We start from the raw sequence: 103,596 nt of genomic DNA, 5'->3' as shown, positions 1-103,596 counted from the left end.
CTCTCTCTCTCTCTCTCACTGTGATCTCACTATAGGCCAGTTTTGTTTTGTTTTTTTTATTTTTTATTTTATTTTTTTTTTAAGATTTATTTATTGTATATGAGTACACTCTAGCTGTCTTCAGACACACAGAAGAGGGCGTCGGATTCCTTTACAGATGGTTGTGAGCCACCATGTGGTTGCTGGGAATTGAACTCAGGACCTCAGGAAGAGCAGTCGGTGCTCTTAACTGCTGAGCCATCTCTCCAGCCCCTGTTTTTTTTTTTTTTAAAGATTTATCTATTTATTATATATAAGTGCACTGTAACTGTCTTCAGACACACCAGAAGAGGGCATCAGAACTCATTACAGATGGTTGTGAGCCACCATGTGATTGCTGGGATTTGAACTCAGGACCTCTGGAAGAGCAGTCAGTGCTCTTAACCACTGAGCCATCTCTCCAGCCCCTATCATGACCTTCATATATATGACCTTAGTGATGGTTTGAATATGCTTGGCCCAGAGTGATACTCTTAGGAGATGTGGCCTGCACTGAGAAAGTCTGTCACTGGTCGGGGGAGGGGCATTGAGGTCCTATGCTCAAGCTCAGCCCATTGTGGAAGAGACCCTCCTCCTGGCTGTCTGCAGAAAAGAGTCGCCTCTTGGCTGCCTTCTAATCAAGATGTAGAACTCTCAGCTCCTCCTCCAGCACCTGCCTGCCTGCTGCCATGCTTCCTGCCATGATGATAATGGACTGAACCTCTGAAACTGTAACCCAGCCCCAATTAAATGTTTGTCTTCATAAGAGTGGTCTTGGGAGCTGGAGAGATGGCTCAGTGGTTAAGAGCACTGACTGCTCTTCCAGAGGTCCTGAGTTCAATTCCCAGCAACCATGTGATGGCTCACAACCATCTGTAATGGGATCTGATGCCCTCTGGTGTGATTTAAACAAAATTTTCCTGTTTAGTTACTTGCTTTAGGCTTAGCCTTGAAAACACATACAAGAGATTAAATAAAGCCTTTCAGTGTACACGAATTATGTTTGTATTAGCTTGATTATGATCGTAGTTCATTAAAGAATTTGACCATTTATTAGGTGACTGAATGTTAACTTGCACATGTCAATTATTTTTAATAGTTTATAACAAGTTAGTAGCTTTTATAGCATTAGGATTTTACTGTTCATCTCTGTTAAATCTGTCTTAAAATTTTGAAATCAAATATTTACTTAAAGACCCTTTACTCATATAAATAAAATAAATAAATTAATCTTAAAAGGGGTGGGGCTGGGGCTGGGGATTTAGCTCAGTGGTACAGCGCTTGCCTAGCAAGCGCAAGGCCCTGGGTTCGGTCCCCAGCTCTAAAAAAAAGAAAAAAAATGGGGTGGGACTGGAGAGATGGCTCAGCGGTTAAGAGCATTGACTGCTCTTCCAGGGGTCCTGAGTTCAATTCCCAGCAAACACATGGTGGCTCACGACCATCTGTAATGAGATCTAATGCCCTCTTCTGGTGTGTCTGAAGACAGCTACAGTGTACTCATATACATAAAATAAATAAATTAATCTTTAAAAAATCCTTTAGCGTCAAAATAAAACTTTAAGCCATAAAGGCAGTCCATCGAGAGACTGGGAGCCATCCTCTCTTGACCCTTTTCTAGTGCAGGATTGCAGAACATCACAGTTTCTTGTACGGCTCAGTTTATCCAAATATCTAAAGTTTATTAAAGTTAGGAGAGACAGAGAGACCAGACATCTGTTGGGTGAAATATTAAAAAACAATCCACGCTGGGGTTGGGGATTTGGCTCAGTGGTAGAGCGCTTGCCTAGCGAGCGCAAGGCCCTGGGTTCGGTCCCCAGCTCCGAAAAAAAGAAACAAACAAACAAACAAACAATCCGCGCTATCCCTGGCTAGGCATCGGCCAGCAGTCTGGGTCTGTTCCCAGCCTGGCACACAGCCCGCGACCACATATTTCCAAAAGTGCCAAAGCCTGTCCCACCAAAGCTGGCTCTACCTCTCCAGAGTTCCAAAATGACTCTTTCCTCTCTGTGGTTGGCCGCTGTCAAACCCGCTCAGCACTCCCGAATTTCCACAGCTACTTGGGGGCGCACTCTCGCCAACCCAACGCCCTGCTGTGGTTACCTTCTCCCCCCCCCCTCCCCGGAGCTCAGTTGAGTTGCCACGAAATGGAAAACCCAGACAATCTTAGTTTAGAATCGACAGATAACACAATCGCTGGGCGCGGAATCTAGCATCCTAAATTCACCAACTATTCTGTTAGAAATCTTCCGGTGGCTGATCCTTGTGGATTCCATCACCCGAACTAACAGCCCCAGCCAACATCGTGGTTGCCTTGCTCTCACAGTCCAAAAAGAAGTCCCCTCCTCCTGCCTTTCCTCTTCCTCTCTCCCAGAGGAAGGTCCCACCAGAAGGTCCACCTCCTTCTTGTCGTCTTTATTATTTAATCAATTAGGGGAAAATTCCGCTACAGTTACTGTTAACCCAAGTAGACCTTAGGACTCATAAATATTATTTATCACAAATATGTTGTTCTTTATTTAAGTTTTCTAGAAGCCTGGTGTTAAACAGTTAGCAAAGACATAAAGTAGTTAGAGGTAAATCTCTAAGTCAGTTTGTGTCAATTTGAGTAGACCTTTATAGCCTTAGGGATTTGTCATACAAAAATCCACACTAATACAAAATATTTTGGAGGCCTGCCATTGTCACCTTAGTCTAAAAATGAAATACAATCAGAGGGCTCAGGAGGATGAAAGAGTTTTATGGTTGTTGCATTTTGGTTTATAGCACATGGTCATTTTAATCAAGATGGTGCTTAAGTCACATTGCATGTACTCTTTTAATGTTAATAAAGATGCAGGTTGTTCTTGAGGGACTTGGGGCCCCAGAGAGTAGGATGGTCTGGTGGATTGGAGTGGGAGGGGAGCATCCTCTTGGAGATGGGTGTGTGTGCGGGGGATGTGGAACAGTTGGAGGGTGGGCTGGGAGGGATTTAAAGTCTAGTCTGTGAAAAAAGATTAAAGAATAAAAAAAAGGGGGGGGGCCTGCAGAGATGGTTTAGTGGTTAAGAGCACTGACTGCTCTTCCAGAGATCCTGAGTTCAATTCCCAGCAACCACATGGTGGCTCAAAACCGTCTGTAATGGGATCTGATGTCCTCTTCTGATGTGTCTGAAGACAGTGACGGTGTATCTGCATACATGAAATAAGCAAATAAATCCTTTAAAAAACCCATACTTAATAATAATGATGATAATGATGATGGTGATGATGATGATGATGATAATAATAATAATAATATAATAAAAAGAGCACTGACTGCTCTTCCAGAGGTCCTGAGTTCAATTCCCAGCAACCACATGGTGGCTTACAGCCCTCTGTAATGCAGTCTGACACCCTCTTCTGGTGTGTCTGAAGATAGCTATAGTGTACTCATATAAGTAAAATAAATAAATCTTTTTTTTAAAGATTTATTTATGTTTGTGAGTACACTGTAGCTGTCTTCAGACACACCAGAAGAGGGCATCAGATCCTGTTACAGATGGTTGTGAACCACCATGTGGTTGCTGGGAATTGAACTCAGGACCTCTGGAAGAGCAGCCGGTGCTCTTAACCCCTGAGTCATCCCTCCAGTCCCATAAATAAATCTTTTTAAAAAACTTTATAAAATATAAAAGTGGTCTTGGTCACGAAGAGTGTCTCTTCATAGCAATGAAACCCTAAGACAATCTTTATCATTAACAGGGCCTTGAGGGGAGGGGTGGAGAAGGAAGAGTAGAGGAGAAGAAGAGGAAGAGGAGGAGGAAGAGGAGGAAGAGGGGGAAGAGGAGGAGCAGGAGGAAGAGGAGGGGGAGGGGGAGGAAGGGGAGGAGGAAGAGGAGGCCAAAAGAGCCAAGAGTGAGTCACCCAGGAGCCAAGAGCAGAAGACAAAGAGGACACATGGCCAAGATGGCAGGTTTGTAATTGAGATCTGATGCCCTCTTCTGGTGTGTCTGAAGACAGCTACAGCATACTTATAGTAGATAAATTAATTAATAAACCTTTTTAAAAAAAGAAAAGAGAGTGATGCAAGTTGTTACCATATGAGAGAACACGGAAACTGAGTGTACCAATTTTTGGTCATTTATTGAGCCAAGCCATTTGCAGTGAGACCTTGAAGAGTTCAAGGAGGAAATCTAGTCTGAGTCTGAATAGAAAAAGAGAAGGGGTTGCAATAGAACTCTTGTCAGGGGAGCATTCCTATAAACTCCTAGAGAACAGGGTCACTGTGAGGGTCAGGAACTCCATCCCACGGATTCTCTTTATCTTCAAGGCTTGAGAGGGTATAGAGAAGGGACAGGGCAGGCAACTATGAGGGAGAGGTGTAGCATCTCTTATAAGCATCGCCTGTCAACAACAACAACAAAAGCTGATGGCCAATGAGCTGAGGCAGGAAATAGGAGGTGGGGCACTGGTGGGGGAAAGAGAGGATTCTGGGAAATAGTGAGAGAATAAGGAGATGCAGCAAGAGGAAGGGAGAGATTTGAGCAAGAGACAGAGAGGGATACTGAGGAGAGGTGAAGGAAGAAGGGGGCCAGGACTGGGGAGAGATAACTGACCAAGAGGTAGACAGAGAACATGGATGGATTAAATAAGTTATGAGCAAGTCAGGGAATGAGTTGAAGCTTGTGGCCAAGGCACTTACTAATAAATAATTAGTCTCGGAGATGTCATTCCAGAAGCAGAGACTGGGGAGGAAAAACTGACATTTATTTTTACAGAGAGGCGAGGAAAGGGTTGCAGCATAGACCCTGGAGGGTGGGCATAGAGAAGCTGAGGAATTAGCAGGCAGCTCCTAGGGGAGAGAGGAGGAGAACAGCCTTTGGAGGTATAGGCCCAGCAGGACATAAGAAGAGATAGAGCAGGAAGCTCCGAGGGGGAGAAGGCCAGGAAAGAGTCATCTAGGACTTCTGATTAAGGTAGGATTCTGATACTACAGGGGCTCAGTAGAGTATAGAGAAACCGTGGGACTCCAGCTCCTAAGGAGGTAAGGAGGCTCCAGGAAGGAGCTGAGAACAATGGAAGCAGAGGGGACTTGTGTCATGGTGACAAGGATCTCAATCTGGGGCATCTCCAAGTGGACCGAGAGAACTGTCAGAGAGAAATGTCTCCAATCATGAAGGACAGGTGTCCCTTGAACTCAGTGGGGCCAGAAGAGCTTCCTGGCACACCTAGGTTGCTTTTGTAGTAACAGTAGACAAAGCAGGCGGCTCTGGGGTGACATTTACCCAGTACAGGAGGAGAGGGTGGTTAGAGCAGGGTTAGAGAAAAACAACTGAAGAGGACCCTGACAGGCTTTTGGGAAAAGGGAGGATTTCAACAGAGGCAGAGGAGGCATAAGTGTCTTAGTAGAGACACGACCATGCGGTTAGGGACCCTGGAAGGTGTAGTCAGCTCCGGGATCCAGAGAAAGGACACTTACTGAGTAGGCAAGGAGAGATGGGTAGTTAGAGCAGGTAGAGGGAGAGAGAAAGCTGCTGGAGATTCAGACTCTAGAATTTGGAGTTGAATGTGCTGGGTGGCAGAGGCCAACAGAAACGAAGGATCCATGCATATCTTAGAAGAGTCAAACCAGCAGCTCGGATTCAATTAGGAGAGGCTCATATGGGCCTCTGGGGTTCTGAGTACCAGATGAATGGAAATGAGGGCCTGATCACTCCTATTGTATACACTCGAAAGGGAGGGTAGAGCCGGAGGCATCTGGAAGGGTCCAGGGAAAGAGTGAGGGAAAGAAAAGAGAGAGAGGGCAAGCATGGCCAAAATGCAGGTTTCTGTAGGAGAGACAGAGGAGGGAACAGAAGCCCAGCCCCTAGTCTGGAGAGGATTAAGGTAGGGAGTGTGTGTGTGTGTGTGTGTGTGTGTGTGTGTGTGTGTGTGTGTGTGCTAGGAGAAGCCACAGCTACTGAGTCGCTTTGTCTTCTTCAGGGCTTGACACACATTAGCTGACCCTCTAGCCATCTCCTAAATAATACCAGGCTCTTTAACTCATTGTACGTGTTTTTGGGGTTCAATGTTTGGCTTTCATTTTTTTTTCTTTTTTTTTCAGAACTTGGGACCGAACCCAGGGCCTTGCGGTTGCTAGGCAAGCGCTCTACCACTGAGCTAAATCCTCAACCCCTTGGCTTTCATTTTTAACACCCCTTTCTACACGCCCATGGTCTGTGTTCCAGGAAGGTGTTGAGGTAAGGACTCAGTTTGTCTGGGGGAATCTGTGGAAGATGGGCTGAATGGGTGGTTGCGACAGTTCTAGTAATTAGTGGGAACCCCCACAGTCACCTGTAGAGGGTCCCAGTGAGCGACTGACTGCATTTTGTTGGCCTGTAGCATGCCTGTGGAAGTCCTCTTTATTAACTGATGTGGGAGGACCCAGCACACTGTGAGTGGCGCCATCCAGTGGTTAGGGGGCCGAAAGTGTGTAAGAGTGGAGAAACTGAGTTAAGTGCAAAGGAGCAAGTGAGAATGTATATGTTTCTCCTTCTGCTCTTTTTTTTAAAATTCATTTTATTTATATGAGTACACTGTAACTGTTTTCAGACACGCCAAGAGGGCATCAGATCCCATTACAGATGGTTGTGAGCCACCATGTGGTTGCTGGGAATTGAACTCAGGACCTCTGGAAGAGCAGTCAGTGCTCTTAACCGCTGAGCCATCTCTCCAGCCCTCTCCTTCTGCTCTTGACTGCAGGTGTGATAATAACTATCTGGAGCTTGTGCTGCCAACTTCCCCACAGTGATAGACTGCAGCCTGGAACTCTGTGCTGAATAAACCTCTTTCTTAAACTGCTTTTTGTCAGGATCTTAACAACAGAAATGAAGCTAGGACACTACTGGGTCTCTGTCTTTGGAAGCCCAAGGGCCAGGGAGTACTTGGGTCTCCCAAACCTGACCCATATTGCTGTATTCAGAAAAACCACAATATGCTCTACACTAGAGAATGTCTCAAGGTTCCTGGAATACACTGTTCCTGTGCCTTCCTGGCTCTTGGGAGTTCGGTCTCTTCTCCTGTGTGACCTTCCGGATTAGAGAGACATTTTACACACACAGACACACAGACACACACACACACACACACACACATACACACACACACCCCTGTCTATGTTGGTAAGGAGAGTACACACACACACCTGCCTCTCTCGTACATAAATGTTTGGTAGGGACAGGGATCGAATTGAAAGAAGTGGGTCACATGATTCTGGAGGCTAGAGGGCCAGGGAAGATCTGATGTTGCATTCTTGGTCTTCATCTGCAGGCAGCTAGAATTGCACCCTGCCTACCCCGCTCAGGTCTTTTCTCTCTAGGCCTTCAGCTGAATCAACCAGGCTCCTCTATATGTTGTCTGTTACCTGCTTTTCTCAAATCCTACCCGTTCAAATGTTAATCTTATCTAAAAAGTACCTTTGTATGTTTCTTACAGAATCATTCACAAAAGCCAAGAGGTAGATACATTCTGAAGGTCTGCTGCTATATGAAGAACAAAATTCGGTCTCTGCATATAGTGGATGCTGTTAACCTATAGAAAGAAGTTCTGTTTTAGGGACAATGTGCCTCTCAAGGGCAGCAAGGTGGTCCAACGGGTAATTCTTACAACCTGAATTTGATCCCTGGAACCCACAGAGTAGAAGGAGAGAACTGGCCTCTGCAAGTTGTCTCTGCATGTGCACTGTGACATACATGTGAACACACACGTGTGCACACACACACATATATACACATACACACACATACACACTTATACACACACACTCACACACACACACACACACACACACACACGATAATTTTTTTCTTTAATTTTAAGTTCAGTGCTTGGGGGCTGGAGAGATGGCTCAGAGGTTAGGAGCACTGACTGCTCTTCCAGAGGTCCTGAGTTCAATTCCCAGCAACCACATAGTGGCTCACAGCCATCTGTAATGAGATCTGATGCCCTCTTCTGGTGTGTCTGAAGACAGCAACAGTGTACTCACATACATAAAATAAATAAATAAATATTTAAAAAAAAATTTAAGTTCAGGGCTGAGAGACAGCTCAGTGGATTAAGAGTGCCTAGGTTCTGCTGCAGGGAACCCCAGGGAAGGCACAAACCTTTAGCCTCTGCAGTTGGCCTGCTGTGAATAGGGAGTATTCTGCAACTCTGGGCATTCAGACAGGCAAGAGGGCTGGGCTATTGGAGGACACTGAGTGCCACACATGCTTAGAGTCATCAGACAGGCATGGGACAGGTGGGCCAAGGTCATGAGTAATCTTGGCAACCAGCCAGCTAGGGATGAGAGGAGCCTCTGGGGCACAGTGTCTGAGATCTGCAAGTGTGAGCCTCTGAGTGCTGCGCTGTCTCCCCACCAGGTCTTCTGCTTCTGCCTGGATGGGAGCAGGAAGGACCCCCAACTATGGTGTTGGGGGTCAGCACTACTGCCTGGTGGTTTGCTGCCCTCAGATAAGAGGGGCTGGTGCACATCTGAAAAAACACAAATGTGTAAGTGGGCACAGAGTATTTGAGTGTTTCTGTGATACCTTGCTACTTCCTAGGGAGTTGGCTTTGCTGTTATGAGTGGATGGGAGGTCAGGTTTCCCAAGAAACCCCAGAATAGCTTCCAACTGCCTGGAGGCAACCTGCCAGCCTCATGGTGCTGGCTTGCCCCAGGTCCACCTGCCTAGCTGCAGGCTGTGCCCATGTTTCTTCTCCAAGTTCAGTCCCATCTGTGCATGGTAGCCGGGATCCCTGAGGCACTTGCTCAGTCCTTTCACCTTTATAGAGTGTTTGCCATGTTTTGGCAGTGGGATTGGCACTGAGTCTATGAGGGTGTGGGTCCTGTCAGACTAAGGCAAATGGAAAACTAACCGGCTGGGCTGGGTCTTTTGGAAGAAGTTTCCCAAATAAGTGATCACAGCCTTTAATGAGGGTCCCTGCAGCAGAACTTAGGTGCTCTTAATCTACTGAGCGGTTTCCCTAGCCCTGAACTTAAAAAATTATCACATTTATATTTATTTATTATTTGTGTGTGCCTATCCTGAAATAGGGCTGGCAGGATTTTCTACCCCTGAAAGGATTTTGGAATCTGTATCCTGGAAACCTGAGGCAGTTGAACCTAGTAAAGACCTGGCAAACACCGTGGTCCAGCATGCTCTGCCCAAAGCAGCCTGGAGTCACTTCATTTTCTTTTTGGTCAGCTAAGGCACATGGTAAGACAGCTTCAGGATCCAAGGGAATCTTTGGTGGACTGGCTGGGTGGGTTGGAGAGGGAATGTGGGCAGGGCCTGCAGGCAGAGAATGCACCCAAGGTTTGAGGGCCTTTTGGGAGCCTAAGGAGGAGCTTTGAAAGCCTAGGGAAGACGACTTTCACCTACAACACTTCCCTCTTCCAGGTCAGGGGTAAAGCATTCCTTGCTGAAGGCTTTCATAGGGACCTGCTCCTGCAAAGGTGTGAAAAGATGGTTGAATGCTGAGCTGTCCCTTGGAATGCTCCTCCACAGGATGTCCTAAGACCTGCTGGCAGGGAAGCTTTTACCTAGGAATCTTTATCATGGCCTCGCTGGACATTGTGCTCCACTCCCACCCCTGCTAGTTTCCTGTGTCCTTCACCTGCTCTCATCTGGTGTCTACTTCTTTGTCCCTAGGGTTTGTTATGTAGATTTTATTTAGTCCCTGATGCTACTTCACAAGGCAGGCCTGTGCCCTGGCTCTTGTGTGCCTGCCTGACAGCCTTCATCTGGCCCTCACTGTGCCACCGCGTCCACTTGAGGTATTCTTGCTTCTGTCAGAATTATACTCTCCTTGAAGCTCGCCACACACCTGCTTGTTCTTAAACACCTTCTCTCCACTAGGCCCTTCTTTTTAACTGTATGCCCTGGAGGATAGCCAAGTAGATGATAGGTTACTTCCTACCCTTTCCTGGACAGGAGGGCAGTGGGGGGCTCCTGGAGACTGAATGCTTGGTAGCTGAGTAGATTAAGGGATACGGGGGTGTCTTTGAGATGTGGGAGGCAGCTAATGAGCCTGCTGGGCACTGACTCCACCAAGATCGGGCTGGCCTATGTGGGCAAGGATGTGGACAGAGACAGTAAGTCAGGGCTGGTGGGGTGTAGGTGCAGTCTTGGGCTGTGGTCACCTGTGCATAGAGTGGGGAGAGATGCAGCTGGAGGAGAAAGGGTGGGTGGACTTGGGAGCTAGCCCTAACTTGATTTCTGGACCAGTAAAACTCTTTGCAGACGAAGGGTTCTTTAAGTGCAATGGCTTCCTGGTGCCAGTGGGGTTGGTGGTGTCTGAGAAAATGGGGAGTTCATTAAAGTACCAGCAGATGGTGGCTGAGTGCGGAGCCTGGCGCTCGAGAATGTGTGTGAGACCCTCGGTCAAGGGGAGGCTGACCCAAGGGGACTGACAGGGATGGGGATCAAACCATTGACTATGAAGGTAAATGGTGAATGAGCCTTGGGAACAAAATTCTCTGGGCCAGGGAAGGCTGTTCGCCTGCCCTTCTACCTCCAGGATTTGTAGCCGGATGCTGGGAAAGTCCTTCAAATATGCCTAGTGGCAGAGCTGCTGTGGCTGTGGAAGGCCTGCCCAGGGAATCTGCTGTCCACTGACACCTTCCCTTCCCTGCCACCAGGTCTGTATCAAGTAAACAGACTCTGCTGTTTTTCACAGTCCCAACCTGGAGGGAAGAGGTGGGCCTGGAGAAGGGTGTGTGGGCACACTCTGAAATTGAGATCACTTTTTTCTGACCCCTGGCCCTTCCCACTGTCCAGATATGGGCTCTAAACACCAACAGGAAGAACAGGTGGACCCCCTCCTCCCACTAACCCTGTCTGTTTACACTGGGGTGGCTACCTAAGGCCTGCTGGACACCTGGGGGCAGGGGCAGGGGCAGGGGTGGGCACTAGAGTCTTTTCCACAAAGGGGGAGACCACGTTTACATAAACTTTATTTTCCCCTCAGAGGGCTGACAGGCCAGTGGGGCTTGAGTTCCCAAGATCCAGGCTCCTCCGTGGTGAGGGTCTGCTGGGCCCCGATGGGTGGGAGGGCAGGCTGGCTGGCCAGGCATTGCATAGCAATGAGGCCGAGAGTCTGCAGCAATGTGCTGGATGGCTGGCCTTCCCGGGGGAAGGATGACACGGGTGGGTTTCCTTGGTCTCGGGAATCCAGGATGGGGTTTAATGGCTCCAGGAGAAAGAACACCCACTCTTTGCAAACGGGTGTAGCTAGGGCCGCTAGGGAGTGGGGCCTGACTCCTGGGGCCCTCCAGTGGTCTCTAGCTCAGAGGCCTCTGGCAGAGGGTTGGTTCTCTCAGAGGGAGCTGCTGCCTCCTCCCTGGCTTTTATCATCTTCACAACTTCATCATAGGAGGGTGGCAGCTCTGTAGGGTATAGGCTGTAGGTGGGGGGTACCATGGAGTCAGGGTCTGGCTCACCAAAGTACAGGGGCAACCGCATGCCCAGTGGGTACTGCACGGAGCTGTAGGCTGCAGGAACAAGAGTGGGTTTATAAACATGGCTTGGCATTCACCCCACGGTGGGTGTCCTCTGCCCCTCCCTCCCATATCCCCACCCCCCGCCATGCTGACTAGTGGGTTCCAGACACTCACAGGTCACAGTGCTGTGTGCAGGGCTGTCGCTGTCCATAGGGATGACTGTCCCGTCACAGGGCTGCCATGCTGCTGGCGTGTGTGTCTGGGTGTGAGGCTGTTTCCTGAGGCAGCAGAGTCGTACACAACTGGCTGTGACCCCACACAGAAGCATCAGGAATATGGCAAGCAGGGTAAGCCTGACAAGGGAGAGCAAGGATCTACCACTGGACTGGCCTTCTGTCACTGGGCACCTGCACCCGGGGGGTCTGTCCTGCCTAACCACCCAAAACAGGATAACCGACAGGTGAAAACAAAGCAAGAGATGTCTTTCCGCGCCAAACACTTCCTCAGCTGACTTCAGGCCTGAGGAGCCGCCTGCGCTGGTCTCTTCCAGCTGGGGCCAGTCCTGGCTTGGCTCTCCAGTGCTGGCCAGGGGTGGCTTTGGGTTCACTCCCAGGACATGCTGTCCCCAGACAACTGCACGGTCCTTGTGCCTTCTGCAGAGGATGGTCGGGTCTGGTTTCCAAGGCTGCCTAGGGCTCAAGTGCTCTTCAGACTGTGTCGAGGGAGTTGGGAGCAGTAGATGGAGCGGTTGAGGCAGAAGGGGTTCTGGCAGTCCTAGCCTAGGTCTACCTTCAGAGGAACTGTCAGAACCTCAGAGGCTTAGCAGGTTGGTTTCCACTTACCCCACATGCCATAGGTTGCTCCAGCGGGCCTGGGGCGGGCACCTGCGGGGACAGTGGCACCTGGAGCGGGTCGGGTATCTGCTAGCTCACTCCACCGGCTCCAGCATGTCCCAGCACCGTCCAAGCTCGGCCTCTACCCGTAGCCCCCAGCTACTTACTGATCCGAGGGATCACAGTTGCCATCCGCGGTACCCAGCGTCACCTGTGGGGACAAGGGTGAGCCAGAGCAGGGCGGGACCGAACTGGGGGCCGCCCCACTTGCCATAGATTCTCAGCTAGTGAGGCCCAACCCACCTGAGACAGAGGTAGGAGAGGCAGCAGCAGCAGGATCCCCTGTGTGGCTGATGGCCCCGGGGCCATGTTCCGCAGACGGAGCGGAACTCAGTCCAACACCAGCTCAGCTCTGTGAGGCCCCGCCCCTGGGCCTTGTCAGCTGAAGGTCCAGGGTCACGCCCACCTTGGTTTGCTTCCCTCCTTGTTCCCTGCTTTCCGTGTTGTTGTTTTGTTTGTTGTTTTTTGTTTTAGTGTTTGTTTTTTCCCCCATAGAAGTGTGAGAGAGCGGGGCTGGAAGGATGGCTCAGCGGTTAAGAGCACTGATTTCTCTTCTTGAGTTCAAATCCCAGCAACCACATGGTGGCTTACCACCATCTGTAATGAGATCTGACGCCCTCTTCTGGTGTGCCTGAAGACAGTGACAGTGTACTTAAATATAATAAATAAATCTTTTTTTTTCCTTTTTTTTTTTTTTTCGGAGCTGGGGACCGAACCCAGGGCCTTGGCGCTTGCTAGGCAAGCGTTCTACCACTGAGCTAAATCCCCAACCCCATAATAAATAAATCTTAAAAAAAAAAGAGAGAGAGAGCATGAGCACACACACTTGCTCGAAGCACGCGCACACGCGCGCACACACACACACACACACACACACACACACACACGGCCCTCCCTCCATGTCATCTGATCTTTCAGTGAGAACCTCGAGGAGGGGATAGAGCAGTACTCCCTCTGCGCATGGGACATGGGTCTGTCTGTCTTGTACCCGACTTACACCTCACCCTAGCCACCCCCATACCCCCCACCCACCCAAACCAGGTCTCCTGACACTTGTAGTCTGGGCTGCACTGTGTTGTGGCCTCTCAGGATAAGTAGAATCCACCCTCACTCCTCATAATCGGCTAGGTAAAAAGGGGTGGGGATTTACACCGTCAATATGCTGGGCCTTCCAAACCACCACTCAAGGATATTTGCTATGGATCCTGTCACTCTGGGGTTTGGCCCATTTGGTCTGGAGCCAGCACATGGCTCTGGGCTCCTGAACCATTGCAAACAGACCACTTCCCAAAGATATTTGATTTTAAAGGTCGCATTCGTTGGGAACCACCACTCCTCCCTCAACCTGGAATGCCTGCTTTGCTGCTGCTACTACTGACGTGGCTGCTTCTTCCTGGAGGATCTTCTTCATCGGCTTCCTCCCTCCAGGCCAAGGCAGCTCCTCTGCCCTATGCTACTAGGGGACTACTAGTGATCAAATTGCAGGACATGGCCGGCACAGCCAGGCTGGTTGAGGGGGGATGGGAGGAGTATCCGCTCTCTCTGCTGCCTTCTCTGTGCACACACTTGCTCATGTCTCGGGTTTCTCCCTCAGTGGGTAGGCGTTCTACAGATGTCCTACGCAAGTTGGGACATGTGCCTTGCCTCTCAATAGCCCTTTCTACCAGGCCAATGAGCTTTGTTTCTAAGTTGCTTCTGTCCTTTGCTCCTCTGTCTTGGCTGTGCTTGGTACCCGTAGGGCCAGCACTAGAATAGGGAGAGTAGATGTCAAAAGTACAGTGTGGGGGTTGGGGATTTAGCTCAGTGGTAGAGCGCTTGCCTAGGAAGCGCAAGGCCCTTGGTTCGGTCCCCAGCTCCAGAAAAAAAAGAACCAAAAAAAAAAAAAAAAAAAAAAAAAAAAAGAGTAGAGTGTGAGGCTGGGACCAGAGCCTGAAAGTCTCTTGCAGAGGACCCGGGTCAGTATAACCAGGTCTGGGTTCAGAAGGAAGTGGCCTGCCTAGGGTAGTGCTTTCTCTAGAGCATGTGCTCGTGAAGCCCAGACTGGTCTATTGGTCCTGCCTTGTCCACCCATCTGGCCTGGAATCAAACCTTGAGGTCATAACTGGTCAGCTACTGTCAGAGAAGCCAAAGGCCTGGGCCTGCTACCTCCAAGGTCGCTGAGCAGGATTCCTGCAAAATGCTGTTTTTAAGATCAGTGCAGCTGGCTCAGTTAGGGGCCGTGTCAGGCTTGAAGGCATCAGGGGCACTAAGGGCTTTTGTGGGAACATCGTTCATCAGAGAGATGTCATTCTCCCCATCGCCCTGCCGGGCCTAGGAAGGCTGACAAGGCTCTCTTGGTAGCTTGTCCCCATTGGGTGGCAAAGTGGGCACGCTGCATGGGTAGGGGGCCAGGCTGGATGTGCTCCAAGGGGAAAGCTTTCGACAGGCCGTACTTCAGAGGGAAGAGCTGGTGCGGTGTTGGAGTGGGGGTGTCAAAAGCAGAATCCATCCTTTTCAGAGAGGTATGAGCTCAAGCTCAGAGGCTGGACCCCCGATTCACACCCGGCTGGCCCCTCCATCATCTGGGTTCCTGGGGCTTGGGAAGAGTTGAGAGGCTTAAGGGACCTTCTCTGCACTTTGGAACCTCTTGTCCCCCTCTTATCTTCCCTGTGCCTTTCCATATCTGAACCAGGCTCAACCCTGACTCCGCACCCCCGCCCCTGCAGCATCCTGCGCCGGCTGCTGTTACCCTCAGTGATATGGATCTGGTGGGGTGGAGGGGGTGTCCTCCACGTGTGGGGCAGGGTGAACTCCCTCTAGTTATCTGGCAAGATGCCACCCTCTGGGAGGTGCTTACTAGCCAGAACACTTTTATGGGTTGGGTTATGTGAGTGGGGGGGGGTATGGGTCAGATTTCCTTCAGGTTCTCCATCCACCTCACTCCATACTTAGGCTCCACACTGCAGACCCATGCGTTGGTTCTCAGAGTTTATTGAAAGGCCTATGTTGAGATCTCCTGGGATCTCTGAAGCCTGGGGAGGTGCTGGTGGGTTTGAGATCTGGGGGTTGGGATGTTGCATCTAAGAGCAGGCTGTGTGTGTGCGTGCGTGCGTGCATGCGTTGAGTTGGATGGATTAGTATTTCTTGGTGTATGTGGGGGGGGTGGTCTTAGATTGCTCACAGGGCAGAAGGAATTAGCTATGTCTGTAGGCTGGCTCTGACTATGTCTGTTAGCTCTGGCTCTGGGGCTGTTCACTTGAACCTGCCCAGCAGGTCCCAGGCCTAGGGGAATGGATTGGCTTGGCTCACAGCCTGGGAAGGGGTTCAAGAGTGGATAGCAGAGTCCAGGAGGCTCTGAGGTTTCCTGTGACCTCACTGCTCAGTGACCACGTGGGCTACGAAGATGACTTTGTAGGTTTCCTTTATGTCCCCCCGGAGCTGCAGCAGGCTTGACACGATGAGTGGGTGGTCTGGCTGGAAGAAGAAGAATCCTTAGTAGGCTTTCCAGACAAATCTGATCCTTCCCAATGTGTGCCTTCAGCTCACAGGTCTGTTATAGCTGCCCCTCCCTGCCCAGCTTGGGGTCCCAACACTTACATCAAAGTCAGCAGGTGGTACCCAGGAGATGTTGATAGTCTTAGTCTGGCCACGCTCCACAAAACCCCTGGAGGGTTCGATGGAGAAGCCCTTGTGCTGAAGCCATGATACACTGTCGAGGTTGAACTCCACAGTCTGTGAGGCATTAATACTACTGCAGGTTACAGGGTCAGGGACTCCCAGGAGGTAGGACTAGAAGGGTGAGGGGGCCCAGCTTTACCTACCCCTCAACTCTGACTGGGGGTGGGAGGAGTCAACACCCTACATCTGCTGCAAAAATCCTATGCAAGGCCAGTGAGGTACAAGGCCAGGAGAGGTCAGGAAGTCCCTGGCCAGGGAGGCTTCTGGGATTTAGCTCGAGCTAGGGTTGTGATCACCTTCCTCGGTGATGGCTGTGTGGTCCGGATACAGCCCACTTGCAGCTCTCGGGTGGCAGGCGGGGTTGTCGTGTCTGTGTCAAACTGGACATAGTTCAAGGTCACCAGGATGGGTTTTATCTCCTCAGCTTCTAGAGAGGGAGAAATCTAGCCGAATGGTGTCTAGAGGAAGGGTGTGGCCTGAGGGTGAGGGTGAGGGAGGGTAATTGTCCAGTGTGGCACAGTGGAGGTGAAGGGTGAACCTGGAGAGCTGGCACCCTCCAGAGCAAGCCTCCTGGCTCTGGGATCAATGGTCTGGAATTCTATCTGTCCTTCTCCACTGGGTCTCATTATGCCCACTAGCTGGCTTGGGGTAGCGGAGGGCCTTGTCATTGAGCCCTAAGGTAAGTACCCCTGCCTTCCCTTTCTCCGAGCCAGAAGTCACAGGGTGGGGGCTCACCTTCTTTATGCTCTGGGTCAAAGGCAGTGATTACTGCCAGGGACTCCACAGGCACATCCAGGGGGTCTGATCCCTCCACAAACATCATGTGCTCACGGGCAGCACCCTTTAGAAAGATCTGGTGGGAGACTTTCTGGGGACAAGAAGCAGAGCAGCCTGCCCTGAAGCTTGACAATTGAGAACTGAGGCTCATTCAGGGGTGGGGCCTGGAGAACCGGGGTTGCTGACCTCTCACTGACAGCCTCCAACATAAAGCACCAGATAATCAAAGCTGCCAAGGGGGCAGACAGGGGACCTGTACGGATCCCTCCCAGGATGGGTGGAATCTCTGGGGGCCCAGATATGAGTTCTACCTTTTCAAAGAGCACCACTTGGAGCAGGTCAGAGAAGTAGAGGCTCTCGTGGTCTGGACTGAAGGTTACGGTAAACTCTTGAGCTTTCCCAGGGAACATGAGGCCCTCAACTGGGGAGATACTGAATACGCTCTGGCCATTATAGTTCTGAGTGCCTGTGGGCAGGACAGGGGTTACGGTCAACACTGCCATCCTCCTCCACTGAGCTCAGACCCCTCTACCTCCCTTCTCGCCCAGCCTCTCCACGATCTGCCAGGCCCTACTGCACCCCAAACACCACCCTCTTTTCCCAGCACATATCTCATGGAGCTGTACCTCTGTGGCTCCTGGCAGTGCATTAGTTAGCTCACCAACTATTTCTGTCCTCTGCTCACGGGAGGTAAGGAACTTTGGCAGCTGCTGGTAGGTCTCAGCCTTCTTTTTGGAGAGGCTCTCCAGGCGCACCCAGAACTTAATGGGAAGCAAGGATTCATTCTGTAGCTGCAAGAGCAAGATGTCAGCTGACTAGCACACCCGTGCCTAGGTTACCTGATGCTGGATCACTGGTCAGGACCTAGGTGGCACTACACTCCAGTAGTCCTTTTTGGTGGCATTATGTGCCAACAGTAACTACAATAACAGTGTTTGCGACTTTTGCTATTTGGTCACTCCCTTCTCCCTGACCTTTTCTAAGGCTGGTTGGTAGCCTTCTTCCCTGCCCAGCTGTGTGGCCAGCTCTGTGCCTGTCAGCTGTTGTCCAGAGCTGCTCTTGGCTGAACCACATCCTCATGTAGTCTCCTCCCCTCCCTCGATCCCCTTTGGAAAGCACTGTGTCTTGTGCTCTGCTTCAGGACCCTACCAGAGCAGATGGGGAAGTAGGTTGCTTGACCCCAAGCCTAGGGTAGACACCAGGATGAGGCAGGCCCATGCACATGGGGAGATGAGGGAGCCCAGGTGATGGCATGGGTCTCCTTAGAGGTCTACCCACTGCGGGCCATCTGCACAGAGCTTCAGAGAAGTAGACTGGTAGCAAAGCAGAAGCTCCATGAAGGCCTGATGCAGAAGGACATGAAACATCCTGCAGGCCGGGGCTTTGGCTAAGGGTCAAGGGAGGGGTGCTCTCTGCTTCCCCGTAAGGGTGGGCTCTGGGGTCCCTGCTAGGAATGCATCAGAAATGACAGCCTCTTGGGAACAGAGCATTGGGGGGGGAGACTGTGCCTCCAGTGACTCCTCAACCAGCTGGGTGCCTCCAAGTGCAGAGTTCACTGCCTCCAAGAAATCCTTTCCCAGGAAGCTGGGCCAAGACAAAGGCTTAATTCACCTTAAAAGTTGTTGAGACAGATTCTCTGGCAAGCACATAGCCCATGTTGAGGGTGTTGCCTTCAATGGAGCATGTAATCATGGATGCCACACCGGTGCCCAAGAGGGTGAGGCTGAGAGTGCCTCTCTTGGTGATGATGTCCAGGGTTTCTTGAGCCTAAGGGGGTCATGTCCTTTAGCAAAGAGCAAATGTGGGAGTTTTTCCTCAAGAGCCGCTGGCTGATAGCATTGGGCTGCCACCGAGACAGCTTGGAGATCTTTGCCTCCACAGACTTGTTGGCAAGAGTTGGGGTCAGGAGGATAGGCTGTTCTCAGGCCGCAGTTGATCATTTGGCTCTGAGAGCATGGGGTATTTGTCCCGTCCCCCCGGCCTCCACCCCCTCAACACCCCTTCCCACCCACCTGGCCACACTATGGTCCTGAAGTGTGAGGATCCCAGGGCAGCAGCATTGCCTGGGGGCTGCACTCACCAGTATGCTCTCACGGGGTGAGAAGGACAGCACTAGGGTTTGTGTCTCACCAGAGCACAGCTTGCTGAAAGGGTTCAGCCGAACGAAAGGGCCGTTGGGGTTCAACACTGAGTACCCCAACTGAGCATTATCAAGGATGAAGGTAACCTTTTGCAGGCTCTGCCACACACCTCACCCCCATCTCCAGCTCTGGAAGCTGGCTCACTGGGTATGGATAAGGATACAGTAAGGTCCTCATTGCAAATGTTCTGGAGGGTGATCTTCTTTATGCTTCGATGCCCTGAAATGTGGCAAAGAGTCAGGTAACAGCTCCTAGGCCCCGAGGAGCACCTCTCTCAACAGCACGGTCAGGAAGCAGATGCTAGCTGGAGTAGCCCTGGCACCCAGGGTAGAAGCTGTGCTCTAGGGCGTGAGAGCTGTCAGTATACATCAGGACTCACCCACAGCAATATCGCCGAAGTTAAAGACAGTCTTGCCGTTGTGGGATGTCACCACAATAAATGGAGCCACTGCTGGACACCACAGCTCCAGATATAGAGTATTATGGGGGCTAGAACCGGGACAAGGACAAACGAGGGCATATTAGGGTGACCCAGTGAGTGCCCCTCGGGCCTCAGATCTGACCAGCAGTAGAGGAGGGGCAGTGGGTTTATGGCCAACCACACCCTAGCCTGTCTCAAGAACCCCACACCTGAAGCTCAGAGGTTCCGTTGTCTTCCTGTCTTTGATGTCACCACTGGCAACAACACAGGGGATCACAAACCTCTCAAACTTCCCCTGGAAGGCCTTGGACAGGGTGGCTTGTGCAGCTTGGAACTCAATGGAACTGGAAGGAAGCAACAGAACACATCCATGCACGTTCCTCTGGCCTCTCAGGCTCTGCCCCTGGGATACGGGCGGTATGGGACCAGGCCTTCCTCATCTGTAATGTGTATGGCTACTCTTTAGGGCTTGGGCTCAGGTGGACTCTCTGGGGAGAGCTTCTTCCCCACTGTGGATCCTGGTTACCCAGAGTGAGCAAATGGTCTTGTCACTACAGAGCCATATTCCTGGGTCCACAGGGACAATTTCTGGGCTGGCAAGGGGGCCCAACCTATCAGAGCTTGCCTGGGCTTATTCGTTTTCTGGGAAGGCTACAGTCAGACCATGGAGTAGTCTGTTCAGGGGGACACAAGGTCCACAGGGATAGCCAAAGAGCAGATGCTCAGCAAGGAGAGCCCTGTTTCCAGCTACTTCTGAAGCCGGTGAGTCCTGCAGACACACAGGCCAGTGATGCTCTGCTCCATGCAATGTGTGGGAAAACCTCTATTGAACAAGGTGAGTTTCGTCCGAGCAGGGGTGGGAGATGGTGGGTGGGATATAGATGGGGAAGACCCCTTCATCCTACCTGACATTGACCTCCGGCCTCTGCAGTTCTGTACTTTGGGTCGTGGAGGTCCGGGTCAGTCGCTCCCGGTTGTGGACCCGGACCATGGACAAGGATTGTTTCCACAGTTCTTTCTTTTGCCCTGTTTCCTTCTGGAAATGTAAGCAGGAGCAGATGCTGTAGGGTGGCCCCAGGGGCTTATCCCTGGGCACAGCAGGCTTAGTAATGTCTCCCCCACCACAGGCTCGTCTGAGGCCTGGCCTAACTGGCTTGGTCTGACCGCTTGCTGAGTGGCAGAGGCCACCAGTTCAAGTTTGGAGAAAATGGTGTCCTCAGACCAACAGGTACCCAAGGGAGTCTGACAACAGGTGCAACAGGGGATTAACACAGTAAGCAACGGGTTCAAGGAAGCATCTAGGGGAACCCGGGAAAGCCCAGCACAGAGACAAGTTCATGGGCTGAAATGTCTGAACTTAAGAGAGACCAAGCCACAGACAAGTCTACACAGCTAGGGTCCTAGGTGTCCTCCCGCCCATGACTCTCTTGTACCTCACTGCCTCAGCAGCGGTGGCAATGTCAGGGCTCTTTGCTTGTGTGTATACCATAAAGACATGAGGCCATGGTGTGGCCAAAGAGCAAGCCCACAGCTACTGGCTTTCCTAGGCTGGGTGCAGTGTGCAAAGCCAGTGCATAACACTGGGTGAGGCTTGCCCTCTGTTTCAGGGCTGCCTTTCGAGGGCGGTTTCCATGTTACCCTTGGTGAGAGGCTATGCTGTGCTTTTATCCCAGTTCTGCTTTGGTTAAAACCTCACCTGCCGCCTTAGGGCCAGCTTTGTCTCCCACTGCCTGGTGGTGCTTCCAGAAGAGGGAGAGGTCTTGCAAGACAACCTTTCACACCCTCTCTCCTCCCCTTGCCCTTCCTGGGGAACAGCTTAAAGCACAGTGCCAGGAAAGCCTGCCTTGTACTTCTGTCATATGGGCTAGCCTGGGATAGGTTGCAATCCCAAGTGCCACACGCATCTGCACCCCCTTCCCTCTTCTGGTCTGCCTTTCTTCTTTCCTCATGCCCTCCCCTCTGGCCACTATGCACCTCCTCTAAACTACTTCACGTACCGTCTTGGTCTCTGTTTCCTTGCCCAGGAGCTGAATGGCTTCCTCGAAGATTTTGTCCTGTGGCAGTACGGGCTGGAAGGCCACCTGGACCAGACACCTCTGCAAAGAGACACTCGGATTGCCAACTCTCCCCCTGAAGCCCAGAGGGCAGGGGTGACCCTGCTGGTACACCTCTCTCCTCCCATAGTGTGTTCTCTCTCTCCCTCTGTCTCTGTCACTTTCTCCCTCTCTCTGTCCTCTCTCTATCCTTCTCTCCATCTCTTTTTCCCAAGACATGAGTCTCTCTCTGTACTCTCGTGAAACTCTGTCCGTAGACCAGGTTACCCTCAGAGTCAGAGATCTGCCTGTTTCTGTCCCTCAGAAGGCATGTGCCACTGAGCCTGGCTGCATTTCTCTTAAGATCATTTGGTTTCGAGACTTTTAACGTTGTATGCCCTTCCAGGAAGGTTCTCCTTGATGACTGTGGACTGGAGCGGACTTTAGGCTCTGTATGTTGGGGTCTGTTAACCGCAGGTACTGAAAGCAGAGTCCAGAATGGACCAGAACCTCACCAGACAAGAGTAAGGATGAGACAGGGAACAGGGAGCCCTTCCCCATCTGCGGCAAGTCTCCATGGGACAGATCTCTGGAAAGATTCCACGTTGAATCCCATGTGGGTCATGTCTCCTTGATGCTCAGGACAGGGAGGGTGTAGGGGATAAAGTGATGGGTGAGAGGCAAAAGAGAAGACAGAGGAGGACAAGAGTGAAAGGGGGAGGGAGAGGAGGGAAAGGAAAACCATGTCTACTTTCCACTATTCCTATTTGGTCTCTGGATCATGTTTCTTAGCCCTGCTGTGGTTAAATACCCATAGTTAGGGTAGGCCAAGCCAACCCTGGGAGAAAGGCAGGGGAGCTTCACCTTCTGGCTTGTCACTGGGGCCCATACTCACCTTTCCAGGTAACACGGTCCCCACAGACGGGGAGATGGTGATGGGTGACTTAGGAGGCAGCAAGAACTCAAAGGATGTTGGTCCCACTGGGGAGGCTTCCTCTGAGCCGATCCGAGGCAAGGAGTGGATCAGCTTGTTCATGCTCACATGGGAGTTGATCACATACAGTGTGGACACAGAGGTGTCATACAGGGATGTGGCTGAGAACTTGATCTGGTAGTGGGACAGCTCCAGGGGTGGGTGGACACCTATGGCTTGGCAAGACAGCTTGAAGCACCTGAAAGCAACCAGTGCACGTGGTGTTCATCTGTGCCAGGGCATCTGCGGCCCCTCTGCAACCCTGGGTGAGGAGACACTTAGCTCCCCACATGCCAGCTGTGATGGGCAGGTCTGCTGTGCTGGTGACATCTCAGGCACCCAGGACTTACTCCTGCAATTAATTACCACAGTTATTTACTACCTGACTAGCCGATTTGGAAAAAAAAATGTGTTGGCTGATATATATATGGCTAAAAAAAGTGTAAGCAAAATTATATAAACAAAATAAAAAAATAAGTGGGTTCATGGATGGAGGGATGGCTAGACTGGTGGCTCTCAGCTTTCCCGAAGCTGTGACCCTGTAATACAGCTCTGCATGTTGTGGTGATCCCAGCTATAAAGCTATTTCATTGCTACTCTTTATAACTGTAATTTTGCTGCTGGTATGAATTGTAATGTGAACATCTGATGTCCAGGATATCTGATATGCAGCCTCCAAAGGGGTTGGAATCCACAGGCTGAGAAATGCTGGCTTATGAGTTAGGACCTGGGTTCAGTTCCCAGCACCTACACAGTGGCTCACAAGCACCTGTAACTCCAGTTCAAGGGGAGCAAAGTCCCCTTCTGACTTCTGAAGGCACCTGTGTGCACGTGCTGTGGTGCATATTCAGATAAGCAAGCAACCACGTACGTGTAAATAAAAAATAAATATTTGAAGAAAAAAAAAGTAACACAAAGGGTTGATTTCTGGCTTATGATATTAAATATTTATTGACAATTAAAAGTCCTCCTTTCTTTACCTCCAGAATGCTGGGATAACAGGAGTGTTTCACCATGTCTCTTCTGGGGGGCGATGGGCATGGAATTCAGCGTTTTGAGCGTGCCGGGCAAGCGTGCTGGGCAAGTGCTCTACCACCTGAGCTGCATCCCCAGCCCCGGAGGGTCGGCCACTTTAACCACTGGACAGTTTTACATCCTGTGTTTTCCCTGTGCTCTCCTCACCAACTTTTTGTTTTGATTTTGTTTTTCAAAAGAGGGTTTCTCTGTGTAGCTCTGGCTGTGCTGGAACTCACTCTGGAGACCAGGCTGGCCCGGAACTCAAGGATTTCTGCCTGCCTCTACCTCTGCCTCCTGAGTGCTGGGATTAAAAGCCTGTGCCACCATAGCCTAGCTCCTCATCAACTATCTTTTTTTTTTTTTTTAAAGCCTCCTGTGATTGGCACAGGCACATCTCTCTCTCTCTTTTTTTTTTGTTTATTTTATGTGAGTACACTGTCCCTCTCCTCAGACACACCAGAAGAGGCATTGAATCCCATTACAGATGGTTGTGAGCCACCATGTGGTTGCTGGGATTTGAACTCAGGACCCCTGGATGAGCAGCCAGTGCTCTTAACCGCTGAGCCATCTCTGCAGCTCATCAACTCCCATCTTAATTGCACTTGTTTTCTGTGCTGAGGATTGAACCCTAGTCCTTGTGCCAGCCTTAGACGGAGCTTGACTGTTCAGTTGCCCACAGCACTTGTTACTCGTTTGTTTTAAATTTATGTGAGTGGCCATTTTGCCACATGTCTGTGCACTACAAGCTTGCAGGGGTCAAAGAGGGCATAGGGTCCCCTGGGATTTGGGTTATAGACCATCGTGTGCCACTGTGTGGGTGGTGGAAATTGAGCCTTGGTCCCTCCCAAAAAAGTGACCAGGACTTTAAACTGCTGAGCCATCTCTCTAGTCCCATTACCTGTGTTTTTAATGCTTTAAACCAGGACATGGAATACCCAAGAAGCTCTCGAGTATAATCAAAGTGTGTCCGGGGCTGGGGAGATGACTCCGTTGGTAGATCACTTGTAGGGTAAGTAAACAGACCCTTAGAGCTCTTATCCCTTAGAACCCACATAACAATCTGAGCACAGCGGCACATACTTATAATCCCAGCAATGGTGAGATGGGAGGGAGAGTCACAGCTCTTTGGAAATGCGCTAGTTGGCTAGCCTGGCCTACTTTGTAAAGTTCCAGGCCAGGGAGAAACTTTGTCACAAAGAAATATTGAAAGGTGCCACACCCTAGGCTCTATACACGTACACATGAGTGTATATGATATATGTGTATGTATGTGTGTGTGCTTGCACATGCTATAGTGCCAAGGGCACAGAGATCAGAGGACAGCTTTGACAGTTGCTTCTTGCCTTTTGCCTTAGTTTGAGGTAGGGTCTCTTTTTGTTTACTGTTTGTTTGTTTGAGGCAGGGTTTCTCTGTGTAGTTCTGGCTGTCCTGGAATTCACTTTGTAGACCAGGCTGGCTTTGAACTCACACAGATCTGCCTTCCTCTGCCTCCCAAGTGCTGAGATTAATGGCATATGTTGCCATGCCTCTCCAGGGTCTGTCTGTCTGTCTGTATTTCATTTAAAAATTTTCTTTATATATACTTAGTGTATGTGTGTGTGTGTGTGTGTGTGTGTGTGTGTGTGTGTGTGTTACATCTGTCATGGCATATGTGTGGAGGCCAGTTCTCTCCTTCTACCAGATTGCCAGGCAAGTGCCTTCTCCCACTGACCCATATCACTAGCCCAAGGCTCCATCTTTTTGTTGAGGTTCACTGCTGTCTATGCCAGGCTAGCTGGTCCTTAGGTCTTACGAGGATTAACACCCTCACAGCCCTTAAGCCTTTTATGCTTTGTTTATTTTTTGTTTTTTTTTAAGATTTATTTATTTATTATATATAAGTACACTGTAGCTGTCTTCAGATACACCTGAAGAGGGCATCAGACCGCATTACAGATGGTTGTGAGCCACCATGCGGTTGCTGGGAATTGAACTCAGGACCTCTGGAAGAGCAGTCAGTGCTCTTTTTTTTTTTTTTTTTTCGGAGCTGGGGACCGAACCCAGGGCCTTGCGCTTCCTAGGTAAGCGCTCTACCACTGAGCTAAATCCCCAGCCCCGAGCAGTCAGTGCTCTTAACCACTGAGCCATCTCTCCAGCCCTTATGCTTTGTTTTTGAAACAGGATCTCACCATGTAGCCTTGGCTGGCCAGGAATTCACTATATAGACCAGGATGGTCTCCGATTCACAGAGATCTGCTTGCTGAGGGCTGGAATTAAAGGCGTGCTTCATTACACCTGGCTCAAATCTTTTTTTTTTTTTGGTTCTTTTTTTCGGAGCTGGGGACCGAACCCAGGGCCTTGCGCTTCCTAGGTAAGCGCTCTACCACTGAGCTAAATCCCCAGCCCCTCAAATCTTTAAATTAAAATTTAAAGTGTGGCAGGGCAGTGGTGGCACATGCCTTTAATCCCAGCAGAGGCAGGTGGATCTCCGAGTTCAAAGCCAGCCTGGTCTACAGAGCGAGTTCCTGGACAGCCCAGGGCTACACAGAGAAACCCTGCCTCAAAAACCAACCAACCAACCAACCAACCAACCAAACAAACAAACAAACATGTGTGTATGTGTGTGTACATGTTCAACTGTGTGAGTTTATGTGTGTCATGTGCGTACAGGAGTCTGATGAAGCCAGAGAAGGCATGATTTCCTAGAACTGGAGTTACAGATGATTGTGAGCCACCATATGGGTGCTGGGAACTGAACTGGGGTTCTCTCCAAAAGGCAGTGAGTGCTTTTAACTGCTGACCCATCTCTTTGACTCCTCTTAAATCGTAAAACAATTTTTTTGTTTGTTTTGAGACAGTTTTGTTTTGTTTTGTAACCCAAACTGGCCCCAATCACATTACATGGCCAAAGATGACCTTCACTTTTACTGTCCCGCCTCTGCCTCCCACGTGCTGGTATTATAGTCACTTATTAACAGAACGGCTTCATGTGGGCTTCAAGCATGTGAAGCGAAAACTCCACCAAGCTATGCCAAAGATACCAACTTACAAAGGCCAACATACTGACAGTGAATAATGGGCGAATACTTATACCAAGATACTTTTCAGAATGTACATGCGCACGTGCACACACACACACACACACACACACACACACACACACACACGCTCATGTTTACAACACTCAGGTTTAGCTTATCATCATTTCCTTATCTCCTCACATGCAAGGACAAAGCTGGTACAAAGTAAACGGTCATGGAAACCCAAAACCTATCTCTTCCTGGGTCCTGGGCTCCTATTTGCCACCAGAGCTGTCGATTCCGGCCCGAAGGTCAGCCTAGCAAAATCTGAGGAGAGGAGGGTCACATGCCCCCTCTTGTCTAGCAGGCTTACCGGTTTATCTCAGATTTGCAGATCAACTCAAATTTGTATTCCCTGGCCTTGATGGGCTGGAAGATCAAATCGAGTCGCAAAGTTTCCAGTGGCAAGATCGTCCCAAACCCATCATTGGGCTGGATGTCTATATACTGCAAAATGGGAATGCATTAGAACAAGAATGAAAGCCGTGCATGGTAGAGTAGCTGGTTGGAAACGATGTGCCCTGTGCAGGGGAAGGGAGATGTGAACATGCTAGTTTTGGAGCACACATGGAGGGTATGAGAGGTGTGTATGCGCGTGTGTATGCGTGAGTGCTCAGCCTAACTGAGTGTAAGGGCAAAGTGAGCTGAGTGTGTGGGAATGGGTAGAGGGACAGCCTAGCTCCTTAGGCTGATGGCAGCCAGGCCTGGGCATCCTTTTAGACTGTCCTGTGGGCCTTGGTCAGGTTAAGTCTTAGAAGGCAGGAAGGGAGAGAGAGAGAGGCTGCAGCTTTTTGGGTGTACCTTACAGACAAAGAATTCGAGGTCAGGGAGGGGCCTTTCCGTCCTGAACAAGCAGAGGGTCAGCTGGGAGGTATGGAGGACAGCAGGGTTTCGGATACCTGAGCCTGGAGAGCAGCTGTTACGTCTCACCCCTTATCGCCAGGGCTGACCAGAGCAGGTACCTTGGGAAGTCCAACGAACCCAAACTCCTGGGGCAGCAGGGAGAGGTTGCTGAGGCGGATCTCTGTCCGGATAGCCTCGTAGATGGTACAGTAGCCAAAGTTTATCTCTGAGGGGTTGATTTCCAAGTCTGAGGTGGTGACGATGGCCTGGACAGTGAACCTCACTGGTTTGATCTGAGGTTCAGAAGGCAAAGAACATTCCCAGCCACGGGAAGATTTATGCAAAAGCCCCCAGGTAATAAAGGCTGCCCAACGCCATACTATTTCTGGAACGGGACTTCCTCAAGCAGCCCACTCCCCAGTGTTATCTGGTGAATGAGCATCTGAGCCAGAGATCCATGACGGAGATTAAAGGAGGGGCTGGCAGCAGTGTAAAGGACCAGCTGTGGCAGTGCGTGCATGGGGCTATGTGTGCATGGATTGCCTGTAAGCACACGTATGTGGAGCCCTGGTGATAAGGGTAACATGTGTATCTCTCTCTCTCTCTCTCTCTCTCTCTCTCTCTCTCTCTCTCTCTCTCTCTGTGTGTGTGTGTGTGTGTGTGTGTGTGGTGCATTCATGTGTGTATCCATGTTCAATTATGCCGGCATGTTTTTTGTGTGTATATGTGAGCGAAGCATTTGAATCAGCTTGCTTGGACCAGAATAAGAGGGGCCCCTTGCTGGCCCACGCATGCCTCCTCTGTTTCATACTATGTAGGGATTGTGTGGATAGACGGCAAAGTTGCCTGCGAGGCCACTGGCCATCATCCGCTGGAAAATGAGAATGGGTTCTGAAGGTGGGGTTCTGTGTGCGTAGATATTGTCATTGAGGGTGTGGGGTTTCGCTGCCCTGGAGACAGTCCCAGAGAGTGTCCTGTACAGACCTGGTCAGCTACCCGAATTGTCATTGGAGCCTCCAGAACTCGACTGGCAGGATCGAAATACTTCCTTGCATCTTCTGGGAGGGATTGTCTGCAAGAGGTAGAACCCACTTGAATGTACTTTTCCTCTTTATACTTTCTACAATAAAAACTGTTCTAAAATCGAAGGGCAAGGGCGAATAAGAAAATGCACACACACACACCACACCCCCCCACACATCACACACACCACACACACACCACACCCCCCCACACCACACACACCACACCCCCCCACACACACCACACACACACACCACACACACCACACACACCAAACACACACATCACACACACACACACCACACACACACCACACACACATCACACACACACCTACACACACATCATCCACACACACCTACACACACATCACACACACATCACACACACACACACACACACACACACACACACCACACACATACACAATACATATGTATAATGACGGATGTGTGAATCAACATTAGGACACTCATTCCTTCATATACTAACTTTGAAAACGAAATGTCTTGCCCACCAAGTTGGCCAAGCAGGACTCTCATGGGCCAAGCAGAATGAAAGGGCAAGCACAAGGCCTGCAGGGGTCTGCATCAGGCCCTCTGTTGTGTTATGGCTTAGTTTGGTGCTCCTGTGGGACTCCTAACGGTGGAGTGGGTACATCTCTATCTCTGACTCCTTTGCCTCTTCTTGAGACTCCTTCCCTGCTGTTGGGTTGCCTCTTCCAGCCTGAATATGAGGGCCTTTTGCCTTGTCTTATTGTGTCTTGTGTTGGCCTGTTTGGCTGCCATCTTTTGGAGACTTATCTTTTCTGAAAGGAAATGGAGGGAGATCTGGGGGAGAGGGAGGTGGAGGGGATCTGGGAGGAATGGAGGGAGGGCAAACTGTGGTTGGGATATATTGTATGAGAGGAGAATCTATTTTCAATTAAAAAAATTAAAAAATAATTAGCTTGGCTTAGCCAGATGTAGTGGCACATGCCTTGATTCCGGCACTTTAGTGGAAGATGCAGGTTACTCTCTTTGTGTCTGAGACCAACCTGGTCTCCATAGTGAGATCCCGTCTCAGACAAGTACCAAAAAAGAGAAAGAGCTTAGTTTAATTATGCCATATTTCCCATTCCTCTCTATTCCCTGAGTGTATTAAGACATCATATTTTATCTCATAAATATGTACAGTTCTAATTCTACAATGAAATTAGAATTCTATGGTTTTATTTTGAGGGGGAACTTGTGTATCACTGTGTGTCAAGGTCAGGGGTTAACTGGCAAGAGTTTGATCTCTCCTCTATTGTGGATTCTGGTACGTGAACTCAGGTCACCAGGCAAGCCATCTCTTTAGTCCAAAATAAAAGTTTTAATGACAAAAATCGATAAACTGGTAGGGCATCTATTATTTGAAGGAATCCTAAAATTCCCTTTCAGAATTATTTAAGAGCAGGTTGCTCATGGGACTGGTATATGCCTCAGTGGGAGGTAGAGCACACGGCCCTGGGTTCGAACCCCAGTACGGAAACATGAAGTGTTTGGTTGTATACACCTGTAATAGGCCAGAAGACCATAATGTAAGCCAGGCAGCCTGAGGTACTCCGTTATGACTCTGTCTTGAAAAGTTTAATTTTTTGACTATAAAAAGAATTAGTGTCATTATAGAAATATAAAAAAAAAATACAGAGGAAAAAATGTCCCCTTTTACCATGATGGGCAGTCTGCAAGAATGTCCAAGAAGCAGCTCAGACTTTAAAAAGCTTCAGTTCCTCTTCAGTACCCTGTGAGTGCCGCCTGGCAGCAGATCGCCCTTGGTCGCCCAGCTCCACAGCCTGCTACACTTACTTCTCTGGTCCAAACTCTGTTGATAGCCTAGGATCTATATCTTAGTCCCGGGAAACAGGCTCAGTGGCAGGAACCAGGGGTCACTTAGGGCAACAGAGCAACCAATGTGAAAAACAGGACTCTGGGTTGCCAAAGCACCAGAAAAGTTGAAGTCCATCTGAGGAAAGGCAGAAGCCAAAGGAAAGGACATACCACATAGCAAAATGGCATGGACACCGGCTGTGCAGGTATCCCAAGGGTAAGAACCAAGAAGTGGGATGCAGGGAGAACCGGGAGACAGAAACGCCTTATGGAGAGTTGTGACAGAGGTAAGGAAACAAGCTTCAAGTGTTCGCTTCAGCTAGATGCAGGGCCTCATGGAGCCGCAGGAAGAGAGAAAGATCTCCAAAGAGCAGGGTGTATTCCAGCAGAAACCAGGGTAGGACCGTGCGTGGAGGGTCAGGGTATTCTTTTTTTTTTTTTTTTCAGTTACTACTGTACTTTATTGTGTTCAACCAAATCACCATGTTACAAAAATAGCAAGCTGCCATAGTAAAAAATAAGGCTCCTCTATCCAGCACCAGATAGCATCATTTTACTTTCAAGCCTAGAAATTGCACACTTGTATATAAACCAACCGAAGATGAGGATTGAGAGTTCATCTTGGTGGATTTTTCCTTTGATGAATATGAAGTGTCCTTCCTTATCTTTTTTGATGACTTTTAATTGAAAATTGATTTTATTTGATATTAGAATGGCTACTCCAGCTTGCTTCTTCTGACCATTTTCTTGGAAAGTTGTTTTCCAGCCTTTCACTCTGAGGTAGTGTCTGTCTTTGTCTCTGAGGTGTGTTTCCTGTAGGCAGCAGAATGCAGGGTCCTCATTGCGTATCCAGTTTGTTAATCTATGTCTTTTTATTGGGGAGTTGAGGCCATTGATGTTGAGAGATATTAAGGAATAGTGATTATTGCTTCCTGTTATATTCATATTTGGATGTGAGGTTATGTTTGTGTGCTTTTCTTCTCTTTGTTTCGTTGCCAAGATGATTAGTTTCTTGCTTCTTCTAGGGTATAGCTTGCCTCCTTATGTTGGGCTTTACCCTTTATTATCCTTTGTAGTGCTGGATTTGTAGAAAGATATTGTATAAATTTGGTTTTGTCATGGAATATCTTGGTTTCTCTATCTATGTTAATTGAGAGTTTTGCAGGATACAGTAACCTGGGCTGGCATTTGTGTTCTCTTAGGGTCTGTATGACATCTGTCCAGGATCTTCTGGCCTTCATAGTTTCTGGCGAAAAGTCTGGTGTGATTCTGATAGGTCTGCCTTTATATGTTACTTGACCTTTTTCCCTTACTGCTTTTAATATTCTTTCTTTATTTTGTGCGTTTGGTGTTTTGACTATTATGTGACGGGAGGTGTTTCTTTTCTGGTCCAATCTATTTGGAGTTCTGTAGGCTTCTTGTATGCCTATGGGTATCTCTTTTTTTAGGTTAGGGAAGTTTTCTTCTATGATTTTGTTGAAGATATTTACTGGTCCTTTGAGCTGGGAGTCTTCACTCTCTTCTATACCTATTATCCTTAGGTTTGGTCTTCTCATTGAGTCCTGGATTTCCTGTATGTTTTGGACCAGTAGCTTTTTCTGCTTTACATTATCTTTGACAGTTGAGTCAATGATTTCTATGGAATCTTCTGCTCCCGAGATTCTCTCTTCCATCTCTTATATTCTGTTGGTGAAGCTTGTATCTACAGCTCCTTGTCTTTTCTTTTGATTTTCTATGCCCAGGGTTGTTTCCATGTGTTCTTTCTTGATTGCTTCTATTTCCATTTTTAATTCCTTCAACTGTTTGATTGTGTTTTCCTGGAATTCTTTCAGGGATTTTTGTGTCTCCTCTCTATGGGTTTCTACTTGTTTATTTATGTTTTCCTGGAATTCTTTCAGGCATTTTTGCAATTCCTCTCTGTAGGCTTCTACTTGTTCTCTAAGGGAGTTCTCTACGTCTTTCTTGAAGTCCTCCAGCATCATGATCAAATACGATTTTGAAACTAGATCTTGCTTTTCTGGTGTGTTTGGATATTCCATGTTTATTTTGGTGGGAGAATTGGGCTCCGATGATGCCATGTAGTCTTGGTTTCTGTTGCTTGGGTTCCTGCGCTTGCCTCTCGCCATCAGATTATCTCTAGTGTTACTTTGTTCTGCTATTTCTGACCGTGGCTAGACTGTCCTATAAGCCTGTGTGTCAGGAGTGCTGTAGACCTGTTTTCCTGTTTTCTTTCAGCCAGTTATGGGGACAGAGTGTTCTGCTTTCGGGCGTGTAGTTTTTCCTCTCTACAGGTCTTCAGCTGTTCCTGTGGGCCTGTGTCTTGAGTTCACCAGGCAGGTTTCTTGCAGGGGAAAAGTTGGTCCTACCTGTGGTTCCAAGGCTCAAGTTTGCTCGTGGGGTACTGCCTAAGTCCTCTCCGCGGCGGCAGCAACCGGGAAGATCTACGCCGCTCTTTCCGGGAGCCTCCGTGCACCAGGGTTCCAGATGACGTTTGGTGTTTTCCTCTGGCGTCTGGATGTGCGCAGAGTGCAGTCTCTTCTGGTTTCCCAGGCGTGTCTGCCTCTCTGAAGGTTTAGCTCTCCCTCCCACGGGATTTGGGTGCAGAGAACTGTTTATCCGGTCTGTTTCCTTCAGGTTCCGGCGGTGTCTCAGGCACAGGGGTCCTGCCGCTCCTGGGCCCTCCCCTACGGGAACCCAGAGGCCTTATACAGTTGCCTCTTGGGCCAGGGATGTGGGCAGGGGTGGGCAGTGTTGGTGGTCTCCTCCGCTCTGCAGCCTCAGGAGTGCCCACCTGATCAGGCGGTGAGGTCTCTCTCCCATGGGGTTTGGGAGCAGAGACGGGTCAGGGTATTCTTATCTTGGCAGAGTCAGGTCCCGGGTGCCGTGACCAGCACAAAGCACCCACTGGCCCCGCCCCCTCCTCCCATCATGCTCTGGTCCTGCTCCCTCCCATCATGCTCCAGGGCTTTCCTAGTTCTCACCGAGGCAGGAACTTGAGCTGTACTGAGTAGGTGGACTGGGCCTGGATGTAGCCAGTTTCTGGCAATAGCTCTATGTGGCCTCTCAGCTCCTTACAGACTTCAAACTTCAGGCGCAGAGCTGCTTTTGATCTGCAAGAGGTCACGGGTGACTCTGTGTGTTTAATCCCTCGACTCATTAAGGTATTTGTAATGATAGAACCAGTGTGAGCATCTCAGAGGACAGAGGCCAAAGGGGGACTAGCCAGACTAAAGGTCAAGATGAGGTAGGACTGGTTCCTTGTGGAGATTGCAGGGGACCCCCCTAACCCTCTTTAGATTCTGGCATTCCATAGCTTGTGGTCCCTTCCTCTGTCTTCAGATCTGTTCCTCTACAATGACTGGACAACACTGGGATCTCCTGGAGAGTTAGGATTACTTTCTTTAAGGTTCACAGCCTAGTCAGCTGCCTAGTCCTCTGCCATCTGTGTTTAGCCAGCTCTAGGCACGGCACTCCTGGCCACCGTGGGGCTCACCTCGTGTGGACAGTGATGGAGTCCTGGTAGAGTCGGTCATACATGCAGATCTTCAGGTCCACTGTGGCCCTTGGCACCCAGACTGGCACATCTATGGCAGTTCCAGTGGCTCTGAAATATAACTGAGGTAGAACATATGTTTAAATTGCCGTGTAGGAGTCTGCAATGAGCGTTAACACCGTACTCAGCAAAAAGTTTCATGGCTTGAATTTTTGCAACTTACTGAATTACAAGCATGAGGTTGATAATTGAGCGTGGCGTGTGCTAAAGGGTTTTGTGATTTTTTTTCCATGTGATTATCCTTTTCTACGGGATCCAGAGAATTGCCGCATAATTTTTGCAGAGCCATTGTGTATGGCACGAATTCCAGAGTGATGGCTTCTTGGCTTTGAAGTAGCCTTCTGTAAATACTCAGTGTCTGTATCTGAGGTTTTATGGGGGTTCCTTTTGAAGGATCCACAGCTTCTCTGAATAACGTAGTCCCAGAGGAGATGTACTTGGCAGATCAGGAAGTCTCTCTTCTGTGGCTAAGAGTTTTTTAGGTAATGATTCCTTCAGACAACTCCTGGATCAGATAAGAGGATTTGGTGTGTGGAAATTGACTTGCTGGGAGCATCTTTGTGTACTGCAGTGGGGTTGGGGTTCGGTCCTGCAGAGGCTGATCCCCGGGCTGCTGAGGAGGCTGAATCATCCTGCGTTTCTTTCTTTGTTCAGTCATCCTAGTAACCCCAAATACTGACAGAAGATAATCTATAACAGTGAATGAGATCTGTTAAGTGTATAGCAAGCCAGATCGGTCCATAGTTAGATGGTGGTAAAACATCAAATTTGGTGCTCAAAATCTTCAGCGGATTTGGGGTGCGATGCTGCACATCTTTAATCCCTTACTTGGGAGGCAGAGGCAGGCAGATATTTGTAAATCTGAGGCCTTTGTGGTCTGAATTGTGAGTTCCAAGTCAGCCAAGACTACAGAGAGAAGCCCTGTCACCCCTACCACCATGACCACGAAAATCCATCAGAAATCAACTGGGGCACCGTGTTGAGGCAGAGAGTCTTGGAGAGAGAGCAGGGTGTCTCTCTGGATGAATCTTCCAAGCAAAAGAACAAATGACTGCACACGGAAACATCATGTCCAGGGAAGGCAGACTGGGAGCTGACGTCAATGATCCCACCACAGCTGAGCAGTCAGCCCCTTACTGATGGCATTTCAAACAGCTCCATGGTTCTTCATTAACTGCCCACTGCAGTCAGAAGCTTTTCTGACCGAGGTTGGGATCAGCACAGATGTATACATTATGTAAATATAGATACTTAGAAGATACTTAGACCACATGACCATGGCAGTGGGTAACTGCCAGATGAGGCATTCGCCTTTCTTTGATTCAGTGTTAGAAGAATTAATTATTAATGACTGTAAAAAGAGGACATACAGGAAATTTTGAAAGAGGCGAAAGAGGATCTTTAGGTAACGTGGAGGAGAGAACTGAGGCTGGGTGTGATAAAGACATGTTGTACACGTGTGTGAAAATGTCAAAGTACAACAGACCGGGAAGATAGCTCTGGATGCGGTTGGCCTCTGCTCACTTCAGATCCAGACAAGCTTATCTTACAGTATCCTCTAAGACCCCTTGTTCAGGGATGGGCTGCCCCTCACCCCTACCCTGCAAGAAGGAGAATGGTAGACAGGAGAAACAGTCCAATGTTGAAAATAGCATGTCCTTGACAACAAGAGAGTAAATCGTTTGAGTGTGGACAGCTGACAGATAAATAATTCCCATCAATCTTCCCACAGTGAAATGCTCAGCTATCCTGTGGTATAGAAATGTCTGTGGTGATGCTGGGCGGTGGTGGCGCACACCTTTTGATCCTAGCACTCGGGAGGCAGAGGCAGGTGGATCTCTGAGTTGGAGGCCAGCCTGGTCTCTAGGGCGAGTTTCCTGGACAGCCGGGGCTACACAGAGAAACCCTGACATCCAAAGCAAAAACAAAACAACAAGAATGTCCATGGCGGGACTAACTGAAAGTCTCACCCAGGAGGAGATGTCCTGTCTGGGACAGTCTTTGTTCACCAGTGACTCTAGTGTCTCCCTGTAAGTTTCTGCTTGACAGTAAGACTGATGTAATGCTTTCTGCTTCTGGTTGTTACTTCTGCCTGCCATGTCCCTAACAAACTCACTCACTCAAATCTGAAATTACAGCTACCTCCTATAGGACATTATCATCCTAAAATGTCTATTGTTTGCTTATTGTTTTTCAAGACGGGGTTTCTCTGTGTAGCTCTGGTTGTCCTGGAATTTACAGGGATCTACCTGCCTCTGCCACCTTCCTGAGTGCTTGGATTAAAGGCGTGTGCCACCAATGCCCATCTTAGAGTGTCTTCCGTTATCAGCAATTATAAACATAAAACATGTAACTCAATACTGAATGGCCACGGACTTCTCATCCAATTTAAAATCTAACAAGATTCTAAATGGCTTGAAACCTTGGGTTGGGGATGCAGCTTGCCTAGTTTGTTCAAAGCCGCCTGTTTGACCGCCAGCACTACAAACAAAACAACGCAAATCCTCGATTGGAAAATAACACACCATACAGAGAGGGGTGTGCGTTGTGTGTAAGACTGGCAGAGATAACACAGACTGCAAGCTACAAAATCCAGCCATCGTGCAGGGATCTGGGAAAGTAGTGGTGACTTTGCTGAGTTTTTGCCTGCTGGTTCTCCCCACTGGGGCTCACTGGGTCTGACTGGTTGAGTAAAGTGAGTGGGTGGTAGCCTGAAGGGATGGCAGAACTTGGAACTAAAGGGAGCTTGGCATCAGAGTGAAGTCCACTGGGTAGGTACTATTGTGTCCTGATACTATTTGGTTAATAGAGACCTCTGAAAATCTACATGACTAAAGGACTCAGCCTGGGATAGAGGACTGTGCCTTTTAGACCATCGATAGGGTAAGTTGGTGTGGGAGTTAGTGGGTAAGAGGTTTCCTTTTGCATAGGCTAAAGGGCTTGTGCCGTTTAAAATGTTCCAATTATCAAGTCTGAGGCCACGGGGTGGCCAAAAAAATGCTATCTATTTCTGGATCAGAGACAAAGTCAAAAAACATTCCAGGGACACGGTTCTGCAGGGGGGCAGGAGCCTGCACAGGCTGGCTGAGATGCTAAGGGGTCAGTGTAAGCCTATTACAGCAGAGACTAGGTCCTATGGGGCATGTGGGTAGCTTAGATCTGGAGGACAGACAAGAATGACAAAAAAGGAAGTTCTAGTAGTCTCAAAAAGCAAGGGAAGTCACAGTTCGTAGGTGGTCCAGCTAGGATGGATCCTTCTCTTGTCTTTGTCCTCCTCCGTCCTCATCCTCCTTGTGAGCTATCTAATTTATTTCTACTATTTTGATATTTTACATTTTTGGATCTTCAAGACAGTCTTTTTTATTGTTCTTAGTGGAATTGTTGAGGCACATCCAGTAAATACTGCATTTTTATTTGGAGCATCCAGAGTTCTCAGATAAGACTGTTACCTACTTTGTCACTGAGAGGGATTGGTCCTCAATCCCTGGGGGCAGGGAATACTGGAGTGGTTCAGGGTACAAACTTGGGACAGGGTGGGTAGGGTGTGAAGCTGGCAGTGTGGACTCTGTCAATGGAGAGTTAAAAGAATGAAGGAAGCCAGGGACAGGGGCTAATACCTGGGTCCTTTTCCCTTTATATGAGTTACCCACCCCCAAACAAACAAACAAAAAGCGAGAGAGAGAGAGAGAGAGAGAGAGAGAGAGAGAGAACGAACTAAAGAAAATGACCACAAAATGGAGTGACAAATGGTGTTTGTTTGGGGTGAAATCGTAACTCTAACTGAAGCGTGTACTCCCTCATGTCCCAACCAGTAAAGCTGTTCTATGATCTTGACAGCAAGACATGTAAAAACATAAACAGGAAGGAAGACAGATTCATGGGAGGGACAGGAGGGAAGTGACCCTGTTACTAAGTTTGTTTTCAGCTTCAAAGCAGACACACCTTTCTTGCAGCTACTCGTCATTTCTGGATAAGCCTTGCCTCTGCTAACAGAGAAAACTTTAAACACTTTTAATACTAAAAAAAAAGGCAGGTCACCGTTTTTGGGACCTGACACCCTGACAAAACTCATTCTTTTGGGCAGGAGACCCTGGCCAGCAGTAGAGGTCTCTCCCCACAGGAGAACATATGTAAACTATACATCAGACTGGTGGGATGATGGGCTTTGATACTGTTAGCATGTCTTCCTGGCTGGGGCAGGCTCACTAAGTCCAGCTAATGTGCAGGTGCCTTAGTCACCATTCCCCACCGCCTGCTGTGTACAGGTGAAAGGCAGGTGCAACTCAGAGGCGAGGCAGTAGGACCTGGTAGAGACTTTGCCTCTGCCTCTCTGTAGGCAACCATCTACACTCGGCAAGAGGGATTGTCCAAACCATTCTTTGAGTTGTCCTGTTGCTCCATTTCAGAGAATGGTTCGTCTGTTTCTTTTCTAAAATTTATTCTTCTCTCACATATCACTTCCTGACTGCAGTTTCCCCTCCCTCCTCTCCTCCCAGTCTCTCCCCAAGATCGACTCCTCTTTGGTTTCTCTTCAGAAACCAGCAGACCTCCCCAGGGATATCAACCAAACATGGCATAACAAGCTACAATAAGATGAGGCACACGTCCTCACATCAAGGCTGGACGAGGCAAGTCGGTGGGAAGAAAAGCAGGCAAAGGAGTCAGAGGCACATCTTTGTGGTGTCCTTGACCCTTCTGCCTGCTACAATTGCCCGTGTTCAGTTCTATTCTAGGTCTCTGGGCTAGCCAGCCTCTTGTTCCTGGCCCTCCAGGCAGTGCCAGGCGTGGGCTCCCTTTTGTGGTGTGAGTCTCAAGTTGGACAAGGCATTGTTGGCCACTCCCATGAATTTTACCCCAGCACATCTTGTAGGCGAGACAAATTGTAGGTTGAAGGTTTTGTGGCTGGGTCGGTGTCTCAATCCCTTTCCTGGAAGCCTTGTTTGGTTACAGGAGACAGGATTCAGGCTCTGTATCCCCCATCACCCTCATAGATTCCAAGAGTTTCCATTGCACTAGGTTAACTACCTGGGCTGAAATGTTCCCCAGCTCCGGTCATCCCTCTTCCTCCACCGCGTGACCTGATTCCTCCTGTTCCCATCCCCACCCATCCCTAGTCCACCCCTGGAATCCATTATTCTATTTTTCCCTTCCCAGGGAGATCTATGCATCTCTCCGAATGCTCTTTGTTACCTGTCCTCTCTAGGTCTGTGAATTGTATCATGATTATAGCATGATTATCCTTGATGGCTAATATCTACTTATGAGTGAATACTATGTTTGTCTTTTGTAGGGAGCAGTATTGGATTTGGGCCTGGCCGCTTTGTGACTGTATGGCCACAGTTAAGATGACTGCCATAAAGTCTTGAGATTGTTGGACAAAAGCCTCTCTTATGAATTTACGGCACAAGAAGATTACAATCAAGGAATGCTTTCAGCCCGAACAAGACCCTTCTGGGTCTCCAGCAGGGTTTGACCCCTGCTGAGCCCTGCTGATGCATGTGGAAGCCTTTTGTTCCTAACAAAGGAGCAGTCTGGCCTGGTACCACACACCTGAGTGGTGGTCAATTCTTTTCCTGCCTTTCGTCTTCTCGGTCTTTGTCTTTAAGATTTAGGCTGGTCTTCCTGGATATTTCCCTAGTTTATTCAGGTCACATAGTCGGTCTGGAGCCAGGGTTTCCCACTGTGCTTCCCAAATATTTTCTACCTGGTGTACTTGGGGTATATAGTTTGGTGAATAAAGTTACAGGAGGCCCTTCCTCTTCTGGCTTGACACGAATAACCTGTGTGTGTATGTTTCTATAATCCCACAGGCTTTCGCCTGATTCTCGTTACCCTGTCGGTGCAGACGCCGACAGTCTTTCTAGGTCTGGGTTACCTCACTCAGGATGATTTCTTTCTAGCTATAGCCATTTGCCTGCAAGTTTTGCCTGCAAATTTCATGACTTTTTTTTTAAACTCCATATGACATTATGCTCAAGGTCTGTAAAGAATTGTGTTGGGGTTTTGATGGGGATTGCATTGAATCTGTAGATTGCATTTTTACTACGTTAATCTTATAGATCCATGCGCATGGAGATCTTTCCACTTTTTGATATCATCTTCAATTTCTTTCTTCAAAGATTTGAGGGACTGGAGAGATGGCTCAAGCAGTTAAGAGCACTGACTGCTCTTCCTAGAGGTCCCGAGTTCAATTCCCAGTAACCACATGGTGGCTCACAACCATCAGTAATGGGATCCAGTGCTCTCTTCTGGTGTGACTGAAGACAGCTACAGTATACATTAAGTAAATAAATCTTAAAAAATTTGAACTTTTTGTCATACAGGTCCTTCATTTGTCTGGTTAGAGTCACCGTAAGATATTTTAGATTGTTCGTAGCTATTGTGAAGGGTGTTGTTTCCCTGATTTCTTTCTCAGCCCGTTTGTCATTTGTATATAACAGGGCTACTGATTTTTTTTTTTTGAGTTAATTGTGTATCCAGCCACTTTGTTGAAAGTGTTTATCAGCTGTAGGAGTTCTCTGGTAGAATTTTTGGGGTCAGACCATCTGTGAACTGTGATACTTTGACTACTTCCTATCCAATTTGTATCTCCTTGATCAACTTCAGTTATTTTTTTTTAAATTTGTTCATTCATGAATATGAGTATACTGTAGCTGTCTTCAGACACACTAGAAGAGGGCATCCAATCCCATTACAGATGGTTGCTGGGAATTGAACTCAGGACCTCTGGAAGAGCAGTCAGTGCTCTTAACCTCTGAGCCACCTCTCCAGCCCTAGTTATTTGTTTTTTTTTTTTGTTTGTTTGTTTTGTTTTTTTTTTATAGCTTTAGCAAGAACTTCAAGTGCCATATTGGATAGATTTGGAGAGGATGGACAGCCTCGTCTTCCTGGTTTTAGTGGAATTTTTGTTTTTCTTTGAGTTTCTCTCCATTTAATTTGATGTTGGCTATCAGCTTGCTTTATTGTGTCTAGGCATGTCCCCTGTGTCCCTCATCTCTCCAGGACTTTTATCATGTAGGGGTATTGGATATGTCAATGGCCTTTTCTGCATCCAGTAAGGTGATTGTGTGGTCTTTCTTTCGTTTGTTTGTTTATATGGTAGATTGTGTTCATACAATGTTGTATGTTGAACCATCTCTGAATCTCTGGGGTGAAGCCTACTCCATCATGGTGGATGATTATCTCGGTGTGCTGTTGGATTCGGTCTGTGAGCATTTTATTTTTACATCAATGTTTGTGAAGGAAATTGGTCTGTAATTCTCTTTCTTTGTTGTATCTCTGTGTGATTTGGGTATTAGGGTGACTGTGGCCTCATAAAATAAATTTGTCAATGTTTCTTCTGTTTCTACTTTGTGGAATAATTTGAGGAAAATTGGCATTAGCTCTTTGAAAGTCTAGCTCTGGGTTCTTTTTGAATGGGAGAGGTTTTTTTTTTTGGTTCTTTTTTTTCGGAGCTGGGGACCGAACCCAGGGCCTTGCGCTTCTTAGGTAAGCGCTTTACCACTGAGCTAAATTCCCAGCCCCTTGAATGGGAGAGTTTTAACGACCTTCCTTAGGGGTTTTAACTACTTCCTTAGGGGTTTTAACTACTTCCTTAGGGGCCATCCGTCTATTTAATTGTTTATCTGATTCAACGCTGGTAAATGGTATCTATTGAGAAAGTTATCCATTTCTTTTAGGTTTTCCAGTTTTGTGTAGCACAGGTTTTTGAAGTAAGACTGATGATTCTCTGGATTTCCTTGGTCTGTTGTTATGTATCCCTTTTCAGTTCTGGTTTTGTTAATTTGGATACTGTCCCTCTGTCTTTTGGATGGTTTGGGTAAGGGTTTGTCTATCTTGTGGATTTTCTCAAAGAACCAGCTCTACGTTTCATTGAATCTTTGTGTTGCTGTCTTTGAATTCAGCCCTCAGTGGGATTGTTTCCTGCGTCTACTCCTCCGGTGGTTCAGGTGCATGGTTAAGTTGCTGGTATGAGATCTCTCCAGGTTCATTATGAAGGCACTCAGTGCTGCGAACTTTCCACTTGGCGTCACTTTCATTGTGTCCCATGGGTTTGCACATGTTGTGCAGTCTTTAGTTTCTTTCTTACTGACTTGACCCAGAGGTCATTCGATGTAGAGTTGTTGAGTTTCCATGATTTTTTTTTCCTCCAGATAGGTTTCTCTGTGTAATCCTGGCTGTCCTGGACTCACTTTGTAGGTCAGGCTGGCCGCAAATTCACAGAGATCTGCGTCTGCTTCCCAAATGTGGGCCACCACTGTCTGGGTTAATTATCCATCTTTATTTAATGTGTATGGGTGTGTTTCCTTCATGTTTGTCGGTACACCAATGTGCATGCAGTGCCTATGGAGGCCAGAAGAGGGCGTCAGATACTCTGGAAGTGGAGTTACAGATGGTTGTGAACCACCATGTGGGGAGTTTGATTCCCAGCTGGGAATCAAACCTGGGTCTTCTACAAGAACAGTCAGTGCTTTTAGCCAGTGAGCCACCTCTCCAGCCCCTGGGATTTCTTCTTTACCTATCCTTAGGGTTTCCACATTAACCAAGTGATCATCTTCTCTTATTATAATTTAGTAAATCTATAAGATTGTAAATTAAGAAACACATTTCTAATTATTAAGTGCAGGGGGTTAGGGGAGCTGGACAAACAGCTCAGCAGGTGAAGGCACTGGCTGTGTAAGCATCAGGCCAGAGTTTGGGTTCCTAGCACTCACAGAAAAGCCCAGTGGGCACAGTGGACTCTCCAATAATCCCAGGATGCAGAAGGTAAGAAATCTCATGAGTAAGCTTACTGTCGAGGCTAACTGCATCAGTGTGCTCTGGTGTAAGTGAGAGACCTCGCCTCAGAATGTAAAGTAGATAGTAATCAAGAAAGAGGCCCAATATCAACCTCTGGCCTCTGTAAACAAACATGCATCACATTTGTACACACATGTGTGACCATATGTATGAACACTCATTCACAGGCGTGTACACCAAATACATGGAAAACTTGCAAACAAGAGTACGGACTAGAGCCTGAGGTGAGGCTCATTGGCAGAGCGCTTGCTCAAGGTTCTGAGTTTTATCTCCAGTGATATAAATATTTTAAAAAGAGAGGTGGAAGGAAGGAGAGAAAGGAGAAAAAAGCAAAGTAGTTTGTACAGTTGAGCATCTGAACACTCATGTGCTCCTGCGCGTTATTAGCTGAGATGTCAGCCATCTGTGCCACCCACTAAAGATTTAAACAAGGGCAAGTGAAAACCTCACATCACCAAAAGCAGCTGTCTGGTGTAGCTGTGGAGATCAGTCACACCAGGTAGCACAGGGTACTCACCGTCGGACTCTGTGGATCCTTAAACACGACCTTGAACTTGTTTTGCACTTCTCCTGGGATAATGGGAGTGAAGATGATGGGCACTTTGATGGAACTGAAGGGACCGATTTCCCCCTCTCTTACCTGTGTAAGAGGAGAGGTGCCATGGGGTCAGAGTGTAGGCATTGTGGTTTTTAGTAGGGTGCTTCCTACTCACCCTGATGCTTGCTACCACTGCATGGATGGGTGGTAGCAGGACCATGTATGTCCATTGGTCACATACAGGTATTCTTAGTTCTAAGGCTGTCTCTGCTCTTGAGTGCTTACTGCTGTGGAGTCCCAACTGCAGTGAGTCACCTGTGTGCTTTCCACACATCCTCAGCCCCAAACAGAGGCCAGGTCCTTTTCACCAGCATTAGGAGCGGGAAGAGCTTGATAGAAGATGGCTGCATTTTCTATCTTGTGTACAGGACACACAATTCCCTACCACCCTACCCTACCTCCAAGCTCCTGGAGTTTCAAAGATCCCATTCCTGATTCTAAGGTTCATAGTCCACTTGGACTGGGATGAGAAAGGCAGCCTGAACCTTTCTCTGCATCTCCCTCCACATTTCAGCTCATCCTTGGTGTCCTCTCTAAGCCAAACCACACACAGAAAACTGGCCCCGCTGCTCCGGTCCTATCTATGCTTGACACTGGGAGGGGATGCCTTGGTACTAGACGACAGCTGCCTGGAGGCTGCGGGTTTAGTCTGGCTCTGGACAGGTGAAAGAGCACCCTGAGAAGAGGGAGGTCGTTGATCAAAGAGGGTGTGGCTAGGGCTGGAAGAAGATGAGCTGCTACCTGGCAGGGCAGGTGCACTCACCTCCCCCAGTGTGATCTCTGCCTGCTCCTCGCTGGGAGGCATGGTCATGGCACTGACCGCAGCTGTGGTAACCTCTGCGTCTGGAAGAAGACATATGAGCCTACATCAATAATCAGTAGAAGGAAGACTTTCTTGCTGCAAACTCAGAGGCACTGCTAAGGAAAAAGTAAAGATCATGTGACCCACTGGGCCACCATCCTTATGGGTTGAAGACTCAATATGCCAAGATATTATTTCCAAACTGATGACACATTCAAAACTGTACCAGTTATATCCATTCCAGGCTTCCCCTCTTTTTCTTTTCTTTATTTTTGTTTTTGCTTTCTCAAGACAGGTGTTTCTGTGTGTCCCTGCCCCCTAGGCTGACCTCAAACTCACTGAGATCTACTTGCCTGTTTCCTGAGGACTGGGATTAAGGGATTGAGCCACCATGCTCAGTCTTCTTTTTCTCTCTCTTTTTTTTTAAGGTCTGACTTAGCCCAGGGATGGCCTTGAACTCAATGATCTTCAACTCCTGATCCTTTTGCCTCTATTTCCTAGGTGCTGGGAGTATAGATATGTATCAATGTACCAACATGTGTGTGTGTGTGTGTGTGTGTGTGTGTGTGTGTGTGTGTGTGTACCAAGAAACTAATTCTAAAATGTAACTGGTAATGCAAGGAACCAACACAATGCAAAGCAACTACTTTGAAAAAACAAAGTTGGGTAGCAGGCACTTCCTGGCTTCAAGACTTAGTCTAAGCTCACCAAGAAAGTATATTAGTATAAGGTAAATTGATCAACTGGTCGGAAAAGAGAGCCAAAAGTATATTCCTGCTTAGATAGTCAATAGATTACTAGCATAAACAACCCATTCATCCAAACATATATTTCTTTTTTGTTGTTGTTTTTTGAGACAGGGTCTCTCTGTGTAGCCCTGGCTGTCTTGGAACTTGCTCTTTAGACCAGGCTGAACTCAGAGATCCTCTGTCTCCTGAGTGCTAGGATCAAAGGTGTGCGCCACCTCTGCCCAGCCCAAACATATTTCAGTGAAAGTTTCGAGAACAAGAGGCCGTCCTCACAGAGACTGAGACTCAGTCTGCTTTGTGCCGCAGACAGAAGCTAATTTGAATGAGTCGGTGCTAAGGATTCAGCTGCCTCTCCATCGATGCCTCACCCCGTGTTGCAGCCTACAGCCAGTTTCCATGAAGGAAGTGCATTCCTTATCCGGTCCTCTATTTGTCTGACCCCTTTGCTGATGCAGGTAAGGACCTGCTTCCTCCTGGGAATGAGAATTGTACCCAGGTAAGAATTAAACAGAGAGATGGCAGGAAGACCCATACATGCACCATCTCCTGCTGATGAGAATGATGAAAAGAACCCAGCCAAGGCATGTAAGAAGAAAGTGTGCAGAGGTAGGGTCATCGCATACACAGAATATGGAGAAGTGACTCAGCTTCAGCCTCACAGTGAGAGAACACGTGACAGCGCTGGGCAGAGGTGGGAAAAGCTAAGGGTGATTGGCATGCTGGAGACTCGTGGGTTTTTTTTTTTTTTTTTTTTTTTGGTTCTTTTTTTTTTTTTTTTTCGGAGCTGGGGACCGAACCCAGGGCCTTGTGCTTCCTAGGTAAGCGCTCTACCACTGAGCTAAATCCCCAGCCCCAACAAATTACCAAGATTTTTTTTTTTTTTTGGTTCTTTTTTTTCCGGAGCTGGGGACCGAACCCAGGGCCTTGTGCTTCCTAGGTAAGCGCTCTACCACTGAGCTAAATCCCCAGCCTGACTCGTGGGTTTTAAGTGCTTGCGGCTCTGAGGCTTAAGTGACAATCCCTCAAAATGGGTGGTGTTTGGACTATGATAAACTGAGAGGAACTCCTCAGCACAACTTTTTAAAGTTTGAAATAGACTACTGACTTAATCATAAATGTATGTGTCACAGTTGTATGACATTTGGCATGGGGAGGATAGCTCAAAGGGCACACACACAGCCAAAACAAAGATTAAGTTTGTAAATCTTAAAGAACTACAGTTGGGCAGTGATGGCCCACGCCTTTTAATCCCAGAACTCAGGAGGCAGAGGCAAGAGGATTTCTGAGTTCAAGGCTAGCCTGGTCTACAGTGTGAGCTCTAGGATAGCCAGGGCTACAAAGAGAAACCTGTTTTGAAAAAAAAAAAAACCAACAAAACAAGAAAGAAGGAAGGGAAGGAAGAAAGGAAGGAGAGGGAGGAAAGGAGGGAGGGAGGGACGGAGGGATGGAAGAAAGGAAACAGGACGGGCAGCAGGCCGCATTACAGTAAGGACCAGTGCCTTGACAAGGTACTTCTTTTTCCAGTCAGCACAGGATTGTAAAGTTTTAAAAACTGTCCCCGTATATCATCCATACTTCTGTGTAGTGTGAACCAAGAACCCTCCTCAGAGACTGGTTACCCTGATAAACACCAGCACAGGCAGGGACCATAGGCAGGCCCTTCAAAGCCCTCAAACCTGCACACCCTGTGACCAGCCTGGCTGTCCAAAGCTGGGGCTTCTGTTGATGCTGTTAGTTTTAACACAAAAAGAATCTCAGTGCACACCTCACCCAGTGCAGGTTTGCGCATCTGAGTGTCTTTTATATTTACTGTCTCATAACTGAAGCCCCAAGAAAACTCTGCACTTGGGTCACAGGCCTGTCAGTCTCTAAGACTCTGGCTCTCTGGCTCTTCTGGTTGACCTGAGGTACTGTGGTGACTGTGCTGAGGGTGGCTCCTGGATGGCCTCCTTGGAAGGCCCTTGTGCCCATGCCAGCCCTCTTTGTTGTCTATTGAGTAGGCACCTGAGCCCAAGTGTCCTAGCTGGCTCAGTGGTAGCCTGAGGTAGGTGCCCCTACCCCCACCCCCCCAGCCCTTACCATCCAGCTGCTTCTCCGACTCTTTTTGGCTCAGGAGGTCCATTGAGGAGAACTCATTGACTTCGAGCTGTTGCTCAGAGTAACTGCTAATGAGCTTCTCATACAGAGTTTTGTCCTCACAGTTGAAGAGGCTGCTCTGAAAGGAGGACTAATGTCTTCAGTGCCCATTCAACTCACCAGATACCCTTGTCCCAGGAAAAGATACAGACGCATCTGTCCCCAGGGCTCCCATTCCCCCATCCTGGGTCGTTAGGCCACAGCATCAGCTTGCCTAGGCTGAGAGTGATTATTTTATCTTGGCCAAGCTGGCTCCTCTCTGTCATCAGCACCCATGTTCCATCATAGGCCCCACCCACCTGTGAGCAGCTGAGTCCGCCATCTTTACACTCTATAGGTCATTTGTCCAGAGGCTGGCTCTGCTCTCGCCTGGGTTGACTATGCTTTCTCCACCGGTGGTTGGAGGCAGAGCTTCTAGGTGCCTGGGAGCCTCCTGAAGAACCCACCTCCCTGCCCAGAGCAAGCCTGGTTTCCCAGTCTCCTGTTCCACCTGCCTTGCTCTCTGGTTCCTTCCCCCACAGTAGCTTGCTGTTCATCCTGCCTTGGCCACAGCTGCCCTATTTGCCCTGCCATCCCTTGGAGTGAGATTCTTTCTGAGGTCTTTGTTTGGGCACCTGAACAGAGACAACATGATTGCTCCATGCTTCTCAAAAGAATGCTTGACTCTGGGGCTGGGGATTTAGCTCAGTGGTAGAGCGCTTACCTAGGAAGCGCAAGGCCCTGGGTTCGGTCCCCAGCTCCGAAAAAAAAGAACCAAAAAAAAAAAAAAAAAAAAAAAAAAAAAGAATGCTTGACTCTTTTAGAAGCATCTAGGGAAAGGTACATCTCCTTCTGTTCACCTTCTCCCATCTCCACAACTCATGAGCATGGTGAGCTCATTTCTTGAGTACGATTACCCCCTTGCTCCCCCCACCCCCAGGCTGTTGCTGTTCACTACGGCCCCTGAACAGTCTTGGAAAAGGCAAGAGGTTCTCTTCCTGCCTTGGGAAGATAGATAGCCGTGGTCTCTGATTAGATTCTGGTGGGATTCCAATGGTTCCTGGTCAGTGAGTACCCCCATTCTGCCTCTGTTGCCCCTAAAGCCAGACTGCATGTGTGTCCTCACTGGAGCCAGACATTTTGCTCTCACTGACTTAAGGCTATCCTGACATTTTCCTCTCCCCCCGCCACCGATTTGCTGACAGCCTTATTTGCTCACTCATTTCTATCCATGTGAGGTTGCACACATGGCTGGGAGGCTCCCCATCCTGTCCTTGGATAGGCAGAACTGCAGACACCCATGGTAACCATGGCTGCTGGTCAGAAGCAGACTGAACACTCACTATTTTTACGATGGGCTGGGAATCGTCCATCTCATAGAGCTCGGAATCGAGGAGAAACTTGAATTTGGTGCCCAGGCCCCCGACATTAGTCAGTGTGATCATCCGAGATGTGGTCTCACCCACTACATAGCTCCCAAAGTCAATGAGCTCCGTGTCCAGGGACAGCTGCCAAAGAACACAAGTGTGAGCCATGGCGGCCTCTAGACCGCCTGTATGCATCCTCAGTCAACAAGGGAGGATGGGTGGATCCTCCCAGGAATCATGGACCAGAGGACCCAATGTCTCATTAGGAGAAGGTTTTCTCTCCAGAAATATCAGATGTAGTCCCAAGAAGCCAGGGTAAACCTGACTCTTCTCCTTCACAGACGCCTGCCTTACACTCCAGTCAGGACAGGAGGGGTTTCGTGGGCCTCTGTCCCCTGTGCATCAGGGACTCAGTGGCTTAAGAAGTCACAGATCATATAGTAACCAGGACAGCTTGGGACTCCTTTTTTAAGAAAATCAAACCAGCAGCTCCCTGATTGAGAGATGACAGTAGTTGAAAGAGGGGAGTCTGGGAGGGATGGACAAGCCAACAGCTGTCACTCCTGGCTGAGGTAAGCTGTGCGGCAGATACAGGGCCTGGAAAGTGCAGTGTTCAGAGTGGGGTTGTGTCATTCATGCTGTCCATGGGCCACAGACTCTCTGTGTTCAAACTACGAGTGCCATGCCTGGGTGTCACGATGGTTCCACAAATGGCCATTTCTCACAAGGCTGTTTTGGAACACCAGATCTAAAGCCAGGGCTCCACCTGCAGTGCTTTTCTCTAGAGATGAGACAAAGGACCACTAAAACAAGCAGAGCAAAGTATAAAACAGAGTAGTCCAGATGCAAGTCAGAGAGGCAAGTGCCATCATCTTCCCCAGTCCAGACAGAGCTCTTACTATGTTTGCAGCCTGGCCTGAGAGCTCTCTGCCCTGAGAGTTCCTCTTGCATAGGTGGGCCTCAATGTCTGTGACAGAAACTTGGCATGCAGCAGAAGGGAGTGTGGGACACATGGTGCATACAGCACCAGCTTCCTAAAAATGGTTCCTACTTATAGTGAGGAGAGAGGATTAAAGGTGGGAGGGAAAGTGGAGGGGGGAGGGACTTAAAGTAGTCCCAAAGTACTTCATATACATACACATACATAGGAAAGTGCCCAAACCCAAACTCAATGAAAGCCATTTTTTAATAACTACTTCTGTTTTATTTTATGCACGAGTGTTTTTCCTGCATGTGTGCATGTACATGCATGCCTGAGGAGTTCAGAGGAAGGCATAGGATCCCTGGAACTGGACTTACAGATGGTTGTGAGTGGCCATGTGGGTTCTAGGAGTGTCTGGGAGGGCAACAAGCAAGTACTTTTAACCAGAGCTGTCTTTTAGCAAAGGACAAATTGGCCTTAACTAGAATTCATCTCTCTCTGCTTCCTGACCCAGGACATGATGTGACTAGCTGCCTCAGTCTCCTGCAGCCATGGTTTCCCCACCATTAGGGACCGTATCCTCAGACCATGAACCAGAATAAATCCTTTCCTCAAAAATAAAATTGTTTTAAAATCTAATTTGACCTAGTACCTAATTTAAAGGAACACAGAGGGACAGTGGTGACACGGGGACTGGGATATCAGGGGGGCAGTCACAAAACACAACGCACAGGGTTTTAAAGAGTTGGCTGAGTAAGGCCTTATGACCCAGCACTGGAAAGGGGGCTGCTCTTCTAGGTCAGAAAACATCAAATGTAATCTCAGTGCATCAGAAGTAACTGCTCTGTAAATGGTAGTGTGGGGACAGTGGGTGCTTTGGCTATTCATGGAGTATTGGTAACAATCAGGAGCTGCTGTGATGCAGACTCTTACCTCAGCTCTCCCCCCTTTCTTCCACATATCACACCGGAGAAGCCCTCTCTCGGCCCCACTGGTTTTGAACTTGTATGTGTGCCTTGGTTTGGCCAATAAATCCCTGGGATATGTGTAATAGGTGAAGGAAGACATTTGCTGGTACTGCTGGCTTTGATTTCCATGAGAATGTCATGCTAACGGAGGCTAGACGTTACTCTCAGAAGGTCATGGTGAGATGCTGGGGCAGAGCCCCGACCCCGCTCAGCCCACGTCAGTCAGATCACAGCAAACCTGTGACAGGCTTATAAGCCTGTGTGGGACTAAAGCCATGTTGCAGTCTGTCACAAACACCGAGTCTGTGTCCTGTGCAGTGTCACTGGAAAGAAACAGTGGCATGGTGGGCTCTGTGTTTATTAAGGGTGTTGAGTTTGATGTTGGTAATTTCCTATGAAGTGGACCTACAACAGTAAGTTGTGTATAGATGAAGCCAACGTGGCAGTGTTGAACACTCCCTGATGTAGGTAGCGAGCATATGAAAATTCACCACATGATTCTGTTCTTAATTAGATTTGAAAATATACTCACAATAAAAATATCTGGAAGCCAGTAGCGGTGGTGCAGATCTTTAATGCTAGCACTCAGGAGGCATAGGCAGAGGCAGAGGCAGGTGAATTTCTCTGAGTTTGAGGCCAGACTGGTCTACGTAGTGAGTTCAAGGACAGCCAGAGATGCATGGTGAGGCCCTGTCTATAGACAGAGGTAGATGTAGATATACTTCTGTGGTGGAGCTCTGGCCTCATGCCCTCAGTACTCCAAGGCCCTCACCCTGAAGAGATTCAGGGAATTGAAACTTACAGAACATTTTTTCGTTGAACACTTCAGTGGAACAGAAAAGCCGCCCGTCTGAGCCAAAAATGAGACATTTCCTTCCAGATCTTTATTTATCTAAAAAACAAAGCAACCCTAGTCACCTCGTCAATGATATCTCTGATGTCACAGTTATCCAGGCAGCATCTATATAACCATGCCTGGTCCTGCCTGCGACTTGTCTAGTGGACTCCCCGACCCCGGGGAAGAGTCCCAAAGTGTTTCACATAAGCAAGTCCTGAAGAAACGCATGTCACAGCCTACCGGAGTCTCTTGGGTCAAATCAAACTTTCCAGCAAGGTTTATTCCACTAGCATCACAGAATGATGCTGAATGTTGTTGTTGACATTAAGCTAGAAAAAAACAGCACCCCCGTGTGGCCGTTTGACTTACCATAGGTTTGAAGGTGACAAGGACTTCACAGGACATGCCAGCTGACATGGGACCAGGGGGATCAAAGCTGCGGAAACAGGGATTCACAGCACATGGGTCATTAGGTCCCTGTGGAAAGTGGATGCTTACTACAAACTCGTCTGGGCCTTCTGGAGTCTCTTTTCTCTTTCTGTTCCAGGAACCACACCTGTGCTGGCTAGTTTTATTAGTCAAATTAACACAGGATAGATTTACTTGGGAGATAGAAACCTCCATGAGATCCAGCTGCAAGCAAGCCTGTATAACATTTTATTAATTAGTGATTAATGTTTGAGGGCCCTAGCCTATTGTGGTGGTGCCATTCCTGAGCTAATGATCCTAGGTTCTGTAAGAAAGCAGGCTGAAGCCATTATGAGCAAAGCCAGTAAGCATCACCCTTCCATGACCTCTGCATTAGTTTGAGCCTTCAGGTTCCTCTCCCATTTGAGGTCGTGATTTCCTTCAATAATGGACTATGATGTGGAAGGGTAAGCCAAGTAAACCTTTTCCTCCACAACCTGCTCTTGGTTGCAAGGTTTTACCCCAGCAGTAGAAACCTGAGCTGAGACACCGCCTCTGCCTGGATGCATTAAGTTAGCAGCCCCAGGTCTGCTGTGCTCCCTTCTGACTGCGTCTTCTGAAGAACAGGAGACTTGGGCAATCTTCAGATATCTGTCCAGTGAGGGAGCCAGCACACTAAGTGAGGTACATTCCCAAAAGTCAGCTCCAGGAGGATGGAGCTGTGGGCTGGGGACACACACCGGGCCTAGAATCAAGGACGTTGACTTCTAACAGCAACATGAAGTAAATCAAGCCATCCAGTAAAACAGCCCCAAACTGCTGAGAAATGAGATGGGAACCAGTCAGCGCTAGAAAAAAGCCCAGTGTGGTGCTATGTCCTTGGGATCGCAGCACTGGGGAGGCAGACTGGAGACTGAGTGGTAAGAATCCAAGGCTATGTGCACGTGGGTGTTCATGAACCAGTGCAGTGAGAACCAGGGCCCAACTCTTTTTTTTTTAAAACTTTTTTTAAAGTATTTATTTATTTATTATATATAATACACTGTAGCTGTTGTCAGATGCACCAGAAGAGGGCATCAGTCCCATTACAGATGGTTGTGAGCCACCATGTGGTAGCTGGGATTTGAACTCAGGTCCTCTGGAAGAGCAGTCAGTGCTCTTAACCGCTGAGCCATCTCTCCAGCCCAGGGCCCAACTCTTAAGAACACATACAACAAACTACTGAAACTATTGCATGACTGAGTGGAGCTTCTAAAAGGCATGTGGTAAGACAGTAAGGCCATAAGACAGAGTTATGGGCAGGAGGAAAGAAAAGGACACTTAAGAAATGCCAGCTCATCTGAAAAAGAACTAGGAATTTTTAGAAATGAGAAAGTACTGAAACAAGACACACAGTCAGCAGTTTCTGCAGCCAGCTAGACGCAGCTGAAAAGACCAGTAAGCCGGGGACATCGCACACACTCCCTGAATAGGCACAGAGTGTGAAGCAGGCGTCATAAGGACAGGGAGGCTGCAATGGCAAGGCTTTGCATGGGAGGAGCAGGGCAGACAGAGTCATGCGGGGAGGCCGTCAACAGGGAGAGAAGATACTTGCGGCCTAGGAATAAGAGATTTCTAGAGCTGCTCAGAGATAGGAAACTCAGATCCAAGACATACAATGAGTCTAAGGAGAATCAAGCAACTCAGGCATGCTGCAGTAGGGGCTCCAGGACACAGGGCCAGGGGTCTCAATGCAGCCAGGGGAAACTGAGGAACACTCTAGATGGACACAGCTACAACAGCAAAAGAAATCAGAAGACAGAAATGGAGAGAATCTTTAATCCAGGCCTGGGAAGGGGAGCTTTGTGGTAGCCGAGGTAATGGCGACCACCTAGTCTGGGTCTTCCATACACTCTTCAGAAGCCATATAGGCTAACAGAAGCAAGTGACTCATGCTAAAAAGACAGAGAAGCTCTGAGGTCTCACGTGAACACAGTGGGTAAAATGAACAACTTTTATCAATAGTCCCTCCATGCAAGCACTTTGCAGATAGCTAGGAGATTCTGCAAATTGTCAGAAAGAGGGAGCAGAGAACCAAAGATCCTCCTGTCCACCTTCACTCAGTTCCCAAGAGGACAGCACCTCTCAGGTGGGAAGTACCTATCAGAGCTCTGTCAGCCCGTGCTGCCTATGGAGAAATGATACAGCAATGTAGTCCCCCGGGGGGAAGCCCCATGAAGAAGTCCTGCAGGGGAGAAGAAAGGGACCCCTGGTATAGAGGGATTTTAATCCAGTTACATGGCTACTCTGGCCAGAATGCAGACTCACTCTTAATGCACACCTTTAATCCCAAACAATGAAGGCAAAGTTAGTTTGTAGAAGGAAGTACCCATGTTTGAAAGTGATATCTAATTGAGAGGCAGACAGAGTGACGAAGCAGAGAAAGTTTTGACAGGATAGGATACGCCCAGCTCTTACCAGAACAGAGAGAAAGACAGACGACTTAAGCGAGAGCACTGCAGAGAGAGAGGAGGGGAGATGGAGGTTTTACCAGGACAGTTGTATATATACATGTTGGGGAGGGGGTTGATTCAGTCAGAATCTGAAAGAAGTCAGTTTACTCAATTGGCGCAGAGAGGAGTTGGAGCCACAATAGTGGAATTGAACAGCTGGAGTTCAGGAAGATCTAGAAAGGGTGAGCTTGTTTAGCTGCGAGTCTCAGGTTAAAACCATTCTAGGCCCAGATAAGACTGCATGGAGGCGAGACGCTTCCGGGACTAGGCCACGGTTAGCAGATGGAGGCAGTAGACCTCGGTGATGACAAATACCTCAGGCAAATAAGGTATTTTTCCCACCCTGAGCAGAGGAGTCCCCATTTTAGAAATTGCATATCACACACTAACAGATGTAGGTGGCTTGAGCTGTGAACTGACCTGTCTATAAGCTGGATACAGTGAAACACACCTGCAGTGTCAGCTGTTTGGGAACGGGGGCAGGAGGATTGCAGGATGAGTACAAGATCAGGTGCAGAGCAAGACCCTGTTTCAAAAACAACAAAAAGAAAAAAGGAAAAATAGAAAAGAAATGGAAGGCCAGATGCTGAGCAACAAAAGACGAGAAAATGTCGGGGAGTGAAGTCGGGAGGGCGGCATGGATGGAGAAGCAGCAAGCATCAAAGGAAGCTACAGAACACATGCCTAAAAAGCCAGCAAAGAAGTGACAGCATGTCCACCAGAAGAGTCCGAGGAGAAGAAGAAAACTGAAACACTAGCACAAAGAGAAAAAAGTAAATTATGGTTCAGAAAAACAAGTCTTGAAATCTCAGGGAGAGCATGCTGGCTGCCGACGCGGTCTCCTACAGGGCCGAACAGCATGCACAGTGACAAGCGTTAGGAGAATTAGGCAGCCTATCTGAAAGTTCCGTCATGTGTTCGGGGGAACTGGGCTGGTCTTTGTGACCTCTCCAGTTGGCCTTTGGTCTCATGTCCAGACTCCAAAAGACTTACTCAATATGGATGAAGTCCTTCAGGTTCTCCTCCACACCCACCAGCTTGCAATAGTTGATTGTGTAAGTAGCATTGATCAACGTGATTTTCTTTTTGTACACTTTGCCAATATCAAAGTCCTGTAGAGATAGAAGGGACATGATGACTCCAAGTCCTTCAACTGGAAGAGGAGTCTACCCTGGTGCTGACTCAGGAGAGGTTAAGGATCCTGAGGTAGAAAAGGTTCCCCTGGGTCATGATACCCAACCTGAGGTCTGAGAAAGACAGGGAAGGGCCTAAGTCATGAGAATTTTCTCCTCAGCAGGATATGAGTTTTGTGGGGACTGGATGGGTGGGAGAGAGGACAGAAACACAGGCTGCATATCTTACAGGTGCCCTTCTGTAAATGCTAATACCAGCCAGGTGGTGGTGGGTGCTGGTCCTTGGGGCCACCTCACGAGAAGGTGGGGTTTGCCAAGCAAAAGGGACCTAACAGGTAATTACCCTGTTGTTTTCCTTCCCAGAAGTCCAGGCCTCTATTAAGGAGTGACCAGGTACTTCCTGTTGCTTAGCCTGTCATCTCAGCCCTGAGCTCCAGCCCCAAAGCTGAAGACTTTTCTGGGTTTTCCATGGTTGAAACAGAAAGCATTCGAGGCAGGAGAGTGACAACAGGCTTGCTTTTCTGACCACCCCTCAAGGCTCACCTTGAAGTGGATGACCTCAGGCTTGCTGTTGAATGGACGGCCCTTGAACTCCCGCCCAGATACCACCTGCTTTTGGATCACCCCACTGCGCAGCCTCTCCATAGTCCGAGCCAGGATATCCTTTTCCATTTTACTTCCGCCCACAGGTTTTCGTTCCATGTCCTCCTTGGGCACCTGGGGTTCAGACAGACAGAGGTCCATGCTTGTTCAAAGCCTAACAGTGAACCAAGTGCAGGACCTAACAGGGCTTGCACCCAGGAGACTGTTCCGAAGGGTCCCAGCCTGAGAGAGACAGAGACAGAGAGACAAGCAAAGACAGAGATAGACACACACAGAGGGGGAGAGACAGACAGAGACACACAGAGAGGAAGAGACAGAAAAAGAGAAGGGCCAAAGGGAGAAAAGCAGAAATACTTAAGACTTTGTGGGAAGTAACAGCAGAAATGACTGCTCTAGATTGCCGAGTCACGGCAAAAGAAGACTTTTGGGGAATTCTGTAGGACACAGTTTTTTTGAATGACAATGTTAGTGTAAATCAGGCAGCCTCGATAACTAATGTTAGCAATTGGAAAAAGTGTAATCCAAGATGGGCCTAGAATTTTCCTTTTGACATCTGTGTGAAATCTGCCTGAGACCCTGAGCATCCAGGTTACTGGTTGGATTTCTCCCTGATTCTGCAACGTGGGGAGTGCCTCATGGCCTGCCTAGGTCACCATCTTTCTGCTGAATTTAAATGGGATGGCTAACCCAGCCTGCCTTCTCCACTTCTTCCCTAGAAGAAGGAGACTCAAATCTCTGTTCCAGTCGTGATGTTAACGGATATTTACAGAAGCTCAGAGGATTCTGCTTGGGGATAGGGCTGTATAGCCCGTGCCTCTTGTAATCTGTGATCCAGAGAACCAGTATTCCCGATGAGGCATGTTTCTTGAAAAGGGCATTAAAGGAAGTTTGAACTCATGGATTTTTACAGAAATAAGTTTTCTTGGGCCAGAGACATAGCTCAGCAGTTAAGACTGCATAACTCCTCTTCCAGAAACCCTAACTTGATTCCTAGCACCTATATCTGGCAGTTTACAGCTACCTGTAATTCTAGTTATAAGAGATCGGACACCTCTGTGAGTGCCTGTGGACACACACACACACACACACACAGCACACTAAAAATAAAATATTTTTAGAAAGGAAGTTTTCTCAGTAGTAAGCAGAGTGATACAAGCTCATTTTGGAGCCTTTTGGCACCTCTGTCGCTCCAGGCTATGTGCAGCAGTGTGTGGTTGAGCCCTGAGTCACAGTGAGAAGGGGACAGAAGTGTGGGTTCATCATGCACATCCCAGTTCTCTGTCTGTCTGTCTGTCTATCTGCCAGTCTATCTTGGTTTTTGAGACAGGGTTTCTCTGTGTATTAGAACTTGCTCTGTAGACTAAGTTGGCCTTGAACTCAGAGCCTGCTGCTGCCTCTATTAAAGGCATGTACTACCACCGCCTGACACAGGCCATTTCTCTTAGAGATTATGGAAAGGGATGAAGGTCCTAGAGTTTGGGGTGACAGGCACAGAATGGGGCATGAAGGTAAGTAACTGTAGGCATCTGGAATCTCAGTGTGGCTCAGGGTGTGACCCTGGCCCAGGACCCGATGGAGGAAAGCTATTACCTGGTGTGGCTGGTATGACTCTTTGCTCCAAAGCCCTGGGACATCTGGTTCAGCCAGCACCTCGTCCTCTGTATTGATACTCCCCGGGTCCGTCTGCATAGACTCACTGGAGATGGCTTTCAACACACGCAGAGGCTTAGGATATAACAGCATCTCGTCCTGCCGGCAGAAGAGCAGTGAGACGAGAATTACAGAACAAACTGTGTGCAGCTGAGTAGGGCAGCACTTGCTCATCGCAGAGTGTGGAGCCTGACAGTAGAAACAACCCCCGTTGCTGCCTTCTGGGGACTCAGCCTGACAACCTCACACGGTTCTTCCAGGTCTTTTGTTTTTTACAGAGAGATAATTGTATAGTCATAAATCCTTGTCACTTTTCTGTTTAAAATACAACACACATGTCTGTGGATTACCAAATGCCTTCCTATAGTGTTCAGCAAGGCCACTGCAAAGTCTTGTTCATGGGAATAGTGTGAGTTGTGGACGCTTGTGATTTTCTCTACCATTCCAGCAGCCACGCTCAATTCGCTGAATTCTCATGACAATGGCACACCAACCCCAGAAAATGACCTGTGAAAACTCAGAAAGGCTTTATTGGAGCTGTTTGGGGGGTCAGGACTCTATGACTGCTCTGGGAAACCAGGGTCTTCCCTCCTGGAGGAAAGGTCACTGTGAAGCCTGGGATATGTTCCCAGCAGGGTAGACTAAGGCTGTGGGACAAGGGCATTAGAAATGCAACTGTGGTGTGTGACTGTGGCGTGGCAGGGAAGGCTGCTCAGAACCAACTGAGGTTGCCGGAAGTGTGTAGAATGTGTCTCCAAGGGAGAACAGTGGTGAAGGGCCTGATGGGCCCCGCGTTGGAAGTGGCTGGGATGCAGACGCTCCACCTGGCACCTGTGCAGCGGCACCAAAACACACAGGAAATGCTCCAGGGGCCAAAGACCAGGCAGCCTGTGGGCGGGGCTCATGTAGGGTGCAGGGTGCTGCGTTAAAGGATATCCAATGTCCTTGCACTATACCCTCAAGGAAAGGAAAAGTAGAAACAAATCTCCCCAACTCGGGATGTCGGCTACACAGTCAACGTCTCAGATCAGGCCTTCAATGTGAGTGAGCATTTGCTACACTGGGTTTTCAGGGAGACTCTAGGAACGCCTGGCAGTGGCTACACACATCTCCTCACATGAGGCTGTCTCCACACTGTATGCAAGGACGAAGGAAGGACTTTCCTCCGTCTCACAGACAGCATCTCCATAGGGCTGCAGTAGTATCGTGAGGGAGAAGAGGATCCTGGTAGGCCGCACAGGGACATGGCCTCCTCTTCCCGGCTGAGCCTAGCTCTCCCACCTGCACTGTCAAGTGCCTGACCTCAGCTTGAAAAGGCCTCTTCCTACCTTCCTACTCACCAGCTGGTAAGTGCTGGTGCACACAGTCTTCCCTTCACAAATATCAGAGATATACTTCCAAGTCCTGTCTCTCAGAGTCCATCGGTCTATGGCTTTAGGGGGTGGACGCTGTCTCCTTTTCCTTTGTTCTTCCTCAGCTTCCTCTTTCAAAATCCGACTTACAATCTCCTGCTTCCGGAGTTTCTGCTCCTCTTCAAAAGCCCTGTGGGGGTGTTTCTCAGGTAAGAGTCAGGCGCAGCACCCACTAGCTGGGCACCCGGAGGCTCCCTGGTCCTTGCCAAGAGCTTAGGTTTAGCCTAGGAGGGCTCTGGTGTAAGGATACCCTGTCTTGGGCAAGCTCCATGGAGAGTAGAACAGATAAACCTCACAAGGGCAAGGTGGCTGGAGGTGTGACTTGAACTCTTACCTCACCTTAACCCTCCCTGCCCTGTCCAGCTCTGTACTTGACCTGTTTAGCTTAGTCTACAAGTCTCCACAGCAAACCCTGGCCCTCATGAGCCTTCCTGGCCCTCATGGGCCTCCCTCCCCTAGTTTCTGGACTGGCAGCTGAGGAGTCCTCGATGACACAAAAAGCAAAGGCAACATGAGCGTTGGCAACCTTTCCCTGGGTCTCTGTTTTTTCACAGCCATCCCCAGGAGGCACCACCCACACAACCGATCTACCAAACACACATGGGCAGGCTGACGGGACACATCAAAACTCTGGTGGCAATTGTAGGCTGTGTGTGTGTGTGTGTGTGTGTGTGTGTGTGTGTGTGTGTGTTGTATATTTGTGAGACACTGTGAAGAGGAGAATTCCCTACAGCAAGAAAGCTAGCAGGCAATATCCAAGCAGATCCTCTGCAGTGACCAGCAGGGAACAGGGACTTGGGAGACAGGGCTTGGCCCTTCAGAATGAGACAGCTTTAGGCAGAGACACCAAGAAGCTGGTGTTTAGGTGTGAGGCAGGCCCCTGTGAGGGAACTCTTTAGGACCAAGCCTAGGGGAGACCAAAAAATGAAGCAGAAGGGTGATTTGTGTGGAATGAACACCAGGTATCCCCCAGGAAGGAGGTGGCCACAGGAGTTCAGGAAGCCAAGAGAAGAAATGAGGGAAAAAGTATCATATACCCACTAAGAGCCTCTACATGAAGTCCCCAAATGGCAGAACTCCCTGGAGACTTTTCTTGGGAGCTGGGTTGGTTGGGGACGGGGTGCTGCGGTCCTCTCTCACAGCCTGTAGCAGCTTTCGGGCAGGAATGCTTTGTTACCTTCAGGTGTTGCCTGCTGAGCCTCTGACCCTCTGTGCCCACTTCCCAGACAAGTGCCTCTCAGTTCTCACCGCTTCTGGGCTTCTAGTTCCTGGTGCTTTTGTTGATGGCAAAGGTACTTGAACGCATCTCCACCTTGGGCCAGGATCTCTTCTTTCTCCGTAAGGGCCTTCTGATTAGCCAGCTGTGCCCTGGTTTGGCTCCATACTTGGAACTTCTTTAGCGTTTCCTGGAAATAGGGGACTCTAAAGTCACAGGATCAGCCTATACCCATACACACACACACACACACACACACACACACACACACACACACACCCCTTGCATATACTCATTCAGATATTTTCTTTGAATGGATGCCTTTAAATCAATGCTGAAACATGTAGGTCCCATGGTAGGAAGTTTTCAAACACCCATAATTTTTCACGTGTTTCTCACCTAACACACAGCCCAGGGCTCCCTGGGTCTAGAATTCTCTGCAGTACTGAGCATGTTGACTTTGTGCAGTGGTGTATGTGTTCATTCTGTGCAGTGGTGAGCATGTTGACTGTGTGCAGTGGTGAGCATGTTGACTGTGTGCAGTGGTGAGCATGTTGACTGTGTGCAGTGGAGAGCATGTTGACCTTCTCCTATTGGTTGCCATGCCTGTGAGTGTTCACGATGTGGCCCACTCTTCCATAACCCAGGTCTGAGCCCTAGTGTTGGCCCTCACCCTGCCCTTGGCCCTGTGACTTCTGTTCCACTGAGAAGATGCCCTCTCTGAACAGTCTAAGTTGTTCTCTTTCTGCTGGACCATGGTTCCTGTTTGCAGTCCAGGTAGGAAGCCTGTGGTGGAGGCAGGCTGGTTGATTCAAGGAAGGATCCCAAGGATAGAATAATTCTGACTTCCAAGAACAGGACCCAGGGGGTGGTCAGTTGGCTAAACATGCCAGAGGCTGGTGTTGCGGCCCAAGTAGCCTAGAGGTGAGTGAGGCTCCACCTACCCGACTGGCATTGATGTTGTTCTTCAGGGCCAGCACAGCATCCATGCGCCGTTGCATGTGCTTGCGTGACTCCATCTCTTCCTTCTGCTCTTGCTCACGAACTCTGCAGTAATGTGCATTTTATTTATTTTTATTTTTTGTTTGTTTGTTTGTACTGTGGCAGGGTCTCTCTATGCAACCCTGGCTGTTCCTGGAATTCGCTATGTAGACCAGGCTGGCCTCAAACTCAGAGATCAGCCTGCCTCTGCCTCCTGAGTGCTGGAATTGAGGGTGTGTGCCACTATGCCTGGTATAATGTGCATTTTCAATAGGGATGTATGCAGGCAATGCTGGTGATTACAGAGCTATAGGAGCCTTAGGTGCTGGCCACTTCTGCCAGGAAAACAATAAAAGCCGACAATGTGAAGGTGAATGGTTAGGCTCTCTGTCAGGGCTGTCCCTGTGCGAGCCATGGCCAGGGATGTTCTCTGCACTCTAGGGCTTCAATGTGTCCCATGCTCCTCTTGCAAGTATAAATAGCACCTTAAAATAAAACTGCAGACATATTTGTTTCTGATGATTAGGTAATGACTTAATTAGTGAAATCTAGGAACCCACTCCTCAAGGGCATTGAGGAAAGAAAGATTTAAGGCAAAAACTCACCTTCCCAGAGAGGCCTTCAGGAACTTCACTGCAATTCTGTGGTTTCTCTGGGCATCTTCCACTAGCTTCTGATGTCTCAGCCCCAGCTCCTTCTGTGTATGTAAAGATTTCCTGCAGTGACAGGCAGAAACTGGAATAAGTGTCACATAAACTTGTCTGTCACAGATATGAAGGTGCTGCTGGGGGCTCTGGTATGAGGAAGTCACCAAAACCAGGGTTTGACCCAGGCTGGGCAGGAACCTGACAGGAGAAGAGACCAGCAAAGATGGTGGTGTAAAGAGATAAGAGGGGCCTCTCCATCTTGAGAGAGCAGCGTCCAGTGGACCCGATGGGGGTCAGAGGTTAAGCAGAGATAGGCAACACCTCAGTGAGACTGAGCACTCTGAGACGTGTGCAGGCAAAGGAGTATCCAAATGTGCGATGGAGTCAGAAGACAGCACAGCTGGAAGGGATAAAAGAACACGCAGAAGGAAGGGCCTGATGGCTGCAGTGGGCACTTAACATGGAGCCTTCAGGACCCAGCACACAGATGCAAAGAGAGGGAGCTGTGGGCTGGTTCTGGAGTGACTCAGTGTAGAACAGGGAGGAACTGGCCAGGGCCACGTCTGGGTGGTGCTTACCGGGCCCTCAGCAGGCGGTTCCTTTCCGACTTCTCCAAAGCTTCTTTCTCCTTTTGAAGCTGCTGAGCTGAGTGCACCTTGAGGCTCCTCTGTCTAGCTTCTGCCTCTTCTTCGTGATGCTTCCTGACATCCTCAAATAGTCCCTTCTGGATCTCAATGTGCCACATGGCATTCCTTGTGAAAATAGACCATTTGTTGTTTATAGTGGCTAAGGATGTGAAGACCTTGGTCCACTCCTCTGTGAAGCACCCATCTGGGGATTGAGAAGATCTTTCTCTTGATAAACCCTCTAGGCAGATATTAGACACCACTAATGAGGAGTCAGCACCCTCCTCTAAGGCCTGGGCTTGGCTCAATATTACCAGAGAATGAGGTCTCACTACCTGGTCTCTAAAGGAGAAAAATCACTGTCACATTAATTCTAGCCAGAGCTAACATCTGGCCTCAGGCACTCACCTGACTTCAGATTGAGTCAGCTCTGCAGGAGCCCCCTTGCCTGACTGAAGTGGAAACCTAAGGGTTCTTTGGAAAGTTGGTCGGATGGTGTTTTGCTGGGGCAAACACATGAAGGAATGTTTTATTAAAGTGGACACAGATGTGAAAGGCTAAGGCAGACTCATGAAGGAACATTTAGCTGAAGCAGACACAGGACAGAGGATGTTCTGCTAAAGCAAGCACGTGAAAGGACACGTGATGAAGGATTCTTTTCTTTTCTTTTCTTTTCTTTTCTTTCTTTTTTTTTTTTTTTTTTGGTTCTTTTTTTCGGAGCTGGGGACCGAACCCAGGGCCTTGCGCTTCCTGGGCAAGCGCTCTACCACTGAGCTAAATCCCCAACCCCGAAGGATTCTTTTCTAACAGCACGCCTGTATTGGTCTGCCTTACATTGCACAGTTGAGCTGCATTTGTTGGACCCCATAGAGAGAGATGCATCAACAAACTCTGGTGGTGAGCTGCAGTTTTTTGCCAATTCAGAGGACTTGGGCTTATTGGATGCATGTGCTGAGGTGAGACCAGTGCTGAGGCAAAACCAGTGCTGAGGCAAGGCACGTGGAGGACATGTGATATTCGGAGGGCATAAATAGGACTCCACGGAGTGACGCAGACAGAGCTTGGCTTGCCAGTACAGCTAGCTGTGTAACACTTGTTGGTTTCCAGTGATCTTCACTTCCCTGAGAGAGGCACAGCTGAAAACTTCTTCTTCTGGGTCCCTCCTGCTGAAGCCTGGTTGTCTCTGCTAGGTTGTGCCACCACTGCTGATTCCTGTTTGCTATCCGACTCTACAGAACTGGACTGCTGGTATCTGTGAAGTGTTTGTGAGTGGATTGACCTGTGAACTGATCTGCTGATTTCCAGACAACATAGATGGGGGTTGCTGTAAGGAACCCTTCTAAATAGGCCCACTTTCCCTGTATCCTTTTGTTCCCACTACCTCTGGCAGGTGGTGGGCTACAAGGGAAGTTAAAGCATTTAAGAACCATCATTAAAAATAGATTTTGAAAAAATTAAAGTTACACCTGGCTTGAAGAAAGATCTAGAAAATGTCTTCTGAGAGGTTCATTGGAGCTACCACAAAACACCCCACGTCTTCAAACATGCTTAGGAAGAGGCTCAGAGAATGGTAGCAGCCATTCTCTGCCTGGGGCGTATCTGGATAACAAGGGATCTGGCTGACTCTGGTCTTGGGTGACTCGGCATCTCTGGTGACTGTGGGGTGCACAGCACTCCCCGGGTTCCCAGTACCAGCCCAGGAGCTCTGCAGCTCTTCTTCATTTGGGATGAGATGCAAGAAAGAGTTGCCTTTCCTAGGATGAGGGAATCCGTGTGTCCCTGCATCTGTGCGTCCCTGCGTCCCTGTGTCTCTTTAAAGAGCTAAGTTTCTAGCCATCCCAGCTGACACATATAGATGTGCTACAGAATACTGACCAGCGTTACACACACAGCATCATCTCCTGGGGCCTTGCCCTGCCTGCAGGATGGCCTGGCTGGAGGCTCTGCCTGGAAGACCCTGGCAGACCAGAGCTAATGACAGAAGTGCACGGGTTACCACACAGCACTGGGAAGAAGTATTCCAACCCTACAGACCTGACAGTAAGGCAAATACCTCAAATCATCTGGTGAGCTGAGAGCCGTGGGTCTTTAAATAAATGTGCTAACTTACATTGAGAAAATGTCCTTCCGTTCTTATCCTGTTTATTTTTTAAATCATGTCTATGGAGCTGAGTCCAGTCTTTTCTCCTCAGTCAGTTCCATGGCAGTGGGAGGAAATCTGGACTGAGTTGAAATACTAGGAGTTCCTCAACGCTGGGTGGAAGAGAGAAGGAAGGAGCCGTGTATCTGGAGAGAACGTGCTATGGAAGTTTTGTCTTGGGTAGGGAGCACTCCCATCAATACCGCTCCAGTAGCACTCAAAGCCATGATGGCTCTGTGACATGAATTAGGGATACAGGTGGGAAACTCTGCCTTTAGAGATGGGCTCTGTATTGATGGCATCCCAAGAGCCAGAGAGAGGCCGGGGGGACATGCTTGGTCAGTGTGCCTCAGTGCAGAGAGGACAAAAGGCTCAGGGAAAGTGGCAAACTGTTATCAGATCCTACACAAGTGGGTACACCTCTGGAGACCTTCATTTCCATCACCACTGTGGTCAGGAGATCACAGCAAGAGAAGTATTAAGGGAAAAGGAAGCTACTGGCGCCGAAGACAGGAGATGCCATAGCCACTAGAAATTACCTGGTAATTAATTAGCCAGGTGCTAACTTACAGAGCTCGTCTTGCAGGCTCTTGCAAACTTACTCGCTTTCCTTCAGCATGGCTGTGATTTTGGACTGCAGATCTTTCTCATTCTCTAACTCTGTTTGCAGGCGTCTGGATGCAGCCTGGAGACGGCCGATAGCAGCCCTGGAGAACAGCAACAGAACAGAGGATGGACTGACAGCAGGTAAGCACAGTGGCCTTACTGACAGGGAGAGCACTGAGGACAGCATGGTGCTTTCCCTTGGCCATCCCTTACTCAAGAGGAAATCCATCTGAAGCAGATGACCAGAGGTGAGATCCTGTGGTGTCAAGTAAGGTGTTTCCTACACCCATTTCCAGCTGGGCAAGTAGGACCAAGGTAGGGCCTTATCCAGGGTCTGTGGAGGTCACAGGTTGGTGGGGTGGGGGTTTTGTTTTCATCTCCACTCATGCACTCTCTGATACTCTCCTTTCATTTTCCCTTAGGAAACTAGAAGCCAAAGTCCTACTTGTCAGGCCCCTCAGAATATAGGGCCAAGGCCTTGAGTTCAGGAAGGACTAGCACACTCCCTGAACACACCCAAGGCCTGGTACACTATCCCAGAGCCACTCCAAGTCTTCACTATCCCCCCCCCTTCCTGTACTGTCTACTGCTGTTGAGGTCCACTCATACCACCAGATGCAAGCCCTTTATGAAGGGTGAGCCAGTATCTCCTCTCAGCAGAAACATCTGGAGGGAAAGCCAAAGGCCTTGTCTTTGGGAAGTGCCTGAGGACATGGCCAGGGGACATGGATGAAGAATGCTCCTGCATTGTGCAGTGCCGGTGAGCAAATTTCTTGTAACTGACCGACTGACCATCTGTGGACACCAAGCTGCTGATCACAGAATCAGATGGGGTTTTTAATCCCACAAAGAGCTGTGTGGTGGCTCAGTCTTGTACTTCTGGTGCTTGGGGTTTGCGAGGCAGAGGACTGTGAACCTGAAGATAGGATGGACTACAGAGTTAGACTCTGTCTCTAAATAAATAAGTCAGCAGATATAAGCATTCTACAAAGAAGCCATTCCTACCAGTGACCAATGCTACCACTTTTGCTTCAGGAGCTGCATGGACTCAGCTTTGTCTCTTCCCTGACTGAGGTATCCTATACTAAAATTTCTTGGCACTGGAGCGGCAGGTCCCCCGAGGTCCAGACACCGCCTGGACCTGAAGGGACCAATCAACAGCTCTCTACACCCAAATCCTGTGGGAGGGAGAGCTAAACCTTCAGAGGGGCAGATACGCCTGGGAGGACAGAAGAGACTACACTCGGCCCACATTTCTGACTCCAGAGGAAAACACCTAACGTCATTTGGGACCCCGGTGCACGGGAAAAGGCGGTGCAGGCCCTCCTGGTTGCTGCCCTCACAGAGAGCTCAAAAGCAGCCTCCCATGAGCAACTTGAACCTCGGGACCACAGGTAAGACCAAATTTTCTGCTCCAAGCGACCTGCCTGGTAGACTCAGGACACAGTCCCACAGGAACAGCTGAAGACCAGTAGGCAGGAAAGACTACACACAGGAAAAACTACACGCCTGAAAGCAGAACACTCTGTTCCCACAACTGGCTGAAAGAAAACAGGAAGACAGGTCTACAGCACTCCTGACACACAGGCCTATAGGAAGGTCTAACCACTGTCAGAAATAGCAGAACAAGGTAACACCAGAGACAACCTGATGGCGAGAGACAAGCGCAGGAACCCAAGTAACAGAAACCAAGACTACATGGCATCATCAGAGCCCAATTCTCCCACCAAAGCAAACACTGAATATCCAAACACAACAGAAAAGCAAGATCTAGATTTAAAATCACATTTGATCATGCTGCAAGAGGACTTCAAGAAAGACATGAAGAACTCCCTTAGAGAAATGCAGGAAAACATAAATAAACAAGTAGAAGCCTATAGAGAGGAATCACAAAAATCCCGGAAAGAATTCCAGGAAAACACATCCAAACAGGTGAAGGAATTAAAAATGGAAATAGAAGCAATAAAGAAAGCACAAAGGGAAACAACCCTGGATATAGAAAACCAAAGGAAGAGACAAGGAGCCGCAGATACAAGCATCACCAACAGAATACAAGAGATAGAAGAGAGAATCTCAGGAGCAGAAGATTCCATAGAAATCATCGACACAACGGTCAAAGATAATGTAAAATGGAAAAAGCTACTGGTCCAAAACATACAGGAAATCCAGGACTCAATGAGAAGATCAAACCTAAGGATAATAGGTATAGAAGAGAGTGAAGACTCCCAGCTTAAAGGACCAGTAAATATCTTCAACAAAATCATAGAAGAAAACTTCCCTAACCTAAAGAAAGAGATGCCCATAAACATACAAGAAGCCTACAGAACTCCAAATAGATTGGACCAGAAAAAAAAAGATCCTCCCGTCACATTATAGTCAAAACACCAAATACACAAAATAAAGAATATTAAAAGCAGTAAGAGAAAAAGGTCAAGTAACATATAAAGGCAGACCTATCAGAATCACACCAGACTTCTCACCAGAGACTATAAAAGCCAGAAGATCCTGGACAGATGTCATACAGACCCTAAGAGAACACAAATGCCAGCCCAGGTTACTGTATCCTGCAAAACTCTCAATTAACATAGATGGAGAAACCAAGATATTCCATGACAAAACCAAATTTACACAATATCTTTCTACAAATCCAGCCCTACAAAGGATAATAAATGGTAAATCCCAACAAAAGGAGGCAAGCTACACCCTAGAAGAAGCAAGAAACTAATCGTCTTGGCAACAAAACAATGAGAAGAAAAGCACACAAACATAACCTCACATCCAAATATGAATATAACAGGAAGCAATAATCACTATTCCTTAATATCTCTCAACATCAATGGCCTCAACTCCCCAATAAAAAGACATAGATTAACAAACTGGATACGCAACGAAGACCCTGCATTCTGCTGCCTACAGGAAACACACCTCAGAGACAAAGACAGACACTACCTCAGAGTGAAAGGCTGGAAAACAACTTTCCAAGCAAAAGTCTGAAGAAGCAAGCTGGAGTAGCCATTCTAATATCGAATAAAATCGATTTTCAACTAAAATTCATCAAAAAAGATAAGGAAGGACACTTCATATTCATCAAAGGAAAAATCCACCAAGATGAACTCTCAATCCTAACTATCTATGCTCCAAATACAAGGGCATTTACATACATAAAAGAAACCTTACTAAAGCTCAAAGCACACATTGCACCTCACACAATAATAGTAGGAGATTTCAACACCCCACTCTCATCAATGGACAGATCATGGAAACAGAAATTAAACAGAGACAGACAGACTAAGAGAAGTCATGAACCAAATGGACTTAACAGATATTTATAGAACATTCTATCCTAAAACAAAAGGATATACCTTCTTCTCACCACCTCATGGTACTTTCTCCAAAATTGACCATATAATAGGTCATAAAACAGGCCTCAGCAGATACAGAAAGATAGAAATAATCTCATGTGTCCTATCAGACCACCACGGGCTAAAACTGGTCTTCAATAACAATAAGGGAAGAATGCCCACATACACGTGGAAATTGAACAATGCTCTACTCAATGATAACCTGGTCAAGGAAGGAATAAAGAAAGAAATTAAAGACTTCTTAGAATTTAATGAAAATGAAGGTACAACATACCCAAACTTATGGGACACAATGAAAGCGGAAAGAGGAAAACTCATAGCACTGAGTGCCTGCAGAAAGAAACAGGAGAGAGCATATGTCACCAGCTTGACAGCACACCTAAAAGCTCTAGAACAAAAAGAAGCAAATACACCCAGGAGGAGTAGAAGGCAGGAAATAATCAAACTCAGAGCTGAAATCAACCAAGTAGAAACAAAAAGGACCATAGAAAGAATCAACAGAACCAAAAGTTGGTTCTTTGAGAAAATCAACAAGATAGATAAACCCTTAGCCAGACTAATGAGAGGACACAGAGAGTGTGTCCAAATTAACAAAATCAGAAATGAAAAGGGAGACATAACTACAGAATCAGAGGAAATTCAAAAAAATCATCAGATCCTACTACAAAAGCCTATATTCAACAAAACTTGAAAATCTGCAGGAAATGGACAATTTCCTAGACAGATACCAGGTACCGAAGTTAAATCAGGAACAGATAAACCAGTTAAACAACCCCATAACTCCTAAGGAAATAGAAGCAGTCATTAAAGGTCTCCCAACCAAAGAGAGCCCAGGTCCAGACGGGTTTAGTGCAGAATTCTATCAGACCTTCATAGAAGACCTCATACCAATACTATCCAAACTATTCCACAAAATTGGAACAGATGGAGCGCTACCGAATTCCTTCTATGAAGCCACAATTACTCTTATACATAAACCACACAAAGACCCAACAAAGAAAGAGAACTTCAGACCAATTTCCCTTATGAATATCGACGCAAAAATACTCAATAAAATTCCGGCAAACCAAATCCAAGAGCACATCAAAACAATCATCCACCATGATCAAGTAGGCTTCATCCCAGGCATGCAGGGATGGTTTAATATACGGAAAACCATCAACGTGATCCATTATATAAACAAACTGAAAGAACAAAACCACATGATCATTTCATTAGATGCTGAGAAAGCATTTGACAAAATTCAACACCCCTTCATGATAAAAGTCCTGGAAAGAATAGGAATTCAAGGCCCATACCTAAACATAGTAAAAGCCATATACAGCAAACCAGTCACTAACATTAAACTAAATGGAGAGAAACTTGAAGCAATCCCACTAAAATCAGGGACTAGACAAGGCTGCCCACTCTCTCCCTACTTATTCAATATAGTTCTTGAAGTTCTAGCCAGAGCAATCAGACAACGAATGGAGATCAAGGTGATACAGATTGGAAAAGAAGAATCAAAATATCACTATTTGCAGATGATATGATAGTATATTTAAGTGATCCCAAAAGTTCCACCAGAGAACTACTAAACCTGATAAACACGTTCAGCAAAGTGGCTGGGTGTAAAATTAACTCAAATAAATCAGTAGCCTTCCTCTACACAAAAGAGAAACAAGCCGAGAAAGAAATTAGGGAAACAAAACCCTTCATAATAGTCCCAAATAATATAAAATACCTCGGTGTGACTTTATCCAAGCAAATAAAAGATGTGTATGATAAGAACTTCAAGCCTCTGAAGAAAGAAATTGAAGAAGACCTTAGAAGATGGAAAGATCTCCCATGCTCATGGATTGGCAGGATTAATATAGTAAAAATGGCCATTTTACCAAAAGCAATCTACAGATTCAATCCAATCCTCATCAAAATACCAATCCAGTTCTTCAGAGAGTTAGACAGAACAATTTGCAAATTCATCTGGAATAACAAAAAACCCAGGATAGCTAAAACTATCCTCAACAATAAAAGGACTTCTGGGGGAATCACTATCCCTGAACTCAAGCAGTATTACAGAGCAATAGTGATAAAAACTGCATGGTATTGGTACAGAGACAGACAGATAGACCAGTGGAATAGAATTGAAGACCCAGAAATGAACCCACACACCTATGGTCACTTGATTTTTGACAAAGGAGCCAAAACCATCCAATGGAAAAAAGATAGCATTTTCAGCAAATGGTGCTGGTTCAACTGGAGGTCAGCATGTAGAAGAATGCAGATCGATCCATGCTTATCACCCTGTACAAAGCTTAAGTCCAAGTGGATCAAGGACCTCCACATCAAACCACATACACTCAAACTAATAGAAGAAAAAGTGGGGAAGCATCTCGAACACATGGGCACTGGAGAAAATTTCCTGAACAAAACACCAATGACTTATGCTCTAAGATCAAGAATCGACAAATGGGATCTCATAAAACTGCAAAGCTTCTGTAAGGCAAAGGACACTGTGGTTAGGACAAAACGACAACCAACAGATTGGGAAAAGATCTTTACCAATCCTACAACAGATAGAGGCCTTATATCCAAAATATACAAAGAACTCAAGAAGTTAGACCGCAGGGAGACAAATAACCCTATTAAAAATGGGGTTCAGAGCTAAACAAAGAATTCACAGCTGAGGAATGCCGAATGGCTGAGAAACACCTAAAGAAATGTTCAACATCTTTAGTCATAAGGGAAATGCAAATCAAAACAACCCTGAGATTTCACCTCACACCAGTGAGAATAGCTAAGATCAAAAACTCAGGTGACAGCAAATGCTGGTGAGGATGTGGAAAAAAAGGAACACTCCTCCATTGTTGGTGGGATTGCAGACTGATACACTCATTCTGGAAATCAGTCTGGAGGTTCCTCAGAAAATTGGACATTGAACTACCTGAGGACCCAGCACGTGTGTGTGTGTGTGTGCGCGCGCGTGATGTGTATGTGCATGTATGCTCAGTCACATATGTACATGCATGTACTGAGGTGCCAACATCAGAAGTCTTTCTCAATCATTCTCTGCCTAATTCTTTTGAGACAGCCTCTGTCACTGAGTCTGGAACTCACAGATTCGGCTAGTCTCGTCAGCCAGTCAGACCTCTGGATCCTCCTGTCTCTGCTTCTCCTGCATCGGGATTAATGGTGTGCTCTGCACTGCTCTACACGGGGGTGGGGGTGGGGGTGGGGGTGGGCTCAGATGCAGGTCTTCATTCTCAGATAGCCAAGTATTTCACCAACTGAGCCAGCTCCTAGGCTGACATTTCTTCTTTGGGTTATATTGTCTGTTTGCCACCTGGAGAGAAGCTATTTGCCTCTTGACTATCTGAACACTGCTGGAACTTAACACTATTGTTAATTGTTGAATGAGTGAATGAACCTCTGTGGCACGATACTATCTTAGTCATCATGGTAGCACTTCGCTGTCCAACCTCCTTGTAGGTCACAGGATGACCTACATGTTGTTGGCTTCTTTCTCTGTGGCGATCTCAGCCGCCAAGCTCTCCTGCTGTTTGTCGAGGAGGTCCATTCTCTGACGACAGATGCGCAGCTCCCCTCTAGAACATTGAAACAAGAATTGGCATAATGTTTTCCTAAGGTTCTATCTAGCCCCGGAAGGGGCCAGTGGAGCAGGGGAGGAAGCCTAAGGTCCAGGCCAAGGACTAACAATACTTTGTTTTCCAAGGGGTCTCTGACGCTGTCAAGTCACATGACTGGGATGCTTTCTAAAAACCCTCCCAAAGGTGATAATGTTAGGAAGCCACGGGAAACAGAGTTAATGTGAATCCGAGGAGCACGAAGCTACACACAGCTGCAGCTCTTCGTCAGCATGCAGCAACCCAGACCGGAGCAGTTCCCTGTGTAGGCCTGGATGAAAGGCTCACTCCTGCTATGTGACTGTCATCTCAGGGGGAAGCAACAGAACACAACCTAAAGTGAGTTCTAAAGGACACCCAAAGGATTTTAGGACCACGCAACACGCCATTGCTGTTGGGTAGAATCCTATACCCACAGGTGATGTCATGTGTTGATGTCTTGAGAAGGATGCTTTTGTTTTTCAGAGACACTGAAATAGGAGCAAAGCATCAGATTCAGCACAAGAATCACAGCTACCACACACACATACACACACATGCTGACATGCTGACACAAACACATACACATATATACACACATACATACACACACGTGCTCACACACACACATACACACACATCACATACACACACATACACTCACACACACATGCTGACACACTCAGCGGGTGTCATGAGGGGACATCTGCCTCCTACTAGTCTCCAACTTTCCTGTGTGTTGGGGACACACTCAGTATTCAGCTGACTATGCTGTCAGGCCAAGTGCCAGGGAGCCAAGGCCAGCAGGACCCTGAGAAGCAGCAGGCTATGCACTAAGGCCTCAGTCCAGCAGGACCCGGGAGCACCTTACTTCTCTGGGAGCTTGTCTGGACTGAGGGGGTGGGGGGAGGGGCTGGAGCCTTGGGCACTTCATCTGTTCAGGCTTGTGGGTTGCTGCCTCCCTGTGAAGACTGTGACAAGACTCTGCAGCACAGAGCTCTCAGGAAGACAAAAGGTGGGACCTCCTAGAGGGACGCTGTACAACAGAAGGTGTGGCTAGGCCTGGTCTTCAGCTAGAGGGCTCACTTGGTCTTCTGGATGAAAACGTCCTTCTCCTCATGCATCTTGTCTAGGAGGTTCAAACTCTTCCGAAGATGCAACGCCTGGACTCTGTCTTTCGTGGTTGTTTTCTTCATTTTCTCCAAGTCTGCACTCTGCTTTTTGGCCAAACTTGACATAAAAAGATAGCACTTGCTTCACACACAAGCCCTAACACTCAGCTTTACCCTTGACTGCTCTCCGCCCCGCAGCTCCACTAGGGATGCAGCCTTCCTTCGAAGGAGGGCAGAATGCGTCTCAATGAATTACCTGTTGTCACTGCCATCCTCTAGTTCCTCAGGAGGCTGTTCTACCTCAAACTCCAGATCCTCTAACTGGATTCTTTCTAGAAATCAAGGGAACAGTCAAAACAAAACAGAAACAACACAGAGCCAAACCACAGTCAGAGGGTGGTGGTGCCCGCCGTGCCTATGTTTCCAGCACAGGAAGGATAAAAGCAGAAGCAGGAATTCTAGGTCAGGTCTAGGAAGTTCGAGGCCATCCTGGACTATGTGAGGCCCTGTCTCAAAATACAAAACAAAAAATATCATCAGGAGATAAAAATACTTTTAAAAAAGAAAAAAAAAAGTAAGCATACACACGTGTATCCAGGGAACCCTGGGTGTCCTCACTCAGACGGTTTCCATGGATACCAACACTTCACTTTCCCTTTTCTTTCCACTGTTTGGTAGAGTTTGTGGTGGCCACAGGACTTGTACCATGTTGTACCTGTTCTCTGTTGGACCGGATACTATTTCAAGTACAGTAGTTCACCTTTTTTTTTTTTTTTTTGTTCTTTTTTTTTTTTTTTTTTTTTCCGGAGCTGGGGACCGAACCCAGGGCCTTGCGCTTCCTAGGTAAGCGCTCTACCACTGAGCTAAATCCCCAGCCCCCACCATTGCTTTTTAGAGGTATTTCAACTTTACCTTTTTTTTTTTTTAGATAAGGTATTTGTAGCTTACACTGCTAGACCTGACCTTGCCACTGCCCTCCTGCCTCAGCTGGAGTTTGAAAGTTGTTTCCACCAAGCCCAGCTCAGTTTTTACATTAGCTATGACTTGCTTTCGTTTGAGACAGGGTTTCACTTTGTATCCTAGCTTGGTCTTGAACTCATGTCAGTTCCTCTTGCTTTGACCTCCCAAGTAGAGAGAGACGATCTCACTGTGCAGCCTTGGCTTCCCTAGATCAGGCTGGCCTCAAACTCACAGAGATCCACTGGTCTCTGCCTCTGGGATGGGATTAAAGGTGTGTGCCAATATATATATATTAGAAGGGTTCTCAAAAAACCTGAAGGCCAGCTAAATGGCTTAGTGGGTAAAGGGGCCTGCACACAAATCTGATGACCTGAGTTCAAATTCCAGAACCTACATATTGGAAGGAGAGAACCAATTTAGGCAAGTCGTCCTCTGACCTACACACACACCCCACAAAGTAAAAACCACAATTTTGATTTTTTTGTATAAGTGTTTTCCGGCATGTGTGCATGTGCACCTTGTCTGTACCTGCAGTAACCAGAAGGTGGCAGCAGATCCCAGGAACTGGAGTTATACATAGCTGTGAGCAGCCATGTAGGTGCTGCAAACTGAACCTGCTGTAAGGGCAGCAAACCTCTGAGACAGCTTCCTAACACCTATTTTTAAAAAAAGCCTTTTTTTTTTTCCTTTTTGAGAACATTGTCCTGAGAACATCCCTGTAGACTTTTAAAAAACACGGAGAATTATGGGTTTATCTCCATATACTTACTGTATTGATGTAAAAATTACTGAATAGAAAATGCAAAAATTCAGAGCCTACCACCACAAAGAGGATGAGAAAGAGGCAAGTGGGTGAGAGGAACATACAAACCCAGGAGGAAAAAAGGTTGGGTCAGGGAGGAGCAGGGTCTGGGTCAGAGAGGAGCAGGGCCAGAGAGGAGCAGGGCCAGAGAGGAGCAGGGCCAGGGAGGAGCAGGGCCAGGGGTCCTTATAGACCCAGAAAGCAAGGTCAAGGGGTCAAGTCTGTAGGCTAGAAGGGATGCCAAATCAAGGACATCTCTTAAAAAGTTTGGATCATCAGAAAATTTTAAAAGAAATTCTAAGACAGTCCAGAAAAGGAGAAATAGGTCACAGTCAAAGGACTAAGTTTTAAAAGGTGTCAGTTTATTATTAATGGTGGTGTTAGAAACTAGAAAAACACAAAGTGTCACATTGAAATTCTCAGCCTATTTATTATTTTCCAGCTGAGAACAATAGCAGAATTCCCTGTTTGAAAAGTTAATTTAGACGACAAACTTTCCCTGGAATAAAGGGCAACCAGGAAACACTGTGTTTCCTGTTCTGAAACAGTCTGTGCTGGGAAAAGGCCTCTATTACCGTCATCCAGGGTAGGGAAGTTGTCCACAAGTTCCTCATCAGAAAACTGGACAGTAGGTTCTTCCATACTGGGAGTCAGAAATTAGCTGCAAAATAGTATCATAAAATATACATCAACAAGATTATAGATTAAAAAAGCTTTAAGATTTCTAATAACTTAAGGGTGCTGAGAGACTCGTACCCGTGGTCCCAGAAATCAGGAAGCTGAGGAAGAGAGACGTTTGAGAGTACCGTGGGCCACACAATACCACTCAAAAGTACAAAAATCTGTAATAATTTCTCTTATATTAATATCCATTAAGAAAGTGGACAAGCTAGAGACTAAGAAAAGATACTTACAGAGGAACCACTGGTAAAACTTTGTATCCAGAAGATAGAGGTCCTAACTATGAACAAGATAAAACTACAAACTTGCAAAGGGTAAAGGCTGTTTAATACATGTTGCAAACGTGATGCAGAAATGGTGAGTAAACCTGTCTGTTCACTCTCACCTAACATGGATGGTCTGGGTTGCTGAGGTGGTTCAGAAGGTAAGGGTGCTTGCTACCACGCCTGACAATCGGAGTTCGGTCCCCAGGACCCATTTGATAGGAGACAACTGGCCCCTGACAGGTTGTTCTCTAACCACACGTGTGCTCTGTCACATACACACAGATTTAAAAGATACTAAAGGTAAAAATGGATCAAACGACCCAATTTCTTCAATGAATAATCATCACCGAGCAAGAGGAGAGGTGGGGATGTCTCTCGGATCAAAGGCTCCAAAGACAAACCAGCCACGTGGCCCGTGGAGATTGTGTTTGGTTCTTGATTCAAGCAGACAACCCTAAATGGGATTCTTGGGATAGTTACGGAAAACTGGCAACAGGTGTTGATTTTATGAAGAAATGACTGTTAATTTTGTCAGAGTTGAGATGGCTTTGTGAGTAGGCTGAAAGTGCATAGGCGCCTTCTAACGTTTTCAAAGAGAGATGACAGAGTATGGTCAGTCATCTTCACGATGTGTCAGCCCAGTCGGAATAGCTGTAACAGGAGTAAGACAGCACTGATCTTGCTGTTGGAATCAGATTTCCTGCAACTACAGTTACAGGTGGTTGTAAATGGCCTCACATTGGCTCCAGGAACTAAACTTCAGTTCTTTGCAAGAGTCACAAATGCTCTTAACAGTTCAACCATCTCCCCAGCCTCTTCTCCTTATTTTTGTGATTCTGGACTTTTCTCTTAAAAAAAAAAGTGCAAAAGGAAGAAAACACAAGCAAGAAAACAAAGAAACAGACTCAGGTTCAGGCACTGGAGACATCCTATAGTCAGTCAATTTTAGATTCTCTAAACTGCATTCAAGTCTCAGCAAGGGTCTGAACATGTGTAGGCACCTGTGTGCGTCCGATTGAGGAAAATAAATCAGAAGCTTGCCCAGTGGATTTTAAAATATATGTGGAAGAACAAAGAACAGTCGTATTGAAGAAGAAAGAGTGTTGAGTGTCCTACCAGTATTTATTCTAAAGTTACAAAGTTACAATGGTACCAGGCACAGAGAAACAGGCCTAGAAACTGATTGCTAAGGACTGAGGCCACTTAGTACAAAATCTGATTGCTCTCCAGTAGGGCTGGGCATATTTCAGTGGGCATGATAAGAAGCTGGACCCTTTCCTGGAAAATCAGCTCCACGTGGATTAAGAGCTCGTTTATGAAAAGTGAAACCACCACAGTGGAAGTGGCCAAGACAGGTTATGACATCTGCGTTCCAAAATAAGACACCAAGCATATCAGGTATGAGAGAAAATGCTGGAGTCACACCTATATTTGCATTTAAAACTTCTGATAGATGACATCCTAAAGAGACTCGGAGAAAAGCTATGGGGCAGAGGAGAACTACAACCTGTAGCTTAAAAGGGTGACTGTCAGGCAGAAGTTTCATTGCTAGGAGCTTTATAATAAAGGACATTCTACCAGCACAGGCAGGCGCCAGTGTTCAGTTCATCAACATCCCTGCTGTACAACTCTTCTCCCAGTGTTGTTTAATGGCGTCCTCATTTGAATGATAAACTATCTCCTGAATATAACCTAAGAAAGGCTGAGCAGGGTGATGGAGGTGCACACCTTTACCCAGCACTAGGGAGGCAGAGGCAGGTGGAGCTCTGAGTTTGAGGCTAGCCTAGTCTACAGATTGAGTTCCGGGACAGCCAGGCATCACAGAGAAACCCTGTCTCGAAAACCAAAGGAAAAAAGAAAGAATGAAAAGCTGTTCAACATGGTCTGGAATCAGGGAACTGCACACCAAAGTTACAGTGACCTGTCATTACATGGTTGTCAGACTTTGGAGCACAAGAACACGAGGATTTAGCAGGCGCTGGACAGCACACAAAACAGTAAAAAGGCTCCAGAGTGGAATGAGAGCAGAACTGGAGCTTGGGCATTAGGAGCTTAGGAGCATTCCGCAGGGGGGAAAACAAAAACAAAAAAGAACAAACTCTTTGCGTTCCCTATTTTTTTTTTTTTTTTGGTTCTTTTTTTCGGAGCTGGGGACCGAACCCAGGGCCTTGCGCTTCCTAGGTAAGCGCTCTACCACTGAGCTGAATCCCCAGCCCCACATTCCCTATTTTTTAAAAAATAAATTACCACAAATTTGGTGACTTAAAACAGTACAAATTTATCTTGTGCTAGAGCAGTAGTTCTCAACCCCATAGCCCTGGCTGGTTTGTTTTCTCAGATGAGATCACTGGTGTCTTACATGGGACTTTATAGCCAGATTCTGCTTCAGAGACGTCCCTGACTTCCCAATTGAGCCTCTCCGTTTTTGACAGCATCTCATTATAGCCCTGAATCCATAATCCTCCTGTCTCAACCTCCGTAGAGCTGGGGATAACAATAGTGTGCCACTGTATCCAGCTTTGATATTTGTAGCCAGTCTTTGGCTACTTTGTGGGTTCTTTTTTTCTACCCATTCATCCCTCTAACACTAGACAGAAAGAGGGATAGAGAGGAAAGGAAAGAGATCCCTGAATAAAGTCAGGGGTCAGAAAGAGGTTAGACTGCTTCCTACTGATTAGGGGCACTGAGTTCTGTGGGGCAAGCTTGATCTTCATGCCAGGATATCTAATTTCTTGTTGTTTCTTCTTTGTGTAGAGCTGTTTAACAAACCGTAACAGACAGCAGCCAACAGCAACCAGTAACCAACCAACAGCCCAACAACAATAACCCACCTACCAGGGCTCTAGCACTTATATGATATCCTCTGAAAAGTCCTCAGAATTCCAAACACTCACACGCTCACAGAAACCATTTGCAGCTGGCAAAATCACACCCCTGCTCGAGCACGAGGCAAATCACAGTCAGCCACGGTGGTCGGTCTGAAGCAGACCTGTAGCCCACACCTGGAATTAAGGCAAAAGCATATTCTTTTTTTTTTTTTCTTTTTTTTTGGAGCTGGGGACCGAACCCAGTGCCTTGCGCTTGCTAGGCAAGCGCTCTAACCTGAGCTAAATCCCCAACCCCCAAAAGCATATTCTTAAATATTTCTGTGTCTTTTAAAGAAACCAGAACTCCCAAAATGTCACTACGGATAATTGTTTCCAGATACATGGGCACATTACAGAACGATTGAGTTTGCTCTGGTTTTATTTTGAGGTAGGGTTTCTGTTTAACCCCATCCCTCACTCTGTAGACCAGGCTGGCCTCTAACTCACAGAGATGGCCTTGCTCTGCCTCCCGAGTGCTGGGATTAAAGGGGTGCGCCATTGCCACCTAGCAAGTTTGGACCTTCGCTCTACTCCACAAATACACTCTTCATTTTTTTTTTTAAACAGAACTCCATCAGCTGAGGAGTTTTTTTTTTTTTTTAAAGATTTTTATTTATTTTATGTATGTGAGTACACTGTAGAGTGAGTACACTGTAGCTGTCTTCAGATACACCAGAATCCTATTACAGATGGTTGAGAGCCACAATGTGGTTGCTGGGAATTGAACTCAGGACCTCTGGAAGAGCAGTCGGAGCTCTTAACCACTGAGCCATCTCTCCAGCCCAAACACTCACACACGTAATTTTTTTTTCTTTTTTCTTTTTTTTTCTTTTTCGGGGCTGGGGACTGAACCCAGGACCTTGAGCTTCCTAGGCAAGCGCTCTACCGCTGAGCCAAATCCCCAACCCCTACACTCTTCATTTTGACCCAAAGTTTTTGACCCGCACTCAGGTTCCATCTGGTCTGCTGCCATTTGGGCCCACACTTATAAGCTCCTGTCCCCCCAAGCCTGGCAGTAAACCGCGCTTGGTATAAGCCTAGATTTGTCTTTCTCTTCTTTTCAGTCTCATGGCACCTAGAGGCTCGTCCTTATAAATCAGGAGTGGGTTGTTCTGCAGCAGCAGGGCTGTGTGCACCTTCTTGGAAGCCAGAGAGGGTGTGTCTACTTTCCTGGCCTTTCCCTTCTCTCTAGAGCCACCTTTGTCAACATGTTCAAAGCTGCAGTGTCAGCTGAGCCAGTCCTGCCGTAACCTCTGATGATCTCTGTCCTGCCCCCCTCTTCCCCTGAGAAGACCCAAGATAATTCTTCCATTTCAAAGGAAGCCGATGAGCCACCTCAGGTCCTCTTAGCCATATTTTAACCGGTTCGGAGGACTGGAACGTTGGGTGTCTCTGGGGCCACTGTACTGCCTGCTTTAACTTTTCTTCTGAGAGGATGACCTCTCCTTAGCGAAGGCTGCAGAAACTCTTACTTGTCACAGTAGTTTTCCAGGATTGTCATAACAAAGTGGCCCAACCTGTATTCTTTACATAACTGAAATGTATTCTGTCAGTCTTGAAGCTTGTCTTATTTGTTTTTTTTCCTCCATCTTTATTAAATTGGGTATTTCTGGGCTGGAGAGATGGCTCAGTGGTTAAGAGCACTGACTGCTCTTCCAGAGGTCCTAAGTTCAAATCCCAGCAACCACATGGTGGCTCACAACCATCTGTAATGAGATCTGATGCCCTCTTCTGGTGTGTCTGAACAGCTACAGTGTACTTATATATAATAAATAAATAAAAAATCTTAAAAAAATTGGGTATTTCTTATTTACATTTCAATTGTTTTTTTCCCTCCATCTTTATTAAATTGATCTTATTTGTTTTAAAGACAGGGCTTGGGGCTGGAGAGATGGCTTAGAGGTTAAGAGCACTGTCTGCTCTTCCAGAGGTCCTGAGTTCAATTCCCAGCAACCACATGGTGGCTCCCAACCATCTGTAATCAGGTCTGGTGCCCTCTCCTGGCCTGTAGTTGCATACATGCAGGCAGAAAGCTGTATGATGTATACACAATAAATAAATGTTTTTTTTTTAAATAAAAATAAAGACAGGGCTTCAAGCTGGGTGTGGTGGCACCAGGACTTCTAGTCCCAGCACTCGGGAGGCAGCAGATCTCTGAGTTTGAGGACAGCCTGGTCTGCAGAACAAGTTTCAGGATAGTCAGGTCCCAAAAACCATTTAAACTATTGTAGGAGTAGGAGTGAGAATCATGGGTTTGTTCATAGCCAAAAGAGGAGGGTACTGTTATGGGTGAAAATGAGATTCTATTTATTGGCTAGGGTGGGCTTTGGATGATTGTTTGAAAATCACTCCTTAAATTGTACACAAGTTAGGCATCATGTGTCTGAAGAGAATATCCATCAGTGAATACCTGAACAGTCCACTCACCACCTAGTGCGGTACTTGGCCCACAGGAGTATTTTGCTAAGCATCCTTACCCAGATATAGGAATCATTTTATGGAAAATCAAGCTAGGGAGGCCTATCCACTTGCAATAAGGGTTCTGTATTTAAAACCAGGCTGCAAGAGCGGGATGTGACGCCTACTTGCACCTCTCAGACTGATGCCTGGCGCTTCACCAGCAGGGTTGACTCTGCCTCTTCCTATGCTGTGGTAACCACGTGATTCACGGCCACGCGTGCAGAGACGCCAACCGTGTTCAGCGCATCCTCAATGTAGACTCACAGTCGAACTCCTCACCAGTACCCACCTCTCTGGCCAGTCCAGTGATGTTCCTCAGCGATGAGATTTCTGCAAAGGTCCCCCAGGAATGGGCTGGACTGTTGGCAAACCCCCTCAGGAACGGCTCCTCGGTGGAGGTCCCTCAGCAACAGTCCCTCAAAAATGGTTCCTAGAGACCTCCCCCTTAGCAACGACCCCTCACAAATGATCCCTAGACAGTGGTCCCGCAACAGGGTCGCTCCCCCCCACCCCCGAAACAGATCCTCGGCCACGGTTCCTCAGCACTGGCCCCGCAGGATCAGTTCCTTAGCCTCTTAACTGCCCGACTGCCCCTCAGCCACCGTGGGTTTGAGGCTGCGTAGTTTGGACGCGCAGCTCCATGGCAACGGAAGGCTGTGTAGGGTTGGCGGGCAGGGCTGTGGTTGCGCAGGCGTAGTGCAGCAGCCGGTGGGGTGGGGAGTGGTAGGGAGAGGGCTTGGGAGCGTCGCCGAGGGCTGAGTCGGAGGTGACTGTTGCCCCTAGGATTCTCCTGGAGACTGGAGCAGATGATTGATTGCTTGACGGAAGCCAGTTGAAACTTGGGGGTCAACTACTAACTTAAAAGACCATTACATAAAAGTTGGAATCTCCTGCGTCTCTTGAATCTGGATTCCGGCTTTCTCAGGTCCTGTGCAGACCGTGTTCTGTCCTCTAGGTGGTGACATTTGACTCCTCTGTATAACCCACAGGACTCTCTGGGTTGTGTTTGGTCGTTTAGGCTGGCGTTGTGACTAGTCAGGGCAGGAGGTGGGCTCAACAGTGGACAGGGCAAGTCCCCTTTCCTCAGGGTCGCAGGCAACTCCTTTAGTTTTGTTTTGGAGATGGAGAATCTTCAGCATCAAGAAGTCCTCCAAAAACACCGAGGCTGTGCAAATGTTAGTGGAGATTGGTGCGGGTACCTCTGCACTCCCTTCAGATACTTTGTCTCTCAGAATTGTAAGCCTGAGAAATATTAGTGCAATACTGTGTAAGTGTGTGTGTGTGTGTGGGGGGTAGATGGGGACTGAACCCAGGTGTTCTATAAATTTAGAGCATTGTGTATGGAAGCCGGATGTCCTAGTTTGCTCCTCAATTGCTATGATAAAACACTGACCCAAAGCAATTTGGAAATGTTGGTATGTAACCTTTAGCTGTGGGAGAGTGTGAACCGAGCCTCCTTTCTCTGGGTTGTCCCTGGTATATGGCTGAGCAGAGCGGGTTGTGAGGTGACCATATCCAAATGCTAATATTTTTGGTAGGAAGTGTAATCCCCACCTCAGTAAAATAAGTGAATAAATTGGCCTTCTCTTTCATGTTGCCTCAAGTTGCAGAGACAAAACCCTAATTAACACGTGCACAGTATTCTCTTGTGGATACTGTGCTCCTCTGTAGGGTTGGTCAAACCTATACATTAGGTTTGTCCCCCTCCTACTTCTACCTCAATATGTCAGTTGAGAATCAAGGACCGAAGGCTTTCTCAGTTACAATTCTTTCCCCTCCGCTGATCATCCCAAGATGTGAGCACCTACTAAATTTCTTGAGTCCCTCCTTCTATCCCATGTCTTCTAACTGGAAGACATGGGTTGGCACCAGGGGTGCAAGAAATGAGGAAGTGGACTGCAGGGGATTTGGAAATGGGTGACTCACCGTCTTCTTAGCAATGAGGAGCCCTGCCTACGCAGCACGTGAGTACCTCGTATAAGGAGGGAACTCATCTGTGAGACTTTACCAGCAACAGATTGGAGTAGTAGCTGGTGCAGTGATGTGGTCGACAGGGAAAGGGGTGCATTCGTGGAGTGTAGGAGAATGCTCCACCTGTAATTCAGTTGTATTAGTACCCTACAGAGGGATAATTTGGAGGCCATCGGTAGAATGCTAACACCCTTCTGAAATCTGGTGTTGCCTTGGTAGTTGGTAGGAGCCTGATCTCTCAAACAGAGAGAGCAAAAGACAAGCAATGCTGGAGCAGGAGTGAGCTCCAGGAATGACCAAGTCACTGTTGAACAGGCTTTACCAAAACTAGGCCACAGTCCTAACCTGTGGACCAGTGCCCAGGCCTGTGTGGTGGGTACTCACTGATGTCCTTGTGTCCTTGAGTATGGGGCTGTCCCAGACTCTTCTGAAATGACTTCAGAACATTCCAAGGTAGTGCCTGCCTTACTAGGAAGAGACAGCACCCCAAAATAAAGACACAGTAGTGGTTTGGTGCTTTATTTTATCCTCTCTCCCAAGGGCAACAAGGGGCAAGATACTTTCTAGTCAACTAATAAGTAAAATCCACAGGCTGCTGACTTGTACTGAACTCCCAAGGCCCAACTGACCAGCTCAAACCGGAACCATTTTCATGTCACCACAAACAGCAGGGTGTTTCTTTGACCTGAGAAACTGGGAGAGCAATGTGATAGCCAAGGAGTTTCATAAGCATCAATGTAAATAAACCAGGAAATGCCACATGAAGACATATAATAAACAGAGGTAAGACATAAATAAACTATCTTTAAAGCACCCAAAGGAAAGACCCAGTTTTATAGAGCGCACCAAGAAAGCCACAATCCAAGGGAGAGACATCCTGAAGACACTGAGAAGAATAAGCAAAGGACAGACTAACAGGCACACCAATAACCCAAGGACAGACTGACAGGTGCACCAATAACCTAAGGACAGACTGACAGGTACACCAATAACCTAGTTACCTGCGCCCTAGGAAGCTGGCTGTTGAAAATGACCACAATGTTATAGCATGCAAACCATTGACAGAGAAGTTCTTTTCGTTTAAAAAATAATGGCTGGGCAGACGGTTTAGCTCAGTTGACAGAGTGCTTGCTTAGCATGCATGAGACCCTCTGTTTAATCTCCAACACTGCATAAAACAAGCATGGCGGCACTCATCATTAATCCCAGCCTTTGGGAGACGGACAGGAGGATCAGAAGTTCTGCAGTATCCTTAGTTACATAGTGAGTTTAAGGACAGCCTGGGCTACATCTCACACACACACACACACACACACACACACACACACACCACACACACACACACACACACACCACACACACACACACACACACACACACACACACACACACACACATGCTGGTACTCAGAGGTTATGAGTATTTCTCAGAAAACCTAAGTTGGTCCTCAGCACTCACACTGGGAAGCTTACAGCTGCCTGTAACTTTAGCACCAGGTTCGGACACACCCTCTGGTCTCTGAGGGCACCTACACGCACATGGCATACGCCCACAAAGACACACTCATATGTATAAATAAAAACTACAAGTTAAAAGATAAATTCGGGGGGTTGGGGATTTGGCTCAGTGGCAGAGCGCTTGCCTAGGAAGCGCAAGGCCCTGGGTTCGGTCCCCAGCTCCGAAAAAAAGAACCAAAAAAAAAAAAAAAAGATAAATTCAGGGCTGTAGAGATGGCTCAGAGGTTAAGAGCTCTACCAGAGGACCACAATTAGGCTCCCAACACTCAAGTCAGTAGCTCAAAACCCTCTGTAATTCCAGCTCCAGAAGATCTGATGCCTTCTTCTAGACTCTGAAAGGACCCGAATTCATGGACACACAATACGCTTTTTTTTTCTTTTTAAGATTTATTTATTTTATGTGAGTACACTTTAACTACACAAGAGAAGGGCATCAGATCCCATTACAGATGGTTGTGAGCTACCATGTGGTTGCTGGGAGTTGAACTCAGGACCTTTGGAAGAGCAGTCAGTGCTCTTTACCACTGAGCCATCTCCCCAGCCCTCACAATAAGCTTTTTAAAATAAAATGTTAAGGGAAAAATTATCTTTAGATTTATTATTTTTATGTTGTGTGTATGAGTGAGTGTTTTGCCTGTATGCACGTGTATGCGCTACATGCATGCCTGGTGCCTTCAGAGTTGAGAAGACTGTATCAGATCACCTAAACTGGAGTCACAGATGTCTGTAAGCCACTATGTGGGCCAAATACTTTTAAGTGCTTTAGCCCCTAAAGTAAATTTTAAAAAATGAAGATGGTAGGCAGCGTAACTTGGTGGGCAGCAATCATAGATAACATGTGAAGGGTCCTGGTTTCAACCTCCCGTGCTACAAAACATACAAATAAATAAATACATGAAAAAAAAAAGGATATTTCTGTTTCTTTCTTTCTTTCTATCTGGAACAACTTTAAAAAAAAACACTGAACAAAATACACAAGACGTAAACAGTTCTCATGTTATTGGGCATCAGGTCATGACCTTGGAGATGAGAAGTGTCAAGTTATTGGGTATCAGGTCATGGAAGTGGGAGAGGGAGCTTATCTTAATTATTTTAGGTCACTATGACAAAACACCGTGATGAAGGCAACTTATAAAAGAGAGCCTTTAGTTTGTGCCTCACAGTTCCAGAGGGCTAGAGCCCATGATCGAAAATGGTGGGAGCATGGCATCAGGCAGACCAGGAGCTGGAGAAGTAGCCAGGAACTAATCTGACCCACAACGATGAGGCAGAGAAAAGGATCTCTGCTGATAACCTGAGTCAGGCCCCCCCCTCTAAAAAGGCCACACCCCTCATCCTTCCCAAACAATTCCACCCAGTGGAAAGTAAGCTCTCAAATATAGATCCCCATGAGAGCGATTCTCATTCAGACAGCCACAGAGCCCTCAGATGATGCCAACTTCTACCGAGGAAAGTGCCCAGGCCATGTTCGAGGCAAGACAGCAACAGTAAAAGAAAATATATAGTGTAGATTATTTAATAAAGATTAAAATTTTCTGGGCCAGCAGGGCAGCGGTGTTGTGAACCTTTAATCCCAGCACTTGGGAGACAGAGGCAGGATCTATGAGTTTGAGGCCAGCCTGATCTATAGAGAGAGTTCCAGGACAGTTAGAGCTGTGCAGAGAAACCCTGTCTGGAAAACAAACAAACAAGCAAATGAAAACAACAATCTCTGGGCCTGCAAAAGTTTGGCTGAAATGGAAACTAGAGAGGCTCTAGACTGGGTGGAAATATTTGTAAAACATTTCTCTGAAACAAACATAACTATCCGGTTCAATAAATAGAAGGCAAGTAACCTCATTATTTTATTTAGTAAGAAATTAAAATTAAACACCAAAAAGGTACTCAGCACCTTAGTCATTGCAAAATTGCTCATTATATCTGTAACGAGATACTCTGCATAGCTTTAAACTGGTCCAAATTACAGATTTGCAGTGTTAAGTGCCGGTGAGGAGGCGAAGTAATACGAGACCTCACATATTACCAGTGGGAGCACTAAGTGGTACAGCCACTTTGGAGAGCAGATCCCAACAATCTTACACCTACATATTTATCCCAAAGAAATGAAAACATATGTCCACTCGAAGTCTTGTACTTGAATGCTCAAAGCACTCTTACTCATAATAGCCTAATGACTGCCCATAGGTGGGAAGTTGAACAAATTAAAGTCCATTCAGGGCAAAGAAGCTCGGCAATAAAAATAACGTGGATGGCCAGGCATGGTGGTGTACGCCTTAAATCCCAGCTCTCAGGAGGCAAAGGCAGGCAGCTTTCTGTGAGTAAGGGTAAGAATCTATCATTCCCCCTCCCCTGCCCCCACCCAAATTGCGGATGCACCCAGCCACAATGTTGGTGTGTTCCCAGCTCTGCAGTCACCTGTCACTTGAGATTCAGGGGGCTCAAGGTAATTCAGGCATTACCCACTTTGAGGCTCCATGAATGAAGGGGACACGATTCAGTTTCTCTATCTGGGGACGGGGGCCGATGTTCCTCCTGGCTTTGAGTATGTCAAAGCTGACCTCCTTTCCTTCTCTGCCATCTGTCAGAAGCACGATGAGTATAGGGCTCCATCAAAGAATGGAAACACCAGATGTGCCTGCAAGACGTAAGCCAATGGTTTTCCTGACCAAGGTGATTCCTTTACACCACAGGAATATCACTGGATCCAGACCATATAAAGGGAAGTGGGTTCTAGGAACCAGAGGCAGGATTGCTGGAAGCAACTTTGGAAGGCTACCTACACCGTGTTCCATTTATAAAGTATGGAAACGAAGACAGAGATCCTACTTTAATTTTTTTTTTTTGAGGCAGCATCTTGTTATCTAAACTAGAAAGCTGGGAATATGCTAATGTAGCCCAGTTGTGTCTTGTCCTCCTGCCTCAGCTTCCTGAAGGCTAGAATGACAGGAATTCACTACCATCCCCAGCAAACCTTCATTGACTTGCTAGACATCAGCACACGTAATCAAAGAATCCAGGTCCAGGAGATAGGTAAACCTTTCTCACAAGGGCAGCCACAGAAGTTCCGGTCTGACCCCTTGTATATTAAGTCTAGTATAGGGTCTTCTTAACAGCCATTTTTAGGAGTCCTGTGACATAGACCCACTTATGCTAACACCTAGTGTAGAGTTTTTCTCGTTGATTGACAGCTCTTTGTTTAGAAATGTTAGTTTGTGTCCAACATTTTCTATCATGTGAAACATTTCAATGTGTCACTTTCAAAACGGAATTTGAGAATAGAATTCGGACTTTGCTACACTAAATTCAAACAATGGCACTTTGATACCTGTCTTGCTCCAGGCAGAAACAAATGTTCTAATTGTCCCGGGTAACTCTTTAGTGAGGTATGGGGTTGAGATTACTGAGGAACCTATAATTAAACCCTCTTCTGAGTGGACCGCATGCTTTCTTTGAGCAGTCTGTGGTGTTTAGTCTGATCCAAGTATTTTGTACTTGATCCTTTCTGCCAAGTTTCCCCTGCTTATCCAGATGAACAACTCTATCTGAAAACCACAAGATTAATAATTACACTCTAGGCTCAATGAAACCCTATTTGGATCACTGTCATTTTCTGTATTTAGTGCATTTCCCACAGGAAAATAGCAAAGCGACTTCATAAGCGCATCAGGCAAGGATTTTAAATTTAGCCAATTGTGGTTTCCTCTTGCAGGCTATGTGACTCACCTCCACTTCCTGGGGCCAACCTGTTGCAGTAACGGGCTTAGGCCAGCTCCCCTGCCCAGGTCTCACATTTGTACCATCCCTTCCCTTGTGCTAGGTGCACCGATCAAGTGACCATCCAAATCTAAGGAGCAATGTGCTTCCCCCCTCCTCCCCCTGGAGCCATTGCCTTGATCATCCAACAACAGATTCTACCCAATAGGAAAAACAGAGGTGGTAGATGATGATGAGTAAGACTCTCCCTCAGAGCAAGAATAGGAGTGGGTGGGGAGAACACAGGAACAATCTATAGTGTTTGCAGAGGAAGAAGCAGGCCAGGGCAAATTAAAAACAGCCTAAGGGGTTGAATGCACTGACTGTGCTTCCATTGATCCTGAGTTCAATTCCCAGCAACCACATGGTGGCTCACAACCATCTGTAATGGGGTTTTAGTGCCCTCTTCTGGCAAGCAGGCAGAACACTGTACATTATAAATCTTGAGAGAAAGAGAGAGAGAGAGAGAGAGAGAGAGAGAGAGAGAGAGGAAGAAGGAAAGAAGAAAGGAAGGAAGGAAGGAAGGAAGGAGAAGAAGAAGAAGAAGAAGAAGAAGAAGAAGAAGAAGAAGAAGAAGAAGAAGAAGAAGAAGGGGGTTGGGGATTTAGCTCAGCGGTAGAGCGCTTGCCTAGCGAGCGCAAGGCCCTGGGTTCAGTCCCCAGCTCCGAAAAAAAAAAAAAGAAAAAAAAAGAAAAGAAAGAAAGAAAGAAAGAAAGAAGAAGAAGAAGAAGAAGAAGAAGAAGAAGAAGAAGAAGAAGAAGAAGAAGAAGAAGGGGGTTGGGGATTTAGCTCAGCGGTAGAGCGCTTGCCTAGCGAGCGCAAGGCCCTGGGTTCAGTCCCCAGCTCCGAAAAAAAAAAAAGAAAAGAAAGAAAGAAAGAAAGAAGAAGAAGAAGAAGAAGAAGAAGAAGAAGAAGAAGAAGAAGACGACAGGGGAGAGGAGAGAGGGGAGAGAAGAGAGAGGGGAGAGGAGAGAGGAGAGAGGAGAGGGGAGAGGGGGGAGAGGAGAGAGCCTAAGACTCTAACAGCCATGCAGGACCAAGGCTCTGTTTCCTGGTCTTGGGCAAGTTAGCTCCATAGTTGTCTTTCCTGATTCCCTGAGAAGAACCCAGGTGAGAGGTAAAGACAGACCCATAATTCATGTTCAAATATATACACACAACCAATATGCGTATATGTGTAGGAAGGAATCAAAGCTCAGAAACTCTCAGAAATCTTGCTAGGAACAAAATTTTGAAAGCTTGTAGTCCCAGGACTTGAGGGGAAGCCAGATGGATGATCAGGAGTTCATCCTTGGTCATTATAGCAAGTTCAAAGCCAACTTGGACTACATCGGACCCTGTCTGAAAAATGAAAAATATCGGGGGCTGGGGATTTAGCTCAGTGGTAGAGCGCTTACCTAGGAAGCGCAAGGCCCTGGGTTCGGTCCCCAGCTCCGAAAAAAAAAAGAAAAATATCTACAGAGACCCTCGTGTTAGAAGCTCTGTAAGTCACCTTTTTCTATGCACCTGACTGGCCAGGGGCCAGGCATCTCCAGGGGGCTTATGTCACCTGAGCATGTAGGACATTCTTACTATGTCGATTAGGTTGTATCTAACCTCCTGATCTTCTGCTTCAGTTTCTGCAGTAGCTGGAACTTCAACTGCTCACCATCTGTAGGTGGACTCTGCTTATTTTAGTGTTTTCTGTGATCCCAGGCATCTAGTAAGGTCAGTGGATGCAGCTGAACAGGGGCTAGAGCTTGTGATTAGTTTTTAAAGGGAATCCTCCAAAACTCTGTACTCAAAAAGAATTAAAATGGAAGGAAAATGTGTCCAGGGAAAGGCACACTAATTGGTTATCCAATACCAAATGGTCAGCCCTGAGAACAAAATACAAAGTAACATTATACACACTGAGCCAGTTATATATATGTGCACATATATATGTAATTATATATGTAAATATATATTTGCACATAGCAACAATTAATGAAAAAAGAGGCCATGAATTTGAAAGAGAGAAAAGAGTGGTGGTATACAGGAACAGAGGAGGAAAGGAGGAAATAAGAATTGCAATTTCAAAAATAAAAAAAGACAATTTAAAAAAGATAAAAGATATGTGAGCCTTCTGCTCTCCTATGGATGGTTGATGTCAGCGTTGTCAGCAGGGCCTGTCCTAGTTGGTGTTGGATAGGTAAGGAGGGGCCTGACCATCCAGATTCAGGTCTCAGTATCCTCTCTTTTCAGCGCCGGGTCAGAGAGGTAGTCAATAGTATCTACCAGCTTTCTCTCTCACGAGGGAGGCCATTCAGATCGAAGGTGTCCAGGGAGTGGGATGTGGGGAGGTGTCTTTTCCTTGATAGAGTGGACAGTGGCTTCAGGAACGCCCCCTGCCGAGGCAACCCAAGCCTGATACCCTCACAAACCTCTCAAGCAAGCAGGGCCTCAGGGGTGAGATTTTGCACTACCTGTATAAGGGAGTCCTCACAGGTCTTCTGTCCTGGTCGCTTGTGCTCCAGGCAGACACGTGGAGGAACCTGTTTGCTGACAGCCAAGGGCCACAGCTGGAGGAGGGTCTGGGCTGCCTGACTTCTGACAGCAATGGAGAGGACGCGGTGTGCGAGGCTCTGGGAGCGCGGTGGAGCTACCACCCGGTGCTATGCGGTGCGCAGAAGCCTCCCGCGTGCAGTGGGGCGCGCGAGCGGGGGTGGGACTGGAGCGCCGGGCGGGGCGGGGCGGGGCAGGCTCGACGTTCCGTCCTCCCCCCGCGCCCGTTCCACTCTCCTTCGCGCTCCCGCCCTTCTGGTGCCGCCGCGCGGCCGCAGGCGAAGCAACTTTGCTTGCGCTGGGGCTAGCCGGACCTGTCCCGCGCACAGCCCGCAAGGCCATGGACGTTCTGGGCTGGCTGCTGCTGCCGCTCCTTCTGCTGTGCACGCAGCCGCACCATGGCGCCAGGTGAGCAGCTCCTGGGCCGGGGACGATATGAGGCGGGAGGGACTCGTCCTTTGGCGGGCACCCTCGGTGGGGCAGAGTTCCGAGTTGCCAGAACCCCGAGTCTTCACCCATTAGGTCCACCCAGTTTTGCTTTGCGCGTGCTGCTATTCCAGTTCTGAGGACCCCTCTGACCTCTCTCCCGCCTCCCGGGTGCTGTCCGCCGTCCTCGGTGCTGAACGCTGAGCTTTGGGGAGGGATTGGAGTCGCCAGGCGAGGTTAATGTAGACACCTCTCTTCATTCTTGCCCTTGGCCACATCCCACTGAGCTGGTACCTGCTCCTCTGGTACCCTTCCAGGTGCTGAGCTGAAGCTCGGCAGGATGAGCTGAGGGCAAGAAGGAGGAAAGACTTAAGAACTGGGAGGGGGTGTGTGTGAGGAGGGGAGCGGGTCTGCCCTTGCGTGAGTAGGGAGAAATGATTCTCCCTTTGCCTCTGGCTTGTATGAACCCTCAGGAAGATTTGTCCCAAGCCTGTCAGTAGAGAGCAAAGGTGACTGTGGGTCTTCTCTCAGGAGTTGCGTCCAAGTTTACACACTGAATCCTGATTGCAGGTGAATAGCAGCCAAGTAGTCCTGTCGCATACCCCCGTGGAAGGAGACTATATTCTTGGGGAGGAAAGAGGGTTGTTTCCCCAGAGCGGGAAGAGCCTAAGTAGGAAGGCCTTAGGCTGGGGTTTCCTCTTGGGGGCCTCCAATACTCTACAGTCCCTGCCTCCTTTCTCTTTTCGCTGGGACTTAAAACCCAATCTTGGTCCTCTTGGGCCGAGCAACTTGCCATGAGAGTCACGAGAAGCAAGTAAGGGGGCCTTTGTGAAAATCCTTTGGAGGGAAAGGCAGAAGGCAAACAGCGGAAACAGGTCCCTTGAGCTCTGGACTTGAGGACTAACTGGCGCGGACATGGGAGAGGGTTGGACAACAGATATGGCTACACGCCATCTGTGTTTTGGCCCTAGATACCCAGGAAGAACGTCATGCAGGTGTCTGAGCTTCTCTGCTGGCAGGTGGGGGACAGGTCCAGAAGGCCTAGATCTGGCTACAAATATAATAACTAGGTTGGGGAGCAGAGAATGGTCACTGACCGTAAGTCTCTGATCAGCCAATGCCCAGGAAAGGGTTTTCCTTATTTAGTTCCTGTGGGCTTTACTTCCTTTCTTCTCGGAGGGTGAAACATAGTAACATGACTGCAGCTGGCACATTTGTGGCTCTGAGGTCAGAGGTTGGCCCTGTCCATGGCCACCTAGCCAAGAATTTGAAAACCGAGAAGCTCTGACACCCCAACATTGTAGTCTGAGCATGACACTAAAACTCATTTGTTGGCAAATCCTGTCCTATGCTGACAAGGAAGCTCATTTTTTTCTGCCTATTTATTCTATTTATGGGACCTATTTATAGGTTGCTTGCTGGGAAATTCTCCAGACCCCTCCCTCAACTCTGCATGTGTAGCCTATCCCTCTTCCCCAAAGTAAAAAAAAAAAAAAAAAAAAAAAAAAAAAAAACTAAATCCTGGCTTGTGTGAGGCTTCTGAGGCGTTGGACAAGGGGTTGTGTACCTGTTTTTTTGGGGGGGGGGCAGGGGAGTTGAGGGATCCAAGCCTGGGGCTTATCATTATCCTAATCTTATGTGGATCAGCACCATGAATAAAGTGGAGGATGCACTGCTCTGCTGAGTCTCCATTTCATCCTCGAATCGAAAAATAGTTATGGTCTTGTCATATCTTGAAAGTCTGTCCTTAGATGGCTCTGTCCAGACCTCCTTCTCTTGGTCTGTCCTGACAATTACATACCTGTCAGTGGGATAGGGCTAAAAGCTCTCTCCAGAGAGGGAAGGAGCCAAAGGCACAGCTGCCAGCTCAGCCCTTGTAATGACCTTCAGATTTAGCCAGGTGCTGTCTGTCTGTCTGTCTCTCTGTCTGTCTGTCTGCCTGTCTGTCTGCCTGTCTGTCTGTGCTCTCTCACCTTTTCCGGCCCCTCTACTTTGGACACCTTCCCTTCTCCGTCTCCAGATCTCCTTGGTCTTAGCTTCAGAGGTTCCTTGTGGGGAAGGCTTTGCAATAGGAGGACAGCGTCTGTGTCATAGTTGTGGGCTGGGTGAAGAGTACGAAGACCTGCATCTATAGTGGGCACCGTGCGGTTGTCAACTGCACTCCCGTGTGGGTGTCCCTCCCAGGCTGTTGGCACCTCTATCTCCCTGGCACTCACAGTGCGATGGTCGCAGTCCTCGTCTTTGCCTTGGTAACTGGGATGCTAGCGAGGAGCATGCTGCTCTAAAAGCAGAGCAGTGGGATCTGTGGGCTAATGTGTGCACAGTGGATGCATGCTGCAGCGAGGAGCATCCGCTGCCTGGCTCAGCTGCACCCACCTTCCTTTTCTGTCTCCAGAGGCATACGGGTGGGCTCATTTCTCAGTGGGAGAGGAGGGAAGACGTTCCCATAATACACCAGAAGGAGTTCAAGGCAGAGTGGGGGGGGGAGCTAATGTGTTTTCACTGCACCTACTGTGCTCCAAGACTTCGAATCCCCAAAACCAAAACCTGACACGTGTCTCTAAGCCTCTCTGTCCATCTATCCAGATGATGTCCCAACCTCAGGTTATCCATGGTCTCCAAGGGGTCTAGGAGCACCAGCAGCCCTCTGCCAAGATCACTGTAATTTACTAGTAAGAAGGGAGACCTTTCTACTCCATGTGATCTTCCTCAAGTGCACAGCGTGTGTACTCCCTGCCCATTAGCCTACCCGCTCTGTAAAACCTGTCTCGAGCCACTGGGTAAGAGGAGAGCTGAAGGAACTGTGGGCTTCAGATCCCAGAACCTGGCGTGTACCTGGGTCTTTCTCACACCCCAGTTCTCTGTACTCATTCAGAGCTGGAAAGTGGCAGTCGCTCTCCCACCAAAGAAGAGATTCTGGAGTGAGTAAGGTGTCCTCCTTTCTTGCTTCTAGAACGTAGTTAAGAGCCTTGTCTCTGCCAGCTCAAGGTGTTCTCCCCGTGGATCTTACTTTCGTGACCTTAGTTTCACGTTCTGAGCAGACCTTGTATGAGGATAAGGGGAGAGATGTGCAGACATGTGCACACATGAGCCACTGCCCTGAGACAGTGGCCAGGAAGGACAGTGTCTCCTGATGGCCTCATTCCGAGCGGGCAACATGACAGCTGGCTAGTCCAAAAATAAAGCCCATTTCAAGTCCCTTCACATCTGGCCTTCAGGATGACTTTCATTTGCATTCCTAATTGTACTTTGTGAGAGACTAGGACTTAATTTAACTATTTCATACCCTGTAACCTCATTGTCTCATCTCCAGCTCTGTCTATCACTCCAGGAAACTGCTGGGGGGCAGGGCAGTGGCTCTCTGTTTGGAACATCAGAACCCAGACATCTTGTTTCGCCTCTCATGACAGACTAAAGCATCAGTGCTTGGTAGGTCAGAGGTCTGGAGAATTTTGTCAGCTAAGGAAATCTTGATAGAAAGCTGATTCTTCGAAGTCCAGTACATGAAGCAGATGAACTGAATGGTGTTCCTAGGACACACCTAAAAGTAAACGAAGTCATAGGAGCATGGCCTGTGTGCAGAGAAAGGCAAGGCTGAGTCTGGCTCCCCTAGCCACTTTAGCTCTAGCAGAACTGTGTGGAGTGCGTGGGGGGGGGGGAGGTTGTTGTTACTGTCTGTTTGCTCCCCTCTCCTATTTGGTTCTTTGATCTCATCAAGCCCAGTCTGGCCTTGAACTCACTACATATCTTTGGCTGGTCTTAAACTTCCTATCCTCCTGCTTCCACATGCTACTACACCGGGCAGAACTGTGTGTTTAAACTATGAGTTTAGCTGTGAGACCTGCCGTTTAGAACCCCAGCCCTGACTCCAGATCGAGGCTTTTCCTGCCTTCAGAGCCCTTCATGTCTACCTCCTCTGTGTCACCGCCTCTGATCATGGCCTTTTCACAGCCCAGAACCCTCTCTGTCCCATTGTCACTGTCCCTCTCTGGGAGGCTGTCCCTCTCTACAGCCTCCGGCCTAGGCAGAAGAGATTCTGAAGTCCCACCTATACAATGCATTTCTCTTAACACCACTCACATTGGTTTTTACCACAATCCCAGGACTGCTATCTAACCTGGGCTGTGACTTCTGTCTGTGTTGTTTGATGGCCTGGACAGATGGCTCAGCTGGCAAAGTGTTTGCCACACAAGGATAATGACTTGACTTTGAACCCTAACATGTGAAAATGCTGGGTAGCCAGCAATGTAAAAGTACAAACAGGAGCCCACCTCCACAGTGCCACACGTCCTCCAACAAGGCCACGCCCACTCCAATAAGGCCACACCTCCTAATAGTGCCACTGCCTGTGGCCAAGCTTTCAGACACATAAGACTATGGGGGCTGTTCCCATGCAAACCACCACACCTGTGTGTGTACTTTACTAGGCGTGTTCTAGGCTACTGAGAGACCCTGTCTCAAAAAACAGGATGGATGGCACCTGAGGAATGATATTCAAGGTTAATTTTTGGCTTTCATATGCATTTGCACACATAATCACACTCACATACATGAACATGCATATGCACATATACACAGGCATGTACATAGACTCACACACAACAGGGAAGATATAGGGAGGGGTAGAGTGGGAGGAAGAGCATTGTCTTCAGTAAAGCAGAGGGATGCAAGGGGTGTGAGGTTGAGAGAGAACCAACCTGCTATTGGCCAGGGGGTGGTGGCAGTCCTCACACAGCAGGAGGGGATTCTGTGATTCCCAGTCTGAAGAAACAGGAGACTGAAGATGAGCCCGACTAACTGACCCTGCACTGAGAAGGAAGCAGCCAGTCCGCCTTTAATCACACCACTCAGGAGGCAGAGACAGACGGATCTCTGTGAGTTTAAGACCAACCTGGTCTACAGAACTGGGTAGAGAGACCCAGTCTCAAAAACAGACAGACAGACAGACAGACAAACAGACCAGGTGATACCTCCCCGCCCCCCAAGAAAAACAAAACAAAAAAATAAAAAAATAGAACAGGCAAAGCACAGAGTAGAGCCAGGTATTCAGTACCCAGGAGGGCTGAGGGGACTGTTGCAGTGGCCTGATAAGGTGACCCAGCAAGAGGTTGCATTTCTGGTAATACCCAGGTAGGATTCTTCCCCACTGTCCCAGATCAAAGTCCTGGAGACCATGTCCAGAGTTACTCTCCTGTCCCTGGCCTCTGTTCCTCATCAGGAGATCCATTGGTTTTTGCCTTCTTGAAGACAGGACTTCTGTCAAGAGACCCAGACAATTTAAGTAGAAGTTTATTTAGCAGAGCAAGTGCTCAAAAAGAGACTGGAGTGGGTTGCGCCAAGGCAGGGAGCAGCTCAGTGGTTCTGGATTATGGATTTTAAAAGACATTCTTATGAATGTGTATGAGGTGGGTGGTATATTTATGGGTAGAATAACACTTTCCCCTCCTAAATCAGGGTGGACAGGGTCTTTCTTTTGGGACATTTCCTCTCATGACTTGCACAAAAAGTTACGTGTCAACATCCCAGTGCAGGAGACAATCTGATAACAAGTCTTTTGAGGATATAGACCCTTCTTTGTTAGTGCTCATGAGTTGGAGAATGTCCTGGTGCCTTTTGTTCCTGGTGTAGAAGGAACAGCCTCACTAAAGTTTCAAGGATGTTTAGCCACAAAGGGACATTCTGACCAATAGCAGACAGTTACCAGGGTGCAGACTCATTTTCCTCTGTCGCCATGTCTAAGTCCTTCCTACCCCACATCATTCCCACACTTTTAATAGAGTTCCCTCGTTCATGGTGGACCATTTCCCCTATGGGCATAGCATGCATTAGTGTTCTAGGCTGCCACAGCAAATTACACAAACTGGGTGCCTTCAAACAACAGGAACTGATTCATTTGTGCTTCTGAGGCAGAAACCCCTAACCCTCTGGAACGTCTGAGGACAGTTGCCCTCCCTCCTCCTTCTAGTGGTGGCCACCCCTCCAGTACTCAGCTCCTATCGCCTTGTAGAGACACCACCGACCTCTCCTTTGTCTTTATCTGTTTTCTCATCTCTGCCATCTGTTTTCTACTAAGAGGCCTGCCTTGCTGCAATGTGGCCTTTTCCTAACTACACTCACAACGACTTTATTCTCAGATAAGGTCCCAGACTGGGGTTCCCAGTGGAAATAAACACCGGGAGGGTAAGGAAGGGTGGGGACTCAATTTCTGCAAGCAGAGAAAAGTATAGAGAGGTTCCCGAGGGCTCCCTGCTCTGACATTCCTGGTAGGGTGGGTCCCAGTGTCTGCCTCATGTGTCGTTTCGCATCCCTTGGAGGGGTGTCCCAAACTTTTAGGGACCGCAACTCAGGATTTTTGGCTTCAGTACAGAAAAATTTTGGGATTAATTAGTTTATTGAGTAGAGATTTATTTATTTACTTACTTACTTATTCATTCATACATTTATTTATTTATAGGCAGGATCTCATTAGGTAGCTCTGGCTGGCTTGGAACTCACTGTATAAACCAGATCAGACTTTGTGAACACACAGGCATCTGCCTGCCTCTGTCTCCTGAGTGTTGGGGTTTCAGGGCCAGATCTTATTATCTATATTTTAATATAGGCTTAAACACGGGGGTTACGAGAAGAGAAATCAGTCAAAATGGCGGCCGTATAGCATTTGCATGCTTCCCAAAAGCAAGCAGCAGGGAGGAAAATATATAGGATTCTCAAGGGAGAGTCTCGATGAACTAACGTCTTAGCATTAGCCATAAATACCTTTACTTGTGGCTTTCTAGTTGCATCTCAAAGTGTTGCTAAAAAGCCTTTTTCTTCTTTTTTTCCTCTCCTGATAAGTGAAGATATAGGGCAGCTCAGGCAACATCCTGGTTATAGCTTGGTAGAATCAGAAGCCACTGAATTACACAAGGGGTTTAGGACCCGTGTTTTTTCCTGTAAGTGGGGTTTCTGGTGAGAGTCCTAGAAAACTTCAAGTTTACAGCTCAGCAAATGGGTGGCGGGGGTGGGGGTGGAGATGGGGGTGAGGGAGGGGCTTAAGAGTTGTTGATTGTGTAGAATTCTTGCTTCTCTGCCAGCCAGAAGCCTCAACTGGATTCTCAAGTGAGTGGGTTCCTCTCCCTTCTCATGTCCCCAAGATTTTTCTACCTGGCAGCCTTTCTGTTCTACCTGGTAGCCCTGCTGGGAACAGCAGGGCCAGCACAGGTTTTTGTAGTGCTGTCCCCAACTGTTCCACAGTCAGGCTAAGCCCCAGATAGGCTGCTTGAGGAGCTGGGATGGGAGGGTGGGGCAGGCGGGGCCTTCCTGAGAAAAGAGAGCTAGAGTTTCTAGGCATCTCTTACTTCTTTCTCTTCAGCCATATCCAGAGGGTCTTTGTGGTCTTGTTGGGGTTCTCTGCTTTGGAGAAAAGCCCTGGGGATTGGGATCCAGTTGCCAAGCCTTTGATTTCCCTCCATAGACACATGGAGGAAGGGGACTAGGGAGATACCTCAAGGGAGTCTGGGGTCCCCGCCTATATTCTGGGGTGGACCCAGGGCATCAGTCCTCAGAAGCAGACAGGAGGGTGCCTAACGCTGGGCAGAAAAGGTAGCAGAAGTGTGGAGGACCTCTTCGTTTTCCTGTGTCTTGCCTGAAGGACCCAGAGGGGTGGCTCCTGCTCTTCCTTGGCTCTTGGCATGTGTGCTGAGGATAACCCACCATCCCCTGGCCCTGGTGTTCTGCCTGTTGTGACCAGTTGGCCTTGTGTTCCCAGAGCAATGAATGACATTGGGGACTACGTGGGCTCCAACCTGGAGATATCCTGGCTCCCCAACCTGGATGGACTAATGGAGGGCTACGCCCGAAACTTCCGACCAGGCATTGGAGGTACAGGCAGACAATGGCGTAGGAGCATGCGCAGACAGAAACAGCTCTAGCCCTGGATTTGCTGTGGGTGTTGGCTCTGCTGGGCTCCGATTTGGAAACTCCAGGGGTTCACGGGATTTCAAACCCCAGGCATCTCAGATAGAAAAGATATCTCCCCAGGCACTGAGGCAAATGTGTAATGGCTCCAAGTTCCCTGAAAAGGCTGTGGGTGTCTTTTGTCCCATCTGTCTGCGCTGGCCTAGCAGGGCAGCTGGGTGCTGGGCTGGGGTTTCTACTATGACGAACGCTAGCAGGCCGCTCCTTGTTACAGGTCCTCCAGTGAATGTGGCGCTTGCCCTAGAGGTGGCCAGCATTGACCACATCTCAGAAGCAAATATGGTAGGTGCCAGCCAACACTGCTCCCTGGGTTGCGTGCCATCAGGAGGAGAGCCAGGGGACAATGGTGTCAGTGCTTCCCCTCCTTCTCCACAGGAATACACCATGACAGTGTTCCTGCACCAGAGCTGGCGAGACAGCAGGCTGTCCTACAACCATACCAACGAGACCCTGGGCCTGGATAGCCGCTTCGTGGACAAGCTGTGGCTCCCTGACACCTTCATTGTGAATGCCAAGTCTGCCTGGTTCCATGATGTGACCGTGGAAAACAAGCTTATCCGCCTACAGCCCGACGGTGTGATTTTATACAGCATCCGGTGAGCCGGGCCTACCATCCCATGCCCTGTGGAAGAGCATCCCATGAGCTCAGGCTCAGACCCCCACTCTTCCACAACACAGATGCGTAATGGTAGACGGTGGTACCTGTTGTCCCCTCCAGCTTTCAGGGCTGTTCAGTTGACATTAGCTTCAGATGTTACAGTGGGCAGCTGCAGTTGCAGGTGGCTCCTGATGACTAGGTGGCTCCTCCGTGTTGGTGCGGGGGCTGGGGGTTGGGGGGGTAATATCTGCCGTCTAGGGGCAGGGAACCTGCTAACATCTAAGGGACACCATGACCTCACGAATCCACTTTGCTTGTGCAGCATCACCTCCACAGTGGCCTGTGACATGGACCTTGCCAAGTACCCCATGGACGAGCAGGAGTGCATGCTGGACCTGGAGAGCTGTGAGTGCCCTCTCTAAGGCTGGGGCAGGCTCCTTCTTGTTTGGGGTTGCCCTGACTCCTCCAGTGGGGCAGGGCAGTCAGGATTGCAAGCCTTTGAAGCTGAGGGTCAGAGCCAGGCTGGCCTGGATCAGAGGATGGACAAGGGTTTCCTTAAGAGCCAGTAGTCTGTGTAGGGCTGGAAAACTTAAAGGAACTTATCCAGCACAAGTGGAAAGGAGCCCAGAAGATCTGACTTGGCAACCAGGCTGTCCCAACAGAACAGAGCTCAGATAACCTGGGCCCCTTTGTATTCCTCATCAAGGATGGCTCCAAATCTGTCAGCACCTCTGGCCCTGTCGTCCTTCTCCAAGATGTAGAATGTTGTGCAGGAGCTGAGGACACTCCCCCATATCCGCACCCCCACCCCTGACTGAACATGACTGGATGAGGTCTCTGCTGCTGTCACTTGGTCAGCCCCACCACTCAGGGTCTCCGTGTAGACGGGGCATTCCCTCTGAGGCTGCCAAGGACTGAGCTAGGCCCTGCTGCCCACTGGTGGGCTCTCTTACAGATGGCTACTCTTCTGAGGACATTGTCTATTATTGGTCAGAAAACCAGGAGCAGATCCACGGGCTGGACAGGCTGCAACTGGCCCAGTTCACTATCACCAGTTACCGCTTCACCACGGAGCTGATGAACTTCAAATCAGGTAACGAGGCCCCCACCGTGAGCTGCCCGGAGGTTTCTTGTGCTTTCTAAGTGAGCTCCCAGCCAGTTTTTAGGGTCGAGGAAGCACCCGGAAAGCCGCTGATTTAGGCATTCGCTGGGTGCTATTGGCTGTGCCCAGGTGGGAGGGGAACACGTCACCATGCCATCCATGTTCTACCTTCTCATTCTTGCGTTATTCCTTCCCAGTGTTTTAGGCTTAGAGAGAACGTGAAAGTGAATATTATAGGCCCTTAGCCACAGGACTAAGTCCCTTCCTTGGCCACCCTTCCTTTCAGGGTGTGGATATGCATAGGGTGGGGCAGAAGGCACAGAGAGAGGCAAGCAGGTACCCTGACATTAGCTGGGCAGGTTGCATCCTTGTGGCTGGACCTAGAGTGATGTGCGAAAGGCATGTTTTCTAGGGTCTTCCACGGGAGCCTCACGGTAGGCCCGACAGCCAACCAGGTCCCCTCCCTGAGGGACATAGGGCAGACGGAGTGGTTGGGAAGAGCTCGTCTGACAGTGGGCTGTCCCCACAGCTGGCCAGTTCCCTCGACTCAGCTTACACTTCCAGCTTCGGAGGAACCGGGGTGTCTACATCATCCAGTCTTACATGCCCTCTGTCCTCCTGGTTGCCATGTCCTGGGTCTCCTTCTGGATTAGCCAAGCAGCAGTGCCTGCCAGAGTATCTCTAGGTATGAGTTTTGTCTTTCCTTCCCATGAGCTGGTGGGAGAGATGCCTAAGGGCCCTGCTAGCCATGAGCCAATTCTCTGGACTCTAGACCTCATTCTGTCTGCCCTGTTCAATAGCCGGTCAGAATAGGGTTGGCCTCATGAGTGTACAGTGGGAGTGGAGGGCTGAAGAACCCCCCTTTTCCTGGGACCCAGGCCCTGTTGGCTAGGGTAAGGAGGAGAGGGTAGGGCTTCATCGCTGACCATTCACTCCCACCAGGCATCACCACTGTGCTGACAATGACCACACTCATGGTTAGTGCCCGCTCCTCCCTCCCGCGGGCTTCTGCTATCAAGGCTCTGGATGTGTATTTCTGGATCTGCTATGTCTTCGTGTTTGCTGCCCTGGTGGAGTATGCATTTGCCCACTTCAATGCTGACTACAGGAAGAAACGGAAAGCCAAGGTCAAGGTCACGAAGCCAAGGGCAGAGGTGAGAGAGCGTGTGGGCTTGTCTCGGGGCTCGGAATCAGGGATGGGTTCCTGTCTGGCGCAAGGGAGCAGAAAGAAGGATTATTCTTCTGCTGGCCAGCTCTGAGGTCACTGTTGGCCCTGAGCCCCTGTCTCTGGGGCTATCTCCTCAGCACAGCCTGCTACAGGGTCACAGCAGTGCTTAATAAATAGACAGGAATAGTACTGCACAGGAGTCCTGGTCAGTCAAGGCACACTCAGCACTGTCCTCCTGTCTCCTGCCCCACTCTCTGCAGATGGACGTGAGGAACGCCATTGTCCTCTTCTCCCTCTCTGCTGCCGGGGTCAGCCAGGAGTTGGCTATCTCCCGCCGTCAAGGCCGGGTCCCTGGGAACCTCATGGGTTCCTATAGGTCTGTAGAAGTGGAGGCAAAGAAGGAGGGGGGGTCCCGCCCAGGGGGCCCAGGAGGCATCCGTTCCAGACTCAAACCCATCGATGCAGACACCATCGACATCTATGCCCGCGCTGTGTTCCCGGCAGCCTTTGCAGCAGTCAACATCATCTACTGGGCGGCGTATACCATGTGACGGCAGTGCGTACACCACATGACGGCTTTACATGTACCACGTGCGGTGGTTGCCACAAACTCCTGGAGGAACAGCCCTCTCCGTGGATCCCAAAGTGGGACAGAGAGGAGGCTCCGCTCCCTGGGCTTTACCTCAATTTTGCTCTACCAGCCTGCACTTCCTGTAGATGGAGCAGGATGGGCTTTGCACAGAGGGCCATTAGTTGGCCTGTCCCTGAAGCTGAGCCTGGCACTAAGGTGCCCTTGGGAGCTGTGAAGTTTTAGACTCAGGATGGGCCTGATTTCTGGGCCTTTGCTCTGTGGGATCAGGATCAGAGAGAAAGAGAGTAGGGGTGGATGACCACTCTCATGGTGAACTGGAGGAGAAGGGCATTATGAGGCCTCTTTGGTCCCAGCATGAAATAAAGCCTTGGCCTGGCAGCTGGCTTCTGTATTTGTTGCACATGGCAGTTGAACTGTGGTCTTCTCTGCCTGTGCTTCTCTGACACAGGCGACCTAGGAAGGATGTGGGGAGGGGCAGCCTACAGAAACCCAGAAAATCTAGGGTAAGCGTGCACTGTGTGCAGGGGAAGCAATGGGGTCAGGATCACAACAGGGAGGCTGACTAACAGAGGATGGCACCGGGAGAGGAGACTTGGAAAGAAGAATAATCATTGTTAGTGACATCATCACTGGTAACACCAGTGTGGGTGACACCAGTGTGGGTGACACCAGCATTGGTGATATCAACATGGGTGACACCAGCATTGTGACACCAGCATTGGTGACATCAGCATTGTTGACACCAGCATGGGTGACAACAGCATTGATGACATCATCATTGGTGACATCAGCATTGGTGACAACAGCATTAGTGACAGCATGGGGGACACCAGCACTGGTGAAAACAGCATTGTTGACACCGGCATCGTTGACACCAGCATTGTTAACATCAGCATCGATGATATCAGATTGGTGACATCAGCATTGTTGACACCAGCACTGTTAACATCAGCATCGATGACATCAGCATCAATGACATCAGCATTGGTGAAACCAGCATGATGGATTGGTATCTGTCCTTCCCTGTCACTGGACTACATTGAAGCCATCTGCTTCACTAAGGCAGAAGCAGACCTGTGAGCATGAGCTGAGAACCCTAGATTCCAAAACCACATAATTCAGAAATG

The 103,596-nt window shown here is 48.1% G+C and overlaps 3 protein-coding genes across 22 annotated transcripts; 1 reads left to right on the top strand and 2 right to left on the bottom strand.

The window, feature by feature from the left end:
* Positions 1–10,930: 10,930 nt before the first annotated feature.
* On the bottom strand, positions 10,931–12,687 carry Tmem52 (transmembrane protein 52). Of its 3 annotated transcripts, none has more exons than NM_001399170.1 (5): positions 12,573–12,669; positions 12,437–12,480; positions 12,279–12,320; positions 11,611–11,789; positions 10,931–11,487 (listed from the first exon to the last, which is right to left on the bottom strand). In NM_001399170.1, the coding sequence occupies exons 1-5, from the start codon at positions 12,636–12,638 to the stop codon at positions 11,237–11,239; spliced, it is 582 nt and encodes a 193-aa protein (NP_001386099.1). In that variant the 5' UTR covers positions 12,639–12,669; the 3' UTR covers positions 10,931–11,236. The 3 variants fall into 3 exon arrangements, with proteins under 3 accessions (NP_001386099.1, XP_038967321.1, XP_006239668.1); XM_039111393.2 differs by having other exon boundaries at positions 10,934–11,487; positions 12,279–12,338; positions 12,573–12,687; XM_006239606.5 differs by lacking the exon at positions 12,573–12,669 and having other exon boundaries at positions 10,934–11,487; positions 11,611–12,148; positions 12,437–12,486.
* A 2,596-nt stretch (positions 12,688–15,283) lies between these two features.
* Positions 15,284–90,728, bottom strand: Cfap74 (cilia and flagella associated protein 74). Of its 18 annotated transcripts, none has more exons than XM_039111375.2 (39): positions 90,549–90,728; positions 75,162–75,247; positions 73,081–73,156; positions 72,799–72,942; positions 71,596–71,694; positions 64,745–64,849; positions 61,955–62,128; positions 61,335–61,445; positions 60,693–60,795; positions 59,781–59,938; positions 58,461–58,662; positions 57,061–57,219; positions 55,411–55,584; positions 54,728–54,846; positions 51,204–51,270; positions 50,799–50,888; positions 48,083–48,247; positions 46,704–46,839; positions 43,837–43,916; positions 42,993–43,115; positions 33,617–33,738; positions 33,105–33,233; positions 28,235–28,322; positions 27,370–27,543; positions 26,721–26,854; positions 22,254–22,530; positions 21,323–21,421; positions 20,231–20,361; positions 19,535–19,669; positions 19,284–19,393; positions 19,068–19,123; positions 18,844–18,963; positions 18,375–18,530; positions 17,425–17,554; positions 17,075–17,229; positions 16,722–16,854; positions 16,283–16,413; positions 15,906–16,040; positions 15,284–15,782 (listed from the first exon to the last, which is right to left on the bottom strand). In XM_039111375.2, the coding sequence occupies exons 2-39, from the start codon at positions 75,226–75,228 to the stop codon at positions 15,681–15,683; spliced, it is 4,869 nt and encodes a 1,622-aa protein (XP_038967303.1). In that variant the 5' UTR covers positions 75,229–75,247; positions 90,549–90,728; the 3' UTR covers positions 15,284–15,680. The 18 variants fall into 18 exon arrangements, 16 of the variants coding, with proteins under 16 accessions (XP_038967303.1, XP_008762621.1, XP_008762622.1 ...); XM_008764399.4 differs by lacking the exon at positions 90,549–90,728 and adding an exon at positions 81,150–82,449; XM_008764400.4 differs by lacking the exon at positions 90,549–90,728 and adding an exon at positions 81,150–82,449 and having other exon boundaries at positions 15,284–15,778.
* Positions 90,729–90,925: 197 nt separating this feature from the next.
* Positions 90,926–102,822, top strand: Gabrd (gamma-aminobutyric acid type A receptor subunit delta). The gene is made up of 9 exons (NM_017289.2): positions 90,926–91,035; positions 98,801–98,913; positions 99,224–99,291; positions 99,385–99,605; positions 99,930–100,012; positions 100,563–100,700; positions 101,239–101,394; positions 101,652–101,863; positions 102,138–102,822. Exons 1-9 carry the CDS (start codon positions 90,968–90,970, stop codon positions 102,426–102,428), a joined length of 1,350 nt encoding a protein of 449 aa, NP_058985.1. The 5' UTR covers positions 90,926–90,967; the 3' UTR covers positions 102,429–102,822.
* Positions 102,823–103,596: the final 774 nt, after the last annotated feature.

Source organism: Rattus norvegicus, chromosome 5 (assembly GCF_036323735.1).
Source record: "Rattus norvegicus strain BN/NHsdMcwi chromosome 5, GRCr8, whole genome shotgun sequence".
NCBI classification, from domain to species: domain Eukaryota; kingdom Metazoa; phylum Chordata; class Mammalia; order Rodentia; family Muridae; genus Rattus; species Rattus norvegicus.
This window is presented reverse-complemented; position numbering and strand designations above follow the sequence as displayed.

What these genes read in the sequence shown, in the direction of transcription:
- Gabrd (NM_017289.2), top strand. Translation starts at nt 90,968, where the DNA reads ATGGACGTTCTGGGCTGGCTGCTGCTGCCGCTCCTTCTGCTGTGCACG. An exon ending in CTTCCGACCAGGCATTGGAG is followed by an intron (nt 98,914 to 99,223) that starts GTACAGGCAGAC and finishes TCCTTGTTACAG; the next exon opens with GTCCTCCAGTGAATGTGGCG. An exon ending in TCACGAAGCCAAGGGCAGAG is followed by an intron (nt 101,864 to 102,137) that starts GTGAGAGAGCGT and finishes CACTCTCTGCAG; the next exon opens with ATGGACGTGAGGAACGCCAT.
- Tmem52 (XM_006239606.5), bottom strand. An exon ending in TGCACACAGCACTGTGACCT is followed by an intron (nt 11,488 to 11,610) that starts GTGAGTGTCTGG and finishes TTGTTCCTGCAG; the next exon opens with CCTACAGCTCCGTGCAGTAC.
- Cfap74 (XM_039111375.2), bottom strand. Translation starts at nt 75,228, where the DNA reads ATGGAAGAACCTACTGTCCAGTTTTCTGATGAGGAACTTGTGGACAAC. An exon ending in GCACCAGCACTTACCAGCTG is followed by an intron (nt 57,220 to 58,460) that starts GTGAGTAGGAAG and finishes TTCTGCCGGCAG; the next exon opens with GACGAGATGCTGTTATATCC. An exon ending in GCAGAGGACAGAAATAGTTG is followed by an intron (nt 17,230 to 17,424) that starts GTGAGCTAACTA and finishes TCCTGCCCACAG; the next exon opens with GCACTCAGAACTATAATGGC.